Here is a 144,179-nt window from a genome sequence, read left to right as displayed (position 1 = left end):
CCAATTTAAATTGGCACAAGTGATAAAAGTTTTAAATGTCCAAACCAACTTAAAACGATATAAGGATATAATCTATTTTATATGGTTCCTATTACAGTAGCATCTGAGTGCCTCACAATCTTTAATGAATTTATCTTCTCAACTAAAACTAAAACAATTTTTCTAAAGACATTTTTTGTGCAAAAAATGTCTGCTTCTTGAACACTTCTAGTGACTTGAATGGAGTGGCAGAGAAACAGATGACTTTAGTAGGGTGACCAGATTGTATGAGGACAGGCCCAATTTTTGGGTCTTTTTCTTACATAGGCTCCTATTGCCCTCCACCCCTTGTACTGATTTTTAACATTTGCTGTCTGGTCATCCTAGACTTTAGCAGTGGTAATTTGAAAAGATTGAAAGGAGGAGGATTAAGAAGTAAGGTGACCAGACAGGAAACATGAAAAATTGGGATGGGGGTAGAGGGCAATAGGAGCCTATATAAGAAAAAGACCCAAAAATCGGGACTGTCCCTATACAATTGGGACATCTCGTAACCCTAGTTAAGAAGCGACAATCTTTTGGACCTCCTTAAATAATCCCTTTCACTTTTTAGAGTTTATACTCTTCAACCACTTGTAGATGATCTGACTAAGTTACAGATAGAGTTTGTGCTTTCATTCTTGCCTCATAACTCACTCCCTTTTGCCTCTTACTCACTTTTGTTGCTCTTCTCTGAGTATGTAACCCCAAATCACACTTTTTATTTGGTCAACGTATCACATAACAAGGACTTATCTAACTTGCCATCCACTACTACCTCCCCATCTCTTTCAATTTTACTATTTTCCAGATATTTATTTCACAGTAAATATTTCTGTCTGAGATTGTTATTCCCCAGTTGTATTATTTTGCATTTTTCCAGGCTGAATCACATTTTATATTTCCAACCCATATTCATTACCTCTTGAGGTCTCCTTTATTATTTCTCGGTCCCCATTCGTGTTTGCTAGCCCTCCTGGTTTTGTATCTTCTGCAAATGTAATTACTGTATTGTTAACATCCACTTCCATTGAACCAATAATGATATTAAATTAGACTGGGCTTAACACTAATCCCTGTGGCACTCTATGAATAACTACCCACCAGCTTGATCCATTGCCATTTACCATTACTCTTTATGATCCTTCAGGTAGCGTTCTTATATGACTATTCATATCCAAGTAAGATTCTCCAGTAAGATTTCATGAGGCAATGTAACAAATTCTTTACTGATGTCTGGATAAACTATATATACTGCATATATAGAATCCCAGAAGTCAGATATGGTGAAGACTTAGATACTACAGCAATTAGCACTCTATAGATAGACAGAGAAAGGTCTTCCAGTAAATTTTCTCCTAAATTGTCCTCATACAATTATGACAAAGCTTGATTCTTAAGTGATCGGTTGTGTGTGGTACAATTTCCTTTTTATAAATCCACGCTGTTTATTGCTCATGGTTCAAATATGCTTAACGTTCAGAATAATGAACTATAGGCATCTGGAGAGAAGTAGGCAAATGTATCCTATTCCACTAAGAACAAGTACTGCCACTGACAACTTCCATGCACAGATTCTATGGCAATGAACTCTACTGAAAAGTGTATACATAAGTAAAATACCACCCAGGGTTGTGATTGCATCAGCAAATCAGAGTTGGACCTTATTGGTATTTGGATGGGAACCTTTCCAGGAAAACACAGGTATATTTCAGGAAGAGGTCTTGGACATTCAGTAAGTAGCATTTTCCCCTCTGAGTCAGTTCTAAACCAATCCCCAACATGATGGCAGAAGTTTTTATGCTGCTTGAAGTGCCATCATTTGGCATCCTGATGGCTTGTGGCAAAGAATAAACATATATTTGTGTGTGGTTATAAGAAAAAAGAAATTAAATGTTCTGATCAAATGAAAACATTGGTAATTAGATTCTGTCTCCCAAAATATTCCCATTATAGTTTCAAATAGAGAAATTATTCTTCACTTTCCCTCTTCAAAGGTGTTGCTGCTGACACAGAACGGCTGCCATATTTCCCCAATGGTGACTGCAGTTCAGTGGCGTGCAAGGAGTGATTCTTATATGTACAGTCTGTAAAATGCTTTCTTCATGATGAAAGGTGCTTTATGTATAAAACTATTATTAACTGTATTGTATTTCATCAGGTTATTCCAGTTCACAATGTCACTCTACAGAAGACAGCTTGTCAAAAATAAAAGCAATGCAATATGATCAATTGAAAAAACAGACTTTTGAGAGGCAAGTTAGTATTAGCATTCAGATACTATGACACTAACTATGGTTACAAGTTGGTATTGTCATATAATGGAGGCATAGCTATAATCTCAATATACCACATGCAAAACAATATTTTTATTGTGCATTGCGATGACAGGTAAGAACAGTGACTAGGTTATGACATATGTCAACTTTCGAACTGATAGAAGTCTTCAAAACTACTGTAAATGATCATTTATGGTTTATTAGCTTATGCAGATGGATGTTATTTGGCAAATTATGAAACAGCTTATTAAGCTTTTTAGCAGCCTTAATAGAAAACATCTGACTCTTTTTAAATGGAAAGTTTCTACTCTTAGATAGTCATTATTTTAAGAGATGAATTATAACCATTTGTTATTTCCATTTATTTTACTGGAAAGTCTGTCTTATTAGCTTTAATAACCACATTTTTCTAGTTTCTCAGTTCTTTGTGGCATTGTATATTTTAGCAAGGCAGGCTTTATGCAATTTAAAGAAGAATGTTTTGGTTAAAGAATAAACCTGGCGAAGACTGAAGCAGGGATTTTGGCTGCCTCTTGATATGTCTTAGATTTTTAATCAATTAGCATGCTGTCTTTATATCCTTATTCTAGAAAAGCTGGTTAGAAAAGAATGAAACTAGATCCAGCACAATACCTATTGGATTCCCAAATGATTAATTTTTGGCATCTGTATTGCTTGTTCTGGAAATCTTCATACAAACAAAAGAGCATAACTGCAATGAATGTATTGTATTCCAGAGACCTCTGTAATTCTGCAGTCACTCTGTGAAAAAAATTATAAACAACTTTTGTTTTGAAGGTTGTACTTAATATTCCAGCTAACAAGCTTTTCCTTCCTTGGGGCTGAATCATGGATTTGTCCCAAGCCCCAAGCAAGGGCCAGTGTGGTGTTGTACTGCAGTCCAGGAAGGAGGCTGTGACTTAGAAAGCCAGGCTTATGCCTTTCGCCGAATACATTCACCAGCACACTGACCAGAGTCGCTTTGTGCCCTCCTACAATGGCATGCTAACTGGACCACAATACAGGTCTAAATTACTATTCTCTTTTTAACTGACAGAAAAGGGCTGCTCTAAATTACACCAGATTGAAATAACCCTCTGTTGGCAATTACATTAGTACAGAATAGCTGGATAGCACTGCACTCTGGCCACACCCCTCTGTGCCCCCTAACTCCCTGCCCCCAGTCTATTCCCTACACTGAGGTCAGAGAGGGGTCTGGCATAGTTAAAGTGGCTGTATGCCAGGTGAAGAATGCATCTGCAACAGGGGTATTGTGTGGGGGCAGTCTACACTCCCTTTACAGCCCCTTTTTAAAGTGTAAATTAAATGTTAAAGTATAAATCAAATCCTATGTTAAAATAATACGAAGAGTCTGATTTAAAGCCAAATTGAAACCTACAGCTTCCCATTTCAACCTAAACTCAGGCAGTCATGCCAAAATATTGTTACAGTACAGATTTGTAAAATCACACATTATATTATTCTCAGACCCCTGCAGTTGTAAGTACAATAGGTGGAATGAGAGTCAACTCTGTATATGCCTCTTGGGGGGTTTAGTCAGACTCTTAAATATATTTCTGTGGTTTTCCCCCCTAGGCTAATTTCCTTTGTTTTGTTTTTGTTTTATATGTTTTTCTTAAAAAAACATAAAACAATCTCTCACTGAAGAACTGCATGAGAAATTGTCACTGAATTGTGACATAGCCTCCATCTCCTTGGAAATGCCCCCAGCCCTCTGGGCTGCAGAATTGGACGGAGATACATCTTCCCATAAAGGAATGAAGTTTGACATCTGACAGGGCAAAATGGTTGCCCAAAGTGATGAAGTAGATGAAAACCCCACTGATTTACACCATTAACTTCTCTTGACTGAGTGAAAGAGAGGTAGCAGATTTCTTTCTTATGGGTCAGTGAAGGAATGGCCTGTGTTTATGGAGTCATTGGCTGTGAAGGCACTAGGAGAAGAGAGAAAGGTAAAGTGGACAGGGAAGCTGAGAAAGATCCTGACCTGGGCCAGAATTAGGGCGGCATAAAGATGGCTTAAAGCCATCTATGCCCCCACACTGTCCATTCATGCCCAGCACAGGAAAAAGAGTACTGGAGAACCTGTCCCACAGAATCATCTGTGACTCATTTTATTTTCATCAGGTTCTGAGATGGAGTCTGGCTGGGTTTATTTGGTGGGATTTTGGGTTTGCAGCCCTGGCAGTGAGAAAAAAAATCCCTCTTTACTTGTAAGCTGAGCAAATTCAACATGGAAGCCACTGAGATACCATACATTAAATTTATTAGTAAAAATAATAAATAACAGCAACAATGTAAATAATAAAAACAGGGAACACCATTATACCATTTTCCCAAATCTCCCTTTCAGACTTAGAACCACTCTCTTGGGTTGGGGTTTGATAATACAATGCTACTCTTTGCTAAGTTTCAGTCAGTTGTGTGGTGGGGCAGCTGCCCGACACAGGGAGAAGAAGGGGTTAAAAACAACACCAGGGAGGCTGTGCAGAACCCACGAATGAGGAAAGGGCTTTTTGAGCCCACCTATAGGGGGAAGGCTTGCTGGAGCAGCCAATCAGGGCTGGCAAGAGCATATATAAAGGGCTGCTCAGAGGAGCAGAAGGGAGTCTCTCCCTGGAAGGCAAGGGAAGAGGACTGGTTGCTGGAAGAAGTGCCATAGATAGAGCAGTGCTGGGCAGGGGCAGCAGATTGTGAGGATGAACTGCTGGCTGACCACTGCCAGGGTGGGGCCTTACTACAAAGGCTGAGCAGGTGCTAGGGCTATAGGGGAAGTGGTCCAGGGAAAATAGGCAGCAGGTTGGAGGAGGGCAGTAGGTGGCTGCTGGCTATAGGGTCCCTGGGTTGGGACCCAGAGTAGTGGGTGAGCCTGGGTCCCCTGCCTTTTGCACCCCACTTGCCAATGAGAAGAGTGGCTGGTATCCAGACTGCATTTTGCCTCTGAGGTGAGGGGCTAGACCTTGGACTGTAGTTGGCCACTGAGGCAAGTAGTGGGACTAAGGATGGCTGGTCCCCCAGAAGGGGGGAGATACTGGAGTGGGGGCACAGCTGGAGGACTGTGCCCAGAAGAGGTTGCTATGGTCTGGGGAGTGATGCGGATCCAAAGAGTGGAGACAGCAGTGATGGCAGGCATGACTCTGCTAGCTGAAGTTGGACTGGAAGGGCTGAGAGCTAATTCCAAGAATGGCCAGCAGGAGATGCTGCGATGGTGAGTCCTGCTTTCTCACAATTGTTAACAGAAGTTTAATTTTTTTGTTTATGACAATTACATATTTTTATGTCAAGTAGGGGGCCTTATGAAAAATGATGGAGTGCAGGGGAAGTCCTTTGAATTCTAATGAAGAATTCATTCAGAAGTCAGTTCTTCCAGGCTTTTAATAATGTTTTCTTCTTGGAAAGACATTAGTTACTTAATTCATGTGACCTCTGTGGTGTTAAGGACAGTTATTTGATTTTGCTCATATTCCTTAGCATGCTTGTTTTTTGTTTTGTTTTTTATGTCTGTATTATGGCAGCTGTGATATTTAAACTTTGCTGAAATTACTAGTTTTATTCTTCTTTGCTTTTGGCTTATTAATGTTGGTACTTATGTGATATTCTCCAAAAGTTTTGAGAACTCTGCAGGAGGTAAAAGAGGCCAATTAGTATCAACTGTTCAAATTCTCTTTTTGCTTTTCTTTTTTCCACTAGATTTTATTAATAATATTGATCTGAAAGAGATTCAAGTCTCATAATTTGCATCCAGATCCAGAATTTGTATATCTCCAAAGTTCAGGGATGCTTTCATCTCGTGTCTTTGTTCTCTGTCTTCTAAAGATAGAGTCCATTTGAGAAATTCAGATCTGGATCTTGTTTTGGTTTTCACAATAATACTATATATGCAAAAATATACAAACTCACACATATACACAGGTTGGAGAAATTCCAGTCTCTGCAGTTGTCTGGGCCCATCTCTGGTTCATGATATTAAATGCATAACTATAAAATTATGCAAGTATCAATAGCAGGTTTTATAACTGTTAATGGAAAAGTTATAGGTAAATGTAGTGTGTCAGGGAAAGTTAGAAAAGCTTTCAGATCAGAACTTAAATACTATCTCTTGATTGCTGTTCCCTCCTCCACTCTCCAGTATGATATGTAGAGTGAAGTCACAGAATATTAGTAGCAAAGCATCTTCAGGAGACACTACCACTTAAAATCATAAAAAGAAGCCCCCTCTGACTTCACTAAAATATCTGATGGCCCCCAAATGTGTGTCTACAATACCATTCATGTTACAATTGCCCCAAGCATACAGTTTAGAAAAGATCAAAATATATCTTCAAAGCAGATATGTGGGCAGTGGCTGATAAAGCTGGCAGGAACTGTGTGAGCTCTTTTCTTCCTAGACAGTGGAAATGCTGCTGAGATGTAAGTGTTACAGACTGATATGTCTACACTACCCGCCGATCCAGCATCTAGTGTAGACGCGATAAAATCAATCCCCGATAGCTCTGCCGTTGACTCCAGAACTCCACCGTGGCGAGAGGCAGAAGCGGAGTCGACAGGGGAGCGGCAGCGGTTGACTCGCCGCCTTCCTCACGGCCAGATAAATTGACCTAAGATACGCTGACTTCAGCTACGCTATTTGCATAGCTGAAGTTGCGTATCTTAGGTCGACTCCCTCCTAGTGTAGACCTAGCCTGAGATGTATTACTCACTGGTCACTAATGACAGCTGACTACGTGATCTTGAAATAAGTCACTGATTGTGAGAAAGTGAACTCTCCATGTGTCAGCATAATCTAGATGAGTACACAAGTGCCAGTAAGATACCGTATTTACCCTCTTCTTTTACCTATCTTTATAGTTCTAGTCTGTTTTTCTTTTTAGGCTACGTCTACACTCTGAGCTAGGGGTGTGATTCCTCCGCTCATGTACGCGTATTTGGGCTGGCTCTCATCAGGCCAGCATGAGTATAAATAGCAGTGTAGCCATGGGAGAGTATATACTCCACATGGCTCAGTCGTGCCTCTGCTGCCACAAACTGTGGTACCCTTGCTCCACTGGTAGGAGAGCTAGTGTGATTATGTGTACACGAGCAGAGGAATCACACTCCTAGCTCAGAGCATAGATGTAGCCTTAGGCCTGGTCTACACTAGGAGTTTGTCGAATTTAGCAGCGTTAATTCGACTTAACCGTGCACCCGTCCACACCAGGAAGCTAATTAGTTCGACCTAGAGGGCTCTTTAGTTCGAATTCTGTACTCCTCCCCGATGAGGGGAGTAGCGCTAAATTCGACATGGCTATGTCGAATTAGGCTATGTGTGGACGGAAATCGACCTTAGTAGCTCCGGGAGCTATCCCACAGTGCACCACTCTGTTGACGCTCTGGACAGCAGTCCGAGCTTGGATGTTCTGGCCAGCCACACAGGAAATGCCCAGGGAAAATTTGACACGCTCCGGCGCCTTGTGGATGTTCTGCAGGACCGCAGGCAGGAGGACAGAGCCCCCCTGCACTGTATCTGCAACCGCCCTCCCCCGCCACAAAGTCCCAAACCCCACTCACCCAAAGTAACAAGAAGGAGGGGCGACAGGGGCCGTGAAAACTGTCACTGCACCCCTGTAGAGTGCACAAATACAAGAAGGCTCTCATTCCCTAAATGTTGAGAAGTCCTTCCTTTCCTGGCTCACCGAAGCCCCAATCCCAGTTTCATCCCCTAACTGTGTAGTTGATTATTAAAAGTAGTTTGCTGTTAATTACTATTTCCGTCAAGTTTTTCTACAGAAGACTGTCTGTGAAGGGGGGGGAGAAGGGGGTTGTTAATCGCATAGGACAGTCACCTTTACCAGGGTACAGACACGGGGGCAGGATCAACAGCAGGTCACACACACAGTGCAGTCAGTAGGCACCCTGGTCGGTCTGGGAGGTGTTTTCCATGTTCTGTGTGGGTAGGGGGTACGTGACTTTGTGGCATGGGAGGGCGGTTACAGAACTTATGCAGTGGTCCTTGTCCCAGACCACAGAGCCACGCAGCAGGGGAATCTGTAACCGTCCTCCCCAGCCACAAGGTCACATAGCCCCCGCACACAGAGTCCCGAAAAGGAGGGATGGCAGGCTCCATTGAAACAACCAGTCCAGCACTGCAGACCGCTCTAGGAGCAGGAGCCTATAATTCCTCGAGTGTAGAAGCGGTGTTAACATCACTGCACACCCTACCCACCACAGTCTGCGTCCCTGTTTCAACCCTTTAACGCGAATTCATTAATAAAGAAAACGTTGTTAATTAACAATGTTCCATTAACTTTATTTTTAAACGTGTGTTGGAAGGGGGGAAACGTGGTGAATGGGGTATGTAACCGCAGAAGAAAGTCAACAGTAACTGAAGCAGGGGCAGGTTCAGCTTCTCTGTAAAAAAACTGAACAGTCACAGGTTACCCTGCTCCCTGAGGAACCTAGCTTTCAAAGCCTCCCAGATGCACAGCGCTTCCCGCTGGGCTCTTCTAATTGCACGGCTGTCTGGCTGAGCATAATCAGCAGCCAGGCGATTTGCCTCAACCTCCCATCCCGCCATAAAGGTCTCCCCCTTGCTCTCACAGAGATTGTGGAGCACACAGCAAGCTGCAATAACAATGGGGATATTGGTTTCGCTGAGATCCGAGCGAGTCAGTAAGCTCCTCCATCTCCCCTTGAGACATCCGAAAGCACGTTGAATGATGACAGTTACCCAAGACCACCCTTGGCACATTTTTCCCCCCAGCATGCATTGTGGGGAAATCCCAGAATTCAAATGGGCAGCGGGGGCTGCGGGAACTGTGGGATAGCTTCCCACAGTGCACCGCTTCCAATGTCGACGCTTGCCCCGTTTGTGTAAACTCACAAAGTCGAATTAGTGTCCTTAGTGTGGACACACAAATTCGACTTTGTAAGGTTGATTCCACAAATTCGAATTAAGTTAAATCAAACTAATCTGGTAGTGTAGACATACCCTTAGTTTCTTATTCATAATTTACCACCGCTGTGATCGATATTAGACTGGCAACATAACAGACTCCAAACACAACAACAAATTTAAGATGGGCCTGAACCAAAACCCCAAAGCTTGTGGATATTCAGATTCTGGAATTTCCAAAAACCAAATCAGGATCCAAATCTCACAAACAGCCCTTCTCTCTATGAATATTACTGTTATTGGTTGTACAGCACCTGAGAGCATGCTAGCTGATTTACAGAGTAAGTAAAAGACACAGCGCTTGCCCTTGAAAACTTACAAACTAAGCATAGCTGAATGAAGATTGATTAAAGGGAGGAGAGAGGTGAGCGATCAGGGAACGGATGGACAAGAGTTACTTTAATAAGACAGTGTGGTTACACTAGTTATTACAGATGTTTCATGTTGTTTTAATTTTATTAAAAAATAAATTATCTATTATCAGACAACTAGCTCTAGAGAGCTTAAACCTAAATAGCCAATGCAGAGAGAGGGTGGGAGAGAAAAGAGAACCACAGGAGTGAGGTGTCTTGCCCAGGATCACACAGCAAGTGAGAGGTAGAGCCAGGAATAGCACCAAGGCTTCCTAATTCCTACTAGGCCACACAAGAATATGCTCAGCACTGTTGCAGACCTATAAATAATGACAGTCATCTGCCCCCCAAGACCTTACAATCTAAAATAATCAGCTGAACAAACCCCTTGATCGGAGTTGCCCAGAATTTTGAGATGTCTGAAATCCAGATACGGGTATGGATCAGCATTTGGTGCCATCCCTAAAACGAAGACAAAAAATCCAGGCCATTCCTCATATGAAAGAAAACATGAAGTTCATTTTTTTTTCTCTCGAGACCGCGTGTAAATATTTCATAGAATTGCCCACAGTGAAAACTTAGTGGATGAGCAGACATCAGGCATTGTGAATGTTAGTGCTTCCAGACTGCTCAGGAACTAAGGCTGGATTGTGATCTCAAGGCAGAATAAATCAGGATTGACTTTACTCAGGACAATGAAATTATAAAACCAACCTAAGTGAAATCAAATTCAGCCTCCATTATTGATAATTGAGATTATTAACGTTTATATCGGTTTCTGGACGTGTCCTGTTTTATAGGCAACCACATGGCTAGGCAAATTCCCCGTGTCTTCCAATTTTCTCCTTCATACCCATGTTTTGGGCTACTGCTTAGATGCAGCAATAAGGGCCCAATCCTGCACCATCAATTTTATGGATTTGGAAATTCAAGTTTATAAGGGCATTCATCTCCTCTCCTGAGGTCTTCTGTGTTTTAAAGGACTGGCACCTATGTAATATCAAGTATCCTTTTTTGGAAGAGCAGAAAGGAACATAATATGGGACCTTAAAAATGTTATAGATTCCCTCCCTCAGCTTCTACAAGGAAAATACTTTTCAGAAGTCCAGCCTCTTCAGAAACTTCCAGAGGTAGAAGCAGCTCCAGAATTTATATCTGGGAAGAAGAAAAATCTGAAGGGAGGGTGACTGAGCTCTCAAGATTATTTAAACCCACTTGTTTGCTTTATTTGTTTTCGTTACAGAGAAACCTGCGGTATTTTTGTGCCTAGTTCTTAGCACTGGAGATAGGACAACAAACATTAAAAGAGACGTCATTGCCCTGTCCGGTGTGTTGAAATTCAGGGAACTTTTATTCACAACAGGTACAATTCTCATAATTCACTCTGCTGCAAGGTTAAAAATGTTTCAGTTTCTCAATCACAAACAAAGAAAAAAGACTCTTCTGGATGCAGAGATTTGCAATGAGACAACTTCATTGTCAATGTCAGTTTGAATTGATCCCGACATTGATTCCTATTTTCCTAGACTCTGAATCCAGCATGCATCCAGTTCTTACCTGTGGCTAACAGTCAATATTACAATAGTAACTGATTCTGTGTTTGCATGCTAATGGATAATTTTAACAGGCAAATTATACAGTGCACGTTGAGCTAAAAGTTTCTCAAATGGAAGTATGTTTGTATTAAACTTTCAATAGCTGCAAGATATGTTATGTTAAATCAGCAATAACAACTAGTTTCCTTTTTCATATTGGGCAGATTTCTTCCTTTGATCTAGGGTTGCAGCAGTATAATTGAGAGGAGAATTTTGTCCATCTCCAGTTGTGGGGAGGGCTCATAGATTTCTGACACACTTCTAACCATTTTCTATAGGAAACTTTCTCCGCTGGGAGAAAGTCAGAGAATTATGCCGCAGATATAAGTAAATTCAGTAGCACTCCTCTACTAGTGACAGAACTGTGCTGTACTTGATATCCTATAGCAACGTCCACAATTATTTGATGGCATGGCTTCACAAATGATGCTGACATCAAATACAATCTAAACGTGCACTGAAAAGGAACTCTTGTTTCAAGTGGAACTGGCAAGTTTTGTTGTTGTTGTTGTGGTTTTCCTACTTAAAAAGGATTTCAATCTTAACTCTCTCTCCAAACTGTCAATTTTCTGGTAACATGATGAGCCAAACTCTGTGCAATATTCCAGCTGTGGCTGCTCAACAGCTGTTCAGAGGAGGACTGCTCCTTTCACATATGCAGCCTAAAATGGGTTTGGCCTTTCTTGCTGCTGTGTAGCATTGCAAAGTCAAGACTGATTTTTCTGTCTACTATTGCCTTGTGGATCTCTTTCAGTGTTAATGCTTCCCAGCTTTTGTCCTTTGTTGCATATGTGTGAGGTAAATTATTTTTCCTTTGATAACTAGCTGACATTGTTCCATGTTGAACTGAATTTTGTTGTTGTTTGGCCATGTTTTTAATCTCTCCAAGACCCTGGCTTTAATTTATTTTTTCTTACTGATGTTTACTACTTGGATTGCCAATGCTCCAGGATTCTCCTGGAGTCTCCAAGAATTAAAGATTGATCTTTAATTAAAGAATGTCATGTGGTTAAACCTCCAGGAATAGGTTTGACGAAAATTGGTGACCCTACTACAACTCCTCTCAATGTAGTATCCTTTGTGAATATTAACAAGCTGTTTACACTCTGAACCTTGGAGTGCCACACCTCCCCTATCTTGATACGTTGCTGTGTTTTGATATCCTTTGGTGTGGTCTTTTCGTCTGTTTTCAGTCAATATGACAGTGTTCTTATGGATGCCAGTTTTAAAATTGATGTTTATCACACCACTTATTTGCCTTTAATGTGATTATTTTGGTATTCTCTACACTCAGAAGGGGAAGTACTCAGGGCTGGATTTAGGAAATGAGGGGCCCGATTCGAATAGTTTCGACGTGACCCCAGCAGGGATGACTCACCCGGCGGCACTCCGGGTCTTCACTCTGGGTATTCCATAGCACTGAAGGACCCGCTGCTGAAATGCTGCCAAAGACCCGGAGCGAGTGAAGGACCCGCTGCCGAAGTGCCGCTGAAGACCCGGAGCGCTGCCAGGTGAGTAAAAATTAAAAAGGCACTTAAGTTAGGTGCTCTTCTTTAGGGTGCAGGGCCCTCATAGGCATGGGGCCCTCTTAAGCGTGGGGCCCGATTCGGGGGAATCTGCCTAAAGCTGGCCGTGGAAGTATTGCAAAAATTGTCCAACATTTCACTGCAGAAAGGAAATATCCGGTTTCTAACTGGTGGTTACTGTGTTTGGAATACTGAAATACCATGAATACTCATGGTATAGAGTGGAAAACTGATCTTGATAACAGACAATAATCCCATACTTAATATCTTTGTACTCTAAATTGTGGTATCTTTCTAGTATTTGAAAGATTGCACCAATGGCATTATACTCTTGTCACATCAGTATGATACGCATAATAAAGCTTCTTTGGACATAGGAATGAAGACTTCTTTTTTCCCAGTGGTTTTCTAAATCAATGTGGGTTCCTGAGTATACTCAGAGACAGGGAGTGTCTTGCCTTGCTCCTTAAAGTGAAAAAGGAAGAAAGAGCTAGAGGAACTTGCTTGCAAGGGACAAGAAAGACCTTCCTTTGTCAACTAAATGTATTTAGTCAAAGTAAATAGGAAGTAAATAAAAACTCAGAGATCAGCTATAGCTATATGCACAATGTCAGTGTGAAATACATTGTTAGTTGAACCTGTACATTTTCTCCACCTGCAACAAGGGGTGAAGAAGGGATTCTCTCTTGTAAGAATCTAGGCCAGGAAGCATACTATGTTACTTCAATTACTGCTTAAAGTTAGTATTGGGCCTGACATTTAGGGCAAACAGTTTCATGTACCTGAAGTCTGCAAAGGATTGCCACAGTTTGACTAAGCTAAAACTGACTACCAGGCCAAACTTCTTTTCTCAGATCGCACCCCTTTCCAAAAATTGGTTGGCAGCCAACACTTATTTTGCTGCTGGGCAGGTGAGTGGATTAAGCATCTCCTACTCTCCTCCACGTCTTTGTTGGGAGAGAGGGCATGACTCTGTTGAGCAACAACTTTCTGGAAGAACTGAGAATGCTCCTTTGGCTTGGTGCTTGAGTCCAGTCACTGAGGACTGAGTGCAAGATCAAATCTGTGCTCTCAGGTTTAGTGTAGATTTGTGGTGCAGGAACTGCTGCTTGCCAGCCACATACCATGTTTTTATATATATGGAACCCAGCCTTAGAAACAGAGAGGCCAAGAATGGGGTTAACCAGTTTTCAACTGGACTGGTGCCAGTCCTACATAAAACTGGAGCTCAAGAGGATGGGTCTGAAGAGGCGGTTTGGAGCCAGTGCTGCCTGAGAAGCCCTGCCAGGAGGTTGTTGTCAAGGGAACAGCAACTAGAGGAGCCTTGGAGGAAAGAGGGTTTGGAGAGTGTCATTTGTGTTTATTATTTTTTACTAGTCTCTGGGTGGATCACATTCATTTCCCAGAATGAGAGCACTGTAGGATTTGAGACCTGAATCCAAAGGAAAAGAATTCCACACAGCTTTCCAGTTCTGAGAGTTTAATCTTTACAATGAATTATGACTTCTTCTAGATTAGTTGAATAATCCATCCCTTGTACTTGACATGGGGAGATTATTTCAAGTTATTGGGATTTCAGTTCATAGTTTTAAGTGTTATTATCTAGGACATTTCTTTAGCCCCCCACCTAATCATCTTTGAGTTGTTAATGGTGTAAACTGAACGTAGAGTTTAGATTTTATTTAAATGGAAGCCTGAGGGCTGCACAGAATCATGGCATATATTTGAATGCAGTTATCCTAACTGCATGTGCAAGTCAGGTGACTATGTGTACTAATGGCAAGTTATGTATCTACCTAGCCATTTGAACCCACAACTTCCACAATTTGCCTTCTCAGTTTGTGGTAAATACATGTGCATTTTTGAGCACTGACTTAGAATTTTTTCTTTTTTAATTTCGTATTAAAAGTGCATTTCCATTTCTGGAACCGCATAAAACATGTAAAATTGATATGGAATTTGAGTTTATCTATATACTCTAAACATTGATAGATCAGACCTACCAGAATGTATGTATGCCATTTTACTCAAAACTTCTAGACACCTGTTTTTTAAGGTAAGAAGTGTGCTCATTATCCTTCCAACACATGATCCAGTAAACATGATTGTCAGTGTGGTGAATTATATACATGATTTTTGTGCATCTTTACTAAATGATTTTCACTGGCTAGTTATCTGGAAGACTGTGAAGGGTCTGCAAATCTGAAGTGACAAGGTTTGACTGGTCAATATTCAAATCTTTTCAACAATGACAGATTAACATGAAGTGTTGTAGTTGAATAAAACCCATAAGATAATATAGCTCATGTGTTTAACCAGGCCACAATGTGCCACAAATCCTCTAACTAGCTTTACTCTTCACTCCATTGTTGTTCTTTATATACTGAAACTTAGAGACCCACAATATTGGGGAAGACTGGTGTACATGACTCCCAACAAAAAATAAATTTGTAAAAACAAAAAAACAGTCCCCAGAAGTTATTACAGTAACAATGTCCTGCCCTCATGACCACAAATTAGTCAATCAAAATTTGTTCTGATGTCATTAATTTTGAGTAGGCAGGAAGGCTTGGAGAGATTATTTCCTTGTTTGGAAAATTTATGGAGACAGACACATTTTATTATCCTAGTCAGCATTTACTTTCCAGGTGTGTTATTCCTGCAGAATAAGCAATATCAGATGGAAAAAGGGGAGCGCAGTTTACAATTTCCAGGGCTCAACAAAGTAATTGTGTATCAGTGTCTAACCACACTGTGCATCTCTGTAGCTGCTAACAGGCAAGGTGTTTATCACACACTCCAACCATTCTGCAGTGTAATCTCCTCCCTATCTCAAATATCATTTATACTAATAAATCTGAGTTTCACTGGGAAGATCCTCAGCTGGCGTACATTGCTCTAGCTCCACTGAAATTAATTGATCTGCCCCCACTTTCACCACAGTATCTTCATTGAAGAATTGTTGGTATGGAGGCCTGTGAAAAGTGGTCTGAACCAATCTGCTTAGAGAACATTCTAGTTCTGTTTATGCAGATCAGTTAATCTCTCTTAATAAACAGTCAGGGTGATTAACCATTGGAGGAAACTACCATGGGAAGTGGTGGAGTCTGTCTCCTGGTACCCTTTGAATGACTGAATATGGTTCCTCCAATGTGTGTGTTGGGGTGGGGAAACTGGACTTGTGGACAGAACATTTTATTACATTAAAATATATTTTATATGAAGACTATCTGAGTCAATCTGTGAAACTGAATCTTTTTTTTTTATTGATGGCCTTTTGTGGGGAAAGAAGCTGATGAAGAAGGATTCTACAGGGATTTTTTCCCTTTCCCACAAAAAGGCCTTATTGGCTCAAAAGCACTGGGAGAAAGACCAAAAGGTACTTATTTGGTATATGCTTGACACAAACAAGAATTCAAATATGTAGCAGTAAAAATGGAATCCGATCATTATTAGCACTTGTCTGCAGAAGAGTTTTTTCTGGATATGTGGGGGAAATTATCTCATGTTCTTCCCTTTCCAACAACAAGTTCTCTGAGAGCAACTGATATATGGAACCTAGATTCCATCTGTCAAATTGTGTGGGACTTGATTTCCTCCAAATCAGTTTTTCTCAGGGATGACTCTTTATTAAACTAACCATTTGCCATCAGCTTCAACAATGTCTAGTATAGTCAAGTCTTCTAGAACATTTAACAAGTCTGGTCCATTGCTTGAGTTTGTGCTAATGCAAAGGAACATGTTTCTTTCTGTTTATCTGCCTTGCAGTACAAACATTATATTTCCTCAGCTGAAGAACTATGTGGCTATTTGCCACCTCATCAGTATTTCCTCCGACTCTCTGACTTCATGTTGTAGACAGGGCTAAAGGAAGTCTCCACAATTCCCCCCAATACACAATGGCCTCTTACAGTTCCTTATTCCTATATGACTGGGAAATCTAACGAAGGGTTTTTGGAGGCTCTCATCAAGCTTTTTAGTCTCCAACAGTACAAGCCAGTTAATGATATTTTTAGAGAAGAAAACCACCCTCTTTATTACATCATGCTGCACAATAGCCCTCACTGATAGCGAACCACAAGATCTAATTGATGTTACCTCCATTGTTAACTCCAATGTCTTGTTACATCCTCCTTAAATCATATTTAATTTGTGAGCTCTTTGTCCTAGCTTCAATGGTCCCTTCCCTTCCCTCCCCCCCCCCCTGTTTTTAAAGAAGTCTACTCTTTTGGATGCTGACAGAAATATATATATTTAACTTTTCTAAATCTGTTGAGTTCAGTGGAGTTGCTTCTCATGTTTTCACCACTGTACAAGAGGCTAATCAGACCCTGTGTATCCAGCCCAATTAAAAATGTGGCTATAACAGTGATTTGGTTTGTACAATATTATGCAATGTCTAAAAATGAAGTGGGTGCTGCCACATACTTTTATGGATTTAATGAAAGTGAGGTTAAACTTGAAATTTTTGTTTCTTTCAGAGCTAACAAATCATCAATTTTAATGAAACAAACTTACTTTAATCCATCTGCATGATAAAAATGTTTATTTTTAAAAAAATAAAAATGATCAATTTTGTGTGCTTTAAATATTAATTTTTAAAGCTTCCTTTGGATTTTAGAGTTGCATATGCATGCAAAGTGAATTATTGCTCTATGGGGATCAATAAAAAACAGTGACCCTTTTGATATGCAACATTTTGTGAGTTGAATCTTTGGTCCGGCTACATAAAAGTAAAATTGGAGTATTGTTGATTGATACAGTCATATCACAAACAGATTGTATATTAGACCTGAGAATAAGATGTCAATTAGTGCCCTCCTGTGGATATGATTCCTGTTATGTATTGGAGAGGAAAATCTTTTAATCAGAGCTGAAATCTATGAGTTTCAGGTTTTTAATATGACCCATAGAATTGTGATGCTTCATTTAAGACACTTACTTTTATTATTTATTTGTGTTTAGGCAATATCATGCCACTGAGTTTTAAGTGGAATTTCCTAATGAGTTCCGCATAGCATACTGTACTATGTCATCAGTTAACTCCACATTTAAAACTTAAATGCAAAACTCAGCTCACCCTTAACTACAGAGCCACAGCTAGTGTTTCCATAATAAAAACTCTTGATTAATTTGTAGGAAGATAGTAAGATCAGTGTCTCTCAGCCTTGCAGTTGCAACTCCAAAGTCATTCATAAAGCTCGTTAGTGGTTTGCCAAACTTTCTACGGAGAGAAATAATCTTTTCTTAAAGAAATAGTCTATTGCCCTTTAAGGTTTCAAAGATAGAGTTCCAGTGTAGAAATAAGGCTTACAGACTACAGACCATGGGCCAGATCCTTAGCTGGTGTAAACTGTTAGCTCTATTGACTTCAGTGACTGCTAAACAAGGACCAACCCTGTATGCAGTGCTTGTAAAAACCCACTTTGGTTATACACTAAATTTTAAGCAACCATTAAATTAAGTATTACAGCATTTTAGGTTTTTGCTTTTCTTTGCTGAAATAGCACAAAGGATTCTGGGAGATATCTAGCAAAGGGTTTTGGGAGATGGGAGTCATAGGAAAAAAGGGGGATGGTTTGGTGACTGCAAGTGGGGCAAAAAAGCTACAAAGCTCAGACATTCTGAGTGTCTTATTGGCTTCATTGGGCTTTTACAACTCCTAATCTCCCTTACCATCCGACCTTCAGCATACTTATTTTGAATTAGTTCAAAAGTTTACATACTTTCAATCTTGCTACGTCAAAAGGCTAAGCTTTAAGTGTTGTATCAATGAGTATGTTTCAATCCAAACCAAACACTTTACAGTATTCGTTAAATAGTCCTATAACTAAAACGTAACACCGTATTTTCCACTTTGTTATTTTTCTAACTGAAATGCAAAAAATTAATAATTTGGCACAATAAGAACATTAAATAATACATTAAACCAGATCACCATCTGTTTTGGCCAGGTAAAAACAGAAGATCATGTGTTGTATTTGCATGGGCTTCTAAAGGAAGTAAAAGTAGAGAAGTGCTGATGGGAAATGTCATGAGAACTTGGGGAAAATTGCAATTCCTGAACTGTGCAAAACAGCTACAGTTGGTGTGGAGAGCAGGAACAGACCAAACGGGTACAGTAGGATCAATCCTGCAATCAGATATGACAGGTCAGACCTCAAAACTCAAATTTTGAAAAGCTGGACAAGGAATTTGAGTAAGTTCTTATTTTTATGAGCCACCTATGGCTCAATTTGGCCCCAAATGTAATTCCACTGGCTTCAATACGTGAATATGGATGAATGTCTTTGCACTTTAGATACTTTTCACGGTCTTCTTTTTTTATATCTTAAACTGTCCAGAACCTCTGGAATTTTTTTGTTCTGTAGGGAGTTCCATGCACTTATGTGTCTTTAAAATTAGAAACCAAGAGTGGTGGGTCTTATCCTTAAAGTGCAGTCCAGATCAGCACAGTTAGTTACAAAGCAGTTAGCCATTTCATTAATCTAATGGGTTGTGTGTAGACCAAACTGCTTTAATGTTTATAGTGAAATCATTCAGGACAGTACTTGGCAATATTAAGTATTTCTTGTTCCTTTTATTAAAATGATGATAAATGTATTCTTCCTGAAAGGTGCATCTTGAAAAGTGGCATCTTTTGAAACTGAAGTCCTGCATTGGTTTATAGGACAGGTACAATACTAGTAATATAAGCTTCCCTGTTTGCACTCTTGATGTGGAAAAAGAGGTGTCCAGATCTTTTTAATCTTTGGTCTTTCTGCTGAGATCACCAACAAGCATACCAGTTCTGAGGCAGAGATTTGTAATGTGGACACCTTACAACTGGAAACAGGGCTGATAAAGAACATGTCTCCTACAAGCCACTGAACAGTTGTCAGCTAGTTAGAAACGTCTTTTGATCATCATCAACCTGGGCTGGATTCACTGATTTAGAGGTGAAAAACTCTGCATCTCATTACAAATGTACAGAATTATCCAGTTCTTCAAAATTACACAACTGAAAAAAACCCTCCTATAATTTATTCTAAGTTGTGCAGAATCATGTCTGGTCTACCACACTGGGTAAAATCCTGGCTGTACTAAAAAGTTTTGTACTCAATGAGAGTTTTGACATTGTCTTCAATAGGACCACCCTATATCTTTTAAAAAAATATATAAATATATAGCAAATATTTTTGTGAATTCAGTTTACTCCCCTTCTCATTATGGCTTCACTTTAGAGTTTTCTCCCATTTATAAAATGAAAAGCTACAGAAGTGTCATTGCCTTCAGTGAGGTTTTTCACTGATGAGGTTGGTCAGATGTTAAAAGGAATAGGGGACATCCTGCAATGGAGCCAGTACAAACACTAGTCAGCTGAACCGGTTCAGGGAAGGAGTCTGCAAACATGGACTCAGTCTATTAAGATGAATATGCAGCATAAAAAAAAACTGATTTCTTCCTTTTTTTTTTTAAATTGAAAATGTAACCTAAAAAACTACTCCAAAGAGCCACTGACTTGGCAGAAGAAAATACCAGGGGTGAAATCCTGGCCCCATTGAATTATTATTTATTATTTGTATTACTGTAGCCTATGAGCCCTACTCAGGGACCAGGACCCCTTTGTGTCAGGTGCTGTACAAATAGAACACACAGATGTTCCCTGCCCCCAAAGAGCTAACTATGTAAGTACAAGACAAGAGGCAAAGAAGTTTTACCAGTTTAAACATGACACACAAGACCTGAATTATAAAGATGGTATTCAACATTCATTGTCCTGTGTTATAGCATTTTTGGACATTAGTGAAGAATAATGTAATATTTGTTTCCTAATGGAAGGATAAGAAATTTTAGTTAAGATTAAGCAGCTCATTTAAAATACTTAGACTTCCTGAAGTACAGGTTCAAATCCCAGTCAGGTAGACACAATGTAGATAAATTGACTACTATGCATTTTGAAATGTTAGGATCTTTGGGATGAAATGTTTGCCCTGCATAAACACTGACTATCATAAGGCAAGGGGCTTGCCCCAGCACCTTCAGAATTTTTTTTCCCCATTTCCCACAATGCTATACAAGCATGGGTTATACTGGTTAGTTGCACCCCCACACCTCAAGAGTGGCACTGCTTGAACAGTGTTGTGTTTATGAAATATTTTTGTATCCTTTGGGATGCTGGACACTATACAAATGTAAAATATTTCTCTAGGGGGAACTGCACCAGAACTGTGAATAAAAAAAGAGAGCACTTTACACAAGCACATGACAATATGTACACAGACAACATGTCCATTTTGATTCCACCTACTTAGTTTACTGTTACTGTTGACTGCAAGCAAAATATAATTGCATGTAAAACAGAATTGCCTATAAAGGAGGCAGTCACAGAGAAAAAATGTGCCTGAACTACAGTTTAAGATTGTTCTGCTTTCCTTCAATTTTGTCTGTGTACTTGTACAAGGCATTTTAGATTGAAAGGCCCTCTTAAACCTGGGTGATCTTTGGTCCAGGGAGCAAAAGATTAGTTCCAGATGTGGTCATGCTCTTCTAGTCCTTCAAAAGTAACTACTGCACCATCTGTTTTGTAATGGACAATTTCAAAGAGTGCCAAGGGGATGTTAAAGACATTGGTCAAATGACCAGAGATACCTCTGACACACACACAAATTCTAGAGGTCATAGTGCCTCAGACAAATTCATATTTCCACTTTTCAATCACTCTGCCACCATGGGAACTCAGGAAACAATTCTCTGTCCTTCCAGCATAAGGCTTTGAAAATGTGTTCCAGAATATGACTATTGTTAATATATTGGGCCAAATTCAGAATGGAATTCAGTGGAGTGATTGGAAATCAATGGAAACAGATCTTCTTACATCTGGTGTGAATGTTTCCTGGTATGTATTGAAAACAATTTTGTTTTCTTTTTAGTGGAATCTCTGAAGGAGGTTAAAGCTAAACTTGCTTAAACTGGCTGGTTGACCATAACAAATGAAAGAGCTGACACACAAACGGAGCTGTTTTCAGCATGGAATATGGGGTTGTTGCAGATCATCAAAATGGGAGTGAGTCAGTTTCTATGTTTGATCTCAGTATGCATGAAATAAGAGGAGTGAGTCAGTCTTTCTATGTATGACATTGCTTATTAATAGCCAGGTTCATTATGGTCTGTGCTTGTATATCTAAGATACTAGCCACTAACCAGGGGTGAATCAGAATTTTGTTAACCGCTAAGGTTTATTGCATGTTGCTTATTTCAGACACAATAAAAGAGGCTATAGATATATTTGTCTACTGACTGCCAATTTATGTGCCCCCAAATAAGAATTCCATTACACTATGATTAGTTGTTTTACTATGTTTTGATTTAACTGATCTTCTCGGGCCAGGGACCATGTCTTTTCATTTACCTGTAAAATGCTGTACAGAGTGATGGCAAAAATAAATAACAATGGCTTTGAAATGAGTATTAGATTTTTAGTGATCTCCTAATGCGAATGCAAAGTCAAACTTTTGGCTCTATTATGAGTTTTGGCCAAAGCCAGGAATTTTCATGGGCACCCAGCCAAGAACAGAGTAACTATATCCCCTTTTCAGGTTAAAGCAAACTCGCCTGATTCTGCAACTGTGCTCTAGCATCAACATAACAGAACTGAAGATGACTGTGAAGTAGGAATGGGTCAAGTTCTATGGTCAGTTTCATGAATGTAAATGTGGATTTCAGTGCAGTAGCTCAAGATTTACACCAACAGTTGGGAGAATAATTTGGTCCAAAATGAACTTAAAAAAAAAAAAAAAAGGAAAGCTACTAGATGCTTTGTGTCAGAAATATCAATTCCAGGGCAATAACTGTCAGTGTGGCCTTAAGGATTCACATTTTCTGCACGGTCCACCGCAAGCGAGTCATGAGCAAAAATAAATTAAGAGAAATAATAAAATCACTCCAGTTCATTCTTCTGCTAGTCTGCCCAATGCATCCTGTCTTCTTCTTCCTTTCTCTCTCTCGCTCAGGCCTCAATCCTGCAATGAGCTCTGCACATGTGGATTGCTGCACTTGAATAGTCCCCATTGACTTTAATGTGCCTCCCTCCCCAGCTCATTGCAAGATAAGGGCCTAGATTGTATCTTCACAGTTTGAAGTGCATCACTGTCACTTTAAGAAATAATATAAAAATGATAATAGCACAACTCCTTGACACTTTATCTCCTTGGTATTACTATAATTTAATTGTTCATTGTTTGTGTCATTTTGGGGGGGAGATTCAGGAGTAGGGGGGATCCTTCCTGGGTTATTTTGCATCCATTGCATTTTAAAATGAAAAACAAACTGGAGAGCAGACTAGAACACTTCCACTCTAAAGGGCTTCACTTAACTCTTGAAGTTCCCAAGAAATATTATATATGTGGGAGTATGTGTACAAAGCTTTTCATTAAAAGAGCAGTTTTCGGTCTGAAGGCCATGGTGTGTTAATAGATAACAAAGGTGAGTAAATAATCCCACTGTTTTCCTGTTTCATATGCTAGAACAGGGGTTGGCAACCTTTCAGAAGTGGTGTGCCGAGTCTTCATTTATTCACTCTGATTTAAGGTTTCACGTGCCAGTAATATTCTAACGTTTTTAGAAGGTCTCTTTCTATAAGTCTATAATATATAACTAAATTATTGTTGTATGTAAAGTAAATAAGGTTTTTAAAATGTTTAAGAAACTTCATTTAAAATTAAATTAAAATGCAGAGCGCCCTGGACCAGTGGCCAGGACCCGAGCAGTGCGAGTGCCACTGAAAATCAGCTCATGTGCCGCCTTCGGCACGCATGCCATAGGTTGCCTACCCCTGTTCTATAGGCCAAATTCTGACTTCAATGAGAGTCTCACAACATAGGACAGCTGCCCCCCTCTGTCAGCAATAATGATTGAAGATAGCAACTGTCAAGGGCTGGGTCAGTCAAGTGAAGGGCTGGATGAGCTCTTAGTGGGGGTTCAAATAAAGAAAATCCAAAGAGTTGCTTCTTGCAGCTGATTTCCCCTTGCCTCAGGGTGAATTGGATTCCCAGCTCAACCCACAATCCAGACACACACCCTTTAGAGTTCACTACTTTTGTGGTCATCCAGAATGATTAATTTGCTCCAGATGAACCCAACCACCCACACTTCCCTCATGGCTCAGTTCCCTGAATGGCAATCTCTACTTACAGGGCATGCACCTGTGAGACCTATGTAATCATGCTCAGGGGGTGTGTGCTAATCCCCTTGCCAGCTACTGGCTGGGTTATATAGACCCTGTCAAAGTGACATATTTTCATTTAAGATGCACTGCTCCAAGAATACATAATCCAGTAAATAGAAAAGAAAATGATCAGGTTATTCACGGTTACAAATGGACATGCTATTCGTCTGGCACATGATGTCTTGAGCAGAGTTCAATTTGTAACAGTAGTTAATCATTCACTTCATTCACAAACGGAAGATAGCATTTATTTCTTTGAAAAATTTAACTCATTTGTTTCCTGACAGCAGTGGATTGAGACACACAGGAGGCATATTCTTATCTCAGTTACAGCCATGAACATCCAGCGTCACCTCCAGGTAGTTCAGATCTACACCAGTTGAAATGGGTAGAATTTGTTTCAGAGCATGAGCAGTTTCCAGATGTGTAGACAGAAAATAAGTCACTCTGCTTAATGTTAACATCAGTTTGCCAAAACTTTTTCTGATATTAAATAGAATTTTCCAATAAGCCACCTGACCCTCCTCAAGATGAGAAGGAAATCATGATAAGCAGGAGGATTTGGTTTTCAATTCTCTAATGCTAAAAATATAAAGCCAATATTCCAGATTACCAATGTCAATATTTCATACAAATTTTTTCAACTCCATTGCAAACACCTGTCTTTACTCAGCCCTGCCTCCCATTTCATATTTGGCATTCAGAGCTATTTAGTGCAGGAAATCATTGATTTTCAATTGACAGTACACATAGATTAATAGTTTCATAGAGTTTAAGGTCAGAAGGAATCATTAGCTCATCTAGTCTGATGTCCTGCATATCCCAGGCCATTATTAACTTTCTCCCAAATGTGCTTATGTTGAGTCCAAAGCATTTTAGCCCTCAGGAGACTAAACTGGTCTGTGCCACAGGCAGAGAACAGAAGAGACCTCTTGCAAGTGACTAACTGAAGCCCTGAAGCATGAAATTAGATTATAATCATTATCATAATACAGAGCCACATGTGTTATGAACATATTGGGCAATCACATTCTTCCCAAGGCCCTTAAAGGAAGGGGATAAACAGGGGGATTCACAGACTTCAAGGCCAGATGGGATCACCCCAACTATCTAGCCTGACCCTCCCAAACACAGGCTGCAGAAATTCTCCAAGAAGCTGGATTAAAGGACATCTTTCAGAAAAATATCTAATCTTGTTTTAGAAATGCCAAGTGATGGTGAGTCTCCTCCCCGGTAAACTGTCCCAGTGTTTAATCACCTTCACTACTAGGAATCTGCATCTTATTTTAAGGTTGAATTTATCCAACTTCAACTTCCAGCCTTTTAATTATGTTATGCCTTTATCAGACAGGCTGAAAAGCTCCTCACTATCATATCTTTTCCCTGTGTACGTACCTATGCACAGTGATCAAGGCTCCTTCGCTTCAATAAACTGAATAAATTGAGCTCATTTAGCATCACCACATTCAAACTTGTTTTCTGGCAACCGGATCATTTTTGTGACCCTCTCTCGAGTATTTCCACATCCTTCTCGAAGTGCAGACACTAGAAGTGGACACAGTATTCTAGCAGTGGTCTTACCAATGCTGTGTATAGAGGCAAGATCACTTTACTACTTCTACATAATATTCCCCTTTTTATACATCCAAGGATTTCATTAGCCTCTTTACCACACCATTGCACACAGCTCATGTTGAGGAGATGATCTACAATGACCTTTAAGTCCTTTTCTGAGTCATTGCTTTCAAGACAGTCTCAAATCCTGTAGGTATAACCTGTGTTTTTTGTTCCCAAATGTATTACCTTGCATTTTGGTTGTATTAAAATGCATTTTCTTGGACTGTGACAATTTATGCAGCTAATTAGATCATACTGTAACAATAACCTGCCTTCCTCATTCTTTACTACCCCACTAGTCTTTATGTCATTTGCAAACTTTACCAGCAAAGATTTTATATCGTCTAGATTGTTGATAAAAATATTAAATAGTAAGACCAAGAACCAATTCCTGGAGCCCCTATTGAAACCAGCCCCACAAATTAATCTCTCCCCATTAACAGCTACATTATGAGATCTATTCGTAAACCAGTTTTTAATCCATCTGACATGCGCCCCATTAATTTCATATAATGCAAGTTTTTTAATCAAAATACCATGTTGTATTAACTCAAATGTTTTACAGAAATACAAGTATACCATATCAAAATACTTACCTTTATGAAGCAGACTTGTAATCCTATGTTTAAAAAAAAAAAGGCACCAGGTTTGTCTGACAAACCTATCTTCCATGAAACCACATTGACTGGATTTTATTATATTTTTAGCTTCTAACTCCTTGTTGATAGAGTCCTGAATTAACCATTCCATTATTTTTACCTAGAACGGACATCAAGCTAACAGGTCTGTAGTTCCCTAGGTCATCCCTTTTACCCTTTTTAAATATTGGAGCTATGTTGGCAGTCCTTCAGTCCTTTGGAATTTTACCAAATTTTCCAAAATTTGTTAAAAATTAACATTTATGGTTCAGCAAAGTCTTAAAGAAACTAGCTGTAGAGTTATGTGTATCAGTTATCCAGGCCTGTTGATTTGAAAATATTTAATTTTACCACATGATGCCTCAGTCCTCTTTGTTACAGATAGTATATCTCCTGCTCGATCCACAACAGCTGGGATGCATAGATACCTCTGTTTCATCCCAAATACAGAACAGAAATAGCTATTGAACATTTCTGCTTTTTGAACACAGTTATTTATAATTTTAGCGATTTCATCTAGCAATGAACCTAGGGTGGTTTGTTTTTATTCAAAATATATATAAAAATTGCCTTCTTATTGTCTTTTGACATAATGGCTATTGCTATTTCATTGATTTCTTTGGCTTCCCTTTTCAGTTGCCTACTTTTTTAACAAGTTACTTATTCAATGCCATTTACTTTCCCATTTTCCCATCCTTTTATAAGTTGATTTTTTTTTTTACATTTTATCACTGCTTCCACATCTCCTTTTAACCAGAATGTCTTTTTGCCCAGCAAAAGTGGTGATAGGGAGGGGGTCTGTGTGTGTCTTTGGAAGTGTGGCTTTCTGGGCATCCCATAAGAGATCCTCAAACACTTTCCACTTTAAATTATGTTCCCACTCAGTTATGATGACAATTGCTTTAAGCTTTGGAAAACTGGCTTTTTTTGACATTTCAAATATACACAATACATTGTGACAAACTGCAACCCAATGGAGCACACTGTAACCCCAATATTCATCATTCATATATGGTTGTGAAACTTCATACAAAACATGCCATGTAAGATATCATATAAAAGGTCATGATCTGATGAAACTCATTGATTCACCACCACACAATGGGATTACCCAACTCTGGGACTCAGCAAAGCCCACCAGGCCATGTCTGGGCTAGTATTTTCCAGGCACATGGACTGAGGGTATAAAATAAAGGACAGTGGCATCATGCAATTAGCTTTCCTTCCCCCACCTTCACTAAAGGCAACAAGAACACTGGGAAGACAAAGACTTGAACTGAAGAGACTGGTGCCAGGCTGAAAAGGAAAGCCTGCATATTAAAGACTGTAACTTACCTGCAACATCCAGAGGGGTGAGAGAAACTGCTTGATCCAAATATTGCTAGTCTAAAAAGGTTTAGGATTTAGACTGCATGTTTGCCTTTTATTTTCTTTAGTAACTATCTTTGATTTCTATGCCTACCACTTATAATCACTTAAAAGCTATCTTTCTGTAATGCTCTTAATCAGTGAGTTTGTCTGAAGTGCTTGGGGAATCTGCCTAGGTTACAAAGGCTGGTGCATACCCACTTTCCTTGGGTTGTGAGTTCAATCCTTGAGGGGGCCATTTAGGGATTTGGGGATTGGTCTGCTTTGAGCAGGGGGTTGGACTAGATGATCTCCTGAGGTCCCTTCCAACCCTAATATTCTATGATTCCATGAAGTGGTGAACTAGTTAATAAGCTTGCACTGGTCAAGAGAAAGACTTGAGCTGTGCAAGACAGTATATTCCTGGGATGCAAGGCTGGGGGCTTGGGAGGTTTGCTTGTGTTTCACTGTGTATAGTTCATGAGAGTATTCATTCAATTTAGCTGGGTGTGCCTCTGCATGCTGGTAGCTGAGTGATAACAGCTGCTGGAGGGGTTAGATGCTTGTCACTGGCAAAGCACTGTAAGAGACAGCCCAGGCTGGAGAGCAAAGGGGGAACAGCAGTCTCAGAATTCCAGGTTGTACCCTGAGGTTTCTGTCACATACATGTTGGTGAAATCATTAATCATGAAATAAGTTTAATGTCAAGTGATATCAAATGAGCATATTTGAACTAAATAGATGCAACATATCTTAATACATGAGAAAAAACAGGTCCATTAAGCCAAGTCTCCAATTAAGCAAATTGATATCAAGAGAGCTTCTCAGCATTGGGTGTAGTTGGGATGAGAGCCTGCCATTTCCAGCAAATCATATCAGATATTATTTCAAACTTTAAAAAAGGCAGAAAATTAGCAAAAATACTTTCTTTAACACTATCATTCATTAAGCTGTTTCCATTCCTCTATTTCAAACCAAAGTATAAATATCTAAACATATGAGCATGTACCTTACTGGACATACCATAAATGTGCATCAGACTTTGCACTGTAGAAATAAAACAATATTACAGTATATGTCAAAAGGGGATAAACAAGCAACATAGCATTTGAATTATCTTAAAAATAATGGGAACTGGCATAACCAGGTCAAAGGGCAACCATGTAAAAATCACAGAGCATACAGCACCAGGAATTGGCAGCAAAGTAATGTAATGGAGCACATAGATACTGTATGAGAATGGGATAATGACCCCTTTAGGTCTTTCACTCTTTATCGCCAATTTTCTCACTTCTACTATATATCAAAATAATTAGGGGAGTCAAATAGATTGATAAAAGTTCCAGATATCCTCCAAATAAGATATAAACACTGGATAAAAAGAGTGCTAGAGGTTAAAGATATCATAGTGCCATAACTCCAGTTTTATATGCCACTTCCTTGTTGTTCCTTTAACAATGTATAGTAGGAAGATTTCAGTAAAATGTTTGAAGTTATAGCACAGAACTTTTGAATGCCCAGGCAAGACAGTGACCACAAGGCAAATTTTCAGTGTTGAATAGAAGGGTTAAGTGGTGTAATTTCCATTAACATTCACTTATTGGGACTTCAGAAATTTCTAAATCTCTTGGAGTAGTTTAGGGTAAGTGTTTAGTGCAGTGGACAATGATTTATCAATACATCCCCTACCAAAGTGAAAATGATCCTATTGTGTGCAACAGCAATTTTCATGGGTATTTCTCAGAAAATGTGTTTATGACTGATATTCATTCCTCACTGGCAGACAATTTAATCTTTTCCCTTTGTGGTTCATAGGTCAGTCTTACTAAGTACAAATATATACTACTTTCTCATTCATAGAGTGCTTTGGGATCCTTGGATGGAAGCTGCTACTATAAGTGCATAGTACAGGGGTTCTCAAACTGGGGGTCAGGACCCCTCAGGGGTTCACAAGGTTATTACATGGGGGGTCATGAGCTGTCAACCTCCACCCCAAACCCTGCTTTTCCCCCAGCATTTATAATGGTGTTAAATATATAAAAATGTGTTTTAGTTTATAAGGGGGGGGGGTCGCACTCAGAGGCTTGCTATGTGAAAGGGGTCACCAGTACAAGTTTGAGATCCACTGGCATAGTATTTGTTGTTATATTATGTTGTAACAATTGGGCTAGAGTGAATGTGTACTACTGGGTTACCTGGATGAAATCAGAAATGGTCAAAATGTGCATCATAAACCCATATCACTGTCCAGGTATCAGAAATTCTCCTCTTGTTCAAGTGATAGGGTCTTTACATTTGGAAGATTTGAAAACTATTCTGCTGCTGTGAAGATACAGGTGAGCAGCACAGTGACAACTGTAGGCCTACCTGGCCAGAGGTTTATTACATCAAGGTTTCTCAAGTTGTGGTATATGGAACATTTGTTATTAGTCTTCAGAGCATGTACCGGTACTTGTCCTATAATGCTGGATGCTCCCCCTTATTTCCAGCTGTTAATTGTACTGAGTGAGCTAACACTCCTTTAAATATTGTCCCACGGGTACTGTTCCATGTAACCAATTGCTGTAGTTATCAGAAAGGATGCTCTGTATTAAAATATGACGCACACTATGGATATTTTGAGACCATCTGCTGTTACCATTCCTTTTAATTACATTGCATGTTTATAACGTGAAACTGAGCGTCTGGATCCCTTCGATGCAAATTGGTTATTGATACACTGTCCCAAACACCGCGCTGGACGTCACAGGACGAATTCAAAGCCAAGGTCGCTGCCCTGAGGACCTTTCAGCCTAATGAGCTTGTAACGAATGTCCGGGAGAGCTGGTTTGTGGCTGGTGAGAACGGTACCTGCCGGCTCATTTCATGCTCGGGCTCGATCCGAGGACGCTCCCGCAGCGGCCTGGACTAGCGAGCGCCCTCCAGCCCTCAGTGCCAGGACAGCTCTGGCCTTGGGGCCCGTCGCATCTGAGCCGCTCCAGAGACGCCGGAGCAGGAACTAGGGGCCGGGGGATCCCCGACCACCCTCTCCCCGGGTCCAGCCCCGTTACTGCCAAGGCGGGGCTGAGCCGCACAATGCGCCCCCGGGCTGGGCTGGGCTGGGCTCAGCGCTGGGACTCCCGCTCCGTCCCCACGGTGGGGCTGGCTGGAGCCGCTTTTGTCGCCCCGGGCTGGCGTCTCGTTGCCCTGTAGCAGGGCGCAGGCCCGGCCAGGCGGGAGCCCCGGCCCAGTGGGCGGGCCGGGAGGCAGGGCCAGCCGGCGGGCTCCGCGCAGCGGCCGCTGCTCCTGCTCGGGCCGGGCGCAGGCGCTGCAGCCTGTTCTCCTTCGGGAAGCGGGTTCCGACCCGCACGGCTCCGTCAATGAGCTGCGAGGTGTGTAGCCTGCACCCGGGCCGGCGGGTGTTTACACGGCACCGGGACGGGGGGGCAGGGACAGCGGGCTGCTCCGGAGCACAGCAGAGGCAGTCAGCCGGCAACGTGCCGCTCCGCCCCGGCGGGGCTCGCCCCCTGCTCCCCGCTCTGCAGTGCCCCGGGGCAGCCCCTGCGCTCAGGCCGCGCTGGACTCGGCGGTCGGGTGGCTGCAGGGGGATTGGGTGAGACCAGGGGACACGTGGTAATCAGCCCCCTTCCCCCCACTCACCATTCATCTGTTGCGGGAGTCACGAGAACACTGGCCACCTCCTTAAGGGCCCCCAATGTAATAAGCAGTTGCAGCCGGGCCTAATTAATCACGTACTGGCTTGGGGTGCAGTCTGTGTAATGAGCTGTCGTGTGGTTCTCGTGCCTAAAACGAGATCAGGCATTAACGTGAAGAAGTGAAACGAAAGTGGAGAACCCCGCACTTGCATGTGATTTTTATTTTAAAATCGTAACGCTTAATCCAGCATTCTTCCTTGGAGGATGGGTTTGGGGCCCATTTCCTGCGCTATAAATACCCATTGAGGAGGCAGGAGATGGATGGTGTGTAATCTGAATGGCGATTTGTCTTTTAACAGGTTGTTGCGCTGTACTTTGCCAAGAGCGCTGAATTGGCAGGTGTTCGCTCTGAGATTATTTCTGTACTGCAACAATTAACCTCTCTACAGCTGTGGGAAGAAATTGTGAAAAGGCATCCAAGGTAGTTTTAGACTAGTGGTGTCCTCGAGTTTGGGGTTTTGTAAACTGTTAACGGAGTTACAAAAGTAATATAGTTGAATTAAATGTGTGTCAATTTTTCAGTATAATAAAAGTAGTAAAATCTGTTCTACATTTTGCTACTTGTGATCTTATTTGTGAGCATGTAGTTCTACAAATACGTTCAAAAGAGTGAATATTTTACTGATTTTTTGCATTAAACTGGCTGGCATTAGTAGCAGCAGCTAAGCTTGCAACTGGAAGGCTGTAATTAAATATTAGAGAGGGTCTTGCCTAAAATCAAACAAAATTGGGTTTTGCTGTAGCAGTAGCAAGTAATCGAACTGGAGTGTATTTTACCATATAGCCTGATACTGGATTGGTTACTAAAACCTATGGACTTTGATCATTTTGTGGCCTGTAGTTTGCAAGTTTTATTCTCCCTATGAAAAGCAAATCAAATTATGTTTTACAGAGGCAAATTGTGCAAAGCTCTTGAAGATGTTACATACCCTACCTGACTTGGCTGGAAAATGAAATTGTGTCTTGCCTTTCTGTCAGCAGTGACCACTGGCTTCTAACCAGTTCTCTAACACATTGACAGTCTTACTTGCCCAGTTGGCACATCTACTTGCTTCTGGGCAATAGTATTTTCCCCCGTCTGTGCTATATACTGTAAGCACAAAGTATAATTCTTTTATTATGATTTTACCTTTTCTAAATAAAACTTCACCACTCTTTTCTACTGGACACATGGTATCTTCCTATCCACTGTATATAATTTATTTTTTATTTTGCTTGAAATAACCAGCTCAGTTCCTATCCATAGAAATTTTATTGGTTTGGTTCACCACTGGCCCTTTCCCATGAAAAGATAATCCCCAAGTCCAAGGGCATACAGTTGTTTGTTGTGATTAAAAAAAAAATAGTACAAATGCAGATGCGCAAGTCGTAATCTTACTGACTTCAGCTTCCCTGGGCTGTGCACCAGTCAATCGTTCACATTTAACTATGAGAATTCATGCAAACACTTTACTTAAATATATTTATGCTACTGCTAATCCTTCTCAGACTTGCTGCCATTCAGGATCAAGTGGTTTTCGCTGTTCGCCAGGAATACGTGCTTCTTGGTGATCAGCTTCTGGTCCTGCAGTCAGGTGACGAGGTTGCCATTATCCCACCTATCAGCGGGGGCTAACTCCTGGCGAACACACTTGGGTATGTATAGCTTCTTCTTGTAAATGCTCTGTGTGGGTTGATCATGTATTGAAACATTGCTGGAATTATCTTTTTTTAATTTTCCTCTCTATTTAGGGTCTAGTGATTTGTGGATGACTTTCCCCTTCTGCTAGAACTCTTTGAGTGGGTGTAACATGCATCCCCTGCAGTAGACGGCCGTGATGCTGACACTGAGGTGTAAGTTGGTGCAGGAATAAATGATTAACATATTTGCAACAGATTGGAAAAAGCTTTCAAAATAGTTTGGGCTAGATTCACACAGGGACTTGGTTGCCTAGACAGATCACTGGGATTCACAAAGCCTGAGTTAAGCACTCTGGCTTCCTGGGCAATGAGTGGCAGGAGATAGGCACGTAAGAGTGGGATTCACAAAAGCCAGCACACTAGGTAGGGAGTGGCATAAACTAGCTAATAGGAGATGCCAAGGAAAAGGATGTGTCCTAAGCCCGACCCCTCTCAAGTAGTTGAGTACCGCCTCCTGCTTTGGATTCTCAGCTGTGAACCCTCTCAGAGTTAGGCACCAAAGGTGGTGGTGAAGGACCATCTCCCTCATAACTTTTGGCCCAGCAGTGAGGGTACATCCCTGGGATATGGAAGACCCCTGGTTCAAGTTGCCCCTCTGCCTGAGAGGGAAGAAGGGATTTGAACAGGGATCTGCCACCTCTCAGACTGTTTTTGATATGGGTCTTCCTCAGTGTTTTGTGTTCATATATCATTGGAGCAGGAGGACTGGATCCTGTGTCCACTATATCCTGGGTGACTGCTCTAATCACCAGGCTGTAGAGTCATTCACATGCTCTTGCGCTCTGTCTCTCTGGCCCACTGACTAACTCATTATTTATCCACAGTGGAGCAGCTTTAATGGGAGAGACTAAGGGAGGCCCATATCAGACTATCCTATAGCCTACTAGCTACAGCACTTACCGGAGAGGTGACAGATTCCTCTTCAAATCCCTTCTTCCCTCAGGCGGTGGGACTGTACCCTAATCACTGGACCACAAGTTAGGAAGGAGGTCCACACCGCCCACCCCCACTTTGTGTGACGTTAGCCATGGTCTTGAGCATGCCTATGGGATTGGCCCCACAAGTGCATTAGGAAGAGGAATGCGCATCTTCCATTGCTTTGTGCATCACACTGGGGCTTAGGTGCCCAGCTACCTAGAGCGAGGCAATAGTGTGTATGCTCAGAAGCCAAAAAATAGGCTCCCTGGAAACTTTCAGTGCAAAAACTTAGGTGCTAAGGAAGGTTGAGTGCCTGTGAAGTTTGATGGCAGCTAAGCAGGGGTTCTGTGAAGACTAGGTTTTGTGCCTAGGTTTCTTTGATAATGTGGTCCTTTAAGTTGTATTTTTTTTAAGATCTTTTTGTGCTTTTATAGTTGTGGCTTTCAGTAGAGGTGCCAATCCTCATGGTTGGCTAATATCACAATAAAAAGAAACCTTTTTTCACTTTGATTTTTTAAAATTAAGATGATTTAAAGCAATTTTGAAATATAAAATTATCCTTTTTCTCTTTTGCTAAAAGAACATCTCTCCTTTCAGATAGTCTCAGTGGATGAAATTCTCACTGTCTCAAGAACTGTAATCGGGATAACTCCACTGATTTATGCTGGTGCAACTGAGATCAGAATCTAGCTCACTGCTGTTAAACAAGCTCCTTCTCATGCTTCCCAGATTAAGTGACATCTCTTGTTCCCATAGAAAGTGGCAGTGTCCCTTTCTGGACTGGTTGCTGCTCTGTCAATGAGCCCTGGCTGAAAGAATGCTTTTAAACTGCCCCTGGAGCAGTTTTTTTATCATCATAAGATTACCTGCCTTCTTCTAACTCCAGACAGTTTATAATTTGACATTCTTAGCCAGTCATACAATAGGACATGCTAGCACAGGGGTCTCTGCTAGCTGATCCCACTGCAGACTGGGTCCTAGAATTGGTATATTAAAACAAACTGAGCCCTGGGACCTCCAGAAATTGCCAACAAGAATTAGTGTTCTCCCAGCAAAGGGGCTAAGAACTGATTCGGCATGGAGACTGACCTTTTTCATTTCTACTAGTGAGTTCTACAGCTGAGGCACGTTAGTGGGTGCCATACATTTGCTGGATAAATTCAGGTCCCACGGCTGTTTAGAAAGCAGCTTCCAAATGGCTAATGTAATTAGAAAAGTAACTTATTAAATCTTTGAGTTCCATAGCTTTCTGTTTCCTTCCAGAGAAGCCATGAATGAAAATGAAGATGAGCCCAAAGATTTCATCAAACTGAGCTATGAAAAACTCTCTACAGATGAAGTGTCAGAGCTGGTGATTTCTCCATGCTGTGGGGCTGTGTCCCTGTTCATAGGTGAGTTTAATGCCCCTAAAATAAATCGCTGGATGTGTAGCTCCATCAGTAAGTAGAGCAGAGGTGACCTCATAAGTTCAACCTCATGCTTCCTGAGACGACTAAAAAAATAAGTCCCTGGGACAAACCAATAATATTTAGCAAATTATATATTAATCATTTCAAGCAAGATCATGGCCAGCCCTCATGCAATAGGGAATGAGGGCCTTAGAAGCCTTCTGGCTGGTGTGGTCAGCCTAGAATTGCAGCCCCTATATTTGGGGGAGCACAGGGGCTGCTAGTTGCTCCCCTGGAGCAACTTACACAAAAGGAGATGGGGAGTAGATAGAACTATGTTTGTCAACCCCCTGTGCTGACCATCAGAGCTGTCTCTCCACCACCCTCCAGTGTAGGGCTGGGGTTCAATGCCACAGTGTAGCCCAAATGCAACTTACCTCTTCATAAAATAGTATCTGAAGAGATGAGACTTAATTCTAGCCTTGTGGTTAGTATATCAGGACCTACATTTTCAGATCCCTTTGTGCTCAGAAGTGAATACCCTTGTGTGCCTAAAGGCCATAGAGTTATTCATGTTGTATGAGCAATTGCCATGACAACAGGCACAACTTTCTAAACACATAGGGCCAGATCTGTGCTAGTGACAATGTTGCCATCTTGGGCATTGGTAACTCCGGCATGTAAAATCTGTGGGTTAAATTCTGTCCTTTTTATACATTAAGAATTGTTAACGTACTTAAAAAAAACAATCACTTCCAGCTCATTGCAGTGAGTTGGTTGAACCTTTTCCAGAATAAGAAATATGTTGTTTGGACATTCTTAGATCATATGCTCTTTGGAGCAGGGAGTATATTTTTGTTCTAGCGCAATGGGGTCCTGACCGAGGGCTGGAGTTCCCAGGTACTCTTGCAATAGAAATAAATAATTTATTTGTTTTTAGTAATTCATTTATTTTTAGGTACTACAAGGAATAACTTTGAAGGGAAAAAGGTGATTCACTTAGAATATGAAGCATACTCACCAATGGCAGAAGCTGAAATAAAGAAAATCTGTAGAGATGTTAGACAGAAATGGCCTTCAGTCAAACATATAGCAGTGCACCATAGACTTGGGTATGTATGGCCAAGATGTATCAAACTAAATCTGAATTAAATGTCAGTATGCTTGTACTTGCATATGGTGTGGGCAGGAACCTGCATATTCTTTGCTGCGAAACCTGCCACTGAATCCACCCCTTGTTGCAAAATTATGCTGCAGTACCTGGTCATTTAAAAAAAATCAGTTTCCATCTCTGAGTTGCCAAAGAAACTTTCAAAACATGAACCACATACAAACCAGTGTGGTGATGGATGCCTGAGGCGGCACGTAGCCTGAAACACAGTGAAAATAAAACTAAGATTTATCTGAAGCTGCCATAGTGTTTCCAGTCTCTTGCCCTGGAGTACCACAGAATCCAAGCCCTTCACTACAGAACTTAAGTCAAGTTTACCAGAGTATACAAGGTCTAGAATTCAGTCCTAGCCTGGAATATCATTGAAATAGGCATTGCCAGTCGTGCTGGCTGGGAGATCAAGGGTTTTTCCCAAGACTTGACAATTACCCTTTTGTTGAGTTTAAAATGCAGATCCATTGGAAAGTAATGGCGCATGAATCTTACCAGGTCCACCCTGTACTGGGATCTCCTGGGTAGATGCAGGTTTTGGTGCTAGTGGAGCCTGATTCAGGATCAGGGTCTAATCTGAGCACATCACAAATGGCTGCCTCCCCACCTCTCAGCAAAGATTACCACTGTTCAGTAAAGCTAGGTTATGTGAGACTTCACTTATTTTTACAAAATGTATTACACTAGATGGAAAAAATCCTCATAATATGAAACTAAAAATCTTTACAAATTCAGTTTGGATGCAGAAGTGTGCTATTAGCGGGCCAAACTGTACTGCCAGGTTCCCGGGTGCAGCCTGTCAGTGATTGTGCAGGTACACAGGGGCTGGAACAGGCCCTTGCTGTTTGATACTTGTTCACTGGTAAAACTCAGTCCCTTGCAATGAGTTTCACAATCATTTTGCAAGTTAGCAAAGTTCTGCTCTATGCTGTATTGCCTAAAACAATTTTCCTGTCTAATCCTGTAAACCTGTTTTAAAAAGAAAAATTGAGGAAATATGTTTGTAAAAAGCGTAGGACTTGAGCATCGGTTGCTGATTCAAGTTGAGTGGGTTTTGTTTTTTAGAGTATAAGCTGTTTGGGGCAAGGATGCTCATTTACTCTGTGTTGTGTACAGTGCCTTGGTAGAATGGAGCCCAGCCATTGTTGAGGACTTCAGATGCTAATGCACTGTAAATGTGAAGTTCAGTGTCCTATTCCTGTCTTTCCCTAGTTTAGTTCCAGTAACAGAAGCAAGTGTGATTGTAGCAGTCTCCTCTCCACACCGAGTGGCATCTCTTGAGGCTGTGCAATACTGCATCAACACTCTGAAAGCAACTGTTCCAATTTGGAAAAAGGTGAATTTAAGTATTGTAGCTTACAAAAAAAAGCCACCTCTCGTCTTCACCGTGCTCTCTGTCTCTGGGGTCCGATAGTTGTATAAGCATGTAAAACTGTCAGCTGTCCACTTCTGTGATTTATATTGCAGAGGGATGTATGGTCTGAGAAAGGATGGTCAGTGCTTTGGGACAGGACTGGTTCTGGGTTCCAAATGTTCAGTTCTGAGGACTTGGCTCTTGATTGTCAGCTTCCAGTATTTGGGATGTTATGCTTTAAAAAAAAAAAAAAAACTCTGATTCATGAACAAGTTAAATATCCCCCTTTCTAAAATAAAGGCTCAGTAGTTTAATATGGAATAATGTAGAAGGCAAATGCATTACAACTTGGTCATCATGAGCACTATATGCTTTCATTCATGAGCTCTGTGTAGGTGGACCCTGCACAGCCCTACTAATCCCCAGAGTGGGGATCAGCATAGGCTTGGTGTGTCCCTCCATGGAACATATTGCAGAATCAGGGCCTGACACTGTATGCATCTCAAGACAGTGTCCTCTTTCTGTGTGTCTGCCAAACACTATGCAAACTGTTTGTACTGTATAACTAATAGCAGATTAGCTGTTGAATTTCAGACTCCTGAAGCACTTCCCATTCTTTGTTTTTGTTTGCAGGAGATTTATGAGGAGGCATATTCTTGGAAAGAAAACAAGGAATGCTTTTGGGCAGATGTGGAAAAATAACTCCACCTCCAAAGTCACTCTACAGTGCATGCAGATCAGCCTTTACTTGTAGATACTTTACAGCAGTGGTGGCAACCTGCGGCCTGTCAGGATAATCAGCTGGCGGGCCGCGAGACGGTGTTTACATTGACCGTCCGCAGGCGGGAAGCAGTGGCCCGTCCCGCTTCCCGCAGCTCCCATTGGCCTTGAACAGCGAACCACGGCCACTGGGAGTTGCGGGCAGCCGTGCCTGCAGACGGTCAATGTAAATACTGTCTTGCGGCCTGCCAGCTGATTACCCAGACAGGCTGCAAGTTGCCCACCACTCTACAGTAAATCTAACTAGTAACAGCTTATGCATTCTAACAAACACTTCTGTCTAAGACAGAATAAAATACAAACAGTAATTAGATTAAGTTCATAAATAACTTTCATTTTTTGTAAAATCACCCAGCTGTGCTTTTTTAAATAGCTAGACAGTTTTGTAAAAACAATTTCCCAAAAAATTCTTAATTGAAAGGACTCTAGTTTTATATACTATATGCTGCTTTAATACCTTTATTCTGGCACCCTGTGTGTTCATTGCCAGCACTGGAGAGCACAACATGACAATCAGGTTTGTGTTTTTTTAATCTTAAAAATACCCTTTGTTAGTTTTATATGACTGCAAAGTCAACATACTGGCTTTTAGATAGTTTGACACTTTTAAGTTGATTAAACGTTTTTGGTACAAGCAGAGAAAAAAATATAAATTTTACCCAGAGTTACTAATGGTTACTTCCCAGTAGCTTTGGTTCATAGAAATATTTTTACTGTGTAGTTATTACAGGTCCAGTCACATTAAGGAAATGTAAAGCTCTTTATTCGAAGTGAGATCATACACAACTACTTTGCATTAGCAATAAAACACAAACTTAACTGAACTTTAATAGATGTATAGAAGTGACTAGTTTTGAAGCAGCTTTTGCAGCTGTCTTATTCTATGGGTTAAAAAAGCCAATAGTTGTTACAAATTAAAACAGTTTTAAGTCTCTGGCTTGAACTACAAATGCAAGAATATTTACAGTTAGGAATAAAATTTCTCATTTTAACTAATTGTTAAAAGGACATTGTCTTGAAACAAAGTCAATTTAAAAAAATAATTCAGTAGATTTAACAGGAGGAACTAATTAGTTAATGGGGCTACTCACATAAGTTACTCACATATACAAATATTATCAATTTGCATTGTAGTTTTGTATTGTAGAGGTCCCAACTGAGATCAGAGCCCCATTGTGCTCAGCCCTTAGAAACCTAGTGATAGATAGCTTCTGCCCCAGAGAATTTATAATCTTAAATAGACCAGAGAAGGTATGGGAAGGGAAAGAAGCACAGGGGTGTAGTGACTTGCCCAAGATTACACAACACTTGGGCCCTACTTGTTTCACTGTTTCCTCAGTAGCACAGTCAACTGCACAAAGCAAAAACAGATAAAGACAATTCTCTCTCTCATCTTTCAGTCACAGTAATCTTTGGTGTTAGTTTCAAGCAGAATAAGTTTTAATACAAAATCAAACCCCAAAACTTCAAACACAAGTGAGATTAAACTGGATCCTTGTACTGTTTTTTGGGGGACATCCCTGGGAAGAAGAGAAGCCGCTCTTTGCATGTATGCATCTATTATGGGTGTCTGATGTGTCTTCTGTATCACTTTGGCTCTTATATTTAGGTAGGGGAGAGTAAGTTAGACTGAATTTTCCTTGTTTGGAACGTGCGACTGAAGAACGATGCTGTTCGGATGTGGCTTTGCTGTATGGATTGTTCAGTGCTATCAGCTCCATGAATAAAGATAATTTCTACAGAGATCAATATTTGTTGGTTTTTTTAAGTGCACTTATTATACCCAGTGTTTCAAATTCTTGGCAGTAATGGCTTCACCTGAATCTGTTTCCAGGGAGAGGCCCTGATTCTGGGATCAAGCAAAAAATGGGTATTACTTACAAAGAGAGGTATAGGACTAACATGTCATATCGGTGGTAGTCTATGAATCAGGCAGAACCAGTGTAGTGCTTATATGCTAGCATTAAAACAGAAAATGACATTGCAAAGTTATACCTTATCTAGGTCAGCAGCAACTTATGGAATCTATGGATTTCACTGGTGCATCTGTAACTGATCGAATGGAAGGAGAACAGAATAATCACTCACATATCCCCATCATAGAAGCAGCTGGAGAGAAGATTTCAGATCAAGGGGAATACTACTTCCCTCCCAGTAACCAGGCGTAAGAAAGGTGAGGCATGTTGTGTTAAACTGCTAAGATCACACCATCAGTCTTTGTGTCTGCCCTTCAAGGCACAAGCATCACTTAGTCTAAGCACTAGTTTAGAACAATAAGTCTTAATTTGGAAATGTGTAATTTGGGGTTCGTCAACTGGACTATAAAATAGAAATGGAAAAGTTCCAAGAAAGCTTATGCACACGTATTTAAAGGTTATGGGAGTTACTGGAAGTTATAGTAGAGATAGGATGTTAAGATACTTGACACATTCAAGCAACTTCTGAAGACTTAAGATCTGATTAATCCTGCCTTCACCTCTATCCTATAATATAACAAAGATACACCCAGCTAAACCAGCACAACTAGCATTAACTAGCGGAAATACTGTTTTATGCAGCAACTCAACAGCATTGGACATTAGGGTGATGTGCTAGAAACCCGGGCAGTTCATTGCTGCAGGAGATCAGCAAGAGAAATACTGGGCCAGAACATCATAAGTGGCTGCAACCATTAGTGCTCATTAAGATAATCAGCTCTCCTGTTGCAATATGTAACAACCCATTGCAGTCATGAAGGAAAAAAAAAAATCTTTAACCCAGGCATTATACCTAACATATCTTATTTTGTATGCCCGTGATGGTATGCTGGTGAGAGAGCTTTTCTACAGGAAAGTTCAAGGGCACAGAGAACAACTTATGGAACACAGGCAGTTGACTGGTGGAGGCAGGAAACTATCACAGCATGGAAGCAAAGAATGGATTTGATGGCAGAACCCCTTAGAGAAAATAATTCTCACTTCTTGGCTTGCAGTATTTGAGAGTAACCTGTGCTGTGACTGGATGATCACTTATAGCTTAATATTTGAACAACTTTTTAGTGTTGCTCTGGCCCTCCTAGTACTTCATTGTTATGTTTTCAAAAGTGGTTTAGGTTGATTTTTAACCAATTGCATGCTGGGAGATTGTTACAAAGTAATGGATGGTGCAGGAATGTGGATCAAGATCTATCCAGTAGATGTCAGTAGAGAGACAGCTGCAGGTGGTGGTGTTATAGGGGATCAAAATGATCTTTTCAGAAAAAACTTTAAAAGTCACCGTTCTACATTCACCTTCCCTGAATTCAATATGTGTTGTGAAATAGAATATAGTTGCTCAGTTCTTGTTGGCTAAAGCGACACGGCCAACTTTAAATTATTTTAAAGAGTTAAAAGTGCTACCTCTTTCCTGTAGCTATACTGCCAGTTTGTGGTGTTATATACACGTTTACCTACCTTTTGAATCTGCCCCCAAGTCCTCTGACCCCCACAGAGGACAGTAGTGAAAGTGATAATACAAATTATCAAATGCACATATAAAAAAACCTGAAAATTGAGGCTTTATTCCAACCCCTTTTAATAATATTAATCTCAGGGTGTTGCTTATGCCAGTGGTAGGTTTAAAAAAATTACATGATTTTTAAATGTATTGATGTCCTTTTAAATATTTTGAACCTGGTTTTGTAAAGATTGTCAGCCTGATACGTACACGTGTGTGTGTGTGTGTGTGTGTGTGTATATATATAATCACAATATGCAATTTTTGACAGAAGTTTTGATTTGAATGTACACAAACAGTGCTGCCTTTTATTTTTGTTATTAAATAAACAAAAACAAACTCCAGTACATCAGGTGCTATGGCATTCTGTACTAAAGTGCAAAATATACATACAGTAGAGGGCAGAAACGTCAGAGATTTTAAATCTTAACTGCATTTCTCAGTGAGAACATCATTTTATATCCATTATGTTTAAAAGGTAATGAAAGGGGGAAATTGTTAGCCTGATAAAAAGTAACCATCATATGTAGTATTTGGTGATGTTTGATCTTATTTACCTTTCATACGTTGCTCTTTCAAGTGCAAAACTGGGCTGCAATACGAAGTAGGTGAGAGGAGGGTCTGAGGATCACTCAAAAGTCACTGCCAACTTGGAGGGGGAAGACAACAAACTGCTCCAAGAGGGGAGGGCAAATGCGTTGTGAAGTTGTAATTTTAGAAGGGAGGGAGCCTGTGGGAACTAACTCCATTAATAGAGCTGCACTGGTGCAATCCCCTAGTGTAGATGTGCTGCATCAGTGTGAACTGTGACTTACACCAGTGCAGCCAAGCTTAGCAGTGTTGCTGCACCAATGGCTAAAACCTGTAAGGCCTGAGGCACAGCCTCTTAGTATCCTCAACAGCTGGTTGTCAGCACCTTGCAATATCGTAACCTTAGGATTCTGCTACTGTAGCAAAGAAAAAATTTGCTGCATTTTATATAGTGGCTTTTAGTGGAGCTTTTCACTCTTCAAAGCTCTGCTTTTATTAGTCTGTATTCAGATTTGTAACAAAAATTAGTTTTTATCCTTTGTACTGTAGTGGTGCCTAGGGGCTCTAGGGCCTCATTATGCACAAGCACAGAACAGATGGTCTCTGCCCCAAAAAGTTTACAATCTAGTTCTGAGTCCTCAATCTGATCATTTGTGTTAAATCTGTATCTCAGTGTCCACTCTCCTATGAGAGGAGTAGCAGTGTTGGTCTGGATCTGTAAAAAGCAAGAGTCCTGTGGCACCTTATAGACTAACAGATGTAGTGGGTATTCACCCACAAAAGCTCAAGCTCCAATACTTCTGTTAGTCTATAAGGTGCCACACGACTCTTTGTCGCTTTCTCCTATGAGACTAATTTTTGAGATTTACAAAGGACTTTACTCATATCGTCTAAACCTCAGCCAGTCTAATTCGGATCTCGCACCAGTTTTACACTGTGTAACTCTTGATTTCACTGGAGTCACTCCTGACTTCTGCTGTTGCAAGCAAGATCAGAATCAAAGCCCAGCACTGCAAAATAACACGTTAGAGCTAAAACTAAATGTCTTTACAAGGTTTTAAAAATGTAAACCCCCAAACCGTTATACACAGTACAAAATATACATAAAATTTCCAGCATTATTTCTCAGGCTATGCCTACCCAAAAGTGCAATAAAATTACTCTTTACAAAATGGAATTAACTATTTAAGTAATAAAAAATACACATACAAACCGCCCTTCCCCCCCTCCCCAACCAAACACAAAACAAACAAACAAACCCACCAAACTAGTAACATTAAATGGCTAAGTGACAGATGCAAAACCCTACTTATGCTCTGCTTTCCTTGTAGTTTGAGAACAGCGCTTCTTCCAGAAAAATCTTAACACCTGGGACAATGAAAAACCCAGTCACGGCAAGTGAATGTAATCATGCACCTAAAACCCTGGATGTAATACACTCTTCTGCACATTCAACTTGTGACTGACAATAAAAACTGGTTGCTTGCCTGGGTTCCATTACATGCACCACCAAAAGGCACAAGAAATGAAAGATTTTACCATCCACGGCATTGTTAAATTCCTATTCTTGCTCTGAATGCACAGGATTAATTATATATGAGGTTTTTGCAAGTTCAGTATGAGTGCAATTTTTTTTTCAAGTTGTTAAAAGAGAATTGAGGCAGGAGACCAATTTTTATCTTCAATCTTAGGTTGCATGTGCTAGTCGATGCACCCAGGGTTTATAACTGCGAGTCAGAAGTTTGTTCTTTAAGGAATTGTTTAGAACACAACTTAATTTTTAAAAACTCAGTTTGGCCACAAACACAAGTGGTGGCAACTGTATTTATCTGTCAGACAATCGAGTTTGGGATCCAGATTGTCTTTCAACATGTCACCATAAAAAATAGAATATGAAAATATAAAAAAAAACTTTTAGAATAAAAACAAACACCAGATAGACTGAAAATAATTCAGCTGTTATTCCAAATGACACCTCTTCCAGTCAGGGAAGTTGGTGGCTTGGCTGGCTACTGTTTACCGACTAAGACGACTTTGGGTAAAAATTTTCAAAAGTGCATAAGTGATTTAGGAGCCTAAGGCCAATTTCTGAAAGTGACTTGGGCCCTTAGGAGGCTAAGATTAAAAATGTGTAAAGGCACTAAGTGATGTAGGAGCCTCAGTCACATTCATAGAAGAGAGTGGTACTTTTAAAAATCTTTACCTAAAGTCTAACTGAATGTCAAGAGGACTTAGACTCTTAAGTCTCTTTTGAAAATGGGATTTAGGTCCCTTTGAAAATTTTACACCCTTCAGATAATTGTCTTCTATCAGACACCACCTTATTTCTAATCCAAAATATGTATAGAAAAGCATTTCAACAGGTGATGTGCTTGTGAGGTTAACTTCCTGTCATGAGAGTGAGGCAACCAAAACTTCAATTATCTCAGCCCACAAGATTGGTGTGGGCTCTCTCTTTAACATGGAGATTCTTAGTTTTTCAAACCTAAAATTCAAAGATTTTCTTTTAAAGCAAAGGGTATATAACATAAGGTCACTTTAATAGAAAAATGTTATGTAAATTAAACAGCGTAACATAAGGCCACCTGAATAAGACGTCCTTTTTAGGTCTTAAAACTTCTCTTTCAAAAGTACTACAGTATTTTAAATTGTACAAAACATAAGTTACTTATAAAAGTTCTTTAACTATATAAGAACAAACAGCATGTGACAGTGGTCACACTGCTTAATGCATCACTGAAAGGCACTCACATAATACGATGATGAGAGTGGTACAAGCACCAATATAGAACAGATCTTCCACTGTTCTTTGTCACACTAGCTGCACATCACTTAGCTTTTCCTGTGCTCCTATAATACACCAGACACTTTCTTTCACTCCTGCCTTATTGTCAGCTACTGAACGAAGGCAAAATCTTGCATCTTCATTCTCATGATGCCAATAGTCTGTGGGGTTACTGCCGTGAGTAAGGATTAGGAATCCAAATAAAGGTTTTCAATTCACCTTGCTCTTTGGGTTAAAGAAAAAAGGACATGTAAATTTAAAGGTATGGTAAGTGATTTTTAATAATAATAAATATAGGCCTGTTTTTTCTCCTTTGTTAGATGATTAACTGTACAAGACAAGGGTTCAGAGAAGTAAAATTTAAATCCATTGGAGTAGTGTTGAGAATTTGAAAGCTGCCACAGTAGAATCATAGAATCTCAGGGTTGGAAGGGACCTCAGGAGGTCATCTAGTCCAACCCCCTGCTCAATGACAGCAAGTCACAGTGAGTTTTCAAATTCAGATCTTCTGCCTTTAAAAAGGACAAAACATGCAAGGCAGCACTAAAGCAGGAGCATGTCTCATTTAGAAGTACCAATACCATACACTGTAAAAAAATTAATTTTTGTCACCTTAGTGAAAGGAATATGGTGATGTACTTGGTATGGTGTACCCATCCAGACACCCTATATTAGGGCGTAGACTGGAGTCTTCATTCCCAAATCAGGACGCATTGCCCATTTTATAATATATACAACCTGTAAGGTTATGGATTAGTTAAGACTCAGATTTGATGGGAAATGTGAGTCAGTTCTCCAAGACAATCAAAATGTAGCTAAGAAACTGCAAACTGAGCTTTACTTTTCCATGTCCTGAATCAATATTCATCATGCAATGTCGTCATCTAGATCATTTAGTTAGTAGAAAAAAATCATTTTTACCAAGAGCCTATTAACTTGGACTGATATTGTTCCAAAATCTGAAAAAAGTTGCTCTATTTTGCTCTTTGTGGAATGGAAGTGGGATTTCTACCACAAGGTGTATGCTCCAGACCTGCCCGATTCACAAGGGCTAATTTGTTTGCAAGGAAAAAAAATATACAAGAAAATATACTATAAAATATTTGTGAAAAAAAAACTGACCTGCAGTTACTCTTACAAAACAGAAGAATCTGTAAAATATTTTCATCCATAAAAAAAGCATTTTCATTCCTTAAAAAACAAGTTTAACAGTTATTGAACGTTAAGGCACTCCAGCTGAAGATCTGATTGGACCACAGCCATTGTTTGTGGCTCAGAGGATTAGTTCTGTATTCCCATCATTGTTGTCTTCAATCTTTGTCTTTTGTGAGTTCTGTAATTTCATCAATATCTTCTACATCCTTTGTCATTTTTTCATATTTTCTCTTGAAGAAGCCAAGCTGTAAGAAGTTTTGAAAATAGTTTGTCAGCCATGTATATTGTCTATTTTGTGCTGCCTGGTAATGAAAGGTACTAGGATTAGATCTAAACATGCCATTTATTTAGTCATTTGAGACTACATTTCTCAGCTGATAGAAACATTTTCAACAGAACATTTTTTTTGATGAAAAACTAATTTTTGAGAAAAAACAAGTTATCTAAAATTTTCAGGTTGTAAACTTTTTTTTTGGCAACCTTTCTCCTCCTCAAAAAAAATAAATTGTTTTTATGAAAGAATTTCCCCCCACACTTTCTTCAATATTTTTTGGTGGTAGAAAACTACCAACTCTAATTAGCAAACTGTTAATTTAAACCTGATTCTTGACTCACACAGTAGTTTCTTTAAAAAAAAAAAAAGGGGGGGGGAGGGAGAGAGAAAATTCTTAAAAGCAGGAGGCATGTCTTCATCTGCCTTCCCCGAGCCTGCAGGTTCAAGGTATAGCCCCAAACACAACTTAAAAAAAAAAGTGCCAAAGCAGCAGAGCCGTGCAGCCAAGTGTCTTTATGATGAAGCACAGGACCTAGAAACGCTCCCCAGGGAGCAGTTGCCTTGGTGCGCCAGGGAGCCCTTCAAACACCAATGCTTTGGCACAGAGATAATCTGTTGCCTTTTCCAAAACCAGACACCCTGGATAGCTCTTCTCCTCCTTAGTCCCTCCCCTCCCACCTCCCCACAAGCCTCTTCCTTTCTCCATCTCCCACTCACACTGCCTGCCTCTTGCATATCTTTGTTCATTTTCCCATCTTTCCCCAAAGTCCACCCCCATCCCTCCTGCTGCCCAGCCTGCCCCCTTGGAACATTGGAGGTATGTGCAGAGCACAGCTTGCGAGTCATGGAGGTAGGCTGACATCTATCAGAAAACAGATGCCATGGTTATACAGGGAAGTCAGTGCTTACCCGTTCCTTGTCTATTAAATGTATTATAATAATTTTCCATATTTCCCAGGGCTGCTGTAAGGATCCCTTGTAATGTACTTTGAGATCCTCACATGGAAGGTGCAATACTAATAAAAATATTTTTCTCCCCAAGTTGCAGATAAATGATTGTTTGGCATGATTACATATCAATTCCTACGATTATAGCCCTGGTGTATTCAGGTGGGAACTTCCATTGGTTTACTTTTACAGATATGAATATCTACTCACTTTCCATAAAACAGCAACCAACGCTAACAGCAATAGCAGTCCTGCCAGTATACTTCCTATCACAACTCCGATTGGTACCTCCGCTTTCTCCTCAGGCTTCATTATTGTCACTGGGATCTGAAAGCAGACAGTTTTATTTGTTGTGTATCAACATGAACAACATTAAAGAAGTTTTTCTAATCCCCAACTTTTATTTAGCTGGAACAGATTCCCTGGCGAAAGGCTGGAGGGCTGCACCAGAATTATTGTCTGATTTGCTGGTGTTAATAGCTATTTCCTATTATTATTAATAGATATTTGCATTGTGGTGGTGCGTAGGCACCCCAGCTACAGATGATGGTACCATCATTTTAGGTGACATACAAACTCATAACAAGATGGTCTCTGCAGAGCCCACTGAACAAAGAGGAAGAGTAATCTCATCTTCATCACCTCCTCCTTCTCCTTCCTTTAATGAGAATCCTTCTGCAGTGAATCCACGCACTGCAGACAAAGACCACTGCTAGATAAATCACATATACCCACAGACAGACTTGGGGCTGGGACTAGAACTGGGATGATGCTGTTCCTCCATCTTCACAAAACAAAGGCCTCTGCTACTTCAGCTAAAAGAGAACTAGTCCAAACTGACAGTAGTAGTCAGTAGTACACAAGAAGGCAACATTATTTGCTCATATACACAAAAGTCCACACATTATCCTCTCATCCCAGCAGGCGGATGGCTTCTTGCTCTTTGCCTGCAGGTCCTAACACTCTACTTGAAACTACTCTAAGGGCAGGGAAGAACTAGTACAGATCTTAATGTTAGCCAGGTTTCCACTACCAGTTTTTAGCCTGAAGTAGCAGCAAGAGGAGATGGGTCAAGTTGGAAGGACAGAAAAGGTGGAATTGTGCTGGGATCTGCTCTTCCCTTGAGTTCCTAGGCACTGCCATGCTTCTCACCAGTCAGAAGATCTCCTACTATCTGAATACAGAGCTCCCAAAATATCTTGAAATTAACTCATTTTCAGGTGACAGCTACCATGGAACTAGTTAGTTGTACATGGGTTAAGTCCGATTATAAACTTGGATGGATATTTACAATTGCTCTTCTAGACCTCTTAGTCTAAGGTTTATAAACCTCACATCTGATTAATACTACTTGCAAGTTTAAGAAACTTTAAACATTTTGGAGGCACATTTTAATTTTCATATGTGAGTAGTTAATGTTTATAAAAAGTTATAATGGGAACAGGTTTTGCTTGCTATGAAACCTGATAAACCACAGCAATGTATTTTTTCAGGGTTGCTTGCTCTCAGCTTTGTCTGATGGAATTTAGTCTCAAGCTTTCTGGGAAAGCCACACTGACACGTCAATGATTTACCATTGGAACCCTGTTATTATGTTAGGTGTGGCTATGTGTATCCATTTCACTGCAACAATCTTCATGCATTTTATAACCGAACAGCCACAATAATGATTTTAGCAGGTAAACTTTCTGTACTTTGTTCTCAACTGGCAGTGCTTTCTAACTGGAAAAAAATCTGAAGATTTCTTATACCAAGTACATCTAAAAAGCTCCACCCAATTACCCAGGGACAACATTCATTTGTGCTGAAAACAAGCTTCTCTAATTTGCAATAGGGGAAAAGCTGCTTTTATGTGACGGTTGGCTGGAACTGTTACGGATATTAAAATAATGCTGAAGCTGCCTCCTTTGAAAAGGCAGCTCTACACTTTGAAAAGTTACTACATGCAAATGGTACTCTCTTAGGGCCAAAATGTGGCCCAGCTTGCATGGTGGCACAAGGGAGTAAGGGTGCATAAGACGCTTTAAATATCTCAACAAAATATCTCATCCAAAAATCAAAACATTTTAAGTTATTTGGTAAGGGATTCTCAGCGAGGCATGCTACCATCTGACGTGGAAAGGGGAAATTTGAGAAGTGAGAGAAAAAGATGGAGAAAACCTGAATTTACATACAAACCTCTGGTGGCAGAGAGACTTGAGGGTCCAGTTGATTTGAAGGAAATGTCCTTTGAAATAAAAATACTGCAAACTAACATCTCCTCCCGCCCCCAAACCACTACAATATGGCCAAAATCACACCTGCAATACGAACCATTCAAATCAGTGTCAAAACTTGCACTGAAATCAGTGCGACCAGGATTTCCACCCTAAGAGAACTAGAAATGATATTTTTTTCAGATGATCTGGAATCACTAAAAAGTGGAGGACACACATACACTCTAATATTCATTTTGTACACCATGTATATTTTTCTAACTCTACTGAATACATGGTGCCGTAACCGAACCTCTCACAACTCAATTGTGGATCAAAGACTTATAATGCAGGATACATAAAAGATTACTGTAGATTAGGGCTGTCAAGCGATTAAAATGATCTAGGACACTCCAAGTTTCATGCTAGTCCAAACACTGGCATCTACTGTTTTGGGGTAGTGCGAAATTCTTCAAACCCACAAATATACTTTCTCTTCTTTTCAGCAGTTCTCCAGGAACTGACTATATGCCTGAGTACAAATGGACCCATTTAGAATCTCTTTACAAAAGTGCAATGTTTCATGGGAACAATGACAATAGAGGTAGTACTGTGCTTTGGCCTTATTTCCACTTGGAGATAGGTCAATCAATAACTGCCCTAGTACATATTTAATTGGATTTTCCATTAGCTGCAGCTGGGTGCTGATGCACATCATCATCACTAAGCCGACTCCCTGATTAGCTTGTTTCTTGAGTTGCATTCCAATCCCCAAAGGTCTTGGGATAGATCTATTTTTTGGATCAGATGGGCTCGGAAGTTTTCCAAAAAGAAATACAAACCAGTATTCCAGGTGAAGTAATGTCAACCCATGCCCAGACCAAGGGAGGGAGATGTTTTCGTTTCTACTGTTGTAACAAAGCATTTTCCCAACACTATTTAAAATGTACATATTAATGAATTAAATCCTTGGGAGGAAACATTCTAAACCATAGCAGTGTGTACAACAAAGAGTATTTAAGATAAGAGTCACTAGAATATCAAGATTATTAAATATGTCCATATTACATCCATTCTAAATTGGAGTATACTCTGCAACATGTTACAATGTAGATGTGATTTTGGTCATCATTAGAACTGTGCAAAACATTCACAATTATACCAAAATGCACCTATGCAAATAGAACTTAAAACTCAGATGAGATTTGCTGAAATGTTTCCTAAAGTTCATGAATCCAGGTCAATTTATTGTTTTATGGTAAAACCAATGTAAAATTTGACATTTTTTACATGAAATCAGTTGAACCTCAGAGGTTTCTACTGAGTTTTGCTGGTAGTTTTGGAGTTCATTCACAACAAAAGTCAGGTGTGCAAGCTCACACAAATTAAAACAAACAGTGTTTGTAGAAACACCAGCCAGCTGAAACTGTAACATTTTCAATAACTCTAAAACAGACAAGTGAATAAAACCAACTTAATGTATTCAAGCAAATGAGCAGATTTTCTGTGACCTGCCACATACCTCTCAGGGACATTAAAATCAAATATTAGCTTTTAGATATAGTAAAATATAAAGAAAGGAAACACTTCCATTGAACAACACTCACAGTTAGGGTATTCTCTCCAATTATAAATAATTCTGGGTTATGTGTATTAATTTCTGCATCTGCTGTCAGCTGTAACATCTGGAAAGTTGACTGCAATAGAAAAATAAACTTGTAAATATCTGATCAAGCATTCCTATAATGAAGATGTTTTAAAATAATTCTCCTTAACTCAATGTTACTTTAGAGCTGAAGATTATTATAGTATTCCAAAAACTGGAATTATATTTGCCAATGCTTATTGATCCAGTATCTACAGGAAAGTAATGAATATGCCAGTAATGCACACTTCAGCCTTGCTATGCTTACCGTTAATAATTAAGATTTTTTTTAAATTAAAAAACCCCTATTTTCATCATATAGTTCAGAGAAAAGAAGATATTGAAATATCTGTCATTGTTTGAAAAGTTTTGCTGCTGTTTAGCTGTGAAGGTGGCCAGAGAATCAGAGGGAAGGGGAGAAATGGAAAGGCAATATAGCACAGGGACGGGGACATAGTTCTGGCATTTAAAAGGAGTGTAAAATGAGAATGTGCTTTTCCCTTCCTTTTCCTGTGTCTCTATCCAACTTCTCTCTGCTTTTCTTCCCTTTACTTTTTCCTAACACCATCTATTCTTCCCCATCCCTCAGCATCTGATCCTCCTCACTCTTTCTGGACTGAAAAAGGTAAAAAGTGGAATACTTTAAAAAAGTATTCTTGTGCCTGACCCAAAGATCTTATCTCCTTCCATTAATATTTCCAGTGCTAGTGGAGCCTGTGCAGGAGTTCGAACATTGCCAATTCAGTACAACTGTGTTTCATGTGACACTTTGCATATGCAACCAACAGTACAGGGATACCAGTCTAAAAAGAGTGCTGTAGGAATGGGTTGGGTGTTAGTAGAGGAATGTGGGCAGAACTCTAACCACTGCATGCAGTACTGGAAAAGCTATCCCAGATAGGATAAATATTTGGTCCTTTTATCTCTTGAATCATCGTTCTCTACTTGACTGTTGACTCCTCAGAACACTCTCCTTTCTCTTCCCTGCTTCACAGATGCATGCATACCCTTCATGCTTTTTATACAGAACGCCTGTCATTCTAAATGCAAAGGATTATGGGCGTGCAGTGCCATCTATAAATGGCTGTTCATGCTGGAGTACTGACAGTCAAACGGAGAATATGCGGCCATGCAGGGGCGGCTCCAGGCACCAGCACGCTAAGCGTGTGCCTGGGGCAGCAACCACGGGGGGGGGGTGCTCTGCCGGTTGCTGCGAGGGCGGCAGGCAGGTTGCCTTCGGCGGCATGCCTGCGGCGGGTCCGCTGGTCCCACGGCTTCGGTGGACCTCCCGCAGGCGTGCCGTCAAATCCACGGGACCAGGGACCTCCTGCAGGCAAGCCGCAAAAGGCAGCCTGCCTGCCATGCTTGGGCGGCAAAATACCTAGACCCGCCCCTGCGGCCATGAGATGAGAGGGAAAACTGTAACAGGTTTTTTTCTGCTAGAGGGAAGCCAGCATTACCTGCTACCTTTCCTGCTCTCTCAATGCACAGCCATTTACCCCCTTCTTTCTGACCTTTCGTGTATCTAAAACAACATCCAAGTATCCTTGGTTCAGCTCATAAAAAACAAATACATTCTTAAAAAGGACACTATAAAGGCAGGCAGGATCTTGATTCACACACTATCATAAGCCTATTACACTATCAGTCTGACCTGAGGGCTTTTTTTTTTTTTTATGGTCTAAGCATTGACATTTACAAGAATCCTGCTAGTAAATTTCAATACCCAGTCACAAGACTTGGCAGACAGAACACAGACAGTGCGTCATATGCCAGAGACTGCAAACAAACCCAGAATGTTAGGAGAGTTTTGGTTGGTTGCCTAGCTGAGAGGCAGACATCGTTTCGTTTCAGAGGGCTGATAATTTTTCATGATTAGTGTACGTCTTGGAGGACATGTGGGAGTTTAAAATGTGATACTCATGGTTATTATTTCAATATTTTAAGCATAGTGTAAAATTCAATCTGGGATCTGTTTCCTTGACAAGTGACCCTTTAAAAAAAACAAACAAAAGGTTTTTATATCTTTGTACTGAATGTACACACATTTTCTGAGGGAAAAAATTGACAACACTAATGATATCATCAAGTTCTGGGCTTTTGGTATTTTGGAATGATTAGAATGAATGCAATATAGGCAGGCTTGGCAGGATTCAATTTAAATCCATAGATATCAGTAAATGCTGATTTCAGCTGACACACTGAAATCGATGAATAAAATATCCATCAGTAATGGAATGGATATAGCCTGCCCCCTGCACTTTGCACCTTCAGGGAGTGGGTGTCACAGGCCATGCCACGCCACAGCTCAGGGAGCCCTCTGCAGCCCTGCTGACATAGGAGTCAGTGAGAGGGGCCATGATAGCAAGGCTGCAGCGGGCTCCTTGCATGGCTGCAGGTCCAGTGACACCCAATCCCTGTACGCACAAGGTGTGGGGAAGGCTGCGGTGCTGGTGAGGCAGATAAGAGACCCCCAACTAGGGCTGTGAGGAGGATGACAAGCCCCTGGCCATAGGGAAGGCCACCCCATGGCTGAATAGGTTAAAATCAAGTAATAAAAATCTAAAAAATAAAAACAGACACAAATTGAAAAAAAAGTAAAATTAATATTAATCCTCAAAATTGCAATAAAAAAATCCTGACAAGCTGGAATAAAGGTTTGCTGCAGTTCAAAAGTGAAGATTGTTTTTTTTTTTTTCAGAATATAATATGACTGCACAAGAATTTATTGCAGCCGTGTCGGCCCCAGCCCTGAAGAAGCGCTCTGTGTAAGCTTCTTCTTTCCAACCAACAGAAGTGGGTCCAATGAAAGATATTACCTCACCCACCTTGTTTCAGTGGTTTATTGTCATGTGTTGTCTTTTTCAGCTCTGTGGAAATTCTAGTTTCTGGTTACTTGAGCTTATAGGACAGTCTGCAAAAGCAAACACCATGTGCCAGCATCGAGGAAGATTTGTGTCACCATTGTAGCTGCAATGCCTCAGTGGGTGTCTCTCTCTCTATTTAATATTTTAAATGGTTTGTCACACAGACTTAATATCTATTTCAGCTTCAGTTGCAAATTTTTGATTTAGGATAATAGACAAAATAATGTAAAACAAGAAGAAGAAGGGATTGCTATGGAAGGGGCGCTTTCAGTGTTAAGTTTCAAAAATATCAGCGAGCATGACGTACATGGGTATAACATCTCCCATCAAAAGGTACCTGATACTTACAGCTGCAAAGGTCCCATTCCAGATTCTGGTAGACACATTTACAAAATACTCTCCTTTCAGTGTGAGGTCTTTCAGGTTGCATGTAATTGTCGTACAGTGTGTGTTCTTACAGTTCTTTCAGAGAAGGGGGAAAAAAGAGGTATTAGCATGATTTTAAAAAGCATAATTCACTTTAACAAATACCACAGTTTTAATTCTAAACTTCTTGGTCCTTGCTGCACAGGTTTCTTAACTTAGTTATTCTTTATGTATTAATTAAATGCTTGTGACCCATGCTAAAGCCCCCTGCTAATCTATAGGACAGATACAGTATGAACAGTGTAAGTGAAAGCTTACTCATACTTCTCCACCAACATACCTCAGCCCTAACTCAGACGGATCTCCTCCAGCAAGAAGTGTCATTTCACATAGATTCTTAATGTTATATAAGCATATTTTTATAGTTATTTCTGAGGCACTTTAGATTAATTTAGTCAGCATTAGTGATATCAGTTGTCCAAAGACTGCAGCAATATTAATAGTCAGATGATTGCTATAGGAAAACCTAAAATAAACTAAACTAGACAGACACGAGCAGCGGAAAGAATAAAGTTTGGTGAGCTGCAAGGAGTAATATTAGAGACTGTTCTGTGAAAAAGAGATAACCATTTGCACATACACAATAATACATACATGCATGCACACAGAGTAATATGTAGTGGAAAATGGGGTGTGGTTACTCTGCAGAAATTTTAGCTGTAGAAAGAAAAAATATATACAAAGGAGGAGGAAACAGCAACACAATACAGTTATAGGCCCCTATGCTGCATTGTGATTTATGCAGGTGGACTGCTGAGCCTGTGTGGAGCACCACCAAGAGCGCCCTGCATGGCAAAGAGGTCTGCCTATCTGGATTACAGTGCAGGATTGGGACCACAGATGTTATAGTCACAGCTTTTCCTTACTAGTTCTTTTGCAGCTCTGAAGTTTTCTTTCTTGAAAGATGCAGAATAAGATGTTTTTCCTAGTTGCAAAGGATTAATCTTTGCATCACAACTGACACCTCCAGCCTAAAAAGAAAATGCAGAATTATAGTTGTTGGAAGCATAAGAGGGGTGGGTGGGTGTGGGTGTGTGTGTGTGTGTGTGTGAGAAAAATACTGAATGCTTTTGGAAAATTCTGATAATGCATTGATTTCCTTTAAAATTCAGAATTAAATTGCTTTAATATTTTTTGGGGTAATTCTAAGAAAAAATAGCTTATGTTTATCAAATTTTACACACCGTGATTTATGATGTGAAAGAGGGTCCAGTTGAGAAGTACATGACCTTTGACCTGTGTGTAACCCATATTTTGAAAACATTGTCTACACTAATATTGGACCCTGTTTTTTTCTCAACATACATAAAGGAAGTGCATTCAGATAAGGTGAGTTTCCCTGGGGGCAATATTCTTAGTATGTTCTGGATGGAGAATAATGAAGGAGCCTGTTCCTTTCCTGACAGTCTTAACAACACCACATGCTTAAATCTAGTCCCAGATATGGGGCTAACTGTTGATTAAACACTGAAGTTGAGATCCTGGTCCCATTGAAATCAGTGGAATACTCCCATTTGGAAATCACTTATTTCATTATGTTACAGACTTTAATTATGTGATCACATGCCATTTTCCCCACCAGCCCTTGTCAGGTACACTAGGCAATACTATTATCCCCATATTTACAGATAGGGAATTGATCAACAGAGTCACTAAGTGACTTGCCCAAGGTCATGTAGGAAGCCGGTGGCAGAGCAGGGACATGAATTCAGACTCCTATGTCCTAGGCTAGTGCCTACCTCTTGGAGCATCCTACCTCTTCCTCCTATCAACTAGGACTGAAAAGAAAGAAAGGGTGGAGATTCCCTGTTCTCAGGATGGGGGAGCCACTTTACCAGTGAATGGCGATAACATCAATACAAACATTGAAATGCAGGCTCAGGACATCACACCGTGGCTGCTTGTTGACTGTCTAATCCTAGGTCTTAGCTCTTATACCATTATTCTAATGAGTCTACATTACATTTATTACACAAGTTAGTTTGCAATTGATGAAGTTTAGTCCTTCACCTGATCTGTATCCAGTGCAGTTAGATACATCAGAGGATTGTTTCCTTTAGTTAACTGTGGAAAATGGATTTTTACAGAAGCCACCTTTACTGGAATGCTTCCCATTGTAACCTAAATAGAAAAGAGCTAGTTATTAATTTCTTTAGCTATAACTGGATACAAACAAATTATTCAGCTATACCAAGAACATCAGAATGCTCTAAGACTGATTAAAACTCTGAACTGCTTTCACTGCTTTCACTGCAATATTTTTTCCTATACCTATACTTATCTCTAACTGGACAGTAATTGCATTATGCCAGCATTACATGTAAAGTAATTTATACCATATAATTCTGAATACCTGTCTGCTTTCTAAATAAAACTTTCGTTAGTTGCATAAAACACTTCTGGAAAAGCAAATATTTTGTCGCAGACAATAACCTACAAGATAGGTTACATTTACATTCCAATAGTTGTTAGCATCAAATTTAGAGTTCTGCCATGTTGCATATTTGCAACCAATTTAGGTTTTAGGTTTCCTCCATGCTGCATATTTGCAGCTAAACTTTTCCCAGAGTTACATAACCAATACTGTTATCAATAATCAGACTTGTTCATGTACCTCCTTGAACACTGCTCTAAGTACTTAGCCCCTAGCCAAACTAAAGAAACCAGTGTGTCTTATTTCAATGGCTCAAATCCTGCAAAGACTTATGAATGTGCTTAAGTTTATGTAGTGTGTGTAGTCCCTTTGATTTCTGTCTGCAGAGGAACTGATAGACTGACTCCACTACTAAGAGTGCATAAAGGTAAGCACATATGTAAGTCTTTGCAAGATCTGGGTTAATGTGAGCAACTGGAGAACCAAACACGCATAAGACCGCTCATCACTAAATGGAAATCTTACCCTTAAGCAAGTGAAGGTTGTACATTATGGTGGTGAATCATTTTCCTCATTGACCAGATTCATAAAGCAGCACAGTAAAACATACCAAGGACTATCATTTTGTCTGCTCTTTGGGTACAGACTATATATAGATGAAAGGCAAGATCTTTTCTCATCCACAAAAATGTTTACTAACCTTCACTGAAAAATTGAACGCAGGACCAATCTCTTCAAAATTATTCACAGTGGAAGGAATATTACGATCAGAATATACTTCATAGAAATTTATGCTGGTAAACCTGGTAATCAACCATAAAACAATAGATTTTTATTTGGCAGCTATGTAATTGGATGCTTTTTGGTTCATTATAAAGCAGTGAATCAAAGTTCAGAAGTGTAATAAAAAGAGATTCAATTATTTGTATCCTTGTTTTTAGTTTAATGTTAAAAAGTTGTTTAAGGCCTGGTCTACACTACCGGGGGGTGGGGGGGGAGGGGAGTCCAACTAAGGTACGCAAATAGCGTAGCTGAAGTCGAACTACCTCAGTTCGACTGACTTACCCATCCAGACGCCGCGGGGTCGAACTCCGCGGCTCCAAGGTCGACTCCGCCACCGCCATTCGCGGTGGTGGAGTTCCGGAGTCGACCGGAGCGCGTGGGGAGTTCGAACTATCGCATCTTGATTAGACGCGATAGTTCGAACTCCGAGAAGTCGAACTCTCCGCGTCGACCCACGCGCTAAGTTATAGACCTACCCTAAGAAACAGGAAATTTCTTATTGGAGCCCAAATCTCGAAGAGGATTTGAAATGTAGTACAGTACAGCAATACCATGAAGTGGGAAAAATTTGCCACTGATGTTTAGTGTGTATATTTTAACAAGGAATATACTATTGCTGCTGTAAACAAAAAAATAATGTTTTTTATCCGGGGATTTTTGGAAATGATGATTATTGAAAAGATAACAGACTAAGTGGAATTTTAAAATTTTAAAACTAATTTCACTACAGAATAGGAGGTGTTTTAGAAGAAAATATCTGTCATGGAATGATACAAATAAGGCTGAGCTGGTCAGCAAACATTTTAGGAGAAAACTCATGGATTCATCCTACTGTTGGAATGTAGGAATTGGCACACCTGGTGAGGTTTCAAATCTGGGTCTTTCAAGATATTGTAATAGTTTTTGCAAAATTGAGGCTGTTAAACACTGTATTTGTGGGCCAAATTCTTCTAAAATTAATCTCTCAGACCTTGTCTAAACTTGCCTATACACCTCTACCCCGATATAACACGACCCAATATAACACGAATTCGGATATAACGCAGTAAAGCAGGGGGGTGGGGATGCGCGCTCCGGCGGATCAAAGCAAGTTCGATATAACGTGTTTTCACCTATAATGCGGTAAGATTTTTTGGCTCCCAAGGCCAGCATTATATCGGGGTAGAGGTGTACTTGCAACAGTGTGTAAGGTACATGTAGCTACATGCACCAGTGAAGGGCTCTGGCATCTTCCCATTGCTGGAGCCTTTCACTGTGGCAGGAAAGGGCTCTGGCAAGGTGGACCTATTGAAGTCTTTCCCTACTGCAGAAGGCTGGAGACTTTTCCTGCTGCCTCCCCTCTGCCAGTCTCTCTCTGCTGTCAGATTCTTTTACTAAGCAGGGAAAGGCACCATCTGTGGAACAAACCAGCGTAGACATGGGAGACACAGCTTGGGTGCATAGAGAGCTGTGCAAAGTATACATAAAAGGGTTCAAGTGTGTCGGGCACTCTAGTCTACTCACTTAAACAGTGCCTCAGTGTTTCCACTGCTACTTATATCCGTACTAGCTGGGTATGCAGCGTCTGTATTCTACATGCCACCATAAGTGTAGAACTACCCTCAAATTCTTTGTTGCTGTGCACTTTTAAGCAGAGGCCACCTTTCACCTCAAAAGTTGAGTTTGGAGTGACTGCTATTTGTTGTTTTCTATCAGTTTAAGTTTACAAATTTCATTGGGATGCTTTGGCATGAAAAAAGCACTATAGAAAGTAAGATAATATATTTATTCCTTCACCTGCAGTTTGCTGTATGAGCACATCATATATAACCATAAATAGTCTATCCTAGATAATGAGGTTTTCCTTGATCCCAAGCAAACTATCCATTTTGAAAAGGGCTTTCAATACATTTGAGCCAGCAAGCCCACAACTGTATAAACTGTGCATTAATTATATCATTAAAACCAGAGCATTTTTGTAGGTGGTTCTTGTGCTGACCTCGCTAGAATACAGATGTTACAGCCAGCATTACCTATCTAGGTAATTATATGGCTGCCACCACTGCAGTATCTGAGCACCTATAATATCTGTACCTGGCTAAGTATATATTAAGGATTGTATAGCTACATATCTGGTCTTTTTATTATTTTTCTTTTTAAAAGCAATGCCATATTATACAAAGAGAATAAGACGCTTTTTCCTGTACTTGATAAAGCAGGAATTTCTAACAGCAGCCAAATAAAGATAGTGACTCTAAGGTGTCAAATATAGAGGGAAGGGTAACATTCTTTATGTATGCAGTAGCATAAAATTCCACCTCTACCACATGTCAGGGTCCCCCCCACACACACTCTGAACTCTGGGGTACAGATGTGGGACCCCCCTAAGCTTATTTTCTACCAGCAACACTCATGTCTGACCCTGTGCTAAGGGCCCCAGACTTTGAGAAACCTTTCCTAGTAACCACAGATGCATCCGAGCATGGTGTGGGAGCAGTTTTAATGCAGGAAGGACTGGATCAAGAATTGCATCCTGTTGTGTTTCTCAGAAAAAAACTGAACAGTGGCTTTCCTTCTCAGACAATCACAGAGAAGGAATGTTATGCCATTGTGTATGCTCTGTAGAAGCTATGCCCATATGTTTGGGGACAGCGTTTCCACCTGCAGACTGACCATGCTGTGCTAAAGTGGCTTTCATACCGTCAAAGAAAATAACAAAAAACTTCTTTGGTGTTTATCTCTCCAAGATTTTGATTTTGAAATACAACACATTTCAGGAGCTTCTAGCAAAATGGCTGATGCACTCTCCTGTGAAAGTTTCCCAGAACCTTTATGTATGCAGTAGTATAAAATCCCTCCTTGGCCGCTGTACTGACTCACCTTACCTGTAAGGGGTTAAGCAGTTCAAATAACCTAGTTGCCACCTGACCAGAAGGACCAATGAGGAAAGAAGATATTTTCAAATCTGGGGGGAAAGGATTTGTTTGTAGTTCTCTTATGTTGTTCCCTCTCTGGACGGAGGGAGAAAGAAGCAGGTATAACATCTCCTGAAAATATACCTGGAATAAATCCATCTAAAACCACAGAAATTGTAAGTAGGGCAAGGTTATCTTGTGTTTTGGCTTGTGAATTTTTCTATGCTACAGAGGTAGTTTTATTCCTGTTTTTGTAACTATGAAGCTGAGCCCAGAGGGGAATCCTCTGTGTTTTAAATCTTTTCATTACCCTGTAAAATTACCTTCCATTCTCATTTTGCAGGTGTGATTCTTTTACTTTTTTCTTTATAATAAAATGCTTCTTTTAAGAACCTGATTGATTTCAGTGTCCTGAAGACAAAGGGTCTGGTCTGTGCTCACTTTGCTAAGGCAATTGGTTGGTATATTATTCTCAAGCCTCCCCAGGAAAGGCGGAGAATGGGCTTGGGGGGATATCTTAGGGGAATAGGGATGCCAAGTGACCCTTCCCTGAATTTTTGTGTAAATCACTTGGTGGTGGCAGCAATACCATCCAAGAACAAGGAAAGGAATTTGTGCCTTGGGAAAGTTTTAACCTAAGCTGGTAGAAAATAAGCTTAGGGGGTCTTTCATGTGGGTCCCCACATCTGTACCCCAGAGTTCAGAGTGTGGGGGAACCTTGACATAAGGTCTCAAGGTCTCTCAGAGGCACCTTTATGTTCTAATACCTTTGACAAAAATGACAGATTCTTTTCTTTATTCAGCGTACCTTGTTAAGTGAATTTCTGCATCGTACCGCAGAGGAATTGACAGGTAGACCTGGTTGTCTGCTTCTTGCTCTTCATTACTTTCACTATTTATCAAAAACATAGTTTGTTCACTCATGTATTATAACTCACAATTACATTTAAAACAAATTATACTGGCAATGATAGTTAACTTATTATATTTTAAACTGTGCAGCACTGGCAGGGGATGCTTTTTAAATGAAATTATTATACAAGAATGTACTTTACCTCAAAGCATGAAAACTTATATTTGCCATATCCTGAAGATTTTTGAGATTAAAGTCAAAATTAATATCAAAATATACCTACACAAAAGATAAACAGAAGTAAACAGATTATACAATAAGCAAATTTAAAGTGCTTACAAACAAATATAATTAATCATAATAATTATTTATCTGCATATAAACATTGAGTGTGGAGGACACACCAATGCCTGGGTGGTGTCTGCTCATGCGGGAGTAGGACAGAGGCAGAGCACTGTCTGAGGCAGCAGCTCTGGTAGAAGCTCTGTGCTTCTCAGTGACCGCCTTTAAGCTTTAATTTTTTTCTTCCCAGGACTGTGACTCCCTGAAATCTAAGCATAGCTCTCAGCTTTCACTTTTATAGGCAAAACAAACCATCCTCTTGAAACATAGGATCTCTATTCCCCTGATCTTCTTAGTAGCTCTTCTCTGCACCTGTTCCAATTTAAATTAATCTTTCTTGATCATGGGTGACCAGAATTGTATACAATAATCCAGATTAGTTCTCACCAGTGCCTTGTACTATGGCATTAATCCCTATCTCTACTGTAAGTACCTTACTTGAGACATCTTAAGATCACATTTGCCTTTTTCATGACCGCATCACACTAGTGGCTCATAGTCATCTTACGATCAACCAAGATACCCAGGTCTCTCTCTTCCTCTGTTGTTTCCTACCAATGAGCCCCTCATGTATTACAGAAATTCTGATTAGTCCCTAAGTGCATTATCTGGCACTTCATACTATGAAATTTTAACCCACTTCTATTACTCCAGTCCTCAGGGTCTCCAATTCTTCCTGTATAATATTCACTTCTCTGTATTGATGGTGCCTCCCAACTTTGTGTCATTAGCACAGTCCCAGTTGGTGCCAAGGTAATTAATTAATGAAATGTGAAATTATTTGGGTTATATACATTCTTAAGCATTAACACAGGTGAATGAAAATTCACACGACTCCCTGTATTCATTCTGCTGTCTATAATCATAACAGGGCCAATTTGACCAAAGCTGTTAAAAAGGGGTCAGATTCAATCCAGTGAATTTTTTCATGCAGTTGGAACGTTTCTGTTCTACCTGGCAAGCTTCTCATTGTTCCAAATTACCCTGTCATGGAATGAGAGGACTATTTCCCTCCTGCCCCAGGGGAACAGAGAAGAGGATGGGCTTCCTAAAACCTTGGCTATCCTGAGATTTACACACCTCCTTTCAGGTGCTGGGCTACCCCTTGCTTCCATGGCAGCACAGCTCCCACAAACGGGTTATGTTTGCAGCCCTGGAGAGGGAGTTACTGTTGATGGAACCAAGCAGGAATTCCCAGATCAACAAACTGCTGCGGGCAAAGTCTCTGATGTCTTTTTCCTAAACAAATCTCAGAACCATTACTCCATCTTCATCCTCCTTGACCTGTCAGCTGCCTTCAACCCAGCTGACCATGCTCCTGAATTCTTGTCATTCCTTGGCTTCCATGACTCTCTCCTCTCCAGGTTCTCCTCCAGCCTCTCTAATTGGGTCCTCCTCATCCATCCTCCAACTTTCTGTGGGGATTCCACAGACTCGGTCTTCTCTCCCCCACTTTACATTATATCACTGGGTAATCTCATCCACAAACACAACTTCAAATACTATCTCTGTGCTGATGACTCTGAGATCTTCCTCTCTACTCCAGTCCTGTCTTCTTGTGTCCAAACTAACATCTCAGTCTGTCTTTTGAAATCTCCTGGTGGGTGTCTAGCTGTCAGCTCAAGCTAAACATGGCTAAAACAGAGCTCTTCATCTTTCCCCCACTCTCCCCACTACCTTCTTTCCCAATCACTATGAATACCACCACCATCTTGCCTGGAAATCTGTTCAGTGCCCAGGGGAGAATATCATAAAGAATGGCTGCTTCCCACCTTCTGTCCCCAGCCCCCCACCCTCGCAGAGATACGGTGTTACAGTAGCATGGTAGGGAGACACATGCTACAGAGCCACTTCTTTCCCCAGCCCTGTGGGCTTGGAGGATCTTTGGGTCATTGTTTAGCATCATCAGAACAGGCAACATGTAACCCAAAGTGAGGTTTGAATCTAACCAAATCATTAATAAGAAAACAGGGCTTGTTATTTGTGAAGGGGGATCCTTTTATAAGCATTGTGGTAGAAATAACAAACTTACTTAAATACAAAATCTGAGCAGTACCTGTTGTCCCACTTTAAAAACAGGATAGCTGACTTGGCAAATGACTGATTTATGGCCAGTGCCCATCTGACATGAGACTTCAGTCCCATCAGCCTGGAGGAAAAAAAAACAACCACCACCCAGATATTAGCTTCTGCTACAAAACCAGAGAATTCCCTATACTACATTTTTCAATGTGATGTCTACCATGTAGGGCCAAATCCACCCCTGAATCCAGCTGCAGTTCCACTATGAGCAAGCTGTTGAGAGGCTGTGCAGGGGAGGTTTGGACTGGGTCAGGTGAGGAGAGGGAAGATGACAGTGGGTCTGGGACTACATACATCCACTGGCAAACTGCTTCTGTGCAACTGCTTATCATCTAATAACCCCACCAGGGGGTTGTACTTAGAAACAAGGACTATAGATTAGAGGCCAAAGCAGTACATGCTTTATATTAGTAACAACCTCAAAGTGACACTAAGAAGTCACCTGTTCTTCTGGGCATAGTGACACCTACAGCATCAACTCTAATTGTGCTTTCAAGTACAGAGTGGGAATTCCATCCCCAAGCCCTCACACAAAGCCAGTGTAAATGGGTTTTGTGCATGGGACCAGATTTGGCCGTTTCAGAAAATTAACCAAAATATCAACTTAAACAGAGAATCCTCCTTGAATGATGGAGTTCACTTAGTTCACCTAGTTCAGGGGTCGGAAACCATTCAGAAGTGGTTTGCTGAGTCTTCATTTGTTCACTCTAATTTAACGTTTTGCATGCTAGTAATACATTAACATTTTTAGAAGGTCTCTTTCTATAAGTCTATAATATATAACTAAACTATTGTTGTATGTAAAGTAAATAAGGTTTTAAAAAAGTTTAAGAAACTTCATTTAAAATTAAATTAAAATGCAGAGCTCCCCAGACCGGTGGCCAGGACCCAGGCAGTGAGAGTGCCACTGAAAATCAGCTCGCGTGCCATAGGTTGCCTACCCGTGGTCTAGTTCCATATAATTCTGGTTCTAGGCTCCTTTCTGCTCTGAAGCAGAAACCTTTTTGGGAGAAAATGGGTTCCCTTGAAGACTGAACTTTCTCTAAGCCAATGGATTTTTTAAAAATCTGATTTTTGTTGTGGTTCTTTGTGCAATGGAATCGTTGTGGTTGTGCTGTGCAATGGGGACTGGTTCATACCATGTGAGTGACATGGAGCCCATCTATTTGCATGCAGGAGAACATCGGTCTTGGTTGGGCCTGGGCAGGGCCAAGGGATTTGCCTCTTCATGAATGCTCCCATTCCTTCCCTGCATAAGATATTTCAACCACTGGATTCTAATCCTCACCATGCACCTCTCCAGGAGCAGCCTTGTAACCTAGGCCAGGCACTGGGGTCTGGATTTTATCCTGTATTAACCGGCTGGGAGCAAGAGTTCAGATAAATGATTTATTCCAGTCCCCAAAATAATATGTAACATTCCTTTCTTTTTTGCAAGGAAAAAATCCAATAGAAGTATGGTTTCTGGTAGAGTGATCATCTTGATCTGACTAACGGTCTAGTTGAAATACATGACCTTGGCAGTAATGCTACTTCTGGCTCCAAAATCTGTGTTTTGAAGCTCTATCCATGTTGCACACTTGATTTGTCAAGTATAAACGATCTGTGGCACAGCAACAGTATTCAGAAGCGTTGCTGAGGGGGTCAAGCAGTAGATATGGGATGCCAAGTCCCAAGGTAAGGAAAAAATGACGGCAATAATGAGGCAGAATCAAACTAGATAGATTGCCAGCTTTTTTGTTGAGCTGGCTGTCTCTATCCTTGATCTAGATAAACTGATACTCTACATTTAGTTCTGACTGATGCTAAGACAAAGCTGGAAGATGATTTTGGTATCCTAGGGAATAAGCTGGGTTGGAGGGGTAGTTTGCACATCAGCCTTTGCTGGGAAAATGATACTAGAAAGAAAAACATTTCTCTGGGAAACCAGAAAAACAGCAGTAATAGGAAAAGTTGAGAGGAGGTGAATATTTAACATACTGGTAAAGAAGATGAAGCAAAAAACAAGTTTTCTGAAAATGTAGCCTGGATTCTGGTGTTGTAGGCATTTTCCTTTTTATTTCTCAGCTTCACACTGAATGTCAGCCTTCTGTTCTTGCTGCTGACAATAAAGGGCCGTTTGCTGTTGAAAAAATTGTTTGGTATTATAAATATAGTAACTAGTGCAGTTGCAGATCACTAAATGGCATTATACTTCCATTAAGCAACAACTCACATGCATAGCACTATCAATTTTCAAAGTTCTACATATTTACAGCTGTAGCTTTACAATAACTTTTTACAATGGTTATAAAATGATGTGAACTCATCTCTTAAAACTGACCTGAATGAACATTTTCTGTAAAGCTGCACAATCTTGACTATGTACTATCAATATGAGATTATTAAGTTTTAACAGTAGAAATGCTGTAATTCTCTTTAAAAGCAAAGTAACTGTAAGAATTCAGTTGCTTTCCAGCACAGTCATACATCTGTCTACAACAGCTGGTTTCTCATCCTCTATTAGTGGTAGAATCTGAAAGACTCTTTGTATATTTTTCTACAAATATTTGCTGCATTGCAAAGAAACTCTTAAGTTTTTATTCAGAATTCAGTTGGCAAAAATGTCCCTTATGAAAAACTCACTTTATTTAACACTTACCCATCATCGGTTTTCTGTTGAACCTCAAGAACAAGATCAGAAATGCAGAGTTCATCCTCACCACAGTCCTTAACAAAAGGGATCTACAGGAAAGGGAAGAAATATTTTCCTGGATTTCTTTAGTTTCAATTTACAATTTGAGGACCAAATCGACTATATCTAATTTAACTTCAACACCTTAGAAATAGAGACTAAGCAGCTTTTGTAAAGTCATACAACGTAAAACTGGGAAATGAACCCATGCCTTCTGTCGTCACTACAATGCCTTAACCATAAGACTATCCTTCATCTCTACATTCTCTGTTGGTGACAACAGGAGCAGTGTTGGGGCAGCACTGTGTGCTTTCATACAGTAACATTCTATACTTACACTGTAGGCCACAGTGGCAGGTGAATATATATCGAGGACAGGACTGGAGCCAGGATTCTTGAGGCTAATATCAATGCGCAGACTAAGGGAGTTTACAGCATCAGAAGGCTCCTATAACACACATATATATTCACTGACAATTAGCTGTTCAGCAGATCATTTAAAACAGTATAACATATTTTCCATTAATAATATTTAACATCTTGTAAACAACAGAGACTAACACAAAGTGTTTCTTCTCTTCTTCTAAAATTGCAGCATTGCCTCTTTTTAACCTTTTTTTTTTTCTTGTTCTGGTCTGCTAAGCAGTATTACAGCAGAACCTCTCTGTGTCAGCATTTCCATTATAATACCTAAGGATTTGTAGAGGCTGTAATTGTTTCTGTGACTTTGATGCCTGGAAAGTCCCTGCTGTTGCAGAGGCTGCTTGCTATTCAGAAGATGAAGTTACCCCTTGGAAGCAGCCACATGAAACCTGTTTCATTCTTTCCTGGCTGTGTAAGTCTGGCCCTTTCCCAAGCATGGATTCACTGACTCTACCCCATTTTGCTGAACCAAGAGGAGTTGATGGATGTGACCCAAAACATTTGCCCTAGTGGCGACTAGATGTATGAGGAAAAACGGAAGAAATCCCCAAAATTAACTACCTGTAAATAGACTAGTTCGGGTATTTTTTAAATTCTTTACTGAAGGCAGGAATAAAAGAACCAGTTCCCTGACACAGTCTCATCATCGTTCATGGAATCAAGCAAGGGGTTTACTGCAGCTTTAGGAATCTGGGTTGTTTTCATTGTTATAAAGAAGGGCGGTTGGGTTTTTTATGTCTGCACACCAGGTTGACTCACTTCCTGAAAAGACCAGCCTATTCTGCAGCCCCTTTATGCAGCCTTCTAGGGCTGGTACACACCAGAAGACGGCCTAGGATGCTTACCTAGGGTTTTTTTTAAATTAAAAAAAAAAAAAAAACTTTTGCCACTTATATCCTTGTACAGCCAGCTGTGGAATGGTCCACTCTGTGGGTGAAATCCTGACCCCACTGAAATCATGGGCTTTATGCAGAAATTACTGGATGAGGGTCTTTGGCCTATTTGAAGGAGATCTGACTAAATGATCATAATTGTCTATTCCTGCCTTAATATCTATGAATGTGAGTTTTGCCATGATTTGATTTGAATAGGGCATATATTTTTGAGGTGTCTGAGATTTAGTTAGATATTAAGTTATTGACTATATCAAATAAAATTCTGATTTTCAGATGTAAAAGTCACCTATTTCTTTCTTAGGTGACTTAAGACACATGAGGGTGTTTGAGACTGCTTACCTGTACATTAAAGATGTGCTCAACACAGGTCTCTGCAGAACTTACAACAATATTTTTCTGTATATATCTCTCATTGTTTTCTTTGAATAATCCTCTAGAAGTCACTCTAGATGACTGGAGATCAGCATCCAGTGTTGCATTGTATCTAATATCTACAAAAGAAATGGAACAAATTTTGGTGGAGTCCGAATTTCAGTGCAACTCCCATCAGAATCAGGCTTCAGTATTATAGAATGACTGGTTTTGCCATAAAGCCCAAGAATATTTTACTGCTTCTTTAGCTTCTCAAAAATGGTAAACAATCCAATATCTACTGAGGGTGTGAGAGTCTGTAACCTGGGACACCTTGCAATCATATCGCAGAACTCTAAATGTACCAGTCTATAAAGCACTCTACATCCATCAAGCTGCATTTTCAGCTTTAATTTTTTTTTCAAATTTTACTATGAGCGCTTACTATGGAAATTCATCATTATTTTGTTGCTCACAAATTGTAAGCACTGTAAAGGTACTATATTCAGTAGAGAAGTGGTCAGACTTATTTTGCCCATTATTTGGTGTAAAGATAATTGATCAGGTAAGGTCTGACAATATTGTATCATAAGTCCTTAAAGGACACTCGTAATATTTTTCTATTTCCCTGACTTCCTAAAAATGGTGATAGACAAGCCTAGTGAAAGACCCAAGATTGGGCTTTAAATTATTTTTTTTTAAATCATGTAGTTTGGGTTGTCCTGTCTAATTCTCTTCTATTATCCAAAGAGAGCTCCTGTCTGCTCGTATCAGAGGTAGCAGCATGAGTGATTTCGCAATGGAAGACATCTTTTTTGTTGAAGAGAGAAGATATGGTCACTGCTGCAGCTTCAAACAGCAGCCTGGAAACAAGCTCTGTACCCCTGCCATCTTCTTAAGTTACTCCTTTTCTCCTTCAAAGTGATCAAAGCTGATGACAGGCCTGGAGTGCAGCTGAAGGACAACTAGAGAGCAAAATGCAATGAAACTAGCCTCTGAGCTCCCCTGCCTTTACTCCTCTCTCCCTGATGGCACTTCAAAGTGCTAACAGGATAGGTGAGAAGTCTGCACTCTCTTTTCTATACAACTTGTCTCTCACTTTCCAAAGACGGTAGGTCAGTGATGACAGCAATGCTTTAAAATAAAACAAAAAAGCAAATTTTCAGCCACTATTAAAATCAATAGTGATTTCTTCTTTTACAGGTTGGTAATCCAATATTAGTTTTTAATTTTCCCCAATATATTAGAATTGCAACACTTTCAACATAATTCACATAAGCAATACATTAGGTATTCTTACCCACTTGGTTATTTCTATTAGCAGGTCTAAACTTGGCACTGAAACATATTTTGACGGCTATCTCAGTGTTCTTATTCAGCAGACTGATTTTCTCAGGTACAAATGATGCTCTTATGGACACATTTGCAATGCTTTGTGACCTGAAACAAAAAGAGATGGCTACATGTGATTTCAAGGATCTGGAGTAAATCAGAAACTTAGTTCTGAGATAGGCCTATCTGTGACTACAATGTTTTTTATAATGGTCCCCACTGTAAAATTTCATATAATGCCAGCCTGGTACAGTTATCTTTCTTTGATGAAATGGTTCTTTTCAATAGCTAATATTCTTTTTCAAATCTCTCTTATGTTGTGACATTAACTGATACAGTACAATGGGAGATTTATGATAAGTTAATGTTAATATTCTTAATATTTTAAATAATTGTTCATAAGACAGAATCAAGTTCTTGTATTTTTCCATACGGAAAACTGCTATTGTTATTTTAGGAAAGTCATTGACCTTAATGGTGGAGCAGAGCAGTTACATTTCTTCTTAATTAGCTTGTGTGGAAAAAAAAATGTAGCTGTCATTAAGTAGTCAAGCTTCCAAAGAATTGTTTTGAAGAACTAAAAAAATATTGCCAAACAAATCCAAGATGATGTTTTGTTAACAACTGATTTTCCTGTTTGCATTTTACAATTTACATATATACTTTAATGAGCTTCACTTTTTGTTAAGTTAGATCAAATTCTAGAGTAAAGGAGAGATAATAATACCTTTTATTGATCAAACAAATTTAAGTGTCAAACAGCTTTCTAATGTATATATGGAGTGCCTGATGACATCAACCAAAAGTTCCACTGTGGATAAAAGGTACTAGATGGCCATTGTTTTTTAATTTGATTTTATGATGCAAGAAGTGGCAATTTATTTATATTTTTAATTCTGTTACCAGTGCAAACTCATACTTCATTAAGTGTCTCTATAATATCCTTGGGGACGCCTGGTGCAGACATGGATAACCGAGGAGTGAAGCTATTTATCAAGCTGTGTTTCAACTTAGCACCATGCAATGGGCTGCACACAATGGGTATGTCTACACAGCAAAGAAAACCCCGGGGCTGGCCTGTACCAGCCAACTCTACCCAGCAACTGTCAGCCAACTCGGGTTTGGGCTGTGAGGCTGTTTCATTGCTGTGTAGACTTCTGGGCTCAGACTGGACCCCAAGCTCTGGGACCCTCCCACCTCGCGGGGTCCTAGGAGTCCATACTCCAGCCCAAGTCCGGAAGTCTACACAGCAATGAAACAGACCCACAGCCCGAGTCCTGTGAGCCCGAGTTATAATATAATATAACTGTAATTATATTACAATTAGTTATAATATAATATAACTGTAATTATATTACAATTAGTTATAATATAATATAACTGTAATTATATTACAATTAGTTATAATATAATATAACTGTAATTATATTACAATTAGTTATAATATAATATAACTATAATTATATTATAACTCGGGCTCACAGGACTCGGGCTGTGGGTCTGTTTCATTGCTGTGTAGACTTCCGGACTTGGGCTGGAGTATGGACTCCTAGGACCCCGCGAGGTGGGAGGGTCCCAGAGCTTGGGGTCCAGTCTGAGCCCAGAAGTCTACACAGCAATGAAACAGCCCCACAGCCCAAACCCGAGTTGGCTGACAGTTGCTGGGTAGACATACCCAGTATTGCTTTGGGAAGCACTTGTGAAACTGTTCTTGTTTTTATGTGATGAAACTTATAAACTATCTTGTCAGATATACATTGTCCACAGGACAGAAAAGAATAATTTTGTCAGAAGTAGGTGCCAATTTTATTTCACTACTCTATTTGCTTACTCTATAGAACAGCTCTTCCAAATAGGTCAGTCCATTATCCGTTACTGGCAACTGAAAACAGTGTAGTCCAACACTATTTTTCAACTAGCTACTCTATTAGCATAATCATGAGAAAACAACTGTGTTAGTCCCATACACATGCCATGAGTGGAGGTGGGTTGGAGGTTGGGGAATGTTTTGCCATTTCATTAAACAAATACACTACTTATATCCAAAATATTAAAACACTGTCTGGCCAAAATAATTGACTAACCAGAGCTGAACCACATTTCCATCAGCACCAACAGATACATCAGTAATGCCGTCACCATTCAAGTCTTTATGGCCATCTACTGATCTTCCAAAGTACTGGAGTGGTTGTCTGAAAGCAGAATTTGATCCTATAATTTTCTAGAAAAAGAGAGCTTGATTACTGACAAACAGCAGCATAAGCATTTGATTTTCACAGTTATTCTATTAGGATGCAACATATTTGTTTAGACAAACTCTTTTGTGGCTGATCTCTCAATTATTTGTAAGGGTTCCTTTTTTCTGAGACAGCAAATAATTATATATTTTTTTAAATCTTGGAAGTAAATTGACCAAGCAGACAGATTGCTGCATGCCAACTAGTCATTATTGAAAAACTTTATTTCCATCTCACATGAAGCAATTCTCAAGGATTGGAAAATTTAACAAAATCTTCTAACAAACCTTTTTTGCATCAGGAGAATACTCATGAGAGAAACATGTTACAGTATTATTATTTCAATCTATGGGATTTGGGTATCTAATTCCCCTTTGTGCCTTTGAAAGTCTCCTCCTTAAATACTATATTTTTAAAGCCTGCACATTTGGAATTAACCCAATATTTTTTGGTGTTCACCAACTCTACAAGGCTAAATAATGGGCTGCTTAAAACCTTTTCTGGAAATGAATCAACTTGGTGTACAGGATTAAAAATGTAACTATAGATTCAGTGGGCTAGGCTTCCTCCCAACAAATGTTCACGTTGCCTATCTCTGTACCCTTAGCTATCAGCTGCACAGGTGTTATCCTGGGAGTATTTAGGGCTGGTATACGGTGGAAGAAAAGGAAGTGATTCTCAAAACAGCCAATAAGAGCCTACAGAATATGACACAGTATTTAAAGGGGATAGAATACCAGCTAACAAAAACCCCTCATTATGTCAAATTCTTCATTTTGAATCTAGCTGAATTTTTGTATCACATCACAAGCCTTTGAATACAGTGTTATGTAACAAAGTTATTTACCTGTGAATATTTGGTACGTATAGTCCTTAGATTGCCATTGTAAATGTAAACTGCTCCAGAGTTCTGATTTTCTAAAGGTGCTCCTATTATCACATCATTAAACCCATCCAAATCAATATCTGAAAGGGTAGCCATAGCAGATCCAAACCGAGCATTTTCTAACCCTTGCGGACCTTCTAAGAGTTCTTGTTGATCCAAAATCCCCTTTTAAGAATACAAGAAAGAACAAAACTACTGTGTCAGTATATTAAAAGGGAAAAAATATCTACATTATTCTTTTCCAATGTGCATTTCCTTGGACTTCCCAGCACTGAACTGTATGTGCCATCATGTTACCTATTCACTTAGCTTTGTAAGGTCCTTCAGTCTTAGCAAATGTTACAGGAGAAAAATTAAAGCATGCAAAGAGGAGTATTAATTGCACATGTAAATGCATTTTTGAGTCTTTACAATCCTCAGTTTTCTCATCTGATTGTTCTAAATGTTCCACAATTTTTCAAATATCCATTGATACATTTTTAATGGAGAGAGTAATTAACCATTGGAACAATTTACCAAGGGTCATGGTGGATTCTCCATCATTGACTAATTTTAAATCAAGATTGGATGTTTCTCTTGGATATGCTCTAGGAATTATTTTTGGAAAATTCTATGGCCTGTGTTGTACTGGAATGTCAGACTAGATGATCACAATATTGTCCTTCTGGCCTTGGAATCTATAAATGAATTGTCCAGCTTTGGATTAGCAATTTTTACGCATAGAGAATGGAAATTCTTGTAACTGCACATAATTCTTTGAAACAGAAATGGAATTTCCTACTAGCTAATGCAAAACCCATTTGTGGAAACACTAGTATTCCCGACCTTCCTATTGCCAACTGAAGAAAAAGTGTTGAAAAATGGTCTATGTGGTAATATTGCATTATCTATCTTAAAAAGCATCATCAAAACAAAATATATTTGTGTTTGCCATGTATTCTCATTGTTTTGTACACAAATACACTATGCTAGTCAGACTGTTTATCCACAATGGCTAGCACTTAATTCCTGTAGCACAGGCAAATGACATAATTCCATGCTATTTTAAAATCACTTCCGCATCTCTCTGAAAATAATATTTTAAATAATTTTAAGTTAATCATTTAACAAAGACTAAAAATATTAATCATAGTTTCCCAATCGTTTTCTATTTGAAAACGTGAAAAATCCATCCACTAAATGTCTGGGTTTTGTTTTATTTGGTTTTTTTTTTTGCCTATTATCAAAGTGAACTGTTGTATCAGCTCTCCTCAGTAGCGTCTTTGTCCTGCTTAATAGCCTGGGGGAAAATGCTATTGACAGAAGCAGAATTAGAACTCTGAGCAGGTTGAGTTCTTTTCTGCCACTACCAGTTCTCTCCACATTCATTGGCTCAGTGTATGTGAGTTCTCACTCCCCAGCACCTCCCATGTTCTTGAAATGGCATTTGTTTCTCAGGCTCCCTGCCAGGTGTCAGCACCCAATTAAAAACAAAACAAAAACAAAAAAGAAATGCAGAGAAGTTTCAGAGTAGATAGGGATTGATTCCTCCACCTAGTAATATAGGAAACAGCTTTGCAATCCTTAATTGCTACTCAAAGGCTTTGATGTAAGGGCTGCTGATTATGGCCCATAAGTATCAAATGCACTAGTTTTACATCAGTAGTTCTAACTAGAACTGATAGAATAGTAACACTCCCCACCCTTCTCTGTGTTTTCTATGCTGCATGGAATCATACTGAATATCTAGCATGAATATTCAGGTGTCCACCATTCAGTCATAAGACCGTCCACAAACGCCAAGCATTTCAGGAATCTGACAACAATGGACTCTGCTTCTTTTCAGCAGTACTTCTGTCCCAGGAAACCACAGCAAGAACTTGGTGCTAGAATTGAGAATATCATGGGTCTATTATGAATGCGGATGTCACATCTCAGTGCTAGCAACATGTCCAGTACATGAACCTAAGTCCTTAGCCCTCCTCCCCACCCACCCACCCTTTTTTTACCTTTATGATGGAAAACATATAAACTCTTCCCTCTTCTTTCTTTAGCTCATTCATGAACATTGGTGCAGCTACTAGCAGCACATCTGTAACTGAATCTCTGTTAACATCCACTGCACACACCACACTGCCAAAGTAGGAGCCAATCTGGAATTGATAACATAGTAATTTATTTATGTCTTTTTAAAATTACATTGTTTCTGCACCTCATCCCACAAACACTTGCATGTGTATGTGAACAGTCCAACTGAATTAAATGGGACCACTCACAAGAAAAGCTACCTGTGTAACATGCCTACATGTTAGAACATTCAGCCGCTTACTGAGTATCCATTATTACCTCACCCACCTTGTTTCTCTTCATTATTTTTTGGACAGCATCATACTGTTGCTGCTATGGCACTAACATAGTGCAATGCGACTATAAATGGAGAAAAGAGTGCTGTGCAATTTATTTCTTTTTTATGTTAAAATGTGCACATGAAATAGCCCAACCTGTGATTTACTTTTATATTTGTCTGCTTTCATAACATAAAAATTCAAACTTTCAGCATCATGACAAGGCTTTCACAATGGAGAAAAAAGAATATCATGAACCTGCAAATCAATCTTGCAGTACCATCTCTCCTCCAGAAGACCTCACATGAAGAGTAGATGGATGTCCATGGAGTCTCCCCAACTAGAGGTATTTACATAGAGGGCCTGATAATGGTTTTTCCCATACCTAATTGCCATGATTCTACGAGAGACTGTATGAAAGTCACGGAAAATCTCAAATTCACTGCAAGAGAGTGTAGCTACAGGGGAACGGACAGATATGATGCTAAACATTTTGCAAGAAAAAAATCATTTTAGAAAGACATATATTACCGCTGCCAACCATGAATAACCAGTTTCAGTGCAGCATCAGTAAAAATACATATCTACAAAATTTATGTCCATGAATAAATGATTGTACTTGCCTGATCCCCTCTCTGAGACTGAACAACTGTGACTCTGCCATGGCTGTCAATGTCATAAACCACTACTCTGCCAGTGTAGTTTGATCTTGGCGCACCAGCAACAAAATAGACAGTGTTCTGGGTTGAGATAATAGCAACAGAATAACCTAGAAAAGAAGTCAACATAACAGTTGTGAGATATTATCTAGTAAAGGAGGCAGAATTATGGGTTGCCTACTAAGGTTATAAGCTAGGGCATGAATTAGCTATTAATACAATACAATAGCTATTCTGCACAAGCTCTCTGTGCAAACATTCTCATTCTGCACTTCCAAAGTGGTTTAAGTTAAAGTACATAAAGGCCCTCGTTGTAAAATAAGGCCAGGTCTACACTACAAACGTACATCAATATCACTATGTTGCTCAGGGATGTGAAAAATCCACAGCCTTGAGCAACAGTTATACTGGGGTGGACAGTACTATGTCGACAGTAGGACTTCTATTGACATAGCTACCATGTCTAGTGGAGGTGGATTAACTACACTGATGGGAGAAGCTGTGTTGTTGGCATAGTAGCATCTTCACTGAAGATGTCCCTACAGAGGGACAGCTGCACTGCAGCATTTTAAGTGTAGACCTAACCTAAGAGTGTCTATATATGGAGCTAGTACAGAACAGCTATTCCGCAATAGCTATTCTGGACTATTTCCCTGCATACACAAATCCTTAGTTACCCATTAGAAGAACAGAAGATGAGATGACATGGTGTCCTAGCGGCAAAACACTATACGGCCAGGTCAGAGATTCAAGTTTGGAAGCTATATTGTCACTCATCACCTAGCTCACTTACACTTGCATTTATTTGTTAAGGAGATATGGTTTTCAGGGGAGGAGAGTGAAATGCAACTCCTCCTGACCAATTTGTAGGGCAATACTGGCTTATAGAGCAAGAAGCCGACAACAAAAATGTCAGCTGAATACAAATGAGAGTTAGGAAAAAAGGTGGAAATGGTGGCCCTGGAATGAAGGAGGGAGAAGGAACTAGAGGCCATTCTTCAAATTGGGCCATGTCTGGGAAGGAAACCCACTGATTATGATGGGCTCAATGCACTCTCCCACAAGACACAAAACCACTAATCCCAGTTAATGAACACACTACAGTGCTTGACTGTACATGGTAGGACATATTAACAGTCCATCAATCATAGGTTTCAGATTGATTGACTTTTTCTAAAAATTTATAATCCTCTCCACCAGTATTATAACTTAAGCTGCTCTGCAGGAAATATCTTAATGCTGGGAAGCATTTTAAGTATGTATTATATCTATAAACCAGTTTTACTACATACTTTGTATTTCTATTGTATTACTACACTAAATTTACATTAACAGAAGAGAACAAAAACATTTTGCTGTAAGGTTTAGGCTTACACTGAAGAGCAATTTAACAGTAAAAACTTGGAGAAGTTTTACCAGGCAAATGTAAACTTTTATTCTAAGAAGAGTCATTCTGGTGTTTAATGGCATTGATAAAGTGTCAAGGGATCAACCAGAGACTGCCGTACAGAAATCTCACATTCTTGTAATGTATGTGTCCCAAGAATTTTTCATCTCATGTCATTAATATTTCAGTTAACATTCATTCAGAGTTTTAAAAATAATTAAAATATGTTTCATTCAGTTTCAGTGAATCAATTGACCATTACATGAAATCCATTTATGTACAGAATCTCCCTTTCCTCTCAAATCAGTTCTTAATACAGGAGACTGCTGGAAGGTAATTTGCCATTGTTGCCTGTCTTTGATTAACTTTAGATATGCTATATAACAAATGTTACAGCCCCTTACCTAAATATGAGCTATGGTTTCTGTCTTGTAGAATTTTTTCAAATGCTTGATTAGGGAATGTAGTCACTTGGTTTGAGGTCTCCTGGACTACAGTCCCACTCCAATCATAAGCCCCAACAGCACCTAACATCAGAACATCCTTAAAAAAATAAAATCAGAATTTTAGAGCTACCTGCTCTTCCACAGTACAAGGGAAGCAGAAGTTACAGTTTATGTATGGTGTAATCCATTTAAATTAATTATGTTTAGATACTCCGAACCCTCAGAGGTGAGTAAAATGACATAGTTATAACCTCTCTGTAATCCCAATCCTGACTCCTATATACACAATAGCTTCAATCACTGGAAACAACAGGCAGAAAAACATTTACAACATTTTGCCATGCAGATGGACCCCTAAGAGAAGTGTGGGCTTCCCTCTTCTTCCTAAAGGTCTTTTCAAATGTAATACCAATTAAGATAGTTTATTTATAAACTGTTTATATATGGTAATTACTTGCCAAAACCCCCATCAATTGGACTACAGTAGAACCTCAGAGTTACAAACTCCTTTGGAATGGAGGTTGGTTGTAACTCTGAACACGATGTTATGGTTGTTCCTTCAAAAGTTTACAACTGAACATTGACTTTATACAGCTTTGAAACTTTACTAAGAAGAAGAAAAATGCTTCTTTCCCTTTATTTTTTTTAGTAGTTTACATTTAACAGTACTGTACTGTACTTGCTTTCCCCCCACCCCCTTGTCTCTGCTGCTGCCTAATTGCGTACTTCTGGTTCCAAATGAGGTGTGTGGTTGACTGGTCAGTTCATAACTCTTGTGTGCGCAACTCGGAGGCCCTACTGTGTTCAAATTCTTAAAGTTACTTGTGTGCTTAAGAACCCTGTAGAACTGATGCCTTAAAAAGGAAAATGGGAATAGAAAATATTTGCTCATATGCAACTTGCCTGACTAAGCAGAGAGAGATTGCTTAATTTTTGCTATATCCTGACTTAATTGTCTCACAAGCTGAATGTTGCATTAATATTGAAGTTCTTTTTATTCATGTAAACATCCCTAATTTTTTTGTTTTTAGGGAAGAAATTAAAAATGGATATATGTATTAGGTTTGCAGAGTTTGAAAACTGCTTGAACTGCAGCTGGACTTTGCATATTCAGACTAGGAATTCTTTATTTGGCTGAGGTATCCTTAAATATGGTTAATATGAAAAAAATAGTTTAAAAATGTGTGTATATTAAAGGTGCCAAAAACATTCTTAACTTTGAAAATACTACACACACGTTCTTCATACTTGAATTGTTACTTACATCTCCGTGAATGTTAACAAACAAGCTAGTTTTGAAACATTTAGTTTCAATTTTCTGAGTTATTCAAGCACAAGACATCAAATTAGAACAGGAGAATTGTTCATGCTTGGTGAACTCAAATGGCTGAACCGATTTTGACCAAACTTAAAATAATAATGATAAAAAAAATCCAATCCAATTTGCATAATTTGTTTGAGAAAATTATAAGCATCTAAAAAAAAAAAAAAAAGGAGGGCGGCTTAGAATAGAAGCCATTACTCAACATTAATGCTATAATAAAATATTATTTCACTTTTCATCATGGTATATTTTCTCTCTTTCTTCTTCCCACCATGATGTAATTTAGTTTTGTGATACTACAGATAAACCACTTGTGTTCCATTTTCCTGGTTTATATTAGAAGAAAATATAAAATAAATTTGATCTGTATATTGCATTGTTGCTTACTATTCTTATTTTGTTAAATTTATACATGAACTTATGTATATGTAATTAATCTACATATTTCATTTGAGACAGTTTTTATATCATACCAGCCTTATACACTAAATGATTAAATATACATACCTTTTTTTGTGAGTAATACGCACTGAAGCCCACTTGGGACATTTCCATTTGGAATGTATCACCTTGATCGGTACCTGGTGCAATAACCATTATTTTGAAAGTTATTCATGTATCATTAAGTCTGTTGAACATTATTGTTGCTACATACTGGGCCCAATTCTTCTGCCATTGAAGTCAGCTGAAGCATGACTGGAACGATTTATCAAATAAATAATTTGCTCCCAAAAGTTCACCCAAAATATACACAACAGTTGTACAGTATGGAAATCTAATTGGTAAAAAGGTAATAATGTTTATCAAGATTTTAATAATGAATGGGTCACATCAGCATTTATCATACTTTCATACAAAGACAGCCTGTAACCTCTTAATAAAAACAGGGATCAGATCCTTAGCTGGTGTAAAATGTCAACAACTCCTCAGCCCCAATGGATATATTACCTTCTATGCTAAATATGCGTTCTCCCAGTGTTCCTGCTTCTTCCAACAGTGCAGCCTCAGATGACACGTTAAAAAAATACTTTTCTGTCGGAAGACTCGCAATTCCTTTGATTTCTTTAATTAAATTTTTAGTATCGAGTTCATTTCTGATTAAGTATCCCAAAACCTTGAAAAGAGAAAAAGAAACCTCAGTGCGGCTCCATCAGTATCACACACAGAGAGATATTTTATACATGGTAGGAAAATGAAATTAACGTGCACACTCCAGGCAAAGTCTGTAGTTTCCCCTGATCCTTCACACCCTTCCCATCATGGATTTTACATCAGCCTCCTGACATCTGTAGATAAGGTGAACTGATGGGAATGCATAAGAAAAACGCAATATTTCTGCCATTTATAATAAATATTAAGGTCAATAAACTGAATTTGAATTCCCCCACTTTGCAACTGGTGCAGTCATTTCCACCCAGGCCGAAGGAGCACAAAGTGGGTGTGTAATGCTACAAAAGCAGAATGGTAGAATTTTCCAATCCCTTCACACACAGTAAACGACTATCTAAGGTGTAGGGCAGAGGGAGGATCAAGCCCTGTATTCTGAATTCACTTTACTGAACAACTTATCAACTTTGAAATATCTTGTATTTCATATACAACGGGAACTAAAAAGAATATCACGGAGGGTCGACTAATCCTACTATTTTCAGCTAACAAATATAAACATAAATAGATAAGAATAATTCTAATGAAGCCTGCTGATATTACAGTGGCTCCTAAACATGAACTCCCTCCCCGTCCCAGTCTTGCTGATATAATGATGCATGAATACATACTTTTAATTAAATCAGTCCCACCAAAATTACAGCATTAATGATAGTATTACTTACAGCTATGCCAAATCTGGTTATTTTGTCCTCATTGCATTTAGTTATCACTTCTTTCAAACGTGAGCCGTCATGTGATTCACCATCTGTCACAACGACCATGACTTTTGTGGCTGTGGGCCGTCCACCAGATTCAGAGGAAAAAGCATGACGTCTGTGATAAATAAAGCACTAGGCTTATTAAATGTGAATGTATATAATGTATGCCATTTTATACGCATATTTTAATGAATGCTTCCATCATTGACTTAGAACAAAGTGCAGCTGGAGTGTTTTTTTACTATAACACATAAGGCCAGATTTCTAAACATATTTAGGTGCCGCTGTGCTACACCTGAGCTGTGCCATGCCTAACTGATTTCAGCTCTCATTTTTAAAGGGATCTAGATATTTAGGAGTCTAAATCCCTGAATAGACTGTCAATGGGATTTTGGTTCCTAAATGGTACATCACTTTTGAAAATCATATTTAGGCTCCTAAATCAGTTAGGTGTAGCACAACAGTGCCTAAATATGTTTAAAAATCTTGGCCAAAGTCCTTCATTAACAATAGTTTAGCACTTATTGCACTTTTTGTGACCGGAGATGTGAAAAATTTTATCTGAATAATCTTTAATCCGAATTTCCTGTGGAAATTTATGTTCTGATAAAAAAAATGTCCAAAAAAGTTTGGACCAGCTTTATTCAAAATAAATAAATAAATAAATAAATAAAAATCAGGGATTAGCTCCATTTTGCAGATACAGAGGGAAATGAAAACAAGGACAATCCCTGTGACACCGCTATAAATTTGGAACCTACTGTATTCAGAATCTGTTCCTAAACAAGCAGCCCACGGTCACTGAGTGTTCAGAACCCTATTAAAATTGCAGTTCTATTCTGAAAAATGATTGTGTAAAAATAGTGCCTGCTTACTTAACAGATCATTCCCCGTGTGTGTAATCAAAGTTATTTTACTGCCCAAAATAAGTTTTTACTATTTTTTACTGCTGCTAAACACTACAAAGTCAAAAGTCCCACTGGAGAAAGGGTTTGATTCTGTGATGGTTTTCTCGCAATCAACCAAGGCCTTATCCTGTAAACATTTAAACATGTGCAGTCGCACTGAGTCAATGAGCAAAATTTGCCTCATAAATCATTTTGCATCTTTCTTAGGAACTAATCATGGAAGGTAGTGAGAACCTTCAGAGAAGTTCTTGAGCACTTTAATTCCCAAGGGCACCAGAGGCAGTACTAACCTCTCAAGAAGTGCTCAACACCTTCCAGGATCAGATCTTTAGTTACAAAAGTAGCATAACAATTATTGGTGCACTTTACCTTGCATAGTCAATTGCTTTGAAAGTATTAGTCAAGTCTCCTCCTTTTTGAAAGGTCTGTGACGTTGCTTTAACAACATCATCTTTTGTTTCATAGGTATTCAAGTTGAACACTACCCTTGGATCATTACCATACTGAATTAGGCCCACCTAAACATCATCACACACAAAAAAAATAGATTGTCATGCATTCAAATCAATTACACAGAATTAAAATAATCAATTTCACAGATACAAAATGGGAAATGACTGCCTAGGAAGGAGTACTGAGGAAAGGCGTCTGGGGGTCATAGTGGACCACAAACTAAATGTGAGTCAACAATGTAATACTGTTGCAAAATAGCAAACATCATTCTGGGATGTATTAGCAAGAGTGTTGTAAAGCAAGACCCGAGAAGTAATTCTTGCACTCTACTCAGCACTGATAAGGCTTCAACTGGAGTATTATGTCCAGTTCTGGGCACCACGCTTTGGGAAAAGATGTGGACAAATTGGAGGCAGCCCACAGGAGAGCAACAACAACTAAAGGTCTAGGAAACACGACCTACAAGGAAAGATTGAAAAAACTTGGCTTGTTTAGTCTGGAGAAGAGAAGACTGAGAGGCAACATGATAACAGACTTCAAATATGTAAAAGGTCATTATAAAGAGGAGGGTGATAAACAGTTCTTCTTAACCACTAAAGAGAGGACAAGAAGTAATGGGCTTAAATTACAGCAAGGGAGATTTAGGTTAGACATCAGGAAAAACTTCACAGCTATGAGGGTAATTAAGCACTGGAAGAAATTGCCTAGGGGGGTTATGGAATCTCCAGTCATTAAAGGCATTTAAGAACAGGTTAGACAAAAAAACCCAAACCTGTCAGGGACGGTCTAGAGCAGTGGTTCTCAAACTTGTTTGATCATGCCCCCCCTTCTTTGTATCTGTAGTTGTTTGTGCCCGAATCCCTTGCCACACAAGTACACAGACTGCCACCCAGCTCTGAAGGCAACTCTGCGCCAGCAGCAGCGTACAAGTAAGTGTGGCAATGTAAAAAGTGATATTTGTCAAAAATCACTTTTCACAGCAGACTTAGTACCCCCCATTGCCACTCTTATTTCTTTGCTGCTGCTGCTGCCCTGGGGCTGACAGCTGGAGCCCCACCACCACCTCCAGGTGAGGGATTGGGAGAGGGGAGAGGAAAGAGAGCCTCAGCCCAGGCTGCCTCCCAGGGAGGGATTGGTTGGGGTGGGGGGAGCAGGGGGAGAGAAGGGCCTGAGCCCAGGCAGCCTGCCAGTGAGGATCTGGGGATGGGAAGGGGGTGAGAGGGAGAGCACGAGCCTGGGCTGCCTCCCAATGAAGATACTAAGTATCTGTTATGTGGCTGAGTAAATACTGCCAAGGTTTTTTAATTTTCTAAACTTGGAGTGATTGAGCTTGCAATCTTAATATTGTGCCAATACTAGTATTTTGCATTTAGTTTTCAGGTTTTAAGGGAAAAAAAATTAAAAGAGAAAAAAAAATCCTGAGATTAGCAGCTTGAGCAACCTTGAAAATGGAATTTTAAAGTTCCTTGCCCCATTAGACTCACAAGTTCCATTCTACACAAGAAGGTGTTTTGTACAGCTCAGAACCTTCAAGTGAAGTTCTTAGGCGCATAGCTGCTGGATCAAATTAGATGCACCTCTATTTAAGTTTGCTAAAATACTGTCTAAAAATAGGCAAAGAGTCCTGTGGCACCTTATAGACTAATATAAGTATTGGAGCATAGGAGTCTTTGCTGCTTTTTACAGATCCAGACTAGCATGGCTACTCCTCTGATGTCTAAAAATAGGTGATTAGTTCTTTTGAAAAAATGGGGGGAAATCCTCCTCAAATTTAAAAATATCATTTTTCTCAAAATCACCACTTTCAGAGAGAAACAAGCACGGAAAATTCTGCACCAATGATGTAGATTTTGGAAAGCTATGATTATATGAAAAGTGGGCTTAAAATGGAAAAGGTTTTACAACTTTAGCCATACTGAGAGTAATAAAACTCTGGGGGGGGGGAAATAAAAGATGTGTTCTGCTCTCAATATATGCACATAGCTCAAATTTTCATGATTGTTGCACATCATTATTAAATGGAGAACAGACCTTTAAGTATACTGGAAATAATCTAGATCTCTCTTTTGACACAAACTATGTACTGGAATAAATTCATCCAAATGGAATATTCCCTTTTGAAACGTTAGCTAGCTTTATGACAAAAGCCCTGATGCTGAAAGATGCTGAACTACTTCAAATCCCAGTGATTTTGATGGGAGCTGTAGATATTCAGGATCTGTCAGGATCAGACCAGGGGTTAGCTTTATGTTAGCAAACTTAATTTCCTTTAAGTTTGTCACATGTAGCTAATAAAACTCATTGCTACCTTCCTTTTGTTTCAAAAAATGTTTTTTTTGACTTACCTGAGTTTTTGTGGGGCCTATATCTAAGCCTTGGACAAATTTTGTCAAAAACGCACTCACTGCAGCCCAGGGATAAATGCTGTTTGACTCATCGCACACAACAACAACATCGATGAAGGAGGAGCAGTCTAAAAGGGAAAAGAGAATGACTGATACATGGACATTGAATGCATAAAATTTACTTATAACTCATGAGCCAAATCCAGATGTCCATACCTAGTCCATATGCAAGCAAACTTCCGTTGATGTCACAGGAGGTTTGCCTGAATGAGAATAGAATAAAATCCCAGCCTAAGTCTGCTTACACCTGTGTTACACAGATATAAATGCACCAAAAATCAGTGAAGTTACTACTGATTTTCACCAATAAGTGAGATTAGAATCAAGCCTTGAGTGCGAACCTCAGGATCAGGCTCTTTTTAAACTGAATTTTAAAAAATTCAAATGTAATCACTTTAGGATTCCATTACATGACATCTCTCTTCATTTCAATGGATTTATTTATTACTGAATCTATTTTACATGCATTGCCTTACTTTGAAGAGCAGGTGAAAAGCTTCTTAAGATCTGGAAACTTGGACTGATTTCAGAACAGACTCCCGTTGCATAGTACTGACTTCCACACTGCTGGGCCCACAAGGGACCACAAGTCTTTAAAAAAATAAAATGAGGAAAATATAAAAACAACATGTATCCTGTCATTTCACTCTTTTACATACCTTCATGAGAGTGGCACATTCAAATACAGCACAGGAGATCAGTGGAATAGCTCCCTCCCAGGTAGACACAATTTTGACTGAGACTAACCACGAGGTGGCACTGTTACCATGAGTTGTTTCTTATGTACACACACACACACACATACACACATTATTTTATAGATACAGAGTTTGTCTTTGGTATTTGCTGTAGAATACTTGTGTTATCTGTTAACTACATGTAGTCCATGGCCAAAATGTTTTCTGTTGGCTCATGAGGGGTGTGTGTGTGGGTGTGGGTGTCTACACCATGAATAAAAATAAAGTTTAAAAAATAATGGATTTACTAATTTGAGAATTCTTTGTTCCACAAAAAAATATATTTCAAAACTGTGGTTAAGACATTTATAACTTATTTGTTTCTCTGTACTAATTTCAGTCTTGATCGTAAGAGGATTTTTGCAAAAATAAGTAGAGAAAGAAAAAGACACATGTGAAGACTGTATTTTTTAGAGACCCAAGGTGGGAGAGGTAATATCTTTTATTGGACAGAAGCTGAACATAAGAACAGCCATACTGGGTCAGACCAAAGGCGCATCTAGCCCAGTATCCTATCTTCCAAGAATGGCCAATGTCAGGTGCCCCAAAGGGAATGAACAGAACAGGTAATCATCAGCTGGTCCAATAAAAGACATTACCTCACCAACTTTGTCTCTCTAATATTCTGGGACCAACACGGCTATAACAACACTGCATAAGGCTATATTTTTTGTCATTTAGTGTCTTTACATTTTTTTCTGTTCCTTCCATGCATGGCAAGAGTTTAAAAGTTGAAGCACCAAATTTAAAAAAATGGATTTGAAAAACAAAACTGAATATAAGTTATTAAATATATAAATGGGACTGTATGATGCACAAGAGTGGGGTATTAAACCTATCTTCTCTACCCCCCGGTCTGAATTTAACCAAACTGGAAAGAGAAAATCCATAAAGCTTCTTTTACATGAGAGTTGTTCAGAGGCCTATGTGATACGAGCTGGTGTCTCAGTCAAGTTCTTAGTGCACAGGCATCCACAACACAAGAACCAATTCAGCAATAGGGTCAAGAGTTGATTAACAAGAAAGACTGAACTCTCCTAGAGTTAGTCTTTTCCAGTCAGGCTCAAGGCACGTTGGTGGAGGCACAAGCTTCCAATGTCACTGCTTATATTGTACCTATTCTATTTCTGATCAGAAGACAATACTTTCTAGTACTGACAGTACAGCACCTTTCAGAGCCCTACCTAAATACTTCTATAGAAATGTGAAGCAAGGAAGAGAAGGAATGTTCTACACTTAGATGACAGATTCTCTATTCCCCTTGTACTTTGTTAGCTCCTGTCAACAGTTTCCTACTTGCTCCCTCTCTTACACGGTGAATGGATTCAATTATTATTGATAGGCTACTTAAGGTCTTTTATATTTTAACAAACTAAAAGTAAAAAACAGCATTATGTTAAGGCTCATGACAGCTGGCTTAATTGCATGTACTGTATGATTTACAAATCTATACCTACAATGCTTTGCTGGAATATTTGGGACCAGTAGATTACAATGCTAGAAACACTGAAATATAAAATTGTTTATATTTTTAAAAGGGCAGCGAGAACAAAATGTGAACTATTTGTGTAGGATAGATCAGGCTGGCTGCTGCTACTCTAGTATTAATTTTGTTATAGCAGATGTTTTATAGGCAGGGGCAGGTTCAGAGTTTTTTTTACTAAGGCAAGAATCAGAGGGGTAGCCGTGTTAATCTGGTTCTGTAGAAGCAGCAAAGAATCCTGTGGCACCTTATAGACTAACAGACGTTTTGCAGCATGAGCTTTCGTGGGTGAATACCCACTTCTTCGGATACAAGTAGTGGAAATTTCCAGGGGCAGGTTTATATATGCAAGCAAGAAGCAAGCTAGAGATAACGAGGTTAGTTCAATCAGGGAGGATGAGGCCCTGTTCTGAGTGAAAACCAAGGGAGGAGAAACTGGTTCTGTAGTTGGCAAGCCATTCACAGTCTTTGTTTAATCCTGAGCTGATGGTGTCAAATTTGCAGATGAACTGGAGCTCAGCAGTTTCTCTTTGAAGTCTGGTCCTGAAGTTTTTTTGCTGCAGGTTGGCCACCTTAAGATCTGCTATTGTGTGGCCAGGGAGGTTGAAGTGTTCTCCTACAGGTTTTTGTATATTGCCATTCCTAATATCTGATTTGTGTCCATTTATCCTTTTCCTTAGAGACTGTCCAGTTTGGCCGATGTACATAGCAGAGGGGCATTGCTGGCATATGATGGCATATATTACATTGGTGGACGTGCAGGTGAATGAACCGGTGATGGTGTGGCTGATCTGGTTAGGTCCTGTGATGGTGTCGCTGGTGTAGATATGTGGGCAGAGTTGGCATCGAGGTTTGTTGCATGGATTGGTTCCTGAGTTAGAGTTACTATGGTGCGGTGTGCAGTTACTGGTGAGAATATGCTTCAGGTTGGCAGGTTGTCTGTGGGCGAGGACTGGCCTGCCACCCAAGGCCTGTGAAAGTGTGGGATCATTGTCCAGGATGGGTTGTAGATCCCTGATGATGCGCTGGAGGGGTTTTAGCTGGGGACTGTATGTGATGGCCAGTGGAGTCCTGTTGGTTTCTTTCTTGGGTTTGTCTTGCAGTAGGAGGCTTCTGGGTACACGTCTTGCATCCGAAGAAGTGGGTATTCACCCACGAAAGCTCATGCTGCAAAACGTCTGTTAGTCTATAAGGTGCCACAGGATTCTTTGCTGCTTCTTACTAAGGCAAATGTAAACTAAAAAGAAAATAAGACCTAGGTCTTGAAGCTCCAGGATGTTGGGATCTCCCTCAGTGCACCAGAATGGCAGAATGATGGACAAAAGGGGCTCTTATGCCACCTTTCCATCCACACCCCATGATCTTGAGGTCAGCCAGAGGATGACCAAAACTCCTCTTACTCCCAGAACACCTTAAGAACATAAGAGCAGCCATACTGGGTCAGACCAATGCTCCATCTAGCCCAGTATCCTGTCTTCCGACAGTGGCCAATGCCAAGTGCCCCAGAGGGAATGAACAGAACAGGTAATCATCAAATGATCCATCTCCTGTTGCCCATTCCCAGCTTCTGGCAAACAGAGACTAGGGACACCATCCCTGCTCATCCCAGCTAATAGCCATTGATGGACCGGTCCTCCATGAACTTATCTAGTTCTTTTTTGAACCCTGTTATAGTCTTGGCCTTCACAACATCCTCTGGTATGGAGTTCCACAGGTTGACTGTGTGTTGTGTGAAAAAATACTTCCTTTTGTTTGTTTTAAACCTGCTGCCTATTAATTTCATTTGGTGACCCCTAGTTATTTACTCCTCGTAACAAAAGAACACTTCCTTATTTACTTTCTCCACACGAGTTATGATTTTATAGACTTCTGTCATATCCTCCCTCAGTCGTCCCTTTTCCAAGATGAAAAGTCTCAGTCTTATTAATCTCTCCTCATACGGAAGTGTTCCATACCTTCTACACTGGGGATGCCAGGAAGGTATGGCATTGAAACAAAGCAGTGCAAATAGGACATGTGTTGGCCAGCTCAAAATGTTTATTGAGGACTACAGAAACACACACATTTTTGCAACCCCAGAAACATTTTATTAATGTACAAAACAATTATATTCTAATTAATCTTAAACTTATTTTTCCTTCCTGTTAAATAGTCTATTGTAATCATACTTGCGATAGCCAGTCAGTGTTAATGAATTCTACATGGATCAGGAAAGCTTTTGAACAGGAAGTGGCTCATGCATATTATATATGTATGTGTGTGTGTTTAGATATAATTTAAATTATTCTACATGATATATGTACATTTTTAATTATTAAAGTTCATAATGGCTAATAAATAATGTTGCCTCTTACATCTAGAAGGCAAAAGAATCATTCAGGTTTTGGTCACAACTTTCTCATCCTAAAGAATTAGAGAACAGAGCTTTCAGTGCCAATTCACTAAGGTACTTAAGCAAATGCCTAGCTTTTAAGCATAAGTAATCCCATTGATTTCAATGGAGTTATTCGTATGTTTGACATTAGGCATGTTTTTAAGTACTTTGATGAATCAGAGCTTATATTGGCTAAAAGAGGCCAGCGATGATAATAAATTCTTGAACACCAATACAATAACATAAAGAGCAATAGAGAAAATATTAATTCTAAAATGATTCAAGTCAACTGGGACAGCCTGAATAAATGATGAAGGTTACTTACTTGTAATCAGAGTTCTTCGACATGGCTCTGCATGATCCCACCTATGGGTACTGCAACGCCTTGTGGTGCCTTACAGTAAAACGTCTTCTAGCAGTGTCAACTAGAGTGCTCCTGCCCCTTATGCTGTTCCCCACAGCATCAGGAGGCACTCCTTTAGAGAGTCACCTCTTAGTGCATCACGAGGGTGCAGTACCCATAAGTGGGAATATGCATAGCCACTTGAAGAACTCATTCTTACTTTAAACTGGGAAGAAAGTATAGTGAAGTGTCTGCTTTATATTTACAGTTTCACTATATTAGGTACTGTACTGGTGTATGATATATAAATCAAACTGGAGTATATATTGATTCACTGTTGTGATGCATACAATCTATAAACGTGTTGATCATTCACAATTTTGTAAGCTCTACCATTGCTGTGGTGGATCTTTGAACATAACTGTTCACAGTATATAAACAGATTGTACATAATGTAGCTCTAAGGAATTGTTTTTGCAGCATCTGCAGAATACAAAGCTGGCATATGATAGTTGCATTTGGAGATCATGGAAAATGAAAGCTTTTAAAGGTATTGGAGGGTATAAGTTCATACTTCATTTATCAACAACCAGAGAGATATTTCAGAGGGTCAGAAAAGTGGAGTGGGATATACTTTTATATATGAATTTTCCATTCCAATGCAGTTTTAACTGTCTGAAGAGTTCATTTATCAACATTATTTTAAGTGAACATTTAATTCAGCTTTTTCCTCTCTCTAAAGTGTTATTTTTTAAAGAATCCTTACGTATTGGAGATTAAAAGTAAAAAGACAGTGAAGCAATCTGAAACTGTTAACTCAAAACCTGCCTGAATATTTAACTGAAAATTTGTATTCTGAGCTAGAGAAAAATTCCCAAGCTGCTGAGTGCTTTAGGACAACAACATGTTTTAAAGGTGGCCCTGGGATGTTATGGGCTAATCCACACACAGAAAGAGGCAGCCAAAATTAAAAGAAAAACACTTAATTCTCCACTAAGATTTGGAGCTTTAGCTCTACTACTTAATCTCAACTAGGTTAGCCCAAAAGAGGAGTAAAGACTTTCTTGTGGCTGTTAGGAAGTAGCCCATGCGGAAGGTGGAGCAGAGTTGCACTAAATCAGGGGTAACTGTAGGAGGCATTCTCACTCAAGTTCCCCAGCATGCGTACTACTACATCCCTTTATGGGGCACAGCTGGTCTTCCTCCACAAGCTGGGTTGGTGAAGGACACACAAAGGGAGCAGACCTTGCATTGACAAAAGCAGATACTCTACCTCGGAAAAAATGGATTTTTGTAAAAGGCACTGCTTGGCAAATTAGTAAAGAAAACCTTTTGGATTAATGCAACAACCACCAAGATTGATCTATTGCAAAAGAAACCTAGTTTGCACTCATATTTAACAGTGTTTAATTGCATGATCATATACTTTGTTTTAAAACACACACACACACACACACACACACGATGGATGCACAAAGGAGCAAGTCCTAACTTTTGAGTGCTTTACTTTGCAACATAAATAACATTATTTTAATGTATGTTTTAAATGCAATATAAAATACATATTATTCCATCTTGTAAAATGAAATATTTTCAGCTCAGATTTAGTTTACAAAAGTGGAACATTCCAGCTGCTCCATTTTCCATCAATGGTCAACAGTAGAAATCATTTTTTTACTACTTACTGAGTACAGCTTTGACACTTACCAAAAATCCTCCAGTTTTTGAGTTTCTTATTAGTGTCAAGCCAAGGTTCATCTGTTCCTTTATCTCAGTAACATTTGGGATACGTGTTAAAGCTAAAAATAAAGAGATTAAAGGGTAGCAAAAAAACCCTAAATTCCTATAATATGTTCCTCAGTCACAGAATTCAAAGTTTACACTTAAGGAACCAGAGTTTGGAAGAGGAATTTTTCAAATAGCATAAAAGCTTCTGGGACAAAACAAAAGAAAGATAATTGGTGTGAGAAATTTGCTAGACAACATTAACTGGCCTTGTCACATATCTAGATTAGCATTTATAATTAGAATGCCTGCTCTCAAGAGCTACAGGAAATAGGCAAAGCAGCCAAACTCCTCAAGTGGCAGTTTAACTATATACAGTACAAATGTTTTTAGTAGGTTGAGAGACTACTCTTCTTGTTTGCACTACCTGAGATAGCAGATCTCTCTCAACTGGATCAAGCCCAAATCTTAGATATTTCAGACAGAATATATAGGATGATGGGAAGATTTGTATGAGAAGAGAAATGCTTTATTCCATAGCACCCTAAAATAGAAATTAAAACAAGGATCTGAACATATGGTATTCTTAAACATCTCATTATTACCTTATGTTGCCCTGTCTATTTGCTATAGCTAATTGTTGGCAACCATTTTACACTTAGATTGTAAACTGTTCTGGGTAGGAACAGTCTTTTTATGTGTTTGTTAAGTGCTAGCAAAATGGACCCTGATCAGAACCCTCTAAGCACTGCTGCAATATAAATAATATATACTACTGCTTCAACAACTGCTACTAATTCTACAGTTAATATAGAGCGGATGTAAAAGTGTTAGAGAGAAACAGCAGGAAGTAGCATCAGAGTCATATACTGAGCTGGCTCTAGAAGCTAAAGCTGTCCTGGCAGCGTGTGTAATAAATGAAGTGGAGACCAGAGCAGTCCTCTAAAAAGCTCTTCTTTTTACTAGGCCTAACAAAAAAACAATACAACATTACATGGGGAGAAGCAACAACAACCATATGCCTACATATGCAGCTAATTTTAGTACTAAAAGAAAAATAAAAAGCTATGTTGGAAGGAGAAGAAAAAGTTATGCCCTCCCTATCTTCTTAATAATACCACTATCCATATTTTTCAGATTCTTTTCAAGTCTTACCAAAGAATGCTCAGCAATAAAGAAACTATTTAGAAAACATGGATAATATAGCGTCCTTTTTCACTTAATCAGAGTCAGTAGGTCTGTGCTGACTGCCTAATCCGAGTTTATCAAATAATCTGGCCTGGTACGGAAGTGAGGCAAAATGGACAATTGCATTAAGTCAGCATTAGTTACAACTTACTTTGTAAATTCAGTTTTTTACATGTGGTTTCAAGTGAGTCAACAGGACATGTGTAGATATCTCCCATTCTGTTAGCTGGATACCCACTCCATGGCGAGCCAACAAGCAGCCTAAAAAACACAAGGGGAAACTGATTAATTCTTTCCTTACACTCTGATGAAGAGCAGTATATTTATTTAAAGATAAACGGAAAATAAATTAGAAAGTCTGAGGCCCCTTAGATAAGTTAGAGAGGAGCTCACAAGATTTAGCACGTAAAAACCAAAAAAACCCACCCAATTATTCCCTTTCCAAGTGTCCCAAAATTGTGCTTTGCTCAGCTGTGACTTTCCAGGGTGCACAGCACAAAGACAATGCAAGTATTATATCAGAGAATCCTGGTGGAGATTGGGGTTAGTGTATGGGAATGAGAGAGTCAAGTATTCAGAGGATGTTTTAATCTATTAAGTGGTTATTAGTATTACGTTATCTTGGAACTGGAAGGGACCTAAGAGGTCATCTAGTCCAGTCCACTGCACTCGTGGCAGGACTAAGTATTGTCTAAACCATTCCTGACAGGTGTTTGTCTAACCTGCTCTTAAAAATCTCCAATGATGGAGGCTCCACAACCTCCCTAGGCAATTTAGTCCAGCGCTTAACCACCCTGACAGTTAGGAAGTTTTTCCTAAAGTCCAACCTAAATCTCCCTTGCTGCAATTTAAGCCCATTGCTTCTTGTCCTATCCACAGAGGTTAAAAAGAACAATTTTTCTTCCTCCTCCTTGTATCAACCTTTTACATACCTGAAAACTGTTATGTCCCCTCTCAGTCTTCTCTTTTCCAAACAAACCCAATTCTTTCAATCTTCCCTCATAGGTCATGTTTTCTAGACCTTTAATAATTGTTGTTACTCTTCTCTGGACTCTCTCCAATTTGTCCACATCCTTCCTGAAATGTGGTGCCCAGAACTGGACACACTACTCCAGATGAGGCCAAATCAGTACGGAGTAGATCGGAAGAATTACTTCTCATGTCTTGCTTACAACACTCCTGCTAATACATCCCAGAATGATGTTCGCTTTTTTTGCAATAGTGTTACACTGTTAACTCATATTTAGCTTGTGGTCCACTATGAGCCCAGATCCCTTTCCGCAGTACCCCTTTTTAGGCAGTCATTTCCCATTTTGTGTTTGTGTAACTGATTGTTCCTACCTAAATGGAGTACTTTGCATTTGTTCTTACTGAATGTCATCCTATTTACTTCAGACCATTTCTCCAGTTTGTCCAGATCATTTTGAATTTTAATCCTATCCTCCAAAGCTCTTGCAACCCCTCCCAGCTTGGTATCATCCGCAAACTTTATAAGTGTACTGTGTAAGCCATTATCTAAATCATTGTTATATCACAAAATCAAAGAAACATAGCAAATGTATCAATAATCACAAACATACAAACAGTAATTAATTTCTAACAAATATAGATAGACAAATAGTGAATTGGGAAATTATGATCTACAGTTTCCTGACAGTAAAAACCCTCATAAAGACCTGTCAGGTAAAAAGTTCACTGATTTCTTTTAACTTATCCTTTTAACTGATAGGAGACATTATACTCAACGCTTACACAATGCCAGTGTGTTGCCCAAGTCTGAACTTGAACTCTGCTACTACGCCTTGAAAACACTGAGTCAGGAAGGAAATACTGTAGGTGGTGTTGTGTCTGTTTCACCCTAGACAAGAATTTTAAGATGCACAGTTTCTAGTTAAGTTGCCAAAAATCTTTTAGTGATTCACTCTCCTCTAATTCTACACTCCTAGCAACTGCCACACACTCCCTTTCCAGAGTCCACACTACTCTGAGCACCTTCTATTTGGGGAATGCAGAACAGTTTTCAAACATTAGCCAGTTAATCCCAGATACCTGGGGACATTGGCTTTTAATACAGACAACATTTCAACTTTCACTTACCATGGAAAGGCAGCAGCGACGTAACAGTAGGACAGGAAGTGAAGGATAATTCCATATACCATAGAAAATGCAGGAGAAATGTGGATAAGCAGAACTATTTCCATAGGTATGAACAGTGATGTCTCAAACACTGGATTGTGAAACCACTTAATTAATGATTAGAAAAAGAAAGACCTCTTGCTTATATACTCTAATATCCATCAATGACCTCTGATTATAGAATATTAACCAGTCAGTAATTAGTGTTTATATGAAAGGGTAATAAAAAGCAAAGATATGATAGGAAAGGGTCCCTGTTGAGAAAGTTTTATAGAGTTTAATAGAAAATGATAACCTTTCAATAGTAGAATTCTAAAGAGAATTGTATCCCCCACCTCCTACAGAATTCTACCGGATAGTTAAAATAAAAACAAAAATTATAGCAATGATATTTTCTATTATGTATTTTCAAAGCAATTTCTATGTAACTTTACTACATTTCCATGGGACCCACATGACTTAATTGCTATTCAACACTATAGAAATTCAATAAAATGCGTTTGATAAAAAAACATTACATTTCTTAACACACAAAGGATATTTCAGGTTTATTCAGACAAAATATTTCCATACACCCCTTAGAATGTATTTAATTTCAACTAAACACAACAGTATGAAGAACAAATAACCCTATTTCATTTTAGCAGCACAAGTCAGTCATCAAAAATATAACAAAACTTTAGAATGTACCTAACCTTTTTCCCTGTGTAGGAGTATTCTAAAAATAAATGCCTGCATCTCAATTATCTTGCTGAAAACAGTGAATTATGCAACAAAAGAAACAGAGCAAATTTACCCACCCCAAAAACATCTGAAATACTTTGTTTTGTAAGCAAACAGGATTTTATGTCCTTCCAGCAATTCCAAACCTATCATACGGTGTTATAAATATCTCTTTATAAAATGTGATAATGTCAGATTCTCTGTATAATCCAGAGAAATGGATACTGGATTATTGACAAAGGCCTATTGAAACATGAAGAAAATCAGCTTTATGACTTTAGTACAAAACCAATAACCAGGCTGTCCAATAAAGCCTATAACTGGGATATTCACTGGCTTCCTCTGAGCAGATTACTGTGCTTTTTGTCATTCTCTACTATCCACTAAGTACATGCAGAGATGGAAGGGTTTTGTGTGCACATGCAGAAAATTGTGCAATTATTCCATATTTTGTTTAAGGCAAACCAGAAGATAATAAAATAAAATTCAATTTAATTTAATTCAGATCCAATCCTGCTCCCATTTTAATCAACGGCAAAATTCCTGCTAGAGGCAAGATTGGACCCAAAAAACCAGTATCTTCACTAAAAGGGGACTGTGGTTACAATATAATTATTGCTTTGTACTTAAAGAAAACCCAAAATACAAGGAAGTTCTAATATAAATCAATTAAATTTCCCTCTTTCCCTCTTGTGTGTTTGACAGTTTCCACTCTATGTGTGGGCCTCTCTACAGCAAAATAAGAGAAAAATATTTACAACAGAAAAATGTCATTGTAAAACCAAACCAAAACAAAATTGATAGCAAAACTTAGGGGCATGAGTAGTATCTGAAACTAAATTTCTCTTTTGGAACTGACTAGGTTTCAAGTTGATGCTCTCATTTAAATACTTTAAAACACTACTCTGCATATAATCTGTGAATATTTCACTCTCTATAAATATGTATATTATGTATAACCATTTGTATGCTTTTTTCTAAGTTTCTCAAAATACATTTAAGCGTCCACAAGAGAAACTACTTATTAAAACAAGAAGGCCATCCTTAGTAGATTTTGGAAATACCCCATATACTACTCTTATGATAAGTATGTGACAAATACGTCTGGACTGTGTTGGAGTCATCCTGTAATGATGGGTTATGTCTAAGTCACATATTTGAAGTATATTTTATTCACATAGAAACTAACTGTGAAAATACGAAACAAGCAAAAGAAAACAATTATGTAACGATTTCACCACTCAGATGGGTGAACCGCAGTCATTTTAATGCCTACATTTGTAGATTAACAAAGTCAGTGTTTCCTTAACTGTGGGTTGCCAGCAGTTCCCTGGGGTGGGAAGGTTTCTATTCTGTGCCCGTTCCCTGTCTCTGCTCTTCCCTGAAAGCTAATTTGCACAATTGTTTGCTCCTGAGGATACATCTACACAGCCAGTGGCAGCTCATGGCAGTGAGCCTCTGAGCCCAGGTCGACAGACTCATGCTACCGCCCTAAAATTAGAAGTGTAGACAGTGCTTTTCCGTTGCAACTCAGGCTGGACCTTGGGCTCTGAAACCTAGGGAGGCCGCCCCATCCCTAAGCTTCAAAGCCTGAGCTACATCATCTACACAGATATTTTTAGTGCTGCAGCGTGAGCCCCATGAGCCCGAGTCTGCCAACCTGGCCTTGGAGGCTCACTGTTGTGGACTGTGGACTTGGGATATGTCTAGTCTATACTCCAATTAGACACCTGCAGCTGGCCAGTGCCAGCTGACTTGGGCTCACAGGCTCGGACTAAGACACTGTTTTAATTGAGATGCTTCCTCACAGGGTCCTAGACTCTGTGTTCCAGCCTAAGCTTCTACACTGCAGTCCCTTAGCCGAACCCCTGGTGTTTAACTGCAGAGTAAATATACACTTAGGGCCAGAAGCTCTGCATAAACCACTGCACTAAATTTCCACCTCCTCTGAAGAACTTTGGCCATACCTATACCAGGAAAATAATTCATGTTAGAAAGTAAAACAGCTTGTTAATTTATTATAAACTAACAATGTTAAACATGACTCAGCACCTAGTATAGACAGGGACAAGCTTTGTTTAAGAGAATGTCAGTTGGTCATTGCTAACTCTAGGGTTTCCGTGACAGGTTCACCATTTTCTATAATATCAACCATCAGAAAACTAAAAGCAATGAAGCCACAATGGCTGCTCAAGTATTTATCCCCAGGGTACTTGGCAGGCAAGGCTAGCTCGTGCAGCCACCTGCAGTGCCGTGACTTCATTGCCATTGTTACTCAAGCTAGCTTTGATCTAGCTAGATCTATGCTAAATCAGGTATGTCTACATTTGCTTCTCGATCTGCATTCATCATCATGTACCTATTACACCTCTGGCATTTAAGGCAGTGACGAAGCTCCTCCACTCCTGTCTGTTTCTGGCAAGTCTTTCAATAGTTTCCCAGCTGTGCCCCAGGTTTTTCAGCTCGGCTTCCACAGCTCTTCACCATGTTGTTTTTGGGTGGCCTCGTTTTCATTTGCCTTCAGGTGTCCATCTTATTGCTACTCTGGTGATGGAATCAGTTTCCATCTGAAGCAAATGCCCAATCCATCTCCAAAACCTCCTAGCAACGATGGTGCTCAGATCCTCTTGGCTGCACTGGGTCAATAGATCTTGGTTTGAGATTGTTCTGGGCCAAAAGACATGGAGGATTTTTCTGAGGCAGGTTGTATGGAATGAAGACAGTTTGGACATGTCATACTCTCTCATTCTCCAGCATTCAGCACTATAAAGTAGTGTTGAAAGTACGCAGCTCTGATAAATTTTGAGTTTGGTTTTGGTGTATTATGATGATTTTCCAGACTGTATTTAAGCTCCTGAAGGTGTTCCTGGCTTTCCTGATTTTGTTCCGGATGTCCTGGCTTGTTCCACCATCTGTACTGGTAATGGTGAGGTAATATTAAAGGTCATGATATCTGTCCTACTGTGGTTGATTTTCTGTCCAATTTGTTGGCTGAATGCATTGAGTCAAGTTGTTTTTTCTTGAATATGGTGTTGGGTATGTGATAGGAGAACATCATCATCTGCGAAGTCCAGGTCTTCAAGGGATGAGAAGAGTGTCCATTTAATGCCTCTTGTATGTCTTCTGTTGTACACCGCATTACCCACTTCATGGCAATGTTGAAGAGGATTGCAGACATGACTCACCCCTGACGTACTCCTGTTTTGACATCAAAACTGAGCTTACTGTGATCAACACTGCACGTAAAGTTGAAATAGAAGCTTTTGATGACATTGATTATACAGAAAGGAATTCCATTGCCTGCAGAATGCACATATGTGAATGCTATCAAAAGCCTTCTCAAAGTCTATGAGATTTATGTAGAGTTGTCGCTGCCATTCTAAGCACTGTTCTATTATGTTTCGTAGAATGAAGATCTGGTCCGTGGAGCCATGCTATTTCAGCAAACCAGCTTGCTCTTTTCTGAAAATGAGATCAAGTTACCCTTGCCAGGAGCTTTCCCATTTTTAAGGCTTTGATGGCTTGAATGATCCCTTCCTTAGTTGGGGTGTCTGTGTTGATATCAAGATCTTCTTCTGCCTCCTGGATGTTTGTTTCCTCTTTAGGTGGCCCCCTGTTCAGCAATTCTTTGAAATACTCTGTCCAGTGAATTTCTTGTTCTTTTTCATTTGTTAGTAGGTGTCCTTGTCTGAGAGTGTTTGTTGGTGTCTGCCATTTACCACTTGTAAGCCGTGTCATTTTGTAGATGGTTCCTTGTACACCACGGGCAGCTGCATCTCTGCTTGTGTTGCCAGATTATTAATATGATGCTGTTTGTCTGCTCTCACAAGGCATTTGACCTCCCGGTGTGCCTTGCTATACTGCTAACTGTATTTGTCCTTTAGCTTCTGGGATTTTGTGTCTAAAACTTTGTTCTTCAGGGCTCATCGGGTTTCTATGGCGTTCCATGTGTAACCCACTCCTTCCTTCTCTTTTGCTTGTAGCCTAGACAGGCTTCACTGTTCTGTTTATAAATTTCTGTTACTTTATCCCACTTCTTGTTGATGTCCTCATCTGCATTCCCCTCCTTTTCATCACAGTCTGCAAGTGCTTGAAACCTGTTCTTTAACTGCAGAATGAAGGCTTTCTGTATTTCGGGGTACTTTAGATTGACAATGTCATAACGTCTATGTCCCTTGTTTGGTGGGCTCATAATTCTCAGTTTTAGCTTGATGGAGGCTGTCACAAGATGGTGGTCACTGTCAACATTTGCACCCCTTCTTACTTTCACACATCTGTCAGCAAGCGTTGCCATTTGCCATTGATCATGATACGGTGAATCTGGTTCTAATCTCTGCCATTTGGAGAACACAATGTCAGCTTATGAATTTCATGATGTTGAAATTGGGTTCCACCAATGACTCAGTCATTCATATTATGGAAATCAACAAACTTCTCTCCATTTTCATTCATGGTGCCACATGCATATCTTCCTATTGCTCTGTTGTTTGGGTGGTGAAGCATTGGATTGGGTTACCTAGGGAGGAGGTGGAATCTCCATCCTTAGAGGTTTTTAAGGCCCGGCATGACAAAGCCCTGGCTGGGATGATTTAGTTGGTGTTGGTCCTGCTTTGAGCAGGGGACTGGACTAGATGACCTCCTGAGGTCATGATTCTATGAAAAGCCACATGCCTATCTACCTTTTTTTCCTTTCCCCTCCTTGCATCTCTCCTGCCCAGCAAATGCCACCCTCCTTCTCCTGTCTCCCAAACTCTGTTCACCAGCTCAAAATGGTAGCCAGCAGCCTGATACAGCCACAGCCTTATCCTAGTCACTCTCCTGCATTAGATTTGAATAATGAAAACATTCAATTGTGCAAAATACAACTGTTTATTGAGACAGTGGCTACAGGAAAAAAAGTCTGGCCAGTATTCTCAGCTTACATGAGACAGACCTGGACTTTGCATGCCTGTAAAGGTAGAAAGGCTCCCCGCTGAGGTATAAATCCCCAGTTACACCCATTCTTGCAGGAAAAGAGATTTGCTTTAGGAATAACAAAGCTCTTAAAGGCTTTTCACAGGCTTACATAGAAGAAAAATGCCTCAGACAATCAGTACAGAACCCTATCTATTTTTCTCTGTGCTTTCACCATGTCTGCAGGGGAGATAGAACAGACTCTAAGACTGAGAAATTGCTTGATTTCGGTCTAGACATTCTGTGGAATAGCTGCTTGGTCACTCCTCTTGGTATAATAGCTTGCAACTCCCTTCCACTCTTGCTGCACATCTAGGGAGAACCACCTTAGTGAATAACGTCACAGCATATCACACTAGTCTGCCCTTTTTGCCTTTTTGAATAAGGCCATTTTCTGCCTCAGGGTAATGTCATCCAGAGTGAGGACAGCCTACAGGATGCTGCCCAGTTTGCCTCAGAGGTCCCCCAGTAGCCCCTCTGATACTGTATAAGCACCTCCAAGACAGAGCCAAACTGCAAACCCAAACCAGGAACATAATTCCCACCCTGCCTCCCAGGCACCACTGCAAACCTGAACAGCATGTACTGCACAGACAAAATCCCAATACAGCCCTCCTCATGCACACACCACTTACCATCTCTGAGGTTCTCTCCCAATACTGGGAAGAATCTCTGGGAGGGAAAGTCAGAACTGCATTTAAAAATAATGCTATCACAGCCTCTCTGGAAGACAGAACAATAACCACTTGCTGGTGTTTTTTTTTTCCTGTTCCCACAGCCAGTCACCTTCAGGAGCCAAACCCTCAAGGACAGGGCCTTTATCAATGGCTGAGTGACTGTCTAATCTGAAGGGGGGGAACCCAGAAACTCGGAATGAAATGTTCCGAGACCTCATTGCAGACACCACTTCATCCCCTGTAGTAGCACCATTTGCGCAGTGTCATCCTCTTCTTCCTTGTCCTCATCCTGCTATCTCTGCCACCGCTGAAGCTGCTACTGCTGCCACATCATCTGCTCAGGCAAAGCCCTCAGGTGAAGCCACCTTGCTTTGAGAGCTGAAATACAGCTCAAGCAGCTTCTGTGTGGCCACAGTTGCCAGCAGAGTGGCAGGACATTGTTGGGTCCACACTGGACAACAGCAATTTGAAAAAGGCACTAGCCAATCCAGAAAGGAAGCATGGGACAGAGAGAGTGGAATCATGAGACTTAAAAAAAATCTGAACCCTCCTGGTATCCACTATGCATTCCAGAATGCCCACTGCTCAGCGGAGAAGCAAAGGACCATGGAAATACCCTCTGAGAATGCCACACAACAAACCACCAGTGTACACACAATGATGCGAACTAAGAGAGGCACAGCTGTCCCATGTGCACACTATTATTATGGCCTGCATATTGTGCATTAACTAATGCATGGCAAATCAATCCGGTTTAACTCCCTCACCCCTGAAGAAAGCTCTAAATATGCATGTAGGTTGTATGTTTTTTTTAATTTATACTTCTCTAATGTTTTGTTCCAAATGCTAAATAAAAATACTTTAAGAAGGTTGTTGGTCACTAGATCACTAAACAAAGGTTCCCAAATGGAGGAAACACAGGTGCCAGAAAACCAGTTGGAACTGCATGGTGAAAAGCAGTTCATACACAGGGTATTGTATCCAGATCCTGGTCTAAGAGTGGAGGAATTGTGGGATTCTACCCTGAGATAGGCAATGGAAAGAGACCTAAGACCTGAGATCAGGGCAATTTGAAAGACTAGAAAAGGGACAGAGGACCACCTAGCCCCATAACCATGCTACCTGGCATTTGAAACATCATGTTTTCCTCTTATAACAGATGAGCTGACCCAGCTGAAGGCATTCATCATTAATTTTTTTCATCACTGTTGCCTACATTTGAATGTTATGATTAAATATTTTTTCTTACATCTTGCAAACTTCCAGAAGTAATCAATTTTTTTTCAATTGTGCATGTATTTCCAATGAATGCTGGTTATGACACTACTGCAGTATTTGTTTGGAAAAAGATGATAGATAGATTGATGGATAAAAGGGAGGTCAGATTGGAGGCTTAATGCTAGTTTTGTATTTTTTTAAAACAAATAAAGCAAATGTTCTGTATGTGAAGCATAAAATAAAGATTCTGAATACCAGCAGGAAGAATGCATGATATGTTAACTAAAAGATTTGGAAACATGTGCTTTTAAATAAATACCACACACAGTTTATAGAATATCTAATTAGACTCATCAATTTGCTCTAAACAGCATTTCATCATGTAGCTAATCTGCCTTACACAATTATGTAGTGACTAAACTGAAACACTACAACAAATTTTATTAGTCAGTATTCAAAACTTTATATACACAGAGTAATGAGTCTGAATTTTATGAAGTCATGAAAATTCCGAGACAATGATAAACCACACAGACTGTGGGAGGGGCATATCAAAGTACAACATGCATTATCTTTGGGAAACTACACCAGGCCACAACCAAGAACCAGCAAATGTGTAATATGTTCTAATATGTTGCAAAAGGCCCCATGTGTGTCCACAATTAAGGGCTGAAGATCTTAGTAGTAGTCAGATCAAAATTTTCTGTTCACTTTGACTTGCTCCCCGCCACTATTCTGAACAAACATGATTAATGAAATAACGAACAAGCCAAGATAGTACTTCAGTCTGAGGCTCCAGCTGCTTCTTGTAGCAAAGCAGGAACCAAAAGCCTGTTTGCAGAAAGGGGAAAAGGGATGCCAACAGGCAAGAAGCACCACAATTGTCTGTGGCTAAAGCTTCATGTGAATTTTTTTTTTAAATCAGACCTTAAACTTTTGTTGGGAAATTTACTCACAGTCTGGAAGGGAATTTCTGGGGGTAGAGAGGTATCCACTCCAGAATAGTCAATGGTTAGGACTGTCACATGGCAGACCCAGGTTCACAGTTCCCTATTCTGTCTGATGCAGATCAGGGATTTGAATCCTGTTCTTCCACAACCCGGGTGAGTGCCCTAACCACAGGGCGACAGTCTGTCTCAAGCTCTCTTCTGGAGCTGTTCCATTTTGTATAAATAATTCAATATTCATTAAGACAGAAAGACTGATTTTATAACACAGTGGTTATGGACTTGGACCTGGGTCTCCTACATCCGAGGTGAGTGCCCTAATGACAGAGCTATGGGCCATTCTGGGCTAGGTTTCACTTACTTGTTTTTCATGAAATTTTTGTTAAGGTCTCATTTTTGTTCCATATTAGGAAAAAAACCCACAAATGCTGAAACCTCAAATTTTTCACGGCCATCCCTAACAATGGTACTCACATCACAGGTACTGACAACCTAAAGAAGATAAACTCATACACCCTCATCAATGCTCCCATAGTAACTTTGAAGAGTCTTAAAATCAGCCCTCTAGTGGGACAAAGAGGAAAAATTCTTCTAGATCTATTTTAGGCTGCAGCATTTTCCCAATGCACTTCATGGGGACATTCATCGAAACAGCACATTGGCACACTTATCAGAAGAGATATATTTTGCTTTATTAGAAGATGTGCAGTATCATAGAAACATAGAAGATTAGGGATGGAAGAGACCTCAGGAGGTCATCTAGTCCAACCCCCTGCTCAAAGCAGGACCAACACCAACTAAATCAACTATATGCTCTAATATAAACAAGGGTTCAAAAATGTCCAAAGATCAAGCATATTAATTTGTTTTGATGGCTTCATTTTCATTTTAAAATATGATCCTATTCTAGGATCACGGTGCATTTACCAGTGTAACAACATATTAGAGATGAAAACCTGGAAAACAATAATGGATCTCCATTAGTACTGGCAAGGGGAGCATCAAGATTGCAGGTGAAGAAAACTAAAAGTTAAAAGGAAGTAGAAAGGAAAAACAAAAGGAAAGAACAAGCTGTAGATAGAAAGGCGAAAAGAAGAACTGAAATAAAGAATGGTCTAGGTTTACATGGCTGCAGGGGCTGGACTAAATGACCTCTCAAGGTCCCTTCCAGCTCTACATTTCTATGATTCTAGGAAAGAGGGTTAAGATGCCAACGTCCACAATTGTTTAAACTCACATTGGATCTACTGTAACAACAACGATGTTTTATTTAGTCTCTGAATGAGCATGTGGTAAGTATAAATTTCAAAGCAGTGACAAATTTTTACTGAGTTTTCCCTGTTTGACTACCCTGGAGTGAGTTATAATTTAATAAAAAGGTTACATGGTTTCACCTAGCAATAAAAGCATTCACAGAGGTGTCTCCTTTGCAGTAGCTGACCTCAGACATGTATCATAAAGACTATTATCTGTGTATCTATCTATTGGCTGCTTTCCTAATCAAGTAATATGCTGAGCGAGCACTGTCTCTTGCAGAACTGACAATTTACTTTCTATAAAATATTTTGGTGGCTTTAAGAGATAAAATAAAACAATGTTACAATAATACAGCTAATATATGCCAGACATTATTCCTAAAGCAGAAATCTCACACAGACAATTATGTCTAATTATTTGGAATGCCATAAGAAATAAAAAGAGCAATTGCCAGAGTAAGATGTTTGCTTTAGAGTTAGTAATATTCCTGGATTGTCTTGAAGAAGCATATGGATGTAACTATTCATTAAAGAAAAGACATTTTAATAACTGATATTCATGCATACAATTGACTTCTTGATTTTGGAACAGAAAAAACCTAACAGTATGATACAGTAAATTCTTGGTCCCACAAAATATACTGTTAGTAGCTTTTGGGGGGGGCACTATATCTTAGAGATAGATTGTTATCCCTTCCACACTCTGTCCTTATTTTAAAAAACAAACAACTATACAACAATTTGAGAGAGAAACTAAAACAGAATAACATACTTCACTGTTAGAACTGTCACATCAGAGGGACAGATCTCTCTTGGTAACAGAGTACATTTTACTTCGGTCAGGACATGTATAGCCCTGTTATATCCAATCACCTTGAACACAGGGAAGGGAAAGGCACTAAATCCAAACCCAGTCTCTACTGGAAATAAGTAAAGAAGTGGAGGCATAGAGATCCAAAACTCAGTTCTTTAATTTCTCATTCTTCAATACCAAACTCTGGCAGCCTACTTGGATTTTTGCCAGCAGCTTTAGATATGCTTGTTTTACTGGTCCACATCACTTGCCATCTGAAGTTCAGTGAGGTAATAGTTTCCAGTAAAGCCTTCTTGACCATGACACAATTATTTAGTTTACTCTGAGTTGTGGGATTGGTATATCTTCATATGATTTCATGCATTAAATATCTTTCAGGATGAGGAGAATCAGAGTGCCTTTCTTATTATTTCCAAGTGCAATTCACATTATTATTTGATATCATTTTTGGATGTATAGAGGGTTTCTCTTTACTCAATTTCAAGTCACATTTTAATAGCGCTCATGGAATATTAATGTTTTGATACTGTATCTGATCTTAAATACTTTCTGTTCTTATGCAATGCACAGTACATCAGTCTCACACCAATCTTGTATCAGGTTGGCAAGTAAAATTTTCTAGGGTGACATTTTCAGCATTCGGTATTTGCTCAATTGGGAGAAGTTTGACACAATTAGTAGTGGCACACACAGGCACTTCACTTCAGCGCTCAACTCCTGGCTGCAGCGCTGGCCGTCACTCTCTCAGCATGGGGAATAAGGATTCCAGCTCTGGTGCTGCAGCGCTGGTCATCAAAGTGGGCCACACACAGCGCTGTGATTGGGCCTCCAGGTATAAGGATGTATCCCAGATAAGAAGAGGCTCGCTGAGCTCCGTTGCCGCTGCTGCTTATCGTTTGCAAAAGAGTAAGACTAAGGGGTCGGAAACATGTTCTGATTTTTCAAGGCACACAACACACACACAGCAAAAATCCAACTCCTCTCTCTCCCCCCCTCCTCCCCACCACACACACCCCACCCCCCTCTTTTCTTTTGAAAGCACGGCCACTTGCACAGCTGGGCTAGCTGCCCATATGCACACTCCCAACAGCGCTGCAAATGTGGCCACACACCAGCGCTGGCCCTGCACACACAGTTTTCTACTGCTGATCACAGGAACCTGATCAGGAACTGAGGATTTTGTTGTGGGCATCCTGCTGGGAAAATTAACTCACAGCAAGGAAGACTGCATCCTAATCGGTCTTCATTTTTCCACTGAGCTTCTTGAATGTGTTCCTTCTGGCGTCCCCTTACTTATTCAAACAGCTCCTCCCTCACCCCCCAGCTACAATGAGGAAGTTGAGCTTTGTACTCTAGACTTTTGAGGCCAGTCTGGTTTGTGACCACTGCATGCCTCTACCCAGTTACTCTGGGGTCAGTTAGCTCCACGCAAGACGAGTCTTCAATGGTCCCTGTTGCTACCATGAGCTCCCTAACACACACCAATGCTGCTGTAGCCCTGAGCTTCCTGCTAGGCTGTATTCCCTCAGCCCTCTCACATGGCCTCCCAGGTGAGTTCTTACACCTTCCCTACAGGAGAATATATACAGAGCTCCTACTCTGCACAAATAGATTCTGTTCTCTTCATGATTTTACGCATCCCTCATCACAGCAGTATCTGAGCAGCTCCCAGAAGTAAGCAACATATTGTCTGCAATGTTGATATAACCAGGCTGGTCCCAGGATATTAGAGACAGGATGGGTGAGGTTGGTCCAATAAAAGATGTTACCTCACCTACCTGGTCTCTCTAGTAAGCAACATGACTAACATCTGTTATGGGTGGTTCTGTATTTCTCTCTTCCCGTACCTAGGGAAAAAATTGTCCTAGCTGGCTGCTGGGACTAAGTAAGGACTGAACTCAGGGAGGGCTGCAGGAAGACAGTGTCTCCAGGGAGGAAGTCCTGGGTGTACAGCCACATACCAGAAAGGGTTTGTTCTGTTTCACATGCAGACAGTGTGAGAGACTTGGACAGGGGGCTGAGTCACTGAAAAGCCACAAAAGGGGTCACTACAAACTGAGAGACTGCAGGCACACACACTTGACCAGGGAGTACTCACGAGAGCTGGGTTCCTCCCTGTTAAAATAGCTTAAAATAAGGACTAGATCTCCTAAAAAGAGCCTTTATTTTATAACAAAGGAACAATAAATCTTTTCCCTGCATATGAGAAAGAAAATAATCTAGAAATTAAAAGGTGAAAAACAACAAAGCAAACAGTGAGTTCCCTAGTTACAATTTCTAATGACTTCTTGAGAGAGACTGAAAGAAGGAACTTTTTCACTTTCTTCACTTCCATGCATCCAAAGAAGTGGGCTGTAGCCCACGAAAGCTTATGCTCAAATAAATTTGTTAGTCTCTAAGGTGCCACACGTGCTCCTGTTCTTTTTGCGTATATAGACTGACACGGCCGCTACTCTGAAAACTGAATAGGCTGTGATGGATCCTGATAAATAAAGAGAGGGCTATTAAAACTTCCCTGGACCCATATGGGACAATGGCCAGACATACTGTAATGAGATAAGTGATGACTAACTGCATATCTGCAAAAAGCATTTGCAGATTCATAACATTAATTTTCTATGAACATGTGGAAAAGATAGGGGAAGTTATATGCCAAGGACCCTGCATTCTTTGTGCCCCTGAACCTGGTCAGTACCCACCAAGTACAGGTGGAAAACAGTTTTCACTGCATTAACAATGGTGTAACAGGGAAGCATAATATAAAATTAGGTTGTACGAGGCTTGGGTCTAGGTCTTTAATCTTATTACTGAAGAAAATTTACAAAAGGATTGAACTCCTAATACACTTGGAAAATATTGTGTAGTGCAGCATTCATAAGAATCAATTCATTTCAGGTGAATGTGCTTAGCTTCCCTTCAGTAGTTTTGAACAAAGGCTTAAATAGATGACCAAAGGAGCTATGTTGCTTAGCTACAGTAAGTGGATAAAATAAATAGAAACAGGATGGGGAACACTTTCTGCACTAGCCAATGAGGAAGGGGAACCATGCGGAGAGCAGTACTTATCCAATATAGGGAGAGGAGCTCAATTCTCCTCTGCTTTTAGCAGAGAAAGTGGAGCTGTGTTCAGCCTTAAACTCCTAGCTACCATCTCTACATATGGGATAAAAAGAGAGAAATGGTGGGATCTAGATCATTTTTACATTCAAGATCATGTAAAAGCTGCAGTCAGAGAAATAAAAAGGCAGACACGTTTATGGATGAGAAAGATCATTACATATTTTATGACTGCTTATTTTATCATCAGCTAAAATATTCATATTTTAGCCAGTGTTTTATTAGATTTATCATCCATCCATTTTATAAGAACCAGAGGTGACCAAGCAGGAGATTTTAAATTATTTTTACAAGAGATAAATTATGACTTTTGAACACTTTTCATATAACAATTTAGATGATATCTGTTAATTCTAAATATGGCATGTTTCAGTATTGATATTTCTAAATTTTAAATACAAAGAATTTCAGATTTTATACATTTTCTTTTCACCAAAATAGTACAGGCCCTTAGTATTTTTCAGGTAATGTTAAACAAACATTTTAATTACTGCTTCAGTGTTAACTTTATTCTAATTTATGGAGAAGTATTTACTCAAACCACTAGAGATCATCTTAAAATAAATTAATTAAGTATAAATTATATACTACATATGTATATATAGTAGATCCCTCTGCTACTGCAGATGCCTTAATGTTTGTGATTAAGCAGGGTTTTTTAAAATGTATATTATTCAATAAATTAGTTTACACTCAGTTCACGTTTTTAAAGCTTTTTAACAACCATGAAGACTACAAACAAATTTTTAAAATGGAAGCTTCTGGAGCACAATTCTTTGGCTGGGGTGGATTCCACAGAAATTCTATAGCTGTAGAATCACAGAATACACCAGGGCCTGAGTAGGGCTGATTTGATATAAGGAAACACAGTTAGACATACTACATGTTTCAAATGAACAGCTGAGAATATATCAGAAACAAAATGGTTTAAATCAAAATTTTGCATCGTTTAGACATACACCTCTGGACAACGTTTAAATATCTCCAAATATGGAAGTGCTTGTTGTACCACCAGATAGAAGGGCATTAAATTAAGGAACTAAGACTTATAGGTAGAACTGGCCAGGAATTTTTTATCAAAATATCTTTTTGATGGCCATCTGGAAAACCAAAACATCTCCCAGAAATGGTAACGTTAATATCAGCAACATTAAGACAGAATAATTTCCCAAATGTATGCAATATGTGACAGTTAGATATGTGGATACAAATGTGTCTGAGATCGCCCTGAAGATTTTGCACTTGAGTGCAAGGGTGATGAAGTTGTGGTATGTATTGCTTTTGGTATTTGTTGGAGGTGTGAAAGCATTATGGTATGTTGAAGTGTGTTATTACTGTGATGTAGGCAATATGAAAGTGGCAAGGAGGTTTTCCCTTAATTTGTTATTTCCAACTTTTTCAGATTTTGAGTTGGTGGGGTGTGCCCTGATGCAACCTTAACTGTCACTAACAAGTTTTGTGCAATTTATATAATATTCACCTTCTGAATGCAGGATCGTACTCCCCCCCCCCGCCACCCCCAAACACGATACAATACTATGCATATGTAAAATTTTCCATAAAAGGAGGAGATCACTTACCTGTAATTGGAAGTTCTTTAACATGCGTGGTCCCCTATCTGTATTCCATATGTGGGTACGTATGCACACCATGCACCAGAGGCTGGAAAATCTTGCAAGTAGTGTAGGTTGGTCCGCAGCTGCACCCTGGATCTCCTTGTGCTCAGCACTAGAGTATAAGGGGAGATGCAAACCGACTGCCTCTTCAGTTCCTTCTGTACCATGAATCCAGTCACAATCCGAAGCAGAGGGGAAGGCGTGTGGGTAGTGAAATAGTTTGAACAGTCTTTGAACATGAACACTCCAGGTCTGATGCCCATCCAAATACCAAGCCATGAGGTGAAGAGAGTCTGAGCTGGGGTGTTTGATCCTGCTATTCTCTGGAGTTAGCAGATCCAGGAAGGACTGAATGCTGATGGGTCGACATTCATAGGAGGACCAGAAACCAGAACTGTCTTGGACAACTTGTTGGGAAGAGAATGACTCGTGCTTTGTTGTGATGCATTTTATTAGAACTTGGGGTAGTAGTTGGATGGGAGGGAAAGTGTACCTCAAGTAGCTTGTCCAGGACAGTAGGAGGGCACTGTCACTAGAGTCCTGATCCCGTGCTGCCGCTCAACAATATACATTGAACTTCTTAATTAATTAGCCTCTTAGAGTTGGTATGGCAACTTCGACCTTTTCATGTTATGTGTATATGTGTATAGATAGATAGACAGGATAGATAGGATAGATATTCTTACTATATGTTCCATTCTATTCATCTGATGAAGTGGGCTATAGCCCATGTAAGCTTATGCTCAAATAAATTTGTTAGTCTCTAAGGTGCCACAAGTACTCCTGTTCTTTTTATTGAACTTCTTGTTCATCTGGGAGGTGAACAGGTCCCAAGATGGCATTCCCCACTGAATGATGAAGATGTTCAGCACTGAATTGTGTAACTGTCATTCATGGATTGGTGGTGAAATTGTAATGTAGTTCTATATACACCAGTTCCATAAGTTGAGCACCTCCACACACAGTGAGAGGGATTTTTGCCCCTCCCTTTTTGTTTAAATAGAAGATGGCCATCACATTATCTGAACAATGACAGGATCATATGAATGGGAGAAATGCATTGCAGGCCTGTCTGACTGCTCTTAGTTCCAGGAGATTGATATGCATCTTGTTCTCCCCAGATGTCCACATATCTTGTGTTGGATGACCACACATGGGGGCTTCCCAGCCTATGAGGGATGCCTCCGTGATTATTGTTGTGTCAGGTGACAGGTCAGGTGGGAGGTAAGAAGAGGACCCCAATGCACATGTGTTCCGGGCTCATCTGCCAAGACCTTATTCTGATAGGGACTGTCACTATAATGTTCATTCTGTGTCTGTCTGGCATATGTACTGACCAGAGCCAGGTATGCAGACAATGGAGATGCAGCCTGGAGAACTGCTTTATGTAAATACAGGAGGCCATGTGACCTAGCAAAGACAGACGGACCCAGACTGTTGTTCAGGGTTTGTGAATGACTTAGTTTATCAGACTGCTTATGGCATGGAATATCTCCACAGGGAGGTAACACCTTGCTGCAGTCGAGTCTCTATAAAGTCTATGAGCTATGCGGCAGTCAGAGTAGACTTTTCCATGTTTACACAGATTTCCAGGAGGAAGAGCAAGGACAAGCTGTCCAACTGAACTCCCAAATGAGATCTGCCTGTTAGGAGCCAGTTGTCCAAATACAAGAAGGATCATCTCATCTGTGCTGCCAGTATGAAGGGGTGAAGGCTTGTTTGGGGGGACTCCAAAGCACTGGGTACCAGCGATCTCTTGGAGGATAACCCTGCTTGGATGAAGGATGGGTCCAAGAACTCTCAAAGCCCTATCTGGACTAACCTCCTTGAGTTGGGGTGGGTAGGTGATGGTTCATCTTGAACCTTGAATTTAGCCAATGAGAAGGCCAGCTCTGGCTCAAATCAGCAGTACTGTTGGTGCCAGTGGGATGAACCTCTGATTTGTGGATGGACTAGGGGAGTAACTCCTTGTCCTTGAGTTGGTATTCTTTTTTGGGGGTCAAAATGTCTCTTAGAAGGACTGTGCCCCATAGTACAGGAGATTGTGGGTCCAGGAGGGCCAAGGTCCCCCAGCGCAGAATATGTCTCAGTCTGTCCCAGAGTCTGAGAGGACCCAGGTGTCAGTTCTGCTGTATCCATTGCCATCACAGACTTGGAGGACGATGGGTCCTTATGGTGACAGGCTGGTGGGGAAGGCTGGTGGGGGAGGAGGGAAGAGGAGAGAGAGAGAGAGAGAGAGACACACACACACACACACACACCCCACCTGAAGCTCCTGGTGAGTGCTGAAAGATGTCGGTCCTTTGGCTTACTAGCGGTTATGGTTGGTTCTGGTGTCAGCACTGGGTTGAGTACCATCGGAGCTTCGCTCCTCCATGCTTTTCCTTTGTGGTCAGGAGGCTTAGGGAGACCCAAGTCCTTGGGACCCGTATGTGAAGACTCACCCAATTTGGAAGGAGTCAGGCAGGGATTCCTTCTCCTGGAAACAGTTTAGAGGGGAAATCTGTTTTTATGTCTGTGAGGGTGCCCCTTACTCTTCTGAGATGTCTGAGACAACAGGCCTTTAGGTTTCTCTGATCTGGCCTCAACTCCTGAGCTCATGCTCAGTGTTGCACTGCTTGAGGACTGAGCCTGATGTATAAGCGGGTCTCCCCGGCGTGGATCTGACTAGGGTGTCATGGCTTTCTTGATGAGATGCGTCCTCAGTCAGAGATTTCGTCCCTCTTGGGTCTGGAGTTGGAAAGAGCAACAGATACTTCACTTGGAGGAGATATGAGCCTCCTTAAGGTAGGCTAGTGGTCACCGATGACTGAGAAGAAGCAAGGACAGGAGAGACAGTTCTTGAACCCTGGAATTCTGGGTATAGTCCTACTCCCGAAAAAGAGGGGACAGAGAAGGTCCCCAGGGTGGGGAAAAACTAAATTACACTATGTAAAATATCGTAAAACACTAACAAACTATGTAGAATTCTATTTACAGAGATAAAGACGATGAGAGGATAATTCCAGACACAGAGGAGTCCAAATGAGATCATGTAGCAGTAGGAAGGAACTGAAGAGGAGGTTGGTAAACACATCCCCTTATACCCTCAGTGCAGACCAACAGACGCGCCTTGAAAGATTTTCCAGTCTCAGGAGCCTGGTGTTCATGCATACTCGCGTGTGCAATGCAGGTAGGGACCAGCCCTCAAAGAAGAAACATTGTTTCAACTAGTATTGACTAATCGCTTCTAAAACAACTTCTCTTCCAATGATGGCACTCTCAGACATGACATCTACTAAATGACACCTCTTACTGAAAGGAATATCAACAGGAATAAATATAAAAGATTTTTCTATTAGTCACATTACTGGGTATAAAATAACAGCAGATTACATTATTTCAAAAACACTTAACATTTAAATACTTTTGTCCTTTGAATGTTTTCCCCTTTTAGTTTTAGTCAAATAAAGTCACTTAGTATTTTACCAGCAAGAAGTTTCTTTTTTAAAGGAAAATGAAATAATGGAAAAATTTTCAAATGAGCTTTGTAACTGTTTGCACTTAGGAAAAAAGTTACATCATATTTGCTGTTAATCTTTTCACAGGACAAAGAACTCAAAACCCTTACCATTTGCCTTGATGATTTATAAACTGTTGAACTGCATATCCAAACTGCTCACTTGAAGGACCAGAAAACAATTTTGCTTCTGGGAGCCCAACGTTGTATGCTTCACAGCAATTATGAAGAATGCCTGTTAACAGGAAGATTAATATTACTGCAAATATCAATTAAAGAAAGAATCTTGATTCCACTTAAACAGCCCATCTGTCTATGCCAACTCCCCTTAATATAGTAGTTAAAAATGTGGCCTTTGACACACCCAATAAAAATCAACTTTTCTCCCACCCCTACACACGAATAGCCATCTATGATTATATGAATGCTTGTCAGTGCACTATATGGGCATGACAGTACAGTAGACAGAGTTTAATAACCTATTAACTACATTGCTTAATAAATCTTGTAGTGCTACCAATGTGTGTGAATCCAAGAGACACAATGAATATATTTTAATATTTTACTGTAGTCTTTAATACTCCATTATCTTTGGACATATGGTAGCCTTCTAGCATCGGATTTCCTAAAGGCCTATTTATGTACACTATAATGAAGAACAACTGATGACAATAAGTCCTTTATACTGTGTGTAGTCTAATGCTGCATTTGAAATAGAACACAATCAAATCGACCTATTCCTTTATCATAGAAGGTCTACAGTTTCAGGCCATTTTATTTTCACATATTAAGTGTTCATTTTCTTCTGAACAAACCACTGAGAAGATAAGCTTATAAATGGAAGCCTGGAAAATAAGTTAATAAATAAACTATACTTAGCATTTAAACAGCACTTTGCATCTTCAAAGCACTGACCAGATATTAACTAATTAAGGCTCACAACACTATTGTGAAATTAGAACTTTAAAAAAAAAAAAGATATTACCTGGGGCAGCTAAGTATCATCCCTGTTTTACAATTTTTTTCCTCACACATAGTGAGTGACATGTCCATGGCCATTCAAGTTGGTGACAGTGCCAGGATCAGAATTTAGAGCTCCTGGCTTCTCTCTTGTGGTTAGCTGACTATGCTTCCCACCCATCTATAAATAACAACCACCAATATATAGTACTTATGTAACTGATTAATATGAAATCATCAAAAAGTTAGCTCAAAGATCAATTCTGACTGTGTGTGCTACCCATACAAACTATAATTGTGTGTTAATCAGAAAATAGTACAGCTGAAAAAATCATAGCGAGCCCTACATTCCAGAATGGATAGTTATACCTATTTCTGTTTACACATACATTACATATGATAACATTTATGTACTAACAGTTATCTTACATGAGATATTAAGGAACTTTAGGATTTCTTATATTAATGATAGGAGTTTAAAGGATTCCTTATAATAGGGATCTTTAAGGGTTTCTTCCAATCTATGTTTCAAAGTCTTAGCTTAAGAACAGGGGCATCATTTCAGAAAGATTCAGGGGTGGGGAAGGACACAGTTGGGTCAGCACATAAAATATTATATATGATTATATTGTATCCTGCAAAGTTGAGGCAGCGGAGGTGGTAGTGGAAGACATAATGGAGATTATAGACCTATGAAAAGCCTATGGGGGGGGGGGGGGAGGAGGAACTACCCCTCCACCCAATAGCAAATGCTGCCCCTGCTTAAGAATTAAGGTAACAGGTCAATGCATTCCTTCAGCCGTGATGGGTATGTCAGTAGTTACTGTGCCTGACTTTTTCTGGCAGTCTCAAGACCAGTTTTGGAAGAGCTTTTAAGAGGGATACCAGTCATGGACACAGGGAACCTGAATACAGCCCATCATATTATACACTATATTGAGCATGTGGTGTTCTAAAGCAGCAGTTCTCAAATTTTAGCAACCCGAGAACCCCCATTTTGATTTAAAGTTTTTGGGGACCCCCAATCCCTCCCACTCAGCCCCAGGCCATGCTCCACTCCAGCCCTTCCCCCAAGGCCCCACTCCTGTTCCACCTCTTCCTGCCCCCCACTCACTCCATCTCCCCTCCCTCCCTCACTTTCACCAGGCTGGGGCAGGGAGTTTGGATGCAGGCTCTGGGAGGGAATTTGGGTGCAGGGCTCTGAGCTGGGGAAGGGGGTCAGGGTGCAGGAGGGGATGAGGGGTGCAGGCTCCAGCTGGGCAGTGCTTACTTTGGGAGGCTCCCAAAAGTGACCAGCACATCTCTCTGGTAGCGGCTACAGTTTCTGGCCAATGGGAGCTGCAGAATCAGTGCTCGAGGCGGGGGCAGCATGCAGAGACCCCTTGGGCCCCCCCATCCCCCAAGGGCCACAGGGACATGCCAGCTGCTTCCAGGAGCAGCACAAAGCCAGGGCAGGCAGGGAGCCTGCCTTTGCCCCGCTGCGCCACCGGACTTTTAGTGCCTAAAATCTCCCAGTTTCGCTTCTGTAGCCTCCGGGAGATAAAGCCTGATTCCAGGAGACTTCTAGTGAAACCAGGAGGGTTGGCAACCTTAATTGATCAGCGGGGCTAGCGGCCCCAGACATGATTTTGCACCTTCCCCTGATTGCACCCCGTCCCCACTGCTCCCCCTCCCTCCTAGCGCCTCCTGCACGCCGGCCTCACCGTACAGGAGGTGTTGGGAGGGAGGGGAAGGAGTTGATCCGCTGGGTTTGTGGACCCCCTGCAATATTCTTGGGGACCCCAGGCTTCTGCAGACCCCAGTTTGATCAATGCTGTTCTAAAGTGAAACCTGAGGGTGCAAAATCCACTTAAAATAAGCAACATTTCAATAAACTCTCCTTAACCCAAAATATATAAAGAGAAAGCAAAGTGTTCCTCACAGAAAAATACACATAGCTTAGAATTAAAGAATATCAGGGTTGGAAGAGACCTCAGGAGTCATCTAGTCCAACCCCCTGCTCGAAGGAGGACCAAACCCCAAATAAATCATCCCAGCCAGGGCTTTGCCAAGCCTGACCTTAAAAACCTCTAAGGAAGGAGATTCCACCACCTCCCTAGGTAACCCATTCTCACAGATTTTGGGAGACAGACCTGTCCTCACTTACAGACAACCCCCCAACCTGAAGGAAATACTCACCAGCAATCACACATCACTGAACAAAAACACTAACCCAGGAACCTATCCTTGCAACAAAGCCCGATGCCAACTCTGTCCACATATCTATTCAAGTGACATCATCACAGGACCTCATCACATCAGCCATATCATCAGGGGCTCATTCACCTACACATCTACCAATGTGACATATGCCATCATGTGCCCCCAATTCCCCTCTGCCATTTACATTTGTGTAGAGACTGTCTGGTTTGGCCAAAGAATTAATGGACACAAATCTGACATCAGGAATCATAACACTCAAAAACCAGTAGGAGAACACTTTAACCTGTCTGGTCATTCAATGACAGACCTGCGGGTGGCAATTTTGCAACAGAAAAGCTTCAAAGACAGACTCCAAAGAGAAACTGCTGAGCTGGAATTGATATGCAAACTAGATACAATCAATTTAGGCTTAAATAGGGACTAGAAATGGCTGAGCCATTACAAACATTGAATCTATCTCCGCTTGTAAGTATTCTCACACTTCTTATCAAACTGTCTGTACTGGGCTATCTTGATTATCACTTCAAAAGTTTTTTTCTCTTACTTAATTGGCCTCTCAGAGTTGGTAAGACAACTCCCACCTTTTCATGCTCTCTGTATGTGTATATATATCTCCTCAATATATGTTCCATTCTATGCATCCATTCTATGCATACCATTTAAACTATTCTCTCAGTAAGAAAACTTTCTGTGACTATGTCACCCCTTCTTCAGTGAACATAGTATAAACTTCTCTTTATCATGTACCCATAGGCCATACAACCAAAACAACAGAGGTAGCCTGTAACATTAGACTATGCTACATTTGTATTCCATTCAGGATTCATATTGCTAAAAATCCACACAGCTGTCTAAACCTCAAGAAAGAAGTGGATCTTTCCCCAAAACCAAGGCTGCATTTTGCTTTAAATATGCACACATCTGCAACACTGTCCACTATGTTGTTTAATGGCATCAAAGCTCCTCTTGGTGCAGTGGGGAGAATGGTATGTCATGGAATAGCCCACGAAAGCTTATGCTCAAATAAATTTGTTAGTCTCTAAGGTGCCACAAGTACTCCTGTTCTTTTTGCGAACTTAAGACAGGAAATCATATATTAGTCATACCAAACAACCATTATCTACTGATGATTACTAGAAATTACCTTTTGCTAAGAGTTAAGTCATTTAAGATAATATGGTTAAGAATGAAAGAACTTCCTTTGCCACTAAACCTCTGATTGGTATTGTGGAGAAGGAAGGATATGAGCAGACATAATACGGTGTATATTTCACAATACTTCCTACAGTAATCACAACCACCTACACTGGCAGTTAAATGGATCTTTTAAAGGAATTTAATATGTAAAAATTCGATTAATGTAAAGCTATTGCCAATGTGTCTGTTGTGTTCCAAATTCCCGGCACTTTATCTCAACACCATCTTTACGTTGCATCTTAATTTATTCTCAGGTTATCAGTCAAAAATCATACATAATTGAACAGTGCATTAGCTAACAGCATCTCACTTAAGACTCTTGGTACCAACATATGGAACTGACGTCCTGAGAAACTGCCTGAGAGTCTCCTGTAACATTATTGTGTATTCTATTTTGCCCCATGTAACTACATATAGACCAGTGGAGGAGTGGAAACCTGGATGGGCCCCCAATTTATGGCAGACTGGCAATGACCAAAATGCTGAGATCATTTTAGTAAAGACTCATCGTCACTCTGCTCAGTCTGTTGTGCAGGCAACCCACCTGCTCCTCACTCCACTCAGCAGCAGAGCCCAGGCCTGCTCAGGTCTGGCGAGTGGGAGCAGCACACTCCGGCAGGGCAGGGGATCCCAGGCCATCAGCACCAATGCTCACTTGGGCTACTATGGCATTAGCTCCAGCCTGGAAGGCTCGCTGTAATGCTGGGTGGCTCATCCATAATGTGATGATGGGGATCCAAGTGGGGGAGTGGAACCTGTCTCTGTGAGCTGGCAGAGGCAATACAGACAGTCCTGGAGGCAGCACAGAGCTATGTGCCAGGGATATCCCTTAGCCTGCTCCTCTGCTGGCATCCTCTGAGTTGCTGGGCTGAGCCAAGCCCAGCTGCAGAAAACTGCCTGTCTCCCCTCTGACCTTACCCACCGCCTGCTCCACCACCTTCTGACTTGCCTCCTCCTCTTCTCCTACCACTACCCCACTTTCTGCCTCGCCTCCTCCCCCCCACTCATAATTCCCCTTCTGCAATCACCACAGCACTCCTTCTACTTTCCATTACCTCTTACACACGACTTCCTTTTGCCCCTTCCCCCACCTACTTTCATCAAGCCAGCCAATCAGCGCTCGTAAGAAGTGACCTGGAAAGTATGTATCATCTGAAGTATCTCTGTCAATGCACCAGCCCGATCTAACCCAATATTGCTTCACAGTATCAGCTCCAGGTATAAGTCCAGATCCTGGTGAACATGATCTGGTATTGTCCAGCACCCGAATAATTTTCAGCTGCACTATGTGCACTGGGACAGCCTGGAGAGTGTGGGGGAAAGGGAGGAAGCAGTAATGTGTAGCCCTGGGGGCACTCTATTCCTCATTGCCCATGGAAAGTCATGACCTCTGGGCTGCAGCCTCTGTTTTCACAGCTACCCTGTCCAGGGCAGGAGGCTCAGGCAAGTGCCACGGCCTCCAGTCCCCTGCAACCCAACCTGCAGCACCAGAACTTTGGCAGGGGCTTCTCCATTGGACAGGTATGCAGGCAGGGCCGGCTTTAGGCCAATTCCACCAATTCCCCCGAATCGAGCCCCGCGCCTAAGAGGGCCCCGCGCCCAGTGACAGGGCCGCCGGGTGCGGGGGCAAGTTGCCGAGAATCCCTTCCCTGGCTAGAGGCTCCTTTTTAATTTTTACTCACTCGGCGGCGCTCTGGGTCTTCGGCAGCACTTCAGCGGCAGGTCCTTCAGTGCCGTCGAAGACCCGGAGCGAGTGAAGGACCTGCCTCTGAAGACTAGGAGCGCTGCCTGGTGAGTACAAGCCCCACGTGTTTTTTTATGTGTGGGGTTGTTTTTTTTTTTTTCCAGTCATCCCTGCTGGGACCCCGATGAAACTGTTCGAATCAGGCCCCGCACTTGCTAAAGCCGGCCCTGTATGCAGGTGCTCCAGCCTGTTACTTCCTGCCTCCCCTATGATCAGGCCAGCTGGTACCCCTTTCCCCATGGCAAGGGAGGAGTACTTTACCACTGCACAGGCCAAAGATCTGAGCACCTGTGCTGGCTACAGTGAGGCTGCTGCAAGAGTCTTCTCTTTAAGTCAGGAGGGCATGGGGCATGCATGCCCTTGAAAATTTTCTGGCGGCACCCAGCCTTCATGTGTCATTGAAGTTCAAGTAACAAATGAGCTAGTATCTTGGGTCTGGTCTACACTACAATTAGGTCAACACAAGGCAGCTTACGTCAACCTAACTTTGGAGTGTCTACACTTAAATTTCACTCCCGCTGATGTTACTGCCCTGCTACGCCGACTTAATAACTTCACCTCTATGAGCAACATAGAGTCATGGTTGATGTAGTTAGGTCAATGCAGTGTAAGTGCTAATGTTGACTGTTAATTTCAGGAGCCTTCCACAATGTTCCACAATGACAATACAATCAATACAAGAACCCTGGTGAGGATGAGCACCACTGACACAAGGAGCATAGTGTAAACATACACAAGCAATTTAATTATTGAGGCAGCTGTATGCCAACATAAGTTAGATCGACTTAATTTTGTAGCGTAGACATAGCCATACTTAATTTAATTTTATTACTTCTTAACGCCATTTAGGCATTAGTGGCTAAATCCTACAAAAATTATCTCGTTCTAGAATCTGGAATTAGATTTCTGCACTTGGCCTGGGAAGGTGCCCCCAAACTAGCATTCAACTGATATCACTGAAAAGGTTGGACTGCCCTTACTAAATGAACCACATTGAATATATTAAGAACTGTTTCGAGTTCTCTCTTATTTGTTTTCACATTTACTTCATTCAAATGTTAATTGCTTTGGGCTCAGTGCAGAAAATAATTCTCTTTTTCTCTTGGGAAGCTGCAACACTGAAGAGGACATATGACTTTTTCCTGTAATAAATGTAGTTGCCAACCAAATCCATGGCCATGTATAGTACTTAATTACAACGGGTATACACAGATTTTTTCCCCTACTTTATATATCAAAGTACAGTACCTGGGAACAAGAAATTCAGACAATTGTATAATAAAAATACCAAGAGAGACAAGGTGGGTGAGGTAATATCTTTTACTGGACCAACTTCTGTTTGTGAGAGCCTTGTCTCTCAAATATCCTGGGACCGACACAGCTACAACACTGCCTACAAAAAATGCCATGTCTATTTTAGACCTATTTTCAGCCTATGATCAAATAAGAGCTCTCTTATGCACTCACACATGCCAATCACTGCACTGTCTATGTTTTAAGTATTATATATTCTTGGCTGGAAATGTTTAGTAGCTGTTGCCTTCACGCAACTCATTTTCAGAATCCAAGATCCTCCTGATATGAAGTCTGCCCTACTAGCTGGATTTTCTGGCCTTCCAGTGAGAGAGATCTACATTTTTATTTAGTGATCACAGTGAAAGATTAGTCAGGCATCCAAAAGTTACCAATCTGAACTTCTCTTTGTAAATACTACCATATATACAGCCACATAAATAAGCTTGTACTCTGGTTTTATTTCCATTAATTCTATGAGTATTCATCCAAAACCACAAAAAAAAAATCCTTATTAAATTTATGAAAACTAGAGAAACAAATTCTGAAAAAAATTGGATCCAGAATCCTCAGGACTCCCTGGAGTTTCTGCAACAGAAAGCTCCAGGAAACAGGATTTGGGAGCCTCCTGCACATATCTCAGAAGAAGAAAGAAGAGAAAAAAAAGAAAAGAAGAGAAGAAAAAAACAAGAAAAGGAAAAGGTACACAAAAAGGTTCTCTGAACATCCTTTGTCAAAAAAAAACAAATGCCTTTAGGATGTAGGATCTGCATCCATATGCATATTCAGTCCATTCTCTCATCCTCTCATGCATTGGGTGCATGGCTGTGCCAGGTAGGGTGGATGCATATGCTAGTATCTACATTATATGCATCATCATAATGCACATGCTGTAATACATCACATGCAAGGCTGAACACAACACATTTAAGTCTGAACATGGATAAAATTATAAATATACAAAAAAATATAAATGAAATTTTACTTCTTTTTTTTACTTTTTTTTTTTTTTTTTTTTTTTTTTTTTTAAAAAATAAAAGCTAAATTTCTGATATTTAAAATGCACCCTGATAGTAAGCAGCATTTAATTATTTAAACAAAAACAAAAAAAAAAAAAAACAAAAACAAAAAACTTTTGTTTGTTTTTTTGTTTTGTTTGTTTTTTGTTTAAAAATAGTTAAATACAAAGTATGTAATAATGGAAAGTTAAATAAGATGAAATGTAAGTGTGATAGTGCCCCTGTGATGATCGCCAAAAAAATATATATATAATATATAATACATATAAATGTTGTGAATCAAAAAAGGACAAATATTATATTAATTATTTATTTTATTTCTTGTAGCAAAAAACTTAAAAAACTTATGGATTTGTTATATTATATTATTTTTTATTATTAGTCTGTATTGTGTTGTTGTTCAAAAAAAAAAAAAAAAAAAAAAAAAATATTTTACAGATTATACACTGCAACACACAAACATTACACACAAAATGGCAAAATCATATATATGAATGTGGACTCATTTAAATTGGACATTCAACACTCTCTTTAAAAAAAACTTATAAAAAAATTCACTAAATTCACTAATTATATTTATACTATAAAAAACATAAAGAATAAATACAAAATAAGTAGGTTGTAAAGACAAGACAGAGTAACAGAGAAAAGAAGATCAAACAAATCCCACTGAAGTTTTTTTACAATGTACAAAAGTCACAAATGTCATTTAAAAACTATAAACTATTCTCTCAGTAAGAAAACTTTGTCACCCCTTCCTTCAGTGAACATTCTCTAAACTTTACTCATCATGCCAACCCCCAAACAAACAACAAAAAAACAAACATTAGGTAATATGTAACATTATAACATTTTACATTTGTATTTCATTCATTCCCACCACAGCACAAAAAAAAAACACAAAGAGAAAGAAAAAAAGAAAAAAAAAAAAACCAAAACCTTTTTTTGCATGCACATTTTTAAATATGCACATCTGCAACACACACTGTGGCATTGTTTAATGGCATCAAGCTGCTCTGGTGGTGCAGTGAGAATGGTATGTCATGATGGGTGGGGCAACCTGAACCCCTGGACCCCCGATGGCTTTTAGAGCCTGGCTTTCTGCTTCTGCTTAAATTGCAATGCAAAATGCAGTTTAAAATAAACCTTTAAAGCAGAGAGCGGAGGCAGGCTCCTCCACGCCCTCCTCCTCCCAACACCCCAACAAGAGGGCACATGGGAGGCTGGAACAGGCCCAGATCCATCCATCTACAACCAACAATTTCCCAACCAACCATATACCAAATTTTCTCTGCTGGGAATCTGTCTGTGTGTTACAGACAGACCATTATACTACATACTACAAGGACAAATCTCTGTTGAAAAAAAAATCAAAAAAAAAGAAAGGCAAATAAGAGAAGAGGAAGAGAGAGAAGAAAAAGAAAATAAACAGAAGAAAGACACAATACAGACCCAATGTGTCATATGTAGGAAGGATCAGGAGTTGTAGTAGGAGTCACCAGATGCTGCTGTTTCATGAAGTTTAAGAAGTTCTTTTAAGGGTATGTCTACATTACAATCACATCACATGATTACAGCGTAGACATAACCTGAGGGTATGTCTAAACTAGAAGCGCTACAGTGCCATAGCAGCTACATCGCTGCAAAGCGGACAACTACACCAACAGTGTAGACTCTACACACTCCAGTCTTCTATCACTGCAGTTAATCCACACCCTCAAGAGCTAACAGCTAGGTCAACAGAAGTATTTTTCCATTGACTTAGGGTATGTCTACACTACGAAATAAGTTTGAATGTATAGAAGTCGTTTTTTCAGAAATCGTTTTTATACAGTCAACTGTGTGTGTCCCCACAAAAAATGTTCTAAGTGCATTAAGTCGGCAGACTGCATCCACAGTACCGAGGCTAGCGTCGACTTCTGGAGCGTTGCACTGTGGGTAGCTGTGAGTAACTATCCCACAGGTCCCGCATTCTCCGCTGCCCATTGGGATTCTGGGTTCAGATCCCAATGCATGATGGGGCAAAAACAGTGTTGCGGGTGGTTCTGCGTAAATGTCGTCAGGCCCCCTCTCCCTCCCTCCCTCTCTCCGTGATAGCAACGGCAGAAAATGGTTTCATGCCTTTTTTCCTGGGTTACCTGTGCAGACGCCATACCACGGCAAGCATGGAACCCGCACAGCTGACAGTCACCGTAACTCTCCTGGGTGTTGGCAGACGTGAGACTGCATTGCTACACAGCAGCAGCCCATTGCCTTTTGGCAGCAGACGGTTTTGCATTACGACTGGTAGCCGTCATCGTCATATTCCTGGGTGCTCTTTTAACTGCATTACGACTGGTAGCCGTCATCGTCATATTCCTGGGTGCTCTTTTAACCGACCTTGGTGAGGTCAGTCACAGGCGTCTGGGCAGACTCCTTCTGCTGAGCACCCAGGAGATGACAATGGCTAGCAGTCAAACTGCACCGTCTGCTGTCACCCTAAAGATGTAAAAGATAGATGGAGTGGATCAAAACAAGAAATAGACCCAATTTGTTTTGTATTCATTTGCTTCCTTCCGCTCTCCGTGAAATCAATGACCTGCTAAACCCAGGGTTTTGAGTTTGATCCTTGAGGGGGCCATTCTGTGTGTGACAGTTGTTTGTGTTTCTCCTTGATGCAAAGCCATCCCCTTTGTGGACTGTAATTCCCTGTAAGCCATGTCATCAGTCGCCCCTCCCTCCATCAGAGCAGACAATCGTTTTGCGCCTTTTTTCAGCCCAGATGCGATAGCACTGGGATCATGGAGCTCGCTGAGATCACTGCGGCAATTATGAGCACTGTAAACACCACGCGCAGTATCCTGGAGTCTATGCAGAACCAGAACCTGCCAAAGCAAAACCAGGCGAGGAGGCGAAGGCAGCGCACTGACGAGACTGATGAGGACCTAGACATGGACATAGACTTCTCGCAAAGTACGGGCCCTGGCAATGTGCACATCATGGTGTTAATGGGGCAGGTTCATGCTGTGGAATGCCGATTCTGGGCCCGGGAAACAAGCACAGACTGGTGGGACCACATAGTGTTGCAGGTCTGGGACGATTCCCAGTGGCTGCGAAACTTTCGCATGCGTAAGGGCATTTTCATGGAATTTTGAGACTTGCTTTCCCCTGCCCTGAAGCACCAGAATACCAAGATGAGAGCAGTCCTCACAGTTGAGAAGTGAGTGGCAATAGCCCTGTGGAAGCTTGCAACGCCAGACAGCTACCGGTCAGTCAGGCATCAATTTGGAGTGGGAAAATCTACTGTGCGGGCTGCTGTGATCCAAGTAGCCCACGCAGTAAAAGATCTGCTGATATCAAGGGTAGTGACTCTGGGAAATGTGCAGGTCATAGTGGATGGCTTTGCTGCAATGGGATTCCCTAACTGATGGGGCGATAGATGGAACCCATATCCCTATCTTGGCACCGGAGCACCAGGGCAGCCAGTACATAAACCAAAAGGGGTACTTTTCAATATTGCTGCAAGCACTGGTGGATCACAAGGGACGTTTCATCAACATCAACGTGGGATGGCCGGGAAAGGTACATGACGCTCGCGTCTTCAGGAACTCTGGTCTGTTTCAAAAGCTGCAGGAAGGAACTTTCTTCCCAGACTAGAAAATAACAGTTGGGGATGTTCAAATGCCTATAGTTATCCTTGGGGACCCAGCCTACCCTTTAATGCCATGGCTCATGAAGCCATACACAGGCAGCCTGGAAAGTAGTCAGGAGCTGTTCAACTATAGGCTGAGCAAGTGCACAATGGTGGTAGAATGTGCATTTGGACGCTTAAAAGCGCGCTGGCGCAGTTTACTGACTCGGATAGACCTCAGCGAAACCAATATTCCCATTGTTATTATTGCTTGCTGTGTGCTCCACAATATCTGTGAGAGTAAGGCGGAGACATTTATGGCGAGGTGGGAGGTTGCGGCACATCGCCTGGCTGCTGATTATGCGCAGCCAGACACCAGGGCGATTAGAAGAGCACACCAGGAAGCGCTGTGCATCAGAGAAGCTTTGAAAACCAGTTTCATGAATGGCCAGGCTATGGTATGAAAGTTCTGTTTGTTTCTCCATGATGAACCCCGCCCCCTTGATTTACTCTACTTCCCTATAAGCTAAACACCCTCCCCTCCCCACTTCGATCACCGCTTGCAGAGGCAATAAAGTCATTGTTGCTTCACATTCATACAATCTTTACTAATTCATCACACAAATAGGGGGATAACTGCCAAGGTAGCCCGGGAAGTGTGTGGGAGGAGGTAAGCGCAGAGTGGGGTGGGGAAGGAGGGAAGGACAAGGCCACACCACACTTTAAAACTTAAACTTAAAAACTTTAAAACGTATTGAAGGCCAGCCTTCTGTTCCTTGGGCAATCCTCTGGGGTGGAGTGCCTGGGTGGCCAGAGGCCCCCCCCCCGGCCCCGCGTTCTTGGGCTCTGGGTGAGGAGGCTATGGAACTTGGGGAGGAGGGCGGTTGGTTACACAGGGGCTGTAGCGGCGGTTTGTGCTCCTGCTGCCTTTCCTGCAGCTCAGCCATACACTGGAGCATATCAGTTTGATGCTCCAGCAGTTGGAGCATCGACTCTTGCCTTCTGTCAGCAAGCTGACGCCACCTATCCTCTTCAGCCTGCCAGCTCTCCTCATGTTCCTGTTGTGCTTTCCTGCACTCTGACATTGTCTGCCTCCACGCATTCTGGTGTGCTCTGTCAGTCTGGGAGGACAGCAGTAGCTCTGAGAACATCTCATCCCGAGTGCGTTTTTTTCACCTTCTAATCTTCGCTAGCCTCTGCGACGGAGAAACATTTGCGGAGGCTGGGGGAAAAGGGAGATTGGTGGTGAAAAAGACACATTTTAGAGAACAATAGGATCACTCTTTCCCGTTAAATCTTGCTGTTCACATTACACAGCACATGTGCTTTCATTATAAGGTAGCATTTTGCCTCTAATTATATTGAGGGCCTGCTGGTGTGGTGTGAGAGATAATTCACGCAGTGCCAGGCAACAGAATTCGGCTTGCAGGCAGCCATGGTAAGCCACAGTCTTTTGGTTTCTTTAACTTTCATAACATGTGGGAATGGTTTCAAACAGCAGTGCCCTCATTTCGCATACCAAGCAGCCATTGGGTTGGCCATTTAAAATGGGTTTTCAATTTAAAAGGAGGGGTTGCGGTTTGCAGGTTAGCATGCAGCACAAACCCAAATAACCCCCCACACCACACTATTCTCTGTGATGATCACTTCACCCCTCCCCACACCATGTGTCTAACAGCGGGGAACATTTCTGTTCAGCCACAGGCAAACAGCCCAGCAGGAATGGGCACCTCTGAATGTCCCCTTAATAAAAGCACCCTGTTTCAACCAGGTGACCATGAATGATATCTCTCTCTGCGTTATCTTCAGGAGAGTGATAAGGAATGGATGTTGTCTGAATGCCAGCAAACACCAGGATTTCCGCTCCATCCCCATACGTTAACAGACTTTTGCAGTAGCTGTACTGGCACGAATGCCAGGGCAGATTAATCATTAAACACGCTTGCCTTTAAACCATGTGTAATATTTACAAAAGGTACACTCACCAGAGGGCCCTTCTGTGCCTACAGGGTCTGTGAGCATGCCTTGGGTGGGTTCGGGGGGTAATGGCTCCAGGTCCAGGGTGATAAACATATCTTGGCTGTTGGGGAAACCAGTTTCTCCGCTTCCTTCCTGTGAGCTATCTTCCTCATCCCCCAAACCTGCTTCCTTGTTGCATGATTCTCCATTGATGGAGTCAAAGCACAGGGTTGGGGTAGTAGTTGCTGCATCCCCTAGCATGGAATGCAGCTCAGCGTAGAAGCGGCATGTCTATGGATCTGCTCCGGACCTTCCGTTTGCCTCTCTGGTTTTGTGGTAGGCTTGCCTTAGCTCCTTAATTTTTATGCGGCACTGCTGAGCATCCCTGTTATGGTCTCTCTGAGACTTTTTCTAATGTTTTGGCATTTCATTTACCGGAACAGAGTTCAGCTAGCACGGATTCGTCTGCCCATATGGTGAGCAGATCCCATACCTCCCGTTAGCTCCATGCTGGAGCTCTTTTGTGATCGTGGGACTCCATCTGATGAGATCTGCACTCACCTGCACCTTGCCACGCTGGCCAAACAGGAAATCAGATTCAAAAGTTTGCGGGCCTTTTCCTGTCTACCTGGCCAGTGCATCTGAGCTGAGAGCGCTGTCCAGAGTGGTCACAATGGAGCACTCTGGGATAGCTCCCGGAGGCCAATACCATCCAATTGCGTCCACACTACCCCAAATTTGATCCGGCAAAGCCAATTTCAGCGCTAATCCCCTCATCAGAGGTGGAGTAAAGAAATTGATTTAAAGAGCCCTTTAATTAAAAAAAAAAAAAAAAAAAAAAAAAAAAGGGCTTCTTCATGTGGATGGGTCCAGGCTTAAATCAAGGCAACGCTGCTAAATTCACCTAAAGTCATAGTGTAGACCACGCCGTAGCTGCATCTACAGTGGGGGTTAGGTCAACATAGTTATATTGCACAGGTTGTGAAATTTTTCACAGTTGTGAGTAACATAGCTTGGTCGACCTAAGTTTTAGGTGTATACCAGACCTCAACATGCAAGTAATTTTGAAGAAACACTGTATTCTTGTTAATTTTATAATTAAGTTTATTTTGGGGAGTTGTTGCAAGCAGCAGTGCTGCCTTAAATTGCTCTCACTAGAGTTTTTCAAAATGGCTGCTTGATATTTCTGGAAGAGGGTATTATTTATATGCCATTTGTGTCTACTTCTGTCCAAAGACTCGTATATATAAATGCATAAATAAACAAGTTACTCTAAGAAAATACCCACACTACACAGCACTGTCTCTCCTCCAATGTGAAAATGAACTGCAAGGCACAGCTGGCACAGTGACAACAACAGAAAAGAAAAAGGTGGAGAGAAAACAGGAAGAGAAAGAAGGTAAATGCAAGAGAGATGCTGGTCAAGTAATACTTGGCACATACATCATTTAATTTTACTGGAATTAAATAATCTGATTCATATTGCTATGGTATCTGACTATAGCTAGTCACATGCTATTCAGCAAATATAGTGGAACTAGTCAAATATATTCACTGATTTATGTATTTATTTTTGCTTTTTGACCAAACTTAGTAATGAGGGTTTTTTTTTAAAAATTAATGGAAAGTTTATTGATAATAGTATGATTAAATACAGGACACAATACACAGTGTCTCATTCCTTTAAATTGTATCAAAGTGCATGACAGCAGAGATATTTTTCACCCTGCTTACTAAGCTTCGTTCTCAGGCTAGAAGGAACCACATAATACACCTCTAGCCTCAAAACTGTGCTCCGGAATCCAAGCTTCCATTCAAAAAAATGTTTTTACCCCTTGTGATTGTGAAGATGATCTTCCAAAAGCACAGATCAATGCAGTGATGTCTGCTTGAGTCTTAAACGGCCTGAAACAGTAGCTCTAAAAGAAGTATGAACTTCCCCAATCACAAAAGGTGTTAAGTTTGAAACTAACTATGGCAGTTTAAATGTCAACATTCTTAACTATATTTTTACTAAATTGATCAGCTGTGATATCCGGGTAATGTGTTTTTCACACAATTCCAAATCTCCTCCCCTTCTTAAATACCAAACACCTGAATTGTTCTTGCTCCATCTTCCAAAACCTCCAGCTTCTCCACAGCTTGTACAACACAGTTCTGCATTTTCCATATTAAATTTTGTAGCACATAAAAACATAGCAGCAACATAATGTTAATTTCATGTCAAATTAACTAATATAGAGAATACTATGTTCACTGTTTTATTGCAGAGAGATAATAGGACTTTGCTTATAATTACCATTCTGATTGAAAATGTTTTCCCTACCATTGCTATAACTTAAGGTTACTGTAACTGAAAGATTAGAGAATAATATTTCTATTTTTTTCTTGTATGTTTACTTTGCGTATTTAACAGACTTGATAGGGAAGAATTTAAAAAAATTAAAATAGGAAAATGTGGCTGAATATCTACCAATATTGTCAGGGAACTCCAAGGCAGGTATAGAACCTCTCCTTTTTTATGATTACTTTTAACTCATGTTTTGAATTTACTTAGATTTTAAATTGACAATATCTCTTTAAATTAAAATTGATGTATAAAAGAGATGACTAACTGGACAAGAGACATTTTGAGAGATATTTAGAAAGATGGCACTAAATTAGAGTATTTTGTAATCTTCAATTCCAGTTTTATTCATATTTCATCTATGCTAGTCTGAAAATGTGACTCTTATTCCCTACGGTTAACATCATTTAATAAAGACTATTTGTCATACTTTCTTCTATCTGGGCCAAGGTTTCCTTCACATAGGCTAAAACATCTGGAGCCATTTAATAATTAACACAGGTTATTTACTTCAGTGCTGAGACTACAGGTGAAAACAAAACCAAAAATAATTGCAACTCATCTAGTTGTGGTTCTACAAAACAAGTTATTTTTGGCTTAGCTGAGCAACTTTATGATTTCCTGCTGAAAAGGGCTAAATTCTCGTCCAGAAGCAGTCACAGTTTCAGTAAGTCAGAGTAACTGCAGCTGAGTTACAGCAGTTTATCATAGTAAAGAGCAATATCCAATGTTTTGGCAGGGACCAGTTTACTTTATACAAGTATATAATATACTCAAGTCTGCAGAAATTGTGAGTCAAACGTTGGCAAGGTTTGGGAAAGTCCTACTAGATGCTTTCTAGTTTACTCTTCCAGCTCACTACTGCTGACTGAGTTAGAAGACTTATTTCAATTCATTCACAGCTTTCCAAGTTACTAGAGATCACTTGCCCTTCTCTTGACATTTTCTATGTAATAAGCTTCCTACTCTGATCCCAGAAACAGATATGAAATTAAGAAACCTCAATAATTTATTATACATACAAGGGCTGATTCTACGGTTGCCAATTTTGTAATAGTTAAAAACTGGACACTTCAGCAGAAGTGCCAGAACCTCCCCGACTTCCCCCCCCCCGAAGCCTCATCCCGTTAGCTCCTCTTCCCCTTACCTCCATTGCTAGCTGCTGTTCTCTCTCCCCTGCCTGGATTGGGAGGGACTCGCCTTTGGAGCCTGGGCTGGGATCTGCAGTTGCCCAATGCAGGTAGAAGGCAGCCCTGGTTGAGTAGGGGCTGGTGTGGGTAATGACCCTGTGCCTCCACGCCTCCCCCACCTGCAGTAACCGGACTTTGGGTGTCTGATCAGTAAATCTGACCAGATATTGTCAGGCCCCTTTTTTGACCAGACTTTTCAGTCGAAAATTGGGCACCTGGCCACCCTATCTCCACCTCCCTTGCCCACAGTGACTGGACACTGTCAGGTCCCCTCTTTGTCTGGGCACCTGGCCACCCTAGATTCCCTTGCAATGTTTCAGTAGTTCCTGAAAGATTGACAGCTTCCTGCATGTTTTTGACAACAAAAAGTGCAAGTATTCAAATCCATTCGATTTCACTATCCTGTCTATCATTAACTCAAGTAGGAATAAATTACTCTGATGGAATGTCACACAAATTGCATTTTACTAAACTGCCTTGGAAACTCTCTCCTCTCCTTTTAGCCTGGACAACTACAGAATGCCTTCAGTCCAGTCCTTAGGTGACCCTAGTTTCTCCCAAGTGGAACCACAGAGAGATTAAGAGAACTGCAGCATTAACAAAGCCCACATCCTCAAAATATGCAATAGTTTAAATGGCCTGTTCCAAAAACAATAATGAAAACTCCAACTTCATCTGTTTCCCTGTGATAAAAAAGTGACTTCTCATAAGGCATTCACTTCCAGCGAATTCTGAACACATTCTCTATAATTAATACTGTCTACTAACCTTCCTTTAACTAGTGATATCTCCTACTACAGGAAGAGCAGCATGACTTTTATTGAAGCAACACAAGGGAAACATATCATCAGACCAAAACCAACAAGATTTACCTCCCTTCAACTTATTCTTGTACTTTAGAACCCTACATTAGAACTTCAGGGGAAAAAGTGTTGTTATTTTTTAAATAACCTCAGCCACAAAGAAGAGCAGAGACAAAGAGAAAATGTAGTATAGCAACAAAATTGTTTTAATGTAAGTAGAATGTTTTCCAGATTTTTCATTCATTGCCCTCCCTTGCCGCCAAGGATGTCCCTTTGTGGGTAGTGCTGCACAAGTTGGCAAGATACCAGGAGCCCACCCAGCAGGTGGGAACTGTCTGACATCCATGAATGTACCTCTGACGGGATTCTGTCTACACTGCTATATGGGGGTTGAAGGGTGCTCATATATTCTGATGAAAAGCACAGTAAAGGTCTAGAAGCTTGTATACACTATAGAGCCTTGGCTGGTATAGCTGTACCAACAGACCTTCCTGGTGGAGACGCAGCATACACTGACAGGAGTTCTGCTGGCATAGCTACACCACCTCCTTGACCGACATTAGCTATGCTAACAGAAACACACTACTATCAGCCTAGTTGCATCGACACCAGCAGTTCTGCCAGGATAGCTATGCCATTTAGGGGGTGCAATTTTTTCACACTCCTAGTTGACACAGCTACCAGCAAAACTTTGTAGTGTAGATCAGGCCTAGATTAGAAAAAGAGCTGATGCATACATGAACGTGCAGATTCATCCAGCCATTCCTCACACTGTGCAATGCGGTGGGTGTGCGGTGAGAAAGTGGCTGGAAAGCAGCTCCATCATCACTCCAAAGTCATAGTTTGGAAAGGATGCCTTTCCCTGCCCTGCTCCTTGCCCCAGCTTCCACAGGACTAGCCAGGATGGAGCTTGTCTATTTGGACTGCACACAAACAAAAGGATTATCTCCTCAGAGAGAAAAGACCAGCATTAGTGGCTGATTTGTCACCAGCAGCCTGAGACTTAGTGTTACGAGAAAACCTCCAAAGTAGCCATGAGCATATGCAGCACAATAGTCCGAAGAGCTATTATTTAACCTTTTGTTTCCAGTAGTAACAACAATGTGCTAGGCATTGTCCAGACATTAATAAGAAGCAGTCCCTGTCTAATGATCTTAGAAATTAAAACATCCTTTATAAAAAGTGTCCTTTAAGAAGACTCTTTTATTCCTATATATTCTGCAAGTGCCAGTACACTTCAATGAGAAAGTGCACAGTAAAGTTCAACCAGTGGAAACAGTAGTGGATAAGTGCACAATGCTTTATGTTGTAAACACTGTCAGTAATTAGGGTGGACCAGGTGTCCGTTTTTTGACTGGAACACCCAGTCAAAAAGGGAGCCTGGCGCTGACCAGGCTGTTGACTGTCTGGTTGGCGGCATGGCGCTGGCAGGCTCCCTGCTAGCTGCCACGCTGCATGGTTCCCAAGAAGCAGCTGGCATTTTCTCCCTCCGGCTCCTATGCATAGGGGCAGCCAGGGGGCTCCACACGCTGCCCCACCCACCCAAATGCCACCCCTGCATCTCCCATTGGCCAGGAGCCATGGCCAATGTGAGCTGCAGGGGCAGCACCTGTGGATGGGGCAGTGCACAAAGCTGCCTGGCCACACTTCCGCATAGGAGCTGGAGAGGGGACATGCTGCTGTTTCCCAAGAGTTGCCTGAGGTAAGTGCCACCCGGAGCCTGCACCCCCTGACCAGGCCCCAACCCCCTGCCCCAATCCCCCTCCTACCCTCCAAACCTCTCAATCCCAGCCCGGAGCACCCTCCTGAACCCCAAACCCCTCATCCCTAGCCCCACTCCAGAGCCTGCACCCCCAGCTGGAGCCCTCACCCACCAACCCCCTGCCCCAGCCCTGATTCCCCCTCTTGCCTTTCGAACCCCTCAGCCCCAGCCCAGAGCCCCTGCCTGCACCCCCAGCCAGAGCCTTCACCTCATCTCACATCCCAACCCACTGCCTCATCCCAGACCCCTCTCCTGCACTCTGAACCCCTCATTTCTGGCCACACCCCAGAGCCCGCACCTCCAGCTGGAGCTCTCACCCCCTCCCACACCCCAGCCCCCTGAGCCAGCCTCATGAAAATGAGCAAGTGAGTGAGGGTGGGGAGAGTGAACGACGAAAGGAGGGGGCATGGATTAAGCAGGGGGCAGGGTCTCGGAGAAGGGGCAGGGCATGGGTGGTGCCTCGGAGGAGGGGTGGGGCAGGGGACAGGGCAAGGGTGTTCAGTTTTGTGCGAGTAGAAAGTTGGCAACCCTATAAGTAATAACAAAATCAGTAAAACAATTCTCTACCTTCCTCCCCACCAATTCAAGTCAATACAACATCTCTGTTCATTTAATCCAGAATGCTGTATGAAACACAGAGTAAGAGTGTATTTAGAAAGGGCAGTTTCTAGAGAATTTCATATGCATCAGATTCAAAAGAGACTTAACGTACTGTTAAATGTATACATACGATTCTGGTATGTCCAGATGGCACCCTAATTCCAGCCGCAGCTTTGTAAAGAAGTTGTTTGTAAAATAATGCCATTGTACCTTTTTTTGTGTCGCTGACACTTAACAAGTGTTTTCTGGGAACATATTTGCTGCCAAGAGATAAGATCAATCTCTGTTTGTCTTTAGAAGTGCAAACTCCATTGCAATCATTACTACAATCAACTTCTGATAGAAACAGTTTCACAATGACTATCAGGATATAAGCTTTAGTGGGCAACTCCAGTATGGTGAGCTGCCCTCTGGCAGACTGTCACATCTCACAGTGATGGATACCAGTGTAGAGAGAGTGAAATAGAAGGAATTTCAGACACAGACTCGAAGGAGAACCTATCACTAGCGAGAATACAGAAGGACACTATCATTAGCAATGTTCCTAGTTTTGCTCTCCGTTTGTTGTTTATTCTTTCTTAACAATAAAGCTGGGCAAGGAGTCAAAATTTTGTTTAGATAAAATGTCACAGACTTTACAGTATTTCATTTTGACTGATCTTTGCTGATCTGAATTTCATCTATTCAAATTTCAGGCATATCTAAATATCAAACATATCTACACTCCCCCCAGTGGGCACACTTAGACAACTTACCTAGCTAGTTGAGCAATTTTATTTTAAATTTTGAATGGTTATTTTAGCGTTCCAAATTTCAAGCCAATCTGAATATATTATCCAAAATTCACCTCAGCTCTACATAGCACCTCTAATATGTACTTGGGAACATTGTCATTTTGTGCAATTTAATAATGATGCTCCAAAGTACCTTACTATGCCACTCCTTTGTTGAGTGAATTGAAACACTGCTCATAGTACCGTACGTTAAAACCGTTTACAGATAAGAGCATGAATAGGTTTGAGCTAGCTTTACAAAAAACACCCAACACTAAAAATGTTGAGACTATTGTGCAACTTCCTTTGTTAAATATTTACTATTTTGCTGGTCTTGAAATTGAAACTGCAGGCAACTTGATACATGCAAGGGAACATTTCCCAGTTTCTCTGTAACTCATATATATCTTCTCCTACAATGTTATTTTGTAACTTGGATGCAAGCAGTGGTATAACTGCTCTGCTTGCATCTATTCACCAAAAAGCTCATGCTGCAAAACTTCTGTTAGTCTATAAGGTGCCACAGGATTCTTTACTGCTTCTACAGAACCAGACTAACACGGCTACCCCTCTGATACTTGACATTTTGTAACTTATTACAATACTACACAATGAATGATAACATATTATGCTTAAACCTGCTCCAACAGATTTTTATGTCTACTCTTTCTCATTCAAATTAAAATGCTGATTAACCAGACAGTCCATAATGGGTTAACCAAAGAAGAGTCATGGGGCCAGATGCTCCACTAGTGAAACTGTCCTGTTTCCATTTCCAGAGTTTTGTGTCATCAGCATAATGAACATTCCAACATAAATGGCTGTATTACATCTCCTGCTGGTGACACATACATAGTGGATGGTAGGAGGGTTCAGTGGAACCTTGTCATATCCCCATCCCCAAAGATGAAATCCCTTGGGGAAAATGAGCAAATACATGTAACCATCCTCTGAGTCTCAACTTCCAGGAGTGGCTGTGCAGCCCTTTTCATACCATCAGGAAATACAGCCTCCAGGAGCAACTGGTACTTATCAAGGACAATTCTTTATTGTCAGTTGGAAAACATCAGTCCCAAAACCAGGGAGGTGGGGTGGTTTATTTAATACAGGACATTTCTTTCTTAAGGAATAAAGAGGGCTGAACTGGGAAAGATGAGTAAAAGGACAAAATGAGGCAGAGAAATGGCAAGAGAATCTCACTAAGGTGGTTGTCCATTGATCTGAATGGGACAAAAGAATACAGGACATTAATCTATATAGCTATGCAGATGCCATTGTGTTATACTCTGAGTGTTCCATTATAGCACTCAAAAAGTTCATCTATTTAAATTTCATCTTATTTCTTTGCCTAAGTAGTTCCCTTTTTAAGAGTTATTTTTTACCCAGAATTTGCCTCCTTATTAAAAGAGTATAGCTCTTCAAGGGAAAATCAAAACAAATCCAGCTTCTGAATAATATTTTCTATTGCTGGGAAGACTAAGTCCTCTATCCAGGATAACAATACTTTAATAATACTTAAATAATTTTAAAACTTATCGACAGAACTCCTGGCCTGATTTTTCAGAGAGAATGAGCATACACAGCTTCCACTGGCTTTACTGGGTGTTGTGAAAATTCATCACCTCAGAAAAAAAAAAAAGAGAGTGGGTAGAATGTTACATCATATAGCTTTAAAGTAATGTGATTATATACAGAAAATATAGACAGACTGCCATTCATCCAGTGTAGCATGATGTTATTTGTTCAAATTAATTTTCACTTCATTGCTTTTCTCCAGTGTCATGAGTAAGTGCTCTACACAAAGAGGCATGTTCAAACAATTATTTAATACAGCCAAGTGCCACTCCTTACCTTTAAGGCTTGTAAACAAAGATCCTTCTCTGTTATGCTTTTTGTAGAAATGAAAACTTAAGATGGAGTAGATTCTCCAGTGTCCTGGACTCATTTGAATGGGAACTCCACAGCTAGTTTTAGTTACACTAAAAAGTTTATCTTGCTCACTATTTCTCTCACTTTACCAGGCCTGAAATCCTACAACAAGTAGGCAACATGGGGCTAGTGATCACTTTGTGAAGAAACTTGAAAACTGCTGGTGAAAATGTCCTAAAACAACCAGACGGCATGTGTTGGTATGCAACTGCATGAACCATTCTGATCAGAATCCAGCTTGTGTCCTGTCTGCATTTTGACATGGTAACCATGGAAATGGGAACTGGCCTGCCCAAAGCCTAACAAAGGAAACCTTTAAATGAAAATGACAACACTGGATTGTGAATGTTCAGAACTTCTACCAGTGCTAATAGCTTGGTTTACTCTTTTAAAAATATATAAGCCCCCTTCTATCTTCACTATTCCAAAAAGTTCAGTATTTTATACTCATTTAATTGTTTGCATATTCATCAAATTCATGAGCAGGTTTACATCTTAGCTCTCACAGACACCTATTCATGTGAAAAAATATTTTCTTTCATTTAAAACAAATGACAATGAAAAAATACAATGTATATTGCGTAGTGGCCAGGAAACACAGTAAGACTATAAGGAATATTTAACTATTTAGTGTACTGCTCAATACTTAAAAAGCAAATTAGTGTTTGAAAATTGTACTACAACCAGATACTTCTAGTAGAGTAAGTCTAAAGAGTAAGTCAATGCTTCCCATATTTACTGTCCAAGTTATGTAGAAATAAACATTGTTAATTTGTTTAGAATTATGAATAACTCATTGTGTACTTTCTAAAAAAATTACTTTATATTTTACAAATGTTATAAATATAATTTGTAAAATATAGGTCTTCTGTAGATCATTGTGAAATAAGCCCTACTTAAATGTATAATATTGTAAAAATAAAAGCTCATAAGAAACTATTTGTAATATTGCTTTTACTAACAGACAATTTTTTTTTAAGAATCAGAGACAGGTAAAATCAATAGTGACTTTGGTTTCACAAAGGTTCAGATCAGACTTCCATTTTAATAATCCAACCCTCAAAGTTTGGAATGAGAGGCATTTACACAAACAATTCTACCTTTGGCCCATTCTAGTTAACATTACATGCACAAAACTATGAAAACCTAATAGGATTTCTTAGCAAAGTCACATATTCCAAACTTAAGAAATGCCTGAATTAAGGACGTCTGTGTAACCTTAGTTTGGCCACTTTGTGCATATGCTTTATGATACAATCTTTAATTACACAATCACATTTTTCCACATGACCCCATTCCACAAAATGGACAGTGTCAGTGGCAGATTAGCCACTGGGCCAACTGTGCCCAGGAGTCCCAGCCAACTGGGGGGACCCAGAAAAAATGGGTGCCTCCAAGCTCCAACCTGCTCTGCACTCCGAGTGGGATCAGGGCATAGGGGCTTGCCCTGCTCCTGCTCCCCAACCCTGCTCCCTGGTAGGAGTGCCAGGTTGGGGGAAGGGCAGGGGAAGCCCCTGAACCCTGACCCCATTTCCCTGGTAGGAGCACTGGGGGAAGAAAGGATATGAGGGGACTGCAGGCCGAAGGGGTGCGGAGGGGCCCCAATTCCTCTGGCCCAGGGCCTCACAAAAGTGTAATCTGCTTCTGGACAGTGTTCACTAAATATTTTGTTTTCTCTCCATTATTCAGTGTGTAGCCCTGTGCCTTGTTTACTGCACACTATTCAAACCAGACTCTGAAAACAAAACAAATATTAAATTTCTTCATGGGTTAAACTATGACACTTAGCACAATAGTACTGGGTGATTCACAAATACTAATGAATTTATTTTCACAACATCCTCATGAGGTGAGGGGCTTTTATTATCCCCATTCTACAGATGGGGAAACTGAGGCACAGAGAAATAAAGGTCAAAAGTATCCACTAATTTTGGTTGCCCAATTTGAGATATATAGAACCTGATTTTTCAGAGTATGTGGTATTACATGGTACTTTATATATTCAAAGCATAGCTCTCATTGAGTTCAGATGCTGCTGTGATTGCTCAGCACTTCTGCAAATTAGACTGCATAGTTTCAAGTTAGGCACCCATAAAATGAAGAACACACAATCACTGGCAAACTATTTAGAGTTTTGTTTAATTGACTTGCCCAGTATCATAGGAAAGTATAGGCACTCAGATAAGGGGAAGGGCCTTTTACCTATGGGTGGGCTTAGGCTACCGTCTCCCAGCAACCAAAATAGGTACACACCTTCCAACTTTTGTAACAAATAAGGCAGTTTCTTTTGCTACAAAATCCCCCTACAAGGGGATAGGACACTTTGTCAGTGGGTTTCACAGATATTTGCTGACACCAGAAGAATGGTGAGACCCAGAAAGCTTGGGTTCCATTCCAGGCTCTGGAGAGGCATGTGCTCTAGTGAGCAGATTCTTCTGACCCCTCTCTTCCAACCTGTCCTTCTCCCAGTCTGGTCTCTTCCCTACCTTTGGCCCCTCATCCCGGTGCCATTTTTCTCACCTACCCTTCAGGCATCTCATCCTAGTCCCAGGCTCATTGGCCAGCCAGTCCTACTCTCGTTCCTGTCCCAATCCCCCCCACCATCACTTCCAGTCCCAGGCTCCTTCCTCAGCCATTCACAATTCCCTCCTAATCCCACAATTCCTTGTAACCAGTCTCCTTGCCCAGTTTCCACCTCTTGGATGGACCCTCATCTGATCCTCCAGTCATCCTCTCCCTCACTGGCCTCCAGTCATCTACTCATCATAGCCCCCTTCTGGTCCACCTCTTATCTCATATCCATTTGAATAAGGCAGCTTCCTCCACCATGCTGCCTAGGCCCAGCTGGCGGTGGCAGGGTGGGGGTGATCATTGAGACTGCAGGAGACAGTTCCCCTACTCTCAGTTCAGGTGCCCAAACTTGCCACAAGTACAGCTGCTGTGACCCAGGGAAAGCTCCCTGCAGTTGCAGCAGCTGTAAATCCTGCTGGGCCCTGGGCTGGAATACAATCAGTGATCACACAATCGTCAGGAAATTTGTCTGCTAAAATCGAAGTCTCTACTGAGTATGCATGAATGATGACTTTTCAGAGGTTTCTAACTTGGCCACATTTGGGCAGATTTTGACAGGTACAGCAAAAAGCCCAGCACTCACACAAAGGCCACTCCCTGCCAAATTTCAAGTCCCTGCTTCCAAGTATTGGACACACTATACTTTTTCAAAGAAAAGGTCTCCAGAATATTTTTAACATGGGCAAAATAACATATTTTTACTAGCCTCATTCTCAGAAACAGTTGAACCATTTTGCCTCAACTTTTCCAAGAACTTCAGCCTGAGGCAGACCCAGCATGGAAAATTTCAGCCCAAACAGTTAAAGTTTGGCAAAGTTATAGGTAATCAAAAACAGAGTCTTATAATGGGAAGTGTCAGGCAATCTTAATAATATGCAATACTACCAGCTCTGCCTATAATAAATTATTCATTTCTAATAAGCTAAAAAACCATCTGCTACTGTCAACCAAATATAATTATTTTGGTAAAGTATAATGAAGGTGGTAATTTGGAATACAAGAATATAATATCAAAAGGGATGGCATTACATAAATATTATTTATGTCCAGGCGCGGCTCTAGACATTTTGCCGCCCCAAGCATGGAGGGTCCGCTGGTCCCGCAGCTTCAGCGGACTGCATGAGTTCCGCTGAAGCCGCGGGACCAGCGGACCCTCCTCAGGCATGCCGCCGAAGGCACCCTCCCTGCCGCCCTCGCGGCGACCGGCAGAGTGCCCCCAGTGGCTTGCCGCCCCACGCACGCGCTTGGAGCGCTGGTGCCTGGAGCGGCCCCTATTTATGTCTGCAGCACCCACAATGTGCTAAGCAGGTTCCAAACATAAAAGAAGGCACTATCTACAAGCACAATAAGCACAACCTGCATATTACTGCTTAGCTTGCAACAAAGAAAGCAAGAGCCGCTGTGTTCTAGAAGATATGGCACTGATAATGTGGAAATTAAAAATATATACATAATGAAGCCCAAACCAAACACACTGCACATTCACTGGGAGCGTTTTCCAGCCTATTTATGGTATGATCCATTGGAGACATCTGATTGATTGAATGCAACAGGCATTGTAATGATTCCTCCATTCTTTCCTCCAAAAAAATGAGCCCACCCTACTGCAGGGTCTTTCACCACCCCCAATTAACTTCCAAACATACAGCCCTTCCGTAACCTGCCCCCCAGTCTGTTAAACCCAATTCCACAAGCATTTATATACAGGCTTAGGAGTGCTCATAAGAGTAACGTTATTGATTTCAATGTGACTATTCAAATATGAGAAGTTAATGTTTCCAGAAACAGGGACTTAACTGCCCTATTCTTCTGTCAGCTGTGTAGCTAAAAAGTTGGTCTACTAAAAGATATTACCTCACCCACCTTGTCTCTCAGCTATACCAATGTAAACTGAGAGCGACTCCCTCAAAGACAATGAAATTATTCTGGATTTACATCAGTTTTACTGAGAGAAGAATATGGGTCTTTGGCCTTGCATCACTTAAGCCAAGAGAGAATGCTGTCTCAGCCAGTGGGAGTTTTGCTATTGAGTTCAACTGGAGCTGGAAGAGACCCTAAGAAAGCATCAGTTCAGCAGTTACAAGAGTTTTTAGTTCTCAGGATAAATATCAAACTGAAATTACAGCAGATATGAACCATAAGAATTAATACTTTGTTTGGGCAATGTGAATAATTTAATATACACCTCAATGCATCCCCTTACAGACAGCTCTTATTCTCAGGGGAAACCTGCTCGCATAATTAGTTCCTATCCACCCCCTTAAACACCATTCTTCAGAATGTCCCTAGTCCCAGATCTTTTACACTGTGAATTAGTGGACATATTTATCCCCCTGGTATGCAGTCACTGTGACCAGGAGAATAAAGGATGGATTAGACAAAAATGCAGAGTGGGCGTTTCACACTTTGATGCTTTAAGAAGTTTTCTCATTATAATATTACAGGGTTGGTTGTATACCATAAATCTCACCACAGGTTAACATTTTTGTTTCTGATTTCATACCCTCCAGCCACACATTCCACCATGTTTCCCATAGTTACTGAAAGAACAAGTTGGAACACCTCACAGGTAAAAACTCAGTTTCTGTGGCTCTTCTTCAGTAGACTTGCCAATTAAAGATACATGAAAGCATACGGTAATATTTAAACTTAAAGTGTTTGGGAGGAATTTTATGAAAAGTGAATGTCATGGCTTATCGTTCCCAGGAAAATATACATAATAGTCACTCAGTCATCCAAGACTAGGAGGAGGGTGTTAAAATTTCCTACGGACAGAGCCCCAGAGGGTGGAGGCAAAGTTAGAGGGATTTTAAGAATTTAAGAACAGAATTCATAATAAAGAACATCATATTCCAATTTAAAATGTGTAAGTTTATGCAGAAAATTAGTCATGACCTCCTGTAGTGCAAATTAAATTGGATGCTAATGAGCTTCATCTGATAACTTGAAAAATATAGATTTGTGGCACTTGCAAAAGGCAAGAACAACATGGATCTATTTTACCAGTTTATGAATTAGTTTTCAGTCACTTAGGGTAGTATATAAAGAAGAGGCTGAAGGAATGGACAGTTCTTCCTTCTTAAATATTTACCAGCCTTGATTAGGAGTCTCCTATGTTTCCTCTCTCTAAATACAGTCGCCACAACATTTTATTCTCAGAGGGCAGCCAAATGAAAGCGATTAAGAGGGAGCTCAGAGTACAACAGAGCTGGGGGGGAGAGAGACGGACTGGAAGTGGGAAGATTTCATAATTTCATTGGTGGAATAAAACTGCTGCTGGACAGGGTCAGTATTTCAGCACCTTTCCTGGTTCTACTCACCCAGTAGTTAGTTTTGTGCAGCAGGCGGAAATGAGTCTGAAATCCCTTCCCACCCCCGCCCTGCTTGCACCTTCTGTGCGTGCACTGAGTAGGGTCTGGCACAGCAGCAGCCTCCATGGCCACTTGCGGTTTCTTAGAAGTTCATCTAGAGGAAGCAATGATGTCCCTCGCCAGGCTGCCCCATCTGCAGATGGTCGAGGGGCTCCAGGCGCCGCAAGGTGCAGTGTCCCGCTCCATTCTGAGCAGCAGGCAATGGTCTTTAGCAGGTTAACAGAGACCCTCTGCCCAGTGGGACCCGGATGCCCCCCATATCTCCAGCAAACCCGGAGGGAAGCCTACCTTGGCTGAGGAGGAGCAGAGAGAGCCACATGGCGCCGGGCTCCACGATTCCTGCTCAGGGAAAGGCCGAGCTCTCCGATCCAGGGGCTGGGCCGGCTCCGAGCGCCGCAAGGTGCTTGGCAGTGCGGCTGCACGGGGACCGGAGCACCGCAGCTGCTGCAGGGCGAGAGAGAAATTGAGCTGCGCTCTGAGTGAATCTGGGTCACATTGCTCCGCTGCTCCGCCCCCAGCCCGCCCCGGAGCCAGGGGCAAACACCCGCTCTCTGGAAGTGGGCACCACCTCCCACACATACAGTATAGTCCGCCCCTCACCAACCTCTTCCCACCCCACACATTAGCCTGCCCTCCAAATACACCCCTCGTCGCTAACCTGTCCCCCAACCACACACTAGCCTGCCCTCCAAACACACCCTGCCCCACTAACCTGCCCCCACCACACACCCAACCCCACTAACCTGCTCTTCCAAACACATCCCTCATTGCTAACCTGTCCCCCAACCACACACTAACCTGCCCCTCCAAACACACCCCACTACCCTGCCCCCACCACACGCCCAACCCCACTAACCTGCCCTGCACCACACACTAACCTACTCTTCCAAACACACTCCACCCCACTAACCTGCCCCACACCACACCCAACCCCACTAACCTGCCCTGCACCACACACTAAACTGCTCTTCCAAACACACCCCACCAACCTGCCCCCACCACACACTAACCTGCTCTTCCAGACATACCCCACCAACTTGCCCCCCAACCACACACTAACCTGCCCCTCCAAACACCCCACCCCACTAACCTGCCCCTACAAACACACCCCAACCCACTAACTTGTCTTCCCACATAATAACATGTCCCTCCAAACACACCCTGACCCACTAACCTGTCCCTCCAAACACACCCCACCCATTAACCTGTCTACCCCACTTTAACCTATCCCTCCAAACCCCACTAACTAGCCCCCCAAAGACACCCTCCCCCTCCAAACACACCCCTCACCACTAACCTGTCCCCCAAGCATACACTAACCTGCCCCTACAAAA

The 144,179-nt window shown here is 40.6% G+C and overlaps 3 protein-coding genes across 5 annotated transcripts; 2 read left to right on the top strand and 1 right to left on the bottom strand.

Moving 5' to 3' along the window:
- The first annotated feature begins 30,241 nt into the window (after positions 1-30,241).
- On the top strand, positions 30,242-32,856 carry MOCS2 (molybdenum cofactor synthesis 2). 2 transcript variants are annotated; one of them, XM_039543224.1, is made up of 3 exons: positions 30,242-30,368; positions 31,526-31,647; positions 32,715-32,856. In XM_039543224.1, the coding sequence occupies exons 1-3, from the start codon at positions 30,342-30,344 to the stop codon at positions 32,839-32,841; spliced, it is 276 nt and encodes a 91-aa protein (XP_039399158.1). In that variant the 5' UTR covers positions 30,242-30,341; the 3' UTR covers positions 32,842-32,856. The 2 variants fall into 2 exon arrangements, with proteins under 2 accessions (XP_039399158.1, XP_039399159.1); XM_039543225.1 differs by lacking the exon at positions 30,242-30,368 and adding an exon at positions 30,762-30,902.
- Positions 32,826-40,257, top strand: LOC120407549 (molybdopterin synthase catalytic subunit). Its single transcript, XM_039543223.1, has 6 exons — positions 32,826-32,861; positions 32,958-33,059; positions 35,088-35,215; positions 36,171-36,324; positions 37,587-37,710; positions 38,362-40,257. The coding sequence occupies exons 3-6, from the start codon at positions 35,095-35,097 to the stop codon at positions 38,428-38,430; spliced, it is 468 nt and encodes a 155-aa protein (XP_039399157.1). The 5' UTR covers positions 32,826-32,861; positions 32,958-33,059; positions 35,088-35,094; the 3' UTR covers positions 38,431-40,257.
- Positions 40,258-42,258: 2,001 nt separating this feature from the next.
- ITGA2 (integrin subunit alpha 2) lies at positions 42,259-143,285 on the bottom strand. 2 transcript variants are annotated; one of them, XM_039543217.1, is made up of 30 exons: positions 143,134-143,285; positions 113,627-113,750; positions 92,711-92,820; positions 91,354-91,445; positions 85,186-85,300; positions 84,650-84,777; positions 82,221-82,369; positions 80,908-81,058; positions 80,024-80,189; positions 79,583-79,656; positions 77,710-77,848; positions 75,883-76,028; positions 74,924-75,067; positions 72,897-73,100; positions 71,897-72,033; positions 69,781-69,920; positions 68,469-68,620; positions 67,148-67,258; positions 66,778-66,860; positions 66,117-66,258; positions 64,111-64,203; positions 61,915-61,991; positions 61,668-61,751; positions 57,883-57,985; positions 56,819-56,929; positions 55,675-55,779; positions 54,731-54,844; positions 51,478-51,567; positions 47,886-48,002; positions 42,259-46,698 (listed from the first exon to the last, which is right to left on the bottom strand). In XM_039543217.1, the coding sequence occupies exons 1-30, from the start codon at positions 143,162-143,164 to the stop codon at positions 46,609-46,611; spliced, it is 3,522 nt and encodes a 1,173-aa protein (XP_039399151.1). In that variant the 5' UTR covers positions 143,165-143,285; the 3' UTR covers positions 42,259-46,608. The 2 variants fall into 2 exon arrangements, with proteins under 2 accessions (XP_039399151.1, XP_039399152.1); XM_039543218.1 differs by lacking the exons at positions 113,627-113,750; positions 143,134-143,285 and adding an exon at positions 112,283-112,416.
- Between the last annotated feature and the right edge of the window lie 894 nt (positions 143,286-144,179).

Source organism: Mauremys reevesii, linkage group 6 (genome assembly GCF_016161935.1).
Source record: "Mauremys reevesii isolate NIE-2019 linkage group 6, ASM1616193v1, whole genome shotgun sequence".
Classification (NCBI taxonomy): domain Eukaryota; kingdom Metazoa; phylum Chordata; order Testudines; family Geoemydidae; genus Mauremys; species Mauremys reevesii.
The sequence above is the reverse complement of the archived record's forward strand: the minus strand, read 5'-3'. Positions and strand labels throughout refer to the sequence as shown.

What these genes read in the sequence shown, in the direction of transcription:
- MOCS2 (XM_039543224.1), top strand. Translation starts at nt 30,342, where the DNA reads ATGTCCGGGAGAGCTGGTTTGTGGCTG. An exon ending in GGAGAGCTGGTTTGTGGCTG is followed by an intron (nt 30,369 to 31,525) that starts GTGAGAACGGTA and finishes GTCTTTTAACAG; the next exon opens with GTTGTTGCGCTGTACTTTGC. An exon ending in ATTGTGAAAAGGCATCCAAG is followed by an intron (nt 31,648 to 32,714) that starts GTAGTTTTAGAC and finishes AATCCTTCTCAG; the next exon opens with ACTTGCTGCCATTCAGGATC.
- LOC120407549 (XM_039543223.1), top strand. Translation starts at nt 35,095, where the DNA reads ATGAATGAAAATGAAGATGAGCCCAAAGATTTCATCAAACTGAGCTAT. An exon ending in GGCTGTGTCCCTGTTCATAG is followed by an intron (nt 35,216 to 36,170) that starts GTGAGTTTAATG and finishes ATTTATTTTTAG; the next exon opens with GTACTACAAGGAATAACTTT. An exon ending in CTGTTCCAATTTGGAAAAAG is followed by an intron (nt 37,711 to 38,361) that starts GTGAATTTAAGT and finishes TTTTGTTTGCAG; the next exon opens with GAGATTTATGAGGAGGCATA.
- ITGA2 (XM_039543217.1), bottom strand. Translation starts at nt 143,164, where the DNA reads ATGTGGCTCTCTCTGCTCCTCCTCAGCCAAG. An exon ending in TAACCAGATTTGGCATAGCT is followed by an intron (nt 80,190 to 80,907) that starts GTAAGTAATACT and finishes TCTCTTTTCAAG; the next exon opens with GTTTTGGGATACTTAATCAG. An exon ending in ATATGTTTTCCATCATAAAG is followed by an intron (nt 73,101 to 74,923) that starts GTAAAAAAAGGG and finishes TATTCTTAAAAG; the next exon opens with GGGATTTTGGATCAACAAGA.